At 31.0% G+C, this 144179-nt stretch overlaps 1 protein-coding gene and 1 long non-coding RNA gene across 4 annotated transcripts; one reads left to right on the forward strand and one right to left on the reverse strand.

Moving 5' to 3' along the window:
- Positions 1-3688: 3688 nt before the first annotated feature.
- Positions 3689-66127, reverse strand: LOC132750808 (protein stum homolog). 3 transcript variants are annotated; one of them, XM_060740850.1, is made up of 3 exons: positions 65584-66127; positions 6924-7097; positions 3689-6439 (listed from the first exon to the last, which is right to left on the reverse strand). In XM_060740850.1, the coding sequence occupies exons 1-3, from the start codon at positions 65774-65776 to the stop codon at positions 6372-6374; spliced, it is 435 nt and encodes a 144-aa protein (XP_060596833.1). In that variant the 5' UTR covers positions 65777-66127; the 3' UTR covers positions 3689-6371. The 3 variants fall into 3 exon arrangements, with proteins under 3 accessions (XP_060596833.1, XP_060596835.1, XP_060596834.1); XM_060740852.1 differs by lacking the exon at positions 65584-66127 and adding an exon at positions 58228-58748; XM_060740851.1 differs by lacking the exon at positions 65584-66127 and adding an exon at positions 19387-19709.
- LOC132750810 (uncharacterized) lies at positions 9267-10825 on the forward strand. Its single transcript, XR_009628602.1, has 3 exons — positions 9267-9521; positions 10020-10096; positions 10310-10825. It is a non-coding gene; the product is annotated as an uncharacterized LOC132750810 (long non-coding RNA).
- Positions 66128-144179: the final 78052 nt, after the last annotated feature.

Below are 144179 nucleotides of genomic sequence, written 5' to 3' on the forward strand. Positions count from 1 at the left end.
AACATAACAGCTGATGTGAATAATTACCATAATTTACCATCATATATATCATATTCTTACTTTAATAATTTACAAAGCTGAAAGAGGCAAGTGTATGATCCCTCGGAAGTATTAATCACAATAAAATTACATGAAAATTGCAGAGTCGGTTTGATTGAGTCTGTACATTCGGGAAAATGTAAATGTGCAACATCCCTTACGCCGCCTAGCCCTGGCTTGAGCGGTTCACAATTCTTTACACTTAAAAGTGGTCAGAAGAATCAGAAAAAATATAACAACACTGAAGTGAAGTACCTTTTACAGCTGCTGCACAGCACTTGACAACTGTTGTTGTGAAGTATAAAAAGTGATCTCTCGGAAGCATTGCTATCATAAATAGTTATTAGTATTCTCTTACATGTAGGCATTCCGCAGAAAATAGTAAAAATGAAAAGCTCATTAGCTGCCGTATTTATCAGTTAACATACATGAATATCTCTGAGAAACATGTCATAATAGTTTACCTATCACATAGAAATGCCGAAAAATATTAAGATGAACAAAGTCAATTTCAGCAATGCTTGCGATATTTGATTTACGTTCCTATAAATATGAAAGTGTGTTCATTATTTGGGATAATAGTCATATACTACTATTCTAGAATTAAAACAATGAGATCACTGACGTTTGAACGCCACCTTTCCATGTTGATCTTGTTTATCATATTTTATGTTCCGGAAAATCTCATGAAGTTAACTGAATCTGAATCTGACAGTTTTAATCAGTTTGTTTGTTTGGTGTAGTTTTACGGCGCACTAACACAGTACTGGTAATATACGAGTAGCACCGAAACAGGAACGATGAGTTTGGCTAACCTATGGTATTGTAAACATCAAAGTAACATAAGAGGTCAAAACAGCCTCACCTGCTGGAGCTAAGAGATGTATAGACTCCATTGATCCGAACCCATATAGTCGCCTCTTACGATCACGTAATACTAATGCCTCTACCATCAAAGGCAACCCTTAAGCCACAAGGGCAAATTTTGATAAGAATGTTTTGTAATTAATAATGTGTAGTTGCTATCAACAGTTGAAGACCTAAATTTTAAAATCAATAAGGTCTTTATTTAGATTTAAGGTAACATATATATATTTCGTGCCTAAAACAATGCACGGAGGGGCACTGAGGTCTTCCTCCACCATTAAAGCTGGAACGTCGCAAAATGACCTGTACTGTGTCGGTGCGACGTAAAACCTAAATCAAACAAATAAAATATATATTTCATAAACCTTAAGAGTAAATGATGTATCTAAAGAAATATTTGTTCAGAAAAACACATATAGTGTATATGGTTATATTTGTTATGCGTTCCCTTTAGTAGGTAAACCGATATTTTAACATTAGTCTCTGCATTCGATATGGTTCAATGATAATAGTATAATATAACACAGCCTTCAATTAATTACGACTAATTCGTTTCAGTGTAAATTCCATATTTCAAGCCTACCGATTGACATTTGTTGCCAATATTTGGAATGCTTTACAATATTGTTTATAAAACCGTAGATTAGTTTTCAATGGAAATATAATGTATCTTCTTACTTAAAATGGAAATAAAACGAAAAATAGTGCCAATTAAAAAAAACTGTATTAGTATATCTTTAACATCAAAGGGAATATCATGACAATTCCAGTTTCCATATCATATCATATCAAAATACACATCTTTAACAATTCAAAAGGTAAGGATGATTTTAAAGTTTACACTTTGTCCGACTCGAATATCAGTTTTCAAATTGCCGGCTTATCTACCAAAAGTATCAGACAAAATAACAACCTTGTCTGTGAATAATTTCCAATCTATTTATGTATTCTTATTAGAAAATAATTATGAATTTACTGAATTCTTTCGTTTTTGCTATCCTTACGCAATACGCAGTCACAAACAGTCCGATTTAATTCTTTAAGGATGTACACTAGTGACATATTACCCCCGCTTTTAAAGCAATTTAAATATACTAAAATTACCATCATGCAGCTGCATTGAAACTTAGGGTCGTGGATTAAGAAAGATTTTTTCCAATCGTTCTTTAGTTTTTCATTTTTAAATAAAGATAATTCGTAAATGATACTTCGTTTAGTAACAATTTGTTATGCTAAAAAAAGTTCTAACAGATACATTATTCAACCAAATATTGTGTTCAAACGAAAGGATACGTCTTACAAAGCAACTGACCGAATTCTTAAACTTTTGGCTTACTAAACGACTAGCATTATATTATATTCGTGATAATAGATAAATTCCCGGATTTTACAGACACGGAACCAGATCTGTCTTGCATTTCCTGGTAGATAAGACTGATAGTTTAAACGTGCAAATCGTTACCTTTGGGAACGCCCTAACACATTAAACAAATATTTGTGTATGTTATGATAGAAACTGAAATACAAATATCGGTAAAATTTGTAATGAAATGTTTGAAAGTTTGCTTTGAAGTAAATGGATAGTGTTTAAAGGGTTATCATTTATCGCGATTTTAACATCTTTATGAAGTGTATGATTTGAAAGTTTATTCGAATATAGATAACGGTTAGCATAATCTTGGAAATAGTGATTCTATGCGTTTAAAAAATGAGAAAAACCAAATATCAATGTACAAAATGAAAAATAAATTATTCAAGGCTGTTCTTAAAACTAATAAAATATATAAGGTATATAAGATACTTCGGTACAATAAGGTATCAATTAAGAGCTTTTTAGGTTTGTCAATGTACTAATAAAGTTTCAGAAATATCAATACATGTATTGCTAAAAAATACATGATATAATGCCATTCAAAATGTTTTATTTGACTAATAGGCATTCCTTAGTTTACACCTTAACATAGATAAAAGGTTGTTAATGTAGTTCAAAGTCTTTGAAACTTTCTTTATAATAACTATGTGTCCATTCCTTTTCTATAAAAGCATTATTCTTTTTGGATTTAAATTCTTATATGTCTTTCATATGATACATTCACTGAATGCTCTCCTTCCTTTTAGATCTTTTTCATATTTAATACAAAACAGAACATTGATGTAAAGACAAGAAAATATTTTTTTGTTTTCTCTTGTGTTTTTTACTTTCCTTCTCGATTGCATTTTGAACATTGGACGATATATGTCCTTACAATCTTGATAACATTGTATGTTTTTGTAAGAGCATATATGACTGAGAAAATGAATCTGAATCAATCAAAGATTTAAATCATTTTAATTTTAAAAAATACTAGCTTTGTAGGAGATAGGATTGAGATAATATTTCAATGCAAAACAATGGACTTCAAGCAATTAATTGCTATATTCATATCAGTTTCTGATGTTTAAACTTGAAAATTGATAAATTGAAAAATCAATTTATCCTACTATGATTAATATAGAACTATGTTTTATGGAAAGTGTATGATGCATATTGCTGGTTTCCTGGATAATAAATAGATATGCGGTTTTGTTTTATGATTCATGAAGGGTTAAACCGTATTGAATACTGCAGTTACAACATTCTACAGCCAATCAATGCCATGTTATGTGTCTGTTTGAAGTTACATTTTTGTTTGAAGTTACATTTTTTTACATTTGGCCAATTGTAATTGGATTATCATAGTCAATAACATGTTCATCGTATATTACTCTTTTATAAACAAGATATCTAAAAAATCGAACCAAATTTAACTTTATTTTCGATTTATTTATAATAATATAACTCAACTGGAAAGAAAGAAGTACATACATTGACAAGTACAAAAATGCTTTCAGACAAGCTCAACATTACCATGAAAACATCAAATACAATATTAATACATGAGATCAAAATAAAAAAGAAGAGGCATAGAACTATATGATACAAATGTTTAACACATTAGCACACAATATTCAAGAATATCTAAGATGTTGGCTACATTATTTGTAAAGTCTTTAATAAGATCCATAAACCTTGACATTATTCATGAAGTATTGTATTGTCAATTTTTGTTCCTACTATGTTTTCTCCTCATATTATATTATAATGACAAACATCAACCAATACATGGAGAGTTCATTTTATGTTTTTATAAACATACACCATTCATCTATAAACTAGAATATCAAGCCGATGTGCACATTTAAATTGCTGATAAATTGTTAAAACAATACTGACAGAATAGAAAATACAATGTAGTTGTATACAAAAATGAAACAGTAGCTTTTGTATTTTTGTCTTTGTTTTTAGAAAGAAGGGTGCTACATAGAACAAAACATGGGATTTGAGAGCTTTTAACTGAAAAGGAACGCTAGTTATCTCCTTTATTTTGTCATTTCCTTGTCATGTTAGAAGCGAAATAACATTAATCTGAGCAGTGTTCATCGGTTATTTAACACATATTTGTCATTTTGATGCAAAGACTGTTATCACGAATGCCTACGACCCATGTAACCGATTCCTGCGTATCCAACCTCCAAACCATTGTAAAATAGATCAAAAAACACTGCTTAGACCGATCTTGTTTCTGACAATTCTCAACCGAGCAATATTTCAATTTCTATAACAAGGGACAGGCGTTATTTTAAGACTTTTTCTAGTCCTCCTTATTTTTAGTCCCTTTTCAATCCTCTTAAAATATGACGTTATGTAAAGAACTTTCATCGTATATATCCGAAAAAGATACATTCGAACTATATATGTGTTACTAATAATCAATCTTAAATCAGCTTAACTACTTTAGAAAAATAATCATGACGACGTCGTGATAATCGTATTACAAATATATTTTTTGACATTTACTAGCGACTGTTTACCAATTTTAGGGTCAAAATCCATGCCATTCTTTTGTAATGTGTGCTTCCCAATATCGCAGTTTAATTCAGTGACGCAAAATATAATCATTGTCTAGCAATTATTCATGGCTTCCATTTTAATCACTTTTGGCACAACTAAGCTAAACGCGCTAAAATTATGATAAATTATATTAAAACAAGAGGTACCGTTGAAAACGAATTATGCTATCCTAAGATATTTGTATTAACCAAATGAACCTGACGCCTGGAAAAAGGTACATGTCCATACCAAATACCAATTTACTAAATAGAAAAATATACAGAGAAATAGCAAACAGGAAAAATGTTTATGTCTTAATGGCATTGACCATGGTCAAATTATCGAGTTTGTAAGGGTATATTGATAGTGTTAGATATCAGACAATAAGTTAATATGATTTGAGAAACTATACGTGTGAGGGAAAACAGTAAGAAAGGCGGGGCTTCGTTTGAAAAGATTCTAAATTAAGAAGATGGACACATTGAAACTAAAGGATTTGCTTCAAGTTGCTGCCCGGAAACAAAGTCTAACCATACAGCTAATGCAGGGCATGGTCATTCGTTACATCCGCACCGTCTCTTGATATACATTTTTCACTTTTTAGCAAATACGAACATTGAATTTTTCTCTAACACAATGTCCAAGTTGAAAATTGACAGTTTAAGATATTTAGCGTGGTAAGGGTTAAGTATGTTGTAAATCTTTACAGTATCTGGTGATAATACAGTGTCTTTAACTGCTTACATTCAATCTTTATCGCATTACCAGTGTCATGCAGTCAGACTTATAAATATCTGGCACATTCCTCGTATTGATATCAGTTCATTTTAACTGATTAAACTTTCACATATTCCAATGTAGAGATGTTGTTTTTTCTGATGCCTGCTTCTGTTTTCTTGTTGTATCATTTGTCTGTATTCATGTTTACTACAACACACATACATAAACTGTAATCGGTGTTTCAGGAGTAAATAATGTACGTCCTTAATACGAAGTAGAGCACTGTTATTTTTATTATTATACTTTTAAACTTCCATTTCTGATATTTTTATTCCATTGACCTCAAGTTCTTACACAAATAACTTTTAAAAGCGTTTCAAGAATAAAAGCAACGCATTTTCGCTATAAATTATTACAAAAGGTAGCAGTTATATGACAAACTTTGATTAAAGCCACATTCTACTTTATGCAAGGAGTACATATGTACATATTCAGATATAAAAGCGGAATGAAAAAGTGTGAACTGTCTACATAAATTTTTTCTTGTTTTACACAAAAAGGTCACACACAAATTAATTAAAACAACATAAAACTGGACGTTGCAACCATCTGTTACATCTTTTGATCACATATCAGATCCATAGTGTGCTTGAAACGTTACAAAAACTATTTTAGAAAATAGTTCAACAATACTGACAATCCGAAGCTTTCTATTATTCAAGTTACCCAAAAATACTTATTTAGTATATTTATTTTATTATCACTATTCTCAGTTCTCAAACTGTATGAGCGAGTTTGACTGTTTAACATGTGGACAAAGTTTAAGGCGTTGAAATCAAGGGACGTCGATACTACTCTGTCGGCGACAATAATATGGAGTTCTCTTTTCCTCTCCCCAATTCACTGCAAAGGAATAAATAATTCAATAATTAAATAATTTAATATTTATTTACTTCCTTTCCTTACTAGATCATATAATGATAATCTAAAAGAATTACATGAAAGGAACTGTATTGCATATGAAACCTTCACACAAAGTTTCAGAGTGTTCTTGACGTACCACCATTACTCGTTATAGTTAATACAATTAACCTTAAGGTCGATCACTTCATGGAATATAAGATACATAAGAAGAAGATAGTAAAAATCTAAATAGGGTTTACAAGTTCTTAATACGATTGAACAAGCTTCACATTTTATGTTATATTTAGCATAAACAAGATTGCTTATAACACGTGTACAGTAACTTGTATTGTTGCACATTCGGTGCTTGCTATAAACACTTACAAAATGTGATCATATGCAGAAATTAAAACTAGCCAAAACAAAATAGAAGTAGAAAAATCCATCTCAAATGAATAAATGAATTATGCAAAATAACACTTACTAGCAAGTGTGACCATGTTCATACCCCACAATATACTCCAAACCCAGCCAACGATGATAATGAAGGTGATCATTTGGAGGAATGCTGAAAGAAGGTTGAATAAAAAAGCCGCAGTCCTCTTGTTGAGCGCTGTTGGGGCACCACATAATACTGTAAACGCCGATATAAATGTCCCTAAAAATAGAAAAGTCATATTTTAGAGATACATGCTTTGTTCTTTTGTTCCTGAATAACATCCATTGGTGTTCTCCAGTCAGTATTTTATATATTTCATTAGAGATAATGTTTTGCATGTGAAACCAATGTACAGATAGACCTGTCTATAAATGTGTTACGGAGGACCATCTCATTCCTGTTAAAATGAGTTTTATTTTACACTCAAATCTCTGACAGTCATAAAATAATTTACCACTGTTTAAACTCATATTTTTACTTTTTGTTACTGCTTTTTTTCATGTTGCAGTATGTAATCATATGTACTTTGTTTTATAAAAAAATACATTTTGTTATTATCCTTGCTTTCGTTTATGAATGTCCCTAAAATACAGACATTGCTTCTTTAATCAGCAAGGTTTGTTAATCAATATAATGAAAATACTCATGAGACCAGTAATTAATCAGCATTAAGTCTGCTCAGGGTATAGTAATATGTTTTCCTTTACAACGTAAAAGACTGTCAGACATATCTTTAAAGTCTATTTGATGATGGGACATGTAAACAGTCTAGTATTAATGCATTAAACGCCATGATTTTGTTGGTTTTAGAAAGGATTGTATTGATACTATAGTTTCAATCAATTTTATTGAGCAATTGGTACATCATGTTATGAACTTATCTATATTTATGTAAAAAAATACAACAAGAATGATTTAAACCTCAACAAAGTTTATTTTATATCTTAAATATTTTTCAACCAGTATTGTAAGAGGGATAACATGGCATTTGTTACTAAGAAATATATATATATATATTTCACAATGGGTTTTGTTTGTAAAAATGCCACAATTACTGGCTTTGCATTATAAACATTCAGTCCTGTGAAAGTGTACAATGAATCGTTGACTGACCTATTAACAACAACCACAATTACCCAAAATAAACCATTTCTTTGCACACGATTTCTACCACAGGATTATATATACTTAAGACTAATTACTTATCGAGGAATTTTCTTTGCAATGTGCCCATAGATAGTGTTTTCTCCTAAAACAATATATTTCTTGCGAATGAAAGCAACATTGCGTGTCTTATCGTCCCTGTTATTTACAAAAGAAAAAAATAAGTCTTGTGTCAACAAACAATGCATTACACAATCAGCATTTGTGAAAATCATGATAAAAATGATGTCAGAAGTAACATGACTTCCTTACGATTGTGATGTAGGAAAACTGAGGATCCAGCTTGTAATGCAGTTGTATTAAGTAAATGATAATGATAAACAATTACGGATTGTTTTAATATCCTTTCAAACATGTTTAATCCGTCGAGCAAAATTTTTATTTGAATTAATTTTTTACACTCATATAGAGACAATGCTGCGGTGAATATATCATTTCTAGTGAGCATTTTTAAAGGGAAAAATAAAAGCAGAGAAAGAAACTGAGTTGAAAGATTAAGAACTTCCTTTATTTGTTTATGAAAAGGTTTTAAAGGTTTATAATATCAATAAAAACAAAGCATATTTTATTTTCAAGATTCTTTACATGACTGTGTATTCTATTCTTAGTTGTAATGTATTTACCATTATATGCTTATTTGTTATACGTACTGAGTACGCATAAGCATATTGCCCGGATGAATTTTGAAATAAACTCTTGAAACTCTTGTTTAATACAGGGACACAACGTGTTATATATTTGCTATATCTAGTACATCTTATTGTTTACCAGTTAAGAGAATAAAAAGTACAAACATCGGAAACTATATTGCAAAGAAATCAAGAAACAATTACTATTTTATATCTTCCCAGCAAACACATGACGTTAAAATAACGTCGGATTAATGTTAGATTTTGGTCACGACGTCGGCGACCAAAATACGACGTAAATCTGACGTGAAAATACCGATGTCTAATAGACGTTTCTTTTTGTGGTCGTACTAACGTCTGGTTCTGATCGGTGTCCTGACGGTAGGTAAAAAAAATAACAAAAAATAATCCTTATTCGCTGTTGTAATCATTTAAACTTTTTTTCAAATGTTATTTGGATTACAAATGAAGTGTTCTTATATAAATACAGACCAAGATCGCGGCGCTGCAACATAATAAAACATATAGGTGGCGCTGTATATAGGCAAGTTACATGAGTTATTGTTATGTAATCTATTTATAGCCACAGATCTGTTTACAAGTTCCAATCATTTAACGTTGTAATATTATTATTTTTGGTACATTATATGTATCAAAATTACGAGTTTTTAATAGTGCTTTAACATTTAATCATAGTGACAGAAAAGGGAAAGAAAACATAATTAACCTATAATTCGAATCTAAAGTCACGTGGATGGAAATTCAAATTCGTAGGCGTTACGTTTTGGCTGTCGGTCAGGAATCGGGATGCATTGATAAGTGAATATTATAGATTTTCTTGAACAAAAAGGTCAGTTCAATTTATTTAGATTTATTTCTACTTTGTATTTGATAAATAATTGCATGATTGCAAGCACTCTTAAATTTAATTATCATTATTTGAACAGCTGAAGTAAAATGTCACACAAATTCGCGATAATGTCTAATAATAAATCTTTTTAAAATTGACATGTTTTAACTCTGCTTGTGAAGAGTTTATAATATGTCTTTCAGTACTACCAAAGAGAATGCTTAGTTTTCATATTTTTCTTAAACTGTGATGTTTTTGTCAGTTAAAATCTGAGAATTGAGAATGAATTTGTACGATTTCGAGCATTTCGGACCAAGACGTCTCGGTCCCAAATAACCCAAAACGTTCCGGTCCCAAATAACCAAAGACGTTTTGGTTCCAGACATTTCGGAATTATATCTTTAATTTAAAACTGAAATATTTAAGACTTCCTTAACTGTTCTATTTCAAACGTAGAATATATACAGTACATAAGTTATAATATAATTTTCTTTTCAGGTAGTTAAAGTGTTGGACATGCTCTCAAAGGTCGGAGGGACGGAAACACGTGAATATGTAAAAAGAAACATATGAAAGTAAGATTTTTGTAAATTCTATTACATACTTTAATCCATACTAAACTGGAGTTTAAAAGCGGCTTTTTAAATGTTCAGCACTTATGTTTACTTTTAATTTTTGTTAAAGCTCTCTTATAAAAAGTTGGCAAAATTGTTCTTTAAGTTAAGATAACCATGAAAACATTTTTGCTTGTTATTTTTACATGTTTCATAAATTTCTTTTTTTTTCAGTGAAAATGATGTCACACACGCTATTGGACGCTACAAACGCTACATATCCCCCGGACAGACGAGTGGTGCTGATAGAAGGTCATATCTTAAAGCATCACACCTCAAAATTCGTGCTAATTCTCATGGATATCTAAAAGTATAACTTTGTGAAGTAACTAAAAGGCAGCAATTTATACATTACTGACAATAATCAAAGGAGGTCAAAATATGCAAAATGGCACTAAATGTTTAAGAAATGCTGTAGAAATATAGTTAAAGTACTGAAAATCTGTCATAAATTGCTTGAAACATTATTATCAGAATCTTTTAACTTTTCTTAAAATTATAATATTTTCATTATTTTGTTTGATAAGGCAAACTTTGATAGAAATGTGCATACATTGTTTTGTTCTTTAAATTTGTACATGTTTTCTTAGTTTCATTTATGTCATTGTTTTTGTAATACTTTTTGTTTTGTAATTAACTTATTTTATGTTTTATTTTGTTTAATTTATGAAAATTATTTAACCTTGCAAAATTTACTAAAATTGTATATATCAGCTTAAAATTGCAACTTTTATTTTAAATTAAAAGAGCATGAAACATATTTTTGCTTTTAGTTTTCTGTTATACATTTCAATTGAGGGAAAGTTACTTAATAGAATGAGTTAAATTAAATTCGATCAAATCAGGATTAGCCAGAAAATATTTATGACGTGGTGAAACAAAAAAGATTAGGGGAATGATAAGATGAAGGTCAGATAATAATCAGATTTAGGGCAGAAAAGGGTTAATATTTAGGTCGGAAAATGGTCAGATTGAGGTCGGAAAATGGTTAGAAACTGGTTAGATTTAGGTCGGAAAATGGTCAGATTGAGATCGGAAAATGATCAGATTGAGGTCGGAACATGGTTAGATAATGGTCAGAAAAAGGTTAAATAATGGTTAGATTCTGACGTCTACCTGATGTCAGATTATTACGTCAAAAAAACTTTCAAATCCAACCGTTTTTCCGACCGTCATCCGACGTCAGAACCTGACTTAAATCTGACGTCAGTATGACGTCTTGTGTTTGCTGGGTTACTTCTTTTCAAATTGAATTTAGTTCTGAATCAATACTAGTTCACTAATCCATGCAGTATACACACTCTGTTTCGTTTTTCTTACAGTCATTTAATCTACTTGTGCATTTAATTAAAGCTGAAATCCAACTTGGGAAGTAGTCTGATTTAAGAAACAAAAGAATAAATATTTCTGTGAATCTAATGGGAATTATTTTGCTGACAGTTTAATAAATGTGAGGGATTTCGCGTTGCAGGCAATCAAATGAACTCAAGTGTATAACATAATAAGGTATTATTCTATGAAATATTAGCAACGGTCTACTAACAATGTCTTAACTCCTTGAATACCACCATCTGCTTTATATTTTATATTGGCAGACAGACACATCTGTCTGGAATGCAACAATTTGGCAAATGTATAGTAAAAGAATATGTAATGATTAATCGAGTGCGTTTAAAACAATTGATAACTCATTTGCAAAAGAAGCTCATGGACAGCGATAACAACTTACATCCTGTATGAACAATTGTTTGGTAGGTAAAAGAAAAGGAGAAATCGCACCCTATAGATAATAAGAGGAAGTTTATTAGGTAGAAAAACGCAAAATGCAGACTCAGCAAATGAACATATGGGAGAGATATTCTTTGTCTCATACCAATAAAACCCTAAATTATATTTTTGTTCTCTCTTCTGCATTTAAAGCACAAATTATACGTAGAATATTATAGTAATTGGAATTTATCTGATATTCTAGAAGAAAAACTCCAATGCTGATCATGATTTCGAGTACAATTTGAGTGAACTGCTTTTCTTGCAAAATATGCTTAAAACAGTTTTAATGGTAAGTGACTTGAATATCATTTTTGTGATGCAATATTTTTTGTTAAAAAAGGGATGGATGGCTTGAATGATATTTTAGGGGGAACATCATAATCAATTCAACAATAATCGTTATCATTTATGTTGGCTATAAGATAAACTCGGGACACGTGTTATATCTATACCAATCTGTCCTTGTTGTAATCAACATCTTATCTCATAAGATATCCTATTCTGTATACAATGTAACTGCATTTGGCACTTTACTTGCAAATAAATGAAGTGTTATAAAAATAATCCTTATTCGAACACGTGACATTTTCCGTCCATATCAATTTTAAGAAAAAGAAGAAAAAGCTTCATACATAAGCTGATTACTCCAGAATTGAAGTATTATCCTTGGCTATAAATATTGTCCATTAGGAAATGAAGTGATTTTGGTAAGTGGTCTTAAAGTGGTTAGAAGATTGGAATGGCGCATTACTGTCAGAAAAAATAAACAAACATGAAAACAAAGATTGTGTACTTAACCTATATTTACACAAACATTTGTCATAATAAAACGATTTCAATAGAAATATGCGTGCATGATCATGGAACCATTATTCGAGTTGCGAACTGTTTGTTGTTCAGAAACAATATTGTTGATTATGTCCCAAGTATGATTTCGTTAACTTTCTTTTACACAATATTTTACCGATTCCAAAGAAAACGAAGCTTCATTGTTTATCGTTTTATTAATCAACTTTACCTCACCAACCACTCTCATTTTCTATACAGTAAAATTAGTCTATAACTATTATTAACTTCACCAACCTCTAGTTTTAATTATGCTCCTTTTCCATGATATTTCAGAAGTTTCAAGTAACATAGTAAACACGTACTTGGAAATATATAACATGAGACATTCAAGTATGCAAAAGATACTATTAGACCTGAGAAGCCCATCGCTAGTGAAACGTTAATGACATCACTTCAAAGTTTTCTTAACAATCGATTTAAAGTCATAAAAACAGATAAGGTTTCTGCCTATAAAAATAAGAAGGTTTTAGATGAAATAATGTAAGATGTAAGCTACAACACAACAACGGGGATAATTTATTGCATATAATCAGAGACATAGATAACACAGATAGGCAACTTCCTAGGCAAGTAGCATGCTTACTAAACTTAAAATTTGTAGCTAGTAAAACTTATTAGCCAGATATCAAAATCAGTAAAATAATACATTTTCTGAAAGCTTACGTATTTGGTTATGGCTATAGGTAAATATTTACAGTGCCCATTTAAATAAATGATACATTTTTTAAAAAGAGAACTACTTAATTGGTAATCTACATTTCTGATATAATTATGCACTAATTTTTGTGTTCTCGTTTTGGAACAAATAATGCAAAATAGAATTAAAATAATGCGTTTGGTTTTAACAACAAATTTCCTCTAAGATAAGTTTACATATAAATCCTGATATATCGTGTCTTGAACGAGTAGGGAAAAGTGGTAAAATTGTTAGATCTATAACTAGATTAGAAAAATTTAATCTAATTCAAACATTGGAATAAATAAGTTGTAGTTAATTTTAAGCTTACTAGGGTCAACTGAATCTACCCATACGATCAGTTTAAAATTTAATAATATTTTATTGAATGTATAAATAAGCATCAATTTATTTACATCAAAATAATTACACAATATACAAAAGGGTTAAGCCAAAAGGTTTACAACATTTTTGTGGGTCCTTCCAAGCTCAGCCGCCTTATCATGGTCTGTTTTGTTCGCTTTTCATTAAGTTCATAGCATTATATTTTCCCTAAAAATAATGAATGGCTCAGAGTATTTCAAGCTGGACAAGTGCATTAAAGATAATGAAGGTGATAACAGTTCATTCAAAATTACAAATTTCTGTATTTTCCATATATGTTTTTGTAAATATAGCCAATGGCAATTTGCATGAAGATAGCCAATAAATTTTGAAACCTTGAATTATTGAAGAAGTAGATATGTGAACTGTTCCGTTTTCAATAAGCACCAACATACAGCTTTATTCCCCTCGTCAGCTCTTTAAGGATCTTCTAAAAAATATTATACGATGTTTATACGATCAGTATTATAAATGTTGATTGAATTTTACTCTTATAAATTTTGTTAAAAAGTAAAATATTTTTAAATATTGAGAAAATTAATAGAAATGTATCATTTGGAAAAGAGCTCTTTGTGATTTAGTGTGAAAATATACAAAAATTATGTTGAATAAAAATATTTTGTTCTAGAACACTATCTGTTATATACTTATAAATCATATAGGATCATGTATCTTACACTTCCCAACAACGGCCATTGATACTTAGTTCGTGGTTTTCACATATCCATTAAATACTTTCAAATAATTATTCGGTATAAAAAGACTTCCATTAAATTACCTTTCATTTTCCTTGAATAAAAACAAAAAACGGGATACAAAAATATTCTTAAAATTTTACATTAATGGAAATTATACGAACAATTATGTAATTGTAAATTATTACGAACCCTTTGTGCCTGCAAAAACTGGTATTGTCTCATATATTTCCGTATATTAAAACACACCCTCTTTCGCGACAAAGAAATGGTCTTGGTGAAAGCAAATATTCAACAATAACAACAACATTACTTAGCAATTAAGCATTACAATGCTTTAAGTCATAATATACAATTGACATAAAGTGAAAAATGAAACGAAAACTGTCGAAAGAAAGCCAGAGTTGGTTATAAGACTTAAGTGTATATTTACCTATTTATTGCGGCATATTTTTATCTTATGATGAAATGCTGAGACTGCTCTTTAAATATTTATATTTATATCATTCGTAGATGTACTTGACTGCATCACGATAACAGGGTAAATTTAAAGAAACAAAAAAAAAATCTTACAGTGTATATAATGGAAATTATTTTGCTGACAGTTTAATAAATGTGAGGGATTTCGCGTTGCAGGCAATCAAATGAACTCAAGTGTATAACATAATAAGGTATTATTCTATGTAAATTATAGCAACGGTCTACTAACAATGTCTTAAATCCTCGAATACCACCATCTGCTTTATATTTTATATTGGCAGACAGACATATCTGTCTGGAATGCAACAATTTGGCAAATGTATAGTAAAAGAAGTGACTTGAATATCATTTTTGTGATGCAATATTTTTTGTTAAAAAAGGGATGGATGGCTTGAATGATATTTAAGGGGGAACATCATAATTAATTCACCAATAATCGTTATCAGTTATGTTGAATATAAGATAAACTCGGGACACATGTTATATCTATACCAATCTGTCCTTGTTGTAATCAACAAATTCTGTATACAATGTAACTGCATTTGGCACTATTCTTGCAAATAAATGAAGTGTTGTTGTAAAAATAATCCTTATTCGAACACGTGACATTTTCTGTCCATACCAATTTTAAGAAAAAAAAGAAGAAAAAGCTTCATACATAAGCTGATTACTCCAGAAGTTAAGTATCTTCTTTTGCTATAAATATTGTCCATTAGGAAATGAAGTGATTTTGGTAAGTGGTCTTAAAGTGGTTAGAAGAATGGAATGGCGCATTACTGTCAGAAAAAATAAACAAACATGAAAACAAAGATTGTGTACTTAACCTATATTTACACAAGCATTTGTCATAATAAAACGATTTCAATAGAAATATGCGTGCATGATCATGGAACCATTATTCGAGTTGCGAACTGTTTGTTGTTCAGAAACAATATTGTTGATTATGTCCCAAGTATGATTTCTTTAACTTTCTTTTACACAATATTTTATTGATTCCAAAGAAAACGAAGCTTCATTGTTTATCGTTTTATTAATCAGATTTACCTCACCAACCACTCTCATTTTCTATACAGTAAAATTAGTCTATATAATATTATTTACTTCACCAATCTCTAGTTTTAATAATGCTCTTTTTCCATGATATTTCAGAAGTATCAAGTAACATAGTAAACACGTACTTGGAAACATATAACATGTGAAATTCAAGTATGCAAAAGATACTATTAGACCTGAAAAGCCCTTCGCTAGTGAAACGTTAATGACATCACTTCAAAGTTTTCTCAACAATCGATTTAAAGTCATAAAAACAGATAAGGTTTCTGCCTATAAAAGTAAGAAGGTTTTAGATGAAATAATGTAAGATGTAAGCTACAACATAACAAAGGGGATAATTTCATGCATATAATCCGAGACATAGATAACAGAGATAGGCAACTTCCTAGGCAGTAAGAAATCACGTATGCTTGCTAAACTTAAAATTTGTAGCAAGTAAAACTTATTAACCAGATATCAAAATCAGTAAAATAATACTGAAATAATTTTCTGAAAGCTTACGTATTTGGTTATGACTATAGGTAAATATTTACAGTGCCCATTTTAAAGATGATACATTATTTTTAAAGAGAACTACTTAATTGGTAATCTACATCTCTGATATAATTATGCACTCATTTTTGTGTTCTCTCTTTAGAACAAATAATGCAAAATAGAATTAAAATAATGCGTTTGGCTTTAACAACAAATGTCCTCTATATCGTGTTTTGAACGAGTAGGGAAACGTGGTAAAATTGTTAGATCTATAGCTATATTAGAAAGATTTAATCTTATTCAAACATTGGAATAAATACATAAAGTTCTAGTTAATTTTAAGCTAACTAGGGTCAACTGAATCTACCCATACGATCAGTTTTAAATTTAATCATATTTTATTGAATATATAAATATGCATCAATTCATATACATCAACATAATTACACAATATACAAAAGGGTAGGGCCAAAAGTTTTTACAACATTATCTTGGGCCCTTGCCTACGATCAGTGCAAAGCTCAGCCGACTTATCATGGTCTGTTTTGTTCTCTTTTCGTTAAGTTCACAGTATTATATTTTCCCTAAAAATAATGAATGGTTCAGAATATTTAAAGCTGGACAAGTGTATTCAAGAAAATAGGCGTGATAAGGCTCAGTCAAAATTATTTTACGTTTTATGATGCTTGGATGATTTTGTATTCATCACATTTGTATGAATTTTCCATATATGTTTTTGTAAATAAAGCCAATGGCATTTTGCATGACGATAGCCAATAAATGTTTAAACCTTGAATTATTGAAGAAGTAAATATGTGAACTGTTCCACTTTTTACAAGCACCAACAGACTCGTCAGCTCTTTAAGGGTCTTAGAGTATATTCCATATAATAACAGAAATATTAGGGTGTTTATAGGAACAGAATTGTAAACGTTGATTGCAATTTACTCTTATAAATTTTGTTAAAAAAGTAACATATTTTTAAATATTGAGAAAATAAATAGAAATGTATCATTTGGATAATATAATGAAATATTTATGGAAAAGAGTTCTATGTGATTAAGTATGAACATATATAACAATTATGTTGAATAACGATATTTAGTTCTAGAACACATTATTACCTGCTACATATTTAAATATCATATCGGATCATGTATCTAACACTTCCCAACATTATTCATAAATAATTCTTTCGTGGTTTCACATATGCCATTAAATACTATCAACATAATTATTCATGGTACATGTATTAGAGATCTTCCATTACAGCCCTTTCATTTTCACTTTGAGCTCATTACACAACAAAGTCGGATACAATTAATGATTGCTGAATTGTTAGATTAATGCTACAATTATACGAACAATTATGTAATTGTAAATTATTACGAACACTTTGTGCCTGCAAAAAATGGTATTGTCTCATATTTTTCCATAATTTATTAAAACACACCCTCTTTCGTGACAAAGAAATGGTCTTCATGAAAGCAAATATTCAACAACAACAACATTTATTTAGCAATTACGCATTACAATGCTTTTAGTCATAATATACATTTGACATAAAGTGAAAAATGAAACGAAAATGTCGAAAGAAAGCCAGAGTTGGTTATAAGACATGACATAAGAGTATATTTACCTATTTATTGCGGCATATTAATCGTATTTATTGTAATGCTGAGACTGCTCTTTAAATATTTATATTTGTATCATTCCTAGATGTACTTTATCATTGACTGCATCACGATAACAGGGTAACATATATATGTTTTTAATCTTTATCAGGCATTTATAACAAAACATCAGATAAGATATGGTTTCTAAATATTATGTACCATTAATTTAATATATTGAAGATTTAGCGTTAAATATAAGTTATGTTTTTAACTCTTATTGCATTTACCATGGTAATCTCTCAAATATATATTCTATATAATGTTTTTTATTCAATTACACTAAACTATAACTAAACAATTTAAAATAACTGTGTAAAAGAATGGTTTGAAACGTTTGCATTGTTTGACATGTATTATAAGAAAGTATAAGGTTAGAGAATGAGTTTTTTTTATATTTAATATTTGTTTTTTATTGTTTGTTTTGTTCATCAAATAAAATAAAGCTACTTGCATAAACATGTAAACAAAATTAAAAAAGAAAATAAGAGTTGTGTGTGTGTTTTATTTGTTGTTTTTTTTCAAGGCAATATAATTATGGAGTAAATAATTATTATTATAAAAACAAAACATTATTATAATCTCTTATCTAAAAATACAAATATAAGAAAAAAAGGGGTACAAACCAAACATTTTCAGATAATAACAAATCTGTTCAGAGAATACAAACTACGTTTATATCGAAATAATTGCCTTCAAATCAATACGTATGTACTAAAATCTCTGAGATGCTTTGATCTTGTATTGTCATTTATGTCAAGACTAATAAGTAGATGGAAAATAATATGATTATGTTAGATCAAAGGATTATAAGAATCAAGATAAAATCGTTATCATGATAATTATTCCTCATTAGACGGAAGTATACAAAAATGTTGTATATAATTACAATACAATACAAAATACAATAATTTCTAGAAGTATATTGTTGACATAGACTAAGTAATTATACATGTATGTGATATTATTCTGATAGCGCTGACCTAAATATTTCTTTTTTTTTTAATTGACAATTGTGTTTATTGTCTTTCTTATTTCTCTAAAAACGTTTGATTCATATGCCATTTTTATAGGGGAGATACATCGAAGGCCTATAATACAAAAACATTAAAAATGAAAATTGCAGTCAATGTTTCATTGGAGTCTGTTCACAAAAGATATGAGTTGTGCAAACTAAATTAGTGTTTTAAAACTTACCAACACCCGGTAAAACAATGTTTAAAAGACAAAACGTCACTGCAGCACTAATTGGAAGTTTTGGTATGGACAAGTATAAAGGTCCGTGTTTTTCCCTTATTTCAACTATTTCCGTTTTATCGTCTGCGATCGTTACAGATTTTTGTTTCTTTAATTTTTGGAATATTTGGTCGTTTTCTTCTTCAGATTCCATTGTTTACAAATGATGACAAAAAAACACGATAAAATAGAAAAATAAATTTTAAATTTTCTCTCAATAATTCCAAAAGAACGTGATTCAGTAATTTCTTATTTCACGACATATATTTTTTTTAACAGTTCAGTACAATAAACTAACTTCGTAAGAGGTAAATCCTCTAGCAAATAAAAACAATCACAATAAGTAAAAGAACATTTCCTCTATCCAATATGTCACTATTACTCCGTGAACATATTCTTTATAACAATGACAGAGTAATTCCATTGTATGTAACTATATACAATAACGCAAAGCGATTTGAACAACAGGAAATAGCATTTGTTCTCTTCATTATTCCCCGTGATTTTTTATCGTCTGCCTTTATGAATAGACAGTGCCAATATTCTAACGTTCTCTACAGGTGCTAACACAAAGAATTCCAATGTTTATGTTTTTTGCTATTCTAATTCACTGTTAGTCTAGGGGAGATTCTGCTTTATATACAGGCTTCAAGAAAATATGTTTATTGGAATTTCTGGGTTTTCTAAGTAAGTCATATTGGTAAAAAAATCAAATTGCCAGGTAATAAACCTTCTTAATATGACCGGAATAATTGCTGGCAGTGGTTCATTTTTTTCTAGCTGGGAATATAACGATTTGACATTTACAAAGTTAAGCTTACCTAGGCTCAATATAAATAGATTTAATCTGCGAATGCAATCAATCTTTGAAAAATATAAAAACCATTATGATATTCAGTATCAAGTATATATTATAACTATGACAGTATTCTTGAATTATCGATGTTGTTTGCTACAGAAAAAGTTGACAAAATGCCATATGATGACATTAAGATTAAGATGAATAATGATCTAGATCGTTTTAAAGTTTTCTAGGTGATTTAAATTTCAAATAAACAAACAAGAAAAATAAAACTGTTTTGTCTTTATGACATATCATGCACTTAATTTAGGGAAACATTATATGCTATAATAAGAAGGCATCTGTCTATGACAATTATTGAAGACAACCCACAACGTTCCATCATAATATGAAGCAAACGACGATGCTGATATGAAAATCCTTTCGTAATGATATAGCGAACTATGTTAGAAAACAAAACAAAACTGTTTATGTACTCGTACAATGATAAAGGTTAATTCGCCGGTACAATTGTACAAACTTAAGAATGGTTGAATTCGAAATATGTATATCACAACCTAATCTAAGGAAAGAGAAGGAAATGTCTAAATAAATCCCAAGCTTTGGTCAATAAATATGTTCTAAGAATACGATGTATGACTGTTTTATATCAGCTTACATTCAATCAATTTTCAAACAAAAAAAGAAAGTACAACTTTATACTTCAAAGAAAAAAGCACAGCTATTTGAAAAACCAGAAAATAAACCATGTCCTGGTAATATTATCTGCATTTTAAAACATAAGAGCCGCGTCATGTTAAAAACAACATAGTGTGTTTGCGACCAGCATGGATCCAGACCAGCCTGCGCATCCGCGCAGTCTGAGCAGGATCCATGCTGTTCGCTATCAGTTTCTCTACTTGTAATAGGGTTTGTAAGCGAACAGCATGGATCATGATCAGACTGCGCGGAAGCGCAGGCTGGTCTGGATCCATGCTGGTCGCAAACCCACTTATTTGGTTTTGTCGTGACGCGGCTCATAAGAATATCTCCTTATCTCCTATAAAGATTGTTAGCATCTTAAAGATCAATTAGGCAATTAATTGAATTCATTCAATTTATTCAATTTCAATTACAATTATTGTCATATGGCAACGATTTAACTCTCCTCTATATCTATACGTCTATCTAATGGTCTTCTCAGTAAGAAATGTCTTGAAAATAACTAGAGTATTCAAATAAAACTACAAAACAATAACATGGTTTGGTACAAAACTATAACAAAATGGCGTCCAGAAAATATTATTTATGTAACTTATGTCAGATAGGAAAATGGCATTTACTTTTTCTTCTTTTCTTATAATACTATTACATTGTATTAAATTTTTGTAGTTGCATAACATAAAGCTTTCAAACTTCAAAATAATAGTTACAGGTTACTTGCAATGCCATTCCAGCAAACGTTTTAAATTCAATTAGGTACGGAATAAGATTTGTGTTCAAGTAAACAAACTTCCGTTCTCGGACTTTCGTAATTCTTTCTTCTAACAAGCAATAGTGGATGTGCTATACATATCAAAAAAACTATGTTCAAATGTTTAATGAATAACACCTAATTCAATGTAATTTTAAAGGGGACTACAACACTTTCTACTTTATTATAATGTATCTATTTATAACCCGGCTTCACAACACATGTCTTTTGTTAAGTTTTGTATACATATAAAATGTTTTACCTTCCTTCCTTTAACTCATAAAGCAACAAATTAGATAATTTATTAGCTTTTTTCTTTATTCATAAAGTTATGCATGTAATTGTAAAACCATATGATTTTCAAAGAGACTACCATTTTTTTTCTCTTTACAACATTTGAAAGTCATTTTTGGTATGACAAATAAACATAAATAAAGATTGATTGAAATTATAATTCCTTTTCAAAGACGCTTTTAAAAAGAAGTTGTTTGAGTTTAGATCTAAATGTAAATGAATGTAAATTTTGATACAAGCGAATTCTGTTTTGTATTTGAATTTGATTGAAATTCCTAGAAGTTATGATTTCACAGAAATATTTGAATATTTCAAAGCTTATTTAAGATATTCTTCTTTAAATGAAAAACAAAACAAACAAAAACACTATGTTAATATTTTGATTATCAAGTTGAGTTGACTTGATTATGTACATGCATTGAAACACATTGACTATCTCAATACTTAATGACCAATAATAGATTATGAAAATTGTTTATAATAAAATGTAACCCCTGACTACAATATAAAATAAATTGCCCCACTTTTATCTATTAAACGTCAAGGATACATTCCGAAGGATAGTTATCGATTTTTCAGGTAGAACATGAACTAGACTATAAATTAGATAACTTCAAGTTAAATGTTGATGCTGCACATCAAAGACGCCGCAAAATAATCCACTGGGGTTAAAACAATTACCCAAATTCACCTAGTCTACAGTGTCAAGAAATACTTCCCGACTGGCCGAGGCATGATTAAATGTTTGTACACTAGATTTAAAATTTTCAATTCAACACTTTTTTATTATTTTTAAAATGCAAGTTTACACTTATCCGTGTTTGTTGTAAAACATGTTCTATATAAGCGTCGATACACACAATGACTCCTAAAAAAAGGAGGCATCACTCGATTGAAAATGCATTACGGTAAGTAAACGAATTACGCTAATTAAACCCTAATTTCCTCAACGCAACGATTTGGCCCTTTCTGTTGAAATTGATAATCCACTCGGTAATTTCCTGCTTTAGAATATAGACTGGCTCATTGGCACGTTATTTTATTGGTAAATAATAAAAAAGATAAAAATAAAAAGAATGTTATATCTAAACATGGAAGTATCACTTTTTGTTAAACGTTTATTTAATTTCATGACGCTCGGGGACATGTTAATCATCAGAAAAGCTATTTTTATCCGAAAATCTGAAAACTGTGTAATTTTGTTAGAACAAAAAAAATAAACAAAAACAAGACTAAAATTTTCCCAATTGCTGACTGAACGAATGCATATCTACTAGACGCCGCGTGCACGCGGCGTCAAATTATGGCAAAAAGTTGTTTTGACTTTGACTTGTACACCTACTTTTTACATTTAGATAGGGATAATTCACTTTAAATAATGATAATAATAATAATTATAATAATGATTATAATTATAATAATAAAAACACATTTATTGTGTTATAGAATCCATTACAACCGTGATACTTTTAGCTATCTTAAAGACAGTTAACCTTTGCGGTTCTGACAAACATTTTTGTACGAGATCTATCGTGCTTTAATATTATTTGTAGGAAAAACACATGTCTTCAAAAACACATGAAATAACAACGTATCCCTTCCAGGGATTGCCTAAATATATATAAAACAAATAAGGTGAAAATGTTAATTTTCCGCAATGTGTTAAGTCTCCTGAAATCCTACTGTTCTCGTTGAAGACTACTTAATTGCCCCGACAGAAAAAAATTAAACTTATTCATGAAGGCAACTCGAGCAATTATTTTTCTTCTTTTGCTTACCAAGGTTTCATATTAGAAAGCAAATGGATCGTTGATAAATTTCCTTTTAAATAATTACCCAATGTCATTAATGTTTAACCACATTATCTTGAAATAAGATATTGAAACTAACTTCTAATCAAATACGTAACGTAGTGATGGAAGACGATTTTTGAAAACATGAATACGTTCAATACTTCTAATTCGAATAACTATTTTCTTAAGGTGGGAGATAATTCCATGTGAAGGCCGGCAAAACGTTTCTTGAATACTTATATTCATACGACAGAGATGATGGTTTTTACAAAAGGACAATTTTGCAAATATGATTGAAACTGTTTTTTTCTGATATATTTAAATGACGCTGTTTGTAACTATATTGTAATGCGTATAAATATTTTGATCTACGGCAAATGCACGAAACAATACGACAGCGATTTACCGCCTTTCAAAATTAAAAAAAAATAAACAAACATCTAAAAATTATTGTTTTTACATTACATAAAGAGTCACTAAAAAATTATAGCATCCAACACCACCATCACTAACAACAACAAAACATATGTTTATAAAGTAATTGTATAAAATAAATCATTTTGTGTTCTTTGATTTTACAATCCTTTCCTGACTGACCTGATTTTTTTCTGCAAAAATTGATTAATCGAATTCTCTTCTCTCATTAGATATCCCGGTATATACTTCATACAATTATTCTACTTAACAAATGAATATTATTAGCTGCGAAACAATAAACATAATTTATAATTTATAGCAACCATCTACTAACGTTGTACTAAATCACTGAATGTTACCATCTGTTTAACATTTGAAATTGGCAGATATTGCCAACAAGGGATTCATGAATATTCTTAATACATATGAATGGGATATAATAGTTGTAACGATTTATTAAGTACTTGTACATCAATTGATTACTCATTTACAAAATATGCACGCACTTTGATAATAGCCATCCTGAATGTAAAATTGCATAAGATGTAACACAACAAAATTCATTGCAAATAAAAACATATGTTAATTACATATGGACTTTGATTATATCCATCGTACCGGTAATAGCAAACATCACATTCATTAATATTAGTACAATTATGTGTGTCTTTAAATCATACACATATTCATATCTAATATAAAAATATGTTGTACTTACTGAATACAAAAGTGAACAAATATCTACAAAAAGTATTAAAATATGAATGTAGAAATATGCAGTATCTGGTATTTTCCAGGTGAATGTATTTTTTAGTTTTTAGGAATGACTTTTAATTATATTATATTATTCGTGGAATCTACTGTTCCAACAAATGATGAAAAAAATCTTAGATTTTATATCCTTAAATCAAGATGTTTTTTCTGGATACATATTGTATGGGAAATTCTGTAAATGACAGTTTCATTATTCAGAACAGCAGTCTAATTTTTAAAATAAGTCAGCCAATAGGAGACAATTACATTTATTGTTAAAGAAAAGACAAAGTGTCACATGCATATTTGGAAACTAATAATTGGTAGACAATGTACTCCTAACAAGACGATATCTTTTAAAGAAATATTTTTCTGCCAGTCTCAACTTTCACTTAATTCGGTTTATTCCATTTAAAATATAATTCAATTAACAACTTTGAATTATATATATTCCATGCATTTCATATATTATAACAAACTGTCTTTAGAAAGGTATTTATTTGGAAATATCAAATTTTGTGTCGTAAAGAAGTACAATTTGATAACTAATATGAACTCAAATATATCACAATGAAATAAAAACAAATACTTTGAAGGTTTCACAAAGACAGAGTTAACAAATAAGAGTGGAAAATAATATCATAACAAGAGGAAAAAGGAAAATAATTATAACAACAATGCTCAATGTCACTGTAATTGTCATCAAATTATTTTAAGTACAAAATGCTTTTGAGTTCAATGCAGAAAAATGACTTAACAGTTTCTTGATACATTATATAAAATATATTCTAGATTGATAGATCGTGACCTGTAATTTTCAAACGTCATAAAGTCTTTAAATATACTGCTTGAAAAAGAACATATTCTGCGGTTGACCAACATGTTTTGTGCTATTCTACTGTAGATAAGTTTTTTTCTTATGTTATATTGCCTTTTCTTTTTGAATTTCAGTCGTTGTAATATTTATTGTTTTAATCTAAATTTTATTTGTTATATGAATAACGTACGGCATTTAAATCTTTTTCTAATTTTACAAAGGAAATACACACCGCACAATTCTCCATAAAACAAACCTGAAATAGATCGTCGCTAGACTAAAGTAGTCCAAATTAAAATATCGAAGTTATTACTTTTATCTACTTCAATCAACGATCCCCTAGAGAAATCAATCAGTGTTAATACAGAAATGTTTAACCGAATGCTAAATCGCACATGATCGTTTAAAATTATCTTTACTACAGGAAGGGTAATTATTCTCATCGGCAGTCTGCGTTATATCAATCGTCTGCGTTTTCCGGATGTTAGAGGGCACATCGCGTGCTAACACGAATGATCAAATGCTCGTTGGGGTTTCCTTTAATATCTTTTCCTTTAATACCTAGAGAACATCCTTTCAAAAATTTAGAAATTTTTATTACTTAAATGCAAAATTTCCCTCCGAAACAAATAAATTTGTCCTCTAGTTGAAAACCCAAAGATCCGTTTTATAACGTTAAAGGATGTTTCTAGAGCATGTTAGATGCTTATCACATGAAGAAAGTATCGCTGAATGTAACATTATTTGTCATAAAAGTTGCAAAATGTTAACAAAGTAGTATTTTGAATTCCAAACAAAACAATTTTTCACTATAACTAAACTTAAACTAAAATAAAAAAAAAAAAAAAAAACAGACGCAAAAATGGCTGAAGCAATTGGACAATAAGTAACTTTTTTAAAAACCTATGAAAGGACACAAAAAGAGGATTTGAGAAATAAAACTAAAAGTATTTCATTGGCATAATGGGCCGGTAAAGGTTTATACATGTTGTGACAGAAAGCCTAGTTCATCATTATCATTAGTATTGTACTCTGTGTATATGATAGAAAACCACTTTACAAAAAACCAACGTTTGCTATAATACACATTTACAAATTCGTTCAATATATCTCCTTTCAAAATGTGTTGTGGAATTAAATTTGCTGTGATGAGAAATATCGGAAGCGTCCTGGTGCCAGTTCATAATATTCTATAAAAAAAAATAAACTCCTACGTAGGAGATAAAAAAGCCTAATTACGAGTTTGTAACTCCTACGTAGGACTTTTAAACTCCTACGTAGGACTTTATAACTCCTACGTAGGACTTTATAACTCCTACGTAGGAGATAAAAAAGCCTAATTAGGAGTTTATAACTCCTACGTAGGACTTTTAAACTCCTACGTAGGACTTTATAACTCCTACGTAGGACTTTATAAGTCCTACGTAGGACTTTATAACTCCTACATAGGAGATAAAAAAGCCTAATTAGGAGTTTGTAAGTCCTACGTAGGACTTTATAACTCCTACGTAGGACTTTATAAGTCATACGTAGGACTTTGTAAGTCCTACGTAGGACTTTATAACTCCTACGTAGGACTTTATAAGTCCTACGTAGGACTTTATAACTCCTACGTAGGACTTTATAACTCCTACGTAGGACCTACGTAGGATACATATCAAAGTACTGTTAGCACAGAGTTCGACGGACATGTATGCTAGAGTATAACTTAAGATAGCATATTAAGTAGGAAAATAAACTATATGAGCCGCGCCATGACAAAACTAACAGTCTGATCAGGATCCATGCTGTTCGCTTACAAACCCTATTACAAGTAGAGAACCTTATAGCTAATAGCATGGATCCTGATCAGACTGCGCGGATGCGCAGGCTGGTCTGGATCCATGCTGATCGCAAACCCACTATGTTGGTTTTGTCATGGCGCGGCTCATATGTGTCAAGTTGTAATTGTGGCAAGCAGCTTTAGTAAATACCTTTAGTCTGTAGCCAGAGATGATTTTGTCATTCTCTGCATATATTAAACGATGATTCTGTATTATGTACGTTTAGTTATATTTATTATACACATGTACAAAAAAGGTATGGGTTAAACTTTGTTCAAAGTAGGATATACAATGTAATTCATTATTAAACATATGCATGCATAATGCTCCGCAAACCGTTATCTTCTTAAACTTTACGAAGCAGGAACAAGACACTTCACTAACCCCCCCCCTCCCCCTGTCCCCTATAAGGATTTAATCATTTGAAACGGCCGAAAATGGTAAAATTGCTCGTTTTGTTCAGCTAATTCGTATTGAAATCGTTATCATTTAAGCCTTTTAAAATTTTGATATATGCTTGAAGTCGAGGAAGTTTTTTTCGAATAGCTGTAAAGCAATTTTTCGGGATACATCGCCAATGCTTACAGACACCTCACCCTAAGACACTGTACATCTGAAACCTGAGACACTTTATTAAAAGGTGAAGTGTTGCGGCATGGCCGTGTGACTAGTAGCCTAATGATCGCTAGCCGCATGGGTTCAAACCCCGTTAGGCGCAAGCCGTTGTTTCCTTGAGCAAGAAACTTTACACTCATTGCTAAGTACGTAATGGTTGGTTCCAGGAACGGATTCGAAAGTGTGTCTATAAGCTTATAGCTTCCTACACAACCAAACTTAAATAAATTCTGTATGAACCAAAGGTGAAATGTCCTCTATATTTGAGATTTGAGGGGGTGGGGGGGTAAGTGTCTTGTTCCTTCGCCGATATACCGGTCCGGAATGTTGAGATTTGCAAAGCATTCTGTATGCATTTCTTATAAAGTCATAAAGTCCTACGTAGGAGTTATAAAGTCCTACGTAGGAGTTAAAAAGTCCTACGTAGGAGTTTAAAAGTCCTACGTAGGAGTTATAAACTCCTAATTAGGCCTTTTTATCTCCTACGTAGGAGTTTTAAAGTCCTACGTAGGAGTTATAAAGTCCTACGTAGGAGTTATAAACTCCTAATTAGGCTTTTTTATCTCCTACGTAGGAGTTATAAAGTCCTACGTAGGAGTTAAAAAGTCCTACGTAGGAGTTAAATAGTCCTACGTAGGAGTTTAAAAGTCCTACGTAGGAGTTATAAACTCCTAATTAGGCTTTTTTATCTCCTACGTAGGAGTTAAAAAGTCCTACGTAGGTGTTTAAAATTCCTACGTAGGAGTTATAAACTCCTAATTAGGCTTTGTTTTATCTCCTACATAGGAGTTATAAAGTCCTACGTAGGAGTTATAAAGTCCTACGTAGGACTTTGTATGTCCTACGTAGGAGTTATAAAGTCCTACGTAGGAGTTTAAAAGTCCTACGTAGGAGTTACAAACTCCTAATTAGGCTTTTTTATCTCCTACGTAGGAGTTTATTTTTTTATAGAACATTATGAATTGGCACCAGGACGCTTCCGTAGAAATATCTTTCTATTTTGAGTGAAATTATTTCATGCTTTAATAATAATTTACTAGACTGAGTGACATGTAGGCTGCCTTCAGAGTTTTCAACACTGTGTTTATATGTCATGTTACATTATATACATAAGGTGGTAACGTTTAAACGTTTTCATCGTAGATTAAGTATCTTTAAACAACATCACTACATCATAAGTGTATGTACAAGTAAATGGACAGAATGTAATCACAAGTCAATACATAAAACTAATATACAAGTCAATGTATAAAGTGTACATACAAGTCAACATATAAAAGATATGTACAAGAAAAAGGATTAATTGTATATACAAGTCCATTGATCAGGTAAATGGATAAAGAGAACATGTTAGTCAATAGATAAAATATATGTACAAGTAAATGGATGAAGTGTAAATACAAGTCCACAGATAAAATATAAACGTCCTATCTTTCACTGTAAGTGCAAAGCAACATAGATTAATTTATTGGGTGAATGCTAAGTTAAATCATTGTATGATACGTATTAAGACGACCGTGGGGAGTCTAACCAACTCTTACCCATATAACTGCAAATTGGCTCATACAACTCAATATCAGAAAAATAGAGAAAGTGTCCTCTCTTTTATAAAGTATCACATTGTTTTTTCCACAGCAGTCACGTACAGTACAAACACGTCCCCTTAGGTCAACAGATGGATTGGGTTTAATATCTTAATCTGACATGTTAAACAATGAGTACGCACATCTTCATAATATCCTGGATTGTTAATGCAGTCATTCCTGTCATATGAAACAAAATAATGCCTTGCTTACTTTTTCTTGAAAATATAAACAGTCAGTTATTTATAACAGACATTTGTCTTAAAGCCTCAACAGAGGGTAGGATTTACTTGTACAACACTAATTAGAGATAAGATGTACAATTTTCAAAGCAATACGACACTTGCATTCAGACCGTAATTCTGCAATGTAGGAATCATATGAGGTTTCCCTAAAACAATCCCTCCCAATTGATCCCTTACATACTTTACCCACTAAATTATTTTTATCTCTCCATGAGTAATGATCGAAACATTTTTTAAATTGTTTTTCTTTCAATTTTGATTTTTTTAATGTGCAGCCTGACCGAGACTCAAACTTGGGACCCTCGGAATACCGTACTGCGGCTCTATTGACTGAGCTATCCGGCCACCTACAAACTACCTCCCCTGATTAGAGAACATAATCATTTTTGGAATAATTTGTGATTCGAACAAACCACAACTGTGGGTCTCCTGAAGAGTTTTTCAACATCATTTGACCCCATCTTACTACTATGTTTACCTTTTAGCCCTAATTGTTCTTGAATTTCATTCATTACACCCATTATCAGGAGATAATTTGGCAATCTGTAACTTGTCATTGCGTGAGGTTTGTACGACAAGATTTTCAAAATAAACATGTCCTATCCGTTACATCTAGTATTAAGGTTTACGAATTCAAGAAATAGTAACCTTCACACTTAAAGATTTGCTTGTACATTTTAGTTTTAATAGGTGTTGTGCTTCAAGATCCTACCGTCTGTTTAGACCTTTAGAGTGAACAGGATATCAAAAAGTTACTGTTTGATAATTTGTCCTGTGAGCTCCACGTATATTATCTATGTAATGCATTTGAATGTATCCTCACATTGCCACTGTGTTATCAGCCTCTTTAGAAACACCTGACCTCGTCTAAAGAAAATATGCCAATCACAATTATCACTATCAGCACTGGTCTCTTCGTGAAAAAGCGGCTACATTAATTGCTGCCGAGTAAGAGCCAATTTGCAATCATGAGTGTGTTGAAAATGAAATGCTGTTTTAACCTTATTATAATATGGAATTTTTATTTTATAGACATTAAACATTTGTTGTTTTTTTTTTGCAAATTACGTCTAACAAGTTTATGCTTGTTTTTCAACTGTCGTGTTCCGCCTTTATATAAGGGCCATGTAAACCGTACGACACTTCTGATGCTGATAGTGAAACATATAAAGCTTTTTTATTCACGTGTAGACAATTTGTTCCCACACATAGATATGAAAATAGGGCAAAAGGACAAAAATGATCTTGCAGTAAACAAAGTTTGAAATATAAAGATAAAATCAAAATCAAAGAATGCGAGATTCCAGATAAATGGAAGACGAACTTTAAAAGTAATTAATTACCAAAACTGTTTCCTACAGTACATGAGGAGCGTCGATTTGATTGAGTCATGAACAGTACTAGAACGTGCATGCTTCCATCCACGGCCCCCTCCCCCTAGCACAAGCTTAAGTTGAATTCAACATTTTAATATGAAATGGTAAACTTTTGAATTTAGCATCCGCAGAATGTGCAGTTTTTAAATAACTTGTTAAGATAATGCGCAACAGATATCAAATTTCCATAAGCACCCACTAAACGTTGCTTTTCTAATTTATCAGAACTGGGTGCAATGCTGAACCGGAAGTGACTAGCCATTCCTGTCAGATTAAAGCCAGACCATTGTATGTGGACAATAACACAAAAAACGAAAAGGAGGAAAAGCGGACAATAACATTTATTCTCTTCATCGTTTTGCGTGGTTTAGTCGTCTGCTTTTATATATAAACAGAACAAATATGTTGTGGTTACCGTAGCAGAAGGATTTTCAGTCTTAATTTGTAACTATTCTTGTTTACGATGAAATGGGATAATTATACTATTTCATATGTAAAGATTTTCAGGAAAATATCAAATCTAGATTAAAATAAATAATCAGTTTCAGGAAATTAACTTTCTTGGAAAACTATTATCAATTGCTCGTAGTAGCGTATTTTCCTGGAATCATATATATATCTAAAAAAAAGAGAAGGAAACATCTTTTTAGGCTGGCAATTTAAACAGTTTTATTTTCATATTTGTAAACAATTGCAGCGCCTATCGCATTTAATCAATTTGATGAAACGGGCGAAACAAGATAAAAGTATACGGAACGTGATGTTATTCGAGCAGCTTAATAGTACATGTAGTAATATCTCACACAACACATATACCTTATTTCATAACATATTTTGATGGAATAGATTTTCTACACTATCATTATAGTAGTAATACTTTAACTAATGTGTATTAACTGATAGGCTCGTGATGTCACTTAGCATTTAACGACTTCGGGGAGAATGAAAACGATCAACTATTTAACGATTTAGATTACATTACTTAAAAGTACATCCAGTAAGTTAGAGCAGATCATTATCTTTATAAAGGAAATCGTGACCTGAATCCAAAGTTATTGCTTGACGATGTAAGATTGTAAGTTTGCTTATCAATAATATACGTGGATTACAACTGTTTCGTGTATTCTATAGATCTTTCTTCTTTTATTATGTATTATTTAAAACGATCTGTCACTTAGAAGAAAATGAATTATTAAACCTTTTGGGGACACCAATATAGTTTCTGTTTGAAAAAAAATTAAAATGTGTAAAAGATAAAAACATAAGACCTATTTCATTTATGTTTTATTTATCTTTATTTATTATTGTTTATTTATTTTGGCACCAAGTTAAAAAAAGTAAATGAAATGTTACATATGGGGCTAAAATTGTATGAAAATGTTTAGTTGTTTTTTGTTGTTGTTGTTTTTTTTTACTACAGGCTACCTTTTCATATGCTTGCAAATTTATTCTGTCGAAAATCTTTATAAGTAATAACCTGTACGAATTAATATTGATACGAGAAAATACAATGTAAATTCGAAATGGCTATTATTGTTAAAGAAAACAGAATCCGTGGTAACAACGTGTTGCATATTAATGTATAAGTGGTACGTTTTTCTGGAAGTTTCATTTCTTAAAGTGGATTGGTTTACAATGGACACGTTTTTAAATATTGAAAAGAATGTCGATAGAGTTTAAAGTAGTTTTAGTTTGAAAATTTATACAGTGAAAAATAGCATTGTGTTCTAGAAGAATTTATTATCCGCTATTATATATAAATATGTCATACCGGATCGTGTATTCCACTTACAAACATCATCCATATACATGTATAATAGTTTCGCGGTTTGTTCTCAAGTATGGTTCTAAATGCCAACACCATAATTATTTATGGTGTTGCAGACCTTCATGTACCAATTTACTTCAATAGAATGATATTCCTTTCTTGTTTAATTATATTTCTGACACAACGTTGGATAAAATCGGCTAAACATTAGACAATGATAAGCTAGCTTCAGTACACTAAACAGAGTTAGTAGAAACTATCTAGGAAATTGTCTTAAATTCTTAAATGAAATCATCTGTTTCATATTTGATTTTGGCAGATTGAACCGGATAGAACGCATAAATCTTCAGAGTAGACATGAAAGTATAGATATGAAAGCATGAAAGCAGAGATAAAATAATTAAAGGAGTGTTTAAAAGTAATTGAATACTCATTTGCGAATTAGCTCTGCACTTTAATAGCATAACAAAACTGAATCAAGAAATGTTTTAAATAGTGTACTTTTAAGATCTTCTTAGATGTAAATACATGCATAGAATTAGAAATCATTACAGAGACGTTTTCTTTTAACTTTTTGCTTCTTTGTTCATGTATATGGTCCGTCCCCAATCGTATTATTATAACATATGTTATCGCATGCTTTTGACTTTTTCATTGTTCTTTCAAACCCATTATTTTCAGTCAACTTTTAATGAGAATTCGAAAACTGTATTGATATATTTATCAGTGATGGGTTTATTTCCTTGATTCATATAAGACAAAACTCAACAATTTTTATAACAGTTGAGCTTTTTTTGCACATTTTTCGACATCTTATTCTAGCAGAAACATCCAACGATGTCGCCTTAGCTAGTGCCATCCCCTCGTAACTAACTCGTTTCACATATTATGTTATTTATTGTCACGTACATCATGCATGAAAATATATGTTGTTTATTTAAACTGATATCTTTCCGACCTTTAATAATAATAAATGCTGTAGTGTTTGAGGACGTTTCAAAACTAAATTAAATGTTTTCTGATAACATGAAAAACAATTCTTTAAATTCTTTTTTTTAACTCAACTTTTATATTGTATATAAAATTAAAGTATTTATTGGCGTCCGCGCCGAAGCGCGGCGCCCTTATGGAATGAAATCAGATTTTGTGAAAGGGCGACAGCAACTTCTCGAGCCTTTTAGTCGGTCATAATAAAAGCCGATCTTTCCGATCGGTATGAGGGTGCTTGATTATTAATTAAGAATGAAATGTCGCGATATGTTACAATGAATAGCGAACTGGAGAATTTCGCAATGCAAACATTTTCAAATGAAATAACCTTTTCCGTCAATAAATCGCGCTCTTCGGGTTTTTTTATTTATCATTTTGTAGTACACAGTGGGTTATCATGGTATGTTATTGTTGTACATGTATCCTAGAAAGATCAGTTGATGACCTAAATATTCAAAAATCTATTTATAGATATATCTATTTATCACTCCTATCGGTAATTACCGGTCTCTCCCGGTCTATTTTGACCGGGATTTACTAGTGACCGGCGAAATAGTACCACACGTTTATTGTCCGGTCTCTCCCGGTTTTGGAGTAGATGTTTGATATCGTTACAATTAGAGAAAAAAAAAACAACAATAGCATGTTTCATTTTATCTATATGAGATAAAAACAATAAATATGTACACGGATTTATATTACATATAAATCCGTGATATGTACAATAATTGAGAAAAAGGTACATTTTTATGGTATTAAAATGACATTATCAACTTTGAAACATTTTATTTAATTTGTTATCCGTGTTTAGTAAAGATGCCGAGGAATTATTCAAAGTTACAAATTAGATTTTATGAATTATTCAATTGATTGATAATTTAAAAAATGATAAAGAAAAATACAAATGCACATGGTTTAAAAATAAACAATATTATATATTAAAAGATAAACCATAATTTACTGACTTTTTCCAGTTAAGCTTTGACTTATAATCGTCGGTCAATATGACAATTGAATTCTTAAAATTTATTTTACAATTTTAATAAAAAAAAGAGTAGTAAAAACTCAGTATTAAAATAGCACATAAAACCCAAAAAAAGAAAAGAAAACAATATTCATAAAATTTGTATTTTTTTTATTAAAATTAATAGATATTACAATTATTGTATAATAAACAATTATGCTCAACATGATCAACATGGTAATATATTTACTAACTTAAAGTGTGAACAGATACCTTAAGAGGGGGTCTTCGCTAATAGCGATAACATAATAAGGGACAATTACAAAGGTGTGGTACGTGTTGATCATGCGTTACACATATGGATTATAAATGATTGCATACATGTATATCCGTTGCTATTAATAACCACGATCATAAAGAAATAACAAGTAATGTTCTAACTCTAGCATGCCAATCAAAGTTCATAATGAACAATGTCTTTCGTCCGCTCATTCATAAGTGATATACATTTCTGGTAGTTTATAAGAATATCTTGTCATCATATGTGTACTAGTTCATCTTCACTTGCTGCATTTCTTGCTTGGACGCCCTGTGATGCTTTGCATCAATGCTTTTCTTGTATTTATCTTTATATTCTTTAATTCTGGGTACAACAGATCTTTTAATTTAAACAGTGTTACGAAAAGTAATGTGTTCTGAAAAAATAATATATTACCACATACGAGTATAACCTTGGAAACGAGGTTTTGGGAAATCATCTGTCTTTAACAGAAAACTATTCCCCCCCCCCCAAAAAAAAAAAATCAATAAAATATATAATATAGACTTTTGAATGATACTCACTTATTTAAACTTAAACGTGATAGTCATAAGAAAAGTAACGTTGATATTACGAAAATTTTGTTAGATTGGATATTGAAAAAAAAACAAATATTTGTAAATAGTAGACTCGGTTTTATTGTGTCTGATGAAAACTGCAACATATTTTGAGCAACGGCTTAAGAGGTATCAGACCGAAAACACTATAAGTATTGATATCATTGATTACAAAAGACTAGAATATATGATGTACGGGACGACATTTTATCGCTGTCACATAGCATTTAATATCGGTCTTCTGTTAAGATTGTAAAACTAGGAAAGGTGCGATTCCCCCGGGAGATATAAAAACAATAACAAATAGTTAAAAATCGAATAAAAACCAAAATCTTAATTTCTTATGATATTATGCTCCATGTCATTTTGTTGGCATTTGGTTTATACTTCTTTGAATTTTCTTTCTAGGCATAATATATAATGGGATTTTTGATTCGGTGACTGCAGACAACAGTCAATATATTACATATAATATGATTTCAATACAATAACACTGACCTAATTGTTTCATTGGATAAATAAACATTAAATTTCTTTCAATCAAACAGCTATATTGTTCATAAACAACAAACATCAACTTTGATAAAATCAAAATACTAGTATTAAGCAGACGGACACTTGTAGGAATGAGGCTCTAATGATTATTACAAATTTATCAATCTAATCTACGCCCATCAGCAGTTCCATCAAAGAACGAATCAGTGTTAAAACAGCAGTATTCCTCATGCTGCAGACTGAGCACAAATTATGTTAAAAGCAAGGCGGTATATTTCGTCTGCTCTTTTCGTATCGTATCTGAGAACTAAGAAGCATATTGAAATGTTTAATATCAGTATGTGCACATTTTCAGAAAAGTACAATGTCTTTTGACCGAGAAATGTTTAGAATTACCTATTGACAAGCTATTGTAGTACGAAATTTGCTTTGGTCACAATGTAATTCTAAGTTTTATCTTCCGACTGACCATGGTCTTGCAACTACAGATTTATGTGAAGAAGGCCTGGAACTAGGGATCGACTGAAGCGAAGCAAGTAATTGGATTAAGTCCATTGTTTTCGTAAGGGAATTTGTACAATTTGTAATTTATCAATTAGCAATCGAAAAACAAAACGGTTTTGAAATGCATTTGATTTCCTTAGCTGTATATATTCTTTGTATATAATAGATGTGCATGTTTGTGTAAATTTATGGGTGCTATATTTAGACTGGCCTATTCTGTGAGAATAAAAAATCTTTCAAGAACGTTATGATTTACGATCTAGGTTTTCCGTTAATTCCCGAGGTGCTAATGTTGTTTTTTAAATATCTACTTACGAAACTGAATAAAATCATATCTAAGTAAAAATAGTTTTAAATCAGCATGTAGTTAGTTATTTTTGTGTTTGGGCGTGGCGTGTGAATTATGTTCACAGAGCTAATACTTTTTGATGTAGATTTACTACTATTTTTAGCTTTAAATTACGTTTACAAATGTGCAATTATTATCTCTAGTTAAAGCTTGATTTATTTACAAAACAAATGTAAATAAAAACATATCTATTGCAAATACTTCATAATAATATTTGCGCTTCTGGAAGAAGTTTTGCAGTCATTCAAATATAAGATACACATGTAGGCAATATGTTTCTAATTATTAACTTGTTAAAGGATATTTTGATAAACAATATTAAACAGAATACATTCATAGATTCATTGTTACCTTACGATACTTAACACCATGGAAATCAGTTAAATAAACTGTCTTCTCAATTTTGCTACATACATGATATGTTTTCTAAGATATCCGACAGAATATAAATTTAATGATAACTGCGTAGAATGTGAAATAGATTGTAAAGGTAACAAATTATAAACAGAGTGGTATTTTGACTTCAATAAAATTTATTAAATCACCATAAGAGTACTAATTGCCTATTTTGCACAAGATGGCCCAGGTATACGGTCAACGAGTAACGTTTCTTTAAAACCCGTAACAGGACAAAAACGATTAAAACCTTGTGAAAAAATGATAGCATTTTATACGCTCAATTTGGCCTTTAAAGACTTAATACTATATTATGTTTCTGTCGGTAATCTCAAGTATTATATCGGAAACGACAACGCACAGCGTTAAATCTTTTATACAAAATAATCATAACGTTTTAGAAATATAAAAATGTTTCTCCCAATTCATGGATTAATTCTGTTCTAGTCTTATCATTATTTTTACCCACGTCTAAACCGTGAATGGATTCCAAATAATAATGCATGAACAAGAATTATGCATCCTCCCCATTACCCTGTATGTTCTTATTGCCTGTTCCTATAAATCAAAAGAATGTGAACTGATATGTAACCTTCTCTACAGGTGCTAACAGAAGAAATTCCAGTGTTTGTGTCTGTGTGTTTTTTTTTTCAGTTTCCATTCATAGTTAGATGAGAGAAAACTCTGTTTTATGAAAATGAAGTCAATGGAATATGTATAGTGGCATTTCCGCGTTCTCTGTCGACATCATTGATACAAACCAAATTGCCAACTTTCCACTGCAATCATAATCATTTTAAGAGATTTCGTATATTTCATTTTGAGTGTATTCCAACTTGATGTTCACAAAATTATATAAGTTAAATAGATACAAATATCATTTTTAAAAATCTAAAATGTCAAAGGAATAAAAAGTAGACAAATTTAATATGGCCATGGTTATTTTGCAAGTAATGGACCTATCTTCAAACACAAATAGTAAAGTTAATCCACAAATGAACCTTTTCTCATGTTATATCATCTTGTGTGTGTCAATGTGCAAGTAACATCTTCTTCCATGAAGTGACATTTGGAAAAAAAGTGATACTAAGTACTCTTAAGATTTTTTTTTATTATGTGATGTACAAACATGTGTAAACTTGTTTGATACTAACTAAGCTTTGATGTCTATGAAAGTACAATTTCTTCTTAACATGGTCGCTATATAGTAAAGAAATATCTACGTCATGAGTAAAGCAATTTTTCATTTTAAAAGAATGGAACTATTTACAAGTTTATCCAATAGTTCTTCAGAGCTCTTTTGACTGTAAAGATATCTACTTTACCCATACCCCCCTGCTGGCGACAACTAATTATACCCATACAGCCAGTGTAGACAAATCCGTACCGTCTGATCATGGTCTGCGCCCTTTGTTATTTAGTCAGTGCAAATTATGAAACTCAACTTAGAAATGATGAATATTTCGGTTGAACAATAGAGAGGTGTCAATACTATATAAGTTTGAATTCTTTCGAAAACTTTATTTACAATTGTAGTTTTTTTTATCTTATTACATGTTTTTTTACTATAAGCAATGCATTTCGTTTCGTGCTTAATGAAATTTTCATTCATATTCATATTCTTAATTATATCATAAATATGCCATGAATAATTATATTTGGAACCAATGGGCTTAAAACCTTGAAATCAAATTTCCTATAAGTAAATATAGTCAAATAAAAAGTTCAGAGATCAAACCATTTAGCAAATTAAGATAGAGATAGATTTAGGTTTAAATTTTTGTCTATATTTCCGTGTGATATTTAATTACATTTATTTGGCAGACAACACCAGAAATAAACCATTCTTCTCTGCGAGGAATATTTGCCATTTAGAAATGAGGTATTGTGGTAAAAGAACATTATGACCATAATGTCATGGTGGGATTTTATATTCAACATGAATTGACTTAAATACGTAACAACCTTTCACAATGAAGAGAAAACCGGTTTAAGAACCATTTTAGAAGATGTCTTTTGATTAAGATTTTCAGCATAATTTTGGTCGTTTTATACTAAACTTTTAATTTAAGATACTTTATAATAAAAAGCTATATATAATGTTTGTAACTATATGCAAAATATAATGAATTGCTTATTTTATTGGTTGATGATGTGATCTATTACATGCAAAGTAACGAGTTTTTTCATAACTTCTTTAAACATTGCAGCATATAAACACTGCAGCAAGGATATTAAAAAGGGTAGAAATTTACCTGTTTACCATGCTTAAAAGCAATAAACATGTTATCTAAAAAAACTAACTATAAAACAAGCAATGTCGTTTGTCTTTTGTTTGTGTTTTGTTTTCTTTTTTTCAAACAAAACTGAATTGTATAATTATATTGTAACAAAAATCAAACCAGAGCTTTATTATCATCTAAAATCTAAACAATCTAATATGAGTTTAATTCACCTTATCATCCATCATTTATTATATTTTAAGACGCGTTTATTTCTCTGCTTCAAATAAAATGAGCACATGTGAATTTAATTAGTTTCTGAACAAAAACTATCTTGCTTGAGTTTATACAGCATAAACAAGACACTGCACAGACACTGAAGAAAGACACTGCACAGTTTCTAGTGAATAATAAATATATGATTCGGTGGATTCCAAAACGTGCTTTATCTCTATTGTAAAACCGGCCTCGATTCTTTATTCATTTATTTTGTTTCCTTTATTTTGTAAAATTAGTATATGTAAGACTGTCCTATGTACTTAATAAAAGATGTTAGACTGTCAGAAATGCTCGATGATTTGTGGAGTCAAATTATGTACACGATATACAGAAAGCCGGTACAAGATTTATCGAAATATTATATTCCCACCATAAGCAATGACATAGAAACAATTTTGTAAGTGTGGTGAAACGTCATGGCAGATCTTGATTAATTTTGACCTACCTTATTTCTTGTTAATGATATTAATGAATCTATCAATTCAAAACCTTAAAATCCTATGAAATACAATGTCTGTCAAAGGCAATAAGAGCAAATTAAGTTTGTATAATTTCAATCATTACATTGTAAATTCTGCTTTAATAGTTCTATCAAAATATACCATGGTAAAATTATTGTTTAAAAGACAATCTCCACTGCAGGTACACCGATATTGAAACTTATTCCGTTAGGGCCAGCAAGTTTTCTCTGAGAAAGGAAAGCAAGAAACATGACAGTACGACTGTGACAGTAGGACAGTTCGATAGAGACAGTATGACAATACGATGGTGACAATACGACAGTACGATGGGAAACACGACAGTACGATGGTGACAGTCCATCATGCTGTCATATTGTCACCATCGTACTGTTGGAGAAAACACAATAACACAAAGTGGTGAGCAAAACTACGAAATAGAACAAATCAGCCACTATAGCTAATGGACGTAACGACGGACGTAACTAATGGTAAGGGGACGGTAACGTTAAACATTATCTTTATATATTTCTTGCCATTTACAACAAACGATAAATTAAAGTAACAGAAAATACAAATTAACGACGAGGATGGAATCCTTAATCCATTTACAATATGCTCTACTTAATACTAAATAATATAATATGATATAATGTTTCTTTCGTAAAGACGAAACGCAAAATCTTCAATCAATTTGGTTTTCCCTGGTTCATTATAAATACAGTTCATATAAAATTGGATTACATCGATTTAATTCTCTTCCCAAGATAAAATGCTTAATGTTTCCAGAATATTTCCATCCATCGTAATGTACAATAAATCTTAATGTATAACTTTAGGAAATATAATTCATTATTTTCTATCATCTACCTTTACAATCATACTTTGTAAGAATGCTACATGTGTTTACAGGTTCAAAAAGAAGGAATTTCAAATGTTTATAAGTTATCTTTTCTTATTCATAGTATTACGGGAGGTGTTTATGTTTAATGTACACGCTTTCATAAAAATATGTAGACATTTCCCAGAAGGTTTCCTAAATATCTTTATAATAAAAACACTCGGCAATTGAAAATAATACATTGTCTTAATTAGATCGAAACTCGATTTGGTAATAGTGCAATTGTTCTAGTTAAATTCTCAATGAATAAAAACTGAAAATTGTAGTTTATAATAACTAACTGTTTTGTCTCAAAACAATTGTTTGTGTTTTTTTTTTTGTGTTTTTTTTTTCCATTATCATCCATTTTCAAGATTTAATCGTAAAGTAGTTTCGACGGCACATACTGATGTGCCTTAATTTGCCAATATACAGGCTTTCTTTGATCAGCCGAGGATTGAAATGCCGGTTGTATAATTTAACACGACTGTAGTCTAGACTTTCTTAAATTTTATTATATTATCTTTTACTGTTTTGAAAGTTTTTGATCAAACAGTTTAGGACGTTTGTCATACATTCGTCGTTAAAAGTAGGCGAATATATTATGAAGTCACAAAAAATAATTCAGGTAAACATATATGGTTACATTCAAATGTAATTTTGTCACAAATGAATAAAGAAATTCAAAGCAATCGTGTTAAGTTTTAAAGTGTTACTTTATACATTCTTGCCTCAATATAAGGCTAATGTTTTAAAAGAACATTGTAAACTTAATAAATAAATGTTTAATATATGTATAAAGATAAGAATGTTGTCATCGACATCTCTGTTTTCTATCAATGCATGGCATTTATTGTAATGTTAACATTATAAATAAAGTTTGAAAAATTATATTTTTATTACTGGAAACAAGCAGCAAAACGCTGAAAAACCTGTTTTTTAGGAAAGAATTAATATAGAAAATAAAGTAGACCAACAATGTTGCCAAAATTTCCAGCTCATCAACAATTCCCAGGAAAAATCAATCAGTGATTATACAGAAATATTATGCCTTATGAAGACTCATATATAATCGCTCACAAATTATCTGAACTACAACAAGAGTAATTATTTTCTCAATGATCTGTCTTGGTACCTTCGTCTGCCCTGTTCCGTTTGGAGAGGGAATATCACACACTAACCAGACGATTCAGATACTATCAAAATGTTTGGTCTTGTAAAATAATGTAACGTTATACAACATTTTTTGATATGATTATAAAATATTAACAATTTCCTCATCATTGCTTACCCTTTTAGTATCGATATTGTGAACCCTAACAAATGTTTATACAAATATAGCTACATATAAAAGGCGCTTTACTCATGAAAGCAATCAAGTACAAAATATTGGTTTGAAAAATTATCATGTCATTTAACTTCTCATTTTCTAAAACATTTAAAATCGGATGATAAAAAAGATTAAAACAATATCACATACATATAAACAAATGGCATAGATTATTGACTTCGATTTGTAAGATTGGTCTTTTAAATGATGTGAAAATAGAAAACGATCTTGGTTGAGAAATTAATTTTTTGCTATTTATTTGCTTGTTTGTTTTTCTGGTTATTACGTAGATTTAGCACACATTTAGTTATATCTATGCGGTTGGTCCCCCTACCGGTTTTTCTCGATAACTAGTCAGTTATTACTCCTTAATTTCTCCTCAATTATCTAACTGCAAATCCCACATGACATATAACCACACACTCAACATCAAACAAGTGACTCCTGGATTGCAAACGTTTTGCTTTACCTATTTAGCTAAGCGGGCTATATGTCAATAATTGTTATTGACAAAAAATGATATCTCTTTTGGACTAATATTTTTAATCATAATGTATACTTTGTTTTTGGTCAGACTGTTTCTTTTTCAAGGAATAAAGATGATTATTTTAACATTTAACCTCTCTTTATTATGGTACTTTTCCCCATTTAATAGATTTTATGCCCACATAAAATAATTTATGTCATTGTTCTGTCCCTATACTCATTACTGTACAGAATATTACGGGTCAGGTTTTTAGCCGTTACGGGTCAGGTTTTAGCCAAGTACGTCTTAGCCAATCGATATCAAGACTTAAATCATGTGATGTTAATTAACCAATGATTACATTAGATCTATCACAAAGAAATAATTTTGGCGAGGAATGATTCTCGCCTTTCTGTTTACTAAAATTTATCTATTTTTGAAGTCATAAGCTTTATTTAAAGTGAACTAATTACGTATTACTATGAACAGTTATCTTATTAATCTGCTGGGAGCGAATTTTAGGGACGGTGTCCCCCGTTTCATATTCAATTTCGTGACGAAAATGGCAATTCATTTCACGGCAACACGGGCAGGATATCGTAACAGGAAACAATTTATTATCAAATGAACATTTCTACATTCGTTATTAAATTTCATATCATTTGAGACTCGGGAATTTAGACAGAACGATTGTAATCTACGATATGGATTTAATTTTCACAGACATATTTTTGTAGAAATGCAACTTTTTTGGGAGCTTTGAAAGTTTGAGACATCATCAGTCGGGAAACAGTTGTGCCGGCCTTTGGACACTGTTGGAACTAATGACATTTACAAATCAGAATTTATCCACAAAACGTTGCTAGTCATATATTACAGATTTCGTAGATACCATACTATTTACGAGTCCTGAAAGTTACCATTGTTCAACAGTTCAAGTTTTGTACATATGCCAAAATAAGCATAAACGATCATACTTATGGCGAATAAATGGTTCATGGTTGACATGTCTAAACAACATTTACCTGTTTACACCAGATGGATGCCACATGCTTACTCTGATCAGCTACGTCTCCTCAATGAGATAAGAACAGCAGCTTGGTCGCCGCCCCGAAGCATTTCATTTGTCAGACAATTTCAAAAGATAAGTATTTTGTTTACTATGTCTTTAAGTTATATTGTACTAAAGTCAGTATTTTACTGCATTGTCTGCCTGCCCTGTTATACAAACTATGAACAGATGAAGTCTAGGTTTGTTGCTTTGTCTTAACAAATTAATATAATAAGCTTTGATTATGACTCGAAGTAGATCTACTTAATGAATTTATCAGTGAGTAAATTTCTTTATATTTATAATATATAAGGTTATTCATTGCCGGGTTTGTTGTTGGTCATCAATTATTCTCCTAATGATAATGTACAAGAATGCAGTATTAATCAGACATAATTTTTCCTGGACACATAATTGAAATTCTATATTAGTCATGTTAGCAGGTTAGTTATCACTTATTTCCAATTCATTTACAGTTCACACAAACTTCTAATTACAGTAGATAATAGTACATGTTGATTTTCTGCTAGTCTACTATACATTTGTACACACATCATCATAGCAGTATTATTTAGCAACATGTTAAGTAACAGTCCAGATTGGAGCGATTTAGCCTTATTTCTTTTTAATTTTACATTTTTTTTGTTGACTCCAACTAAATACAGTAAGTGTGATTTAGTTTATAATTTCCATACATTCATGTTTCCCTGTTTTGTTTTTTTGTTTTTTTTTTTTTTTTTTTTTTTTTTTTTTTCAGTTATTGAATTTAAGATTCAAAATTACTGTTCTGAATTCTAATTTTGAATTTATTCTACTATACACTTAATCAAATTTTCTTTAAATTTACACTGACCTGAACTAATTTTCACTGGCCTAGGACCAGTGTTAAATTCTATGACTGGTTTTACAACAGTTTAAACACGATTACAACACAAGGTTAGTTTACAGTCCGTGTTAGTTGCATTTATACATATTCTAGTATACATGGCTTAATATATAGTTTTATGTCTGCGGGACTTAGTTAACATTTAGTACACATTTTCAACACAATATAGTTGACGATCCATGTGAGTGTGATTTTGTTTATAATTATACGCATCGTATGATAAATGACTTGGTTTATAATCCATGTCTGCTTGATAAAGTTTACAGTTCACACATAGTTTTATAATACATGTACATGTATGTAAGTGTGATTTTGTTTACAATTCGCACACATCCCATGATACATGGCTACGGTTATAGACCATGTCTTAGTGATTTAGTTTACCGATGATACACATGGTTTAGTTTACACGCATATTTTCTACACATGGTTTAGTTTACACTCCTGGTGAGTGTGATTGAGTTTAGAGTTCTCGCATATCCAATTATACATTGCTTAAGTTTATAGACAATGTCTGCGTGATTTAGTTTACAGTTCACGCCTATTTTCTACACATGGTTAGTTTACAGTCCATGTGAGTGTGATTTAGTTTACAGTTCACACTTATCATATTATACATGGCTTAGTTTAAAGTCCATGTCTGCGTTATTTAGTTTACAGTTCACGCCTATTTACACATGGTTTAGTTTACAGTCCATGTGAGTGTGCTTTAGTTTACAGTTCACACATATCCTATTGTACATGGTTTAGTTTAAAGCCCATGTCTGCGTGATTTAATTTACAGTTCACACTTATTTATTCACACATGGTTTAGTTTACAGTCAGTGCGAGTGTGATTTAGTTTATAGTTCACTCATAATTATCCTATCAGAATTAATTTAATAATCAATTACATTTCATACATTTAGTCTACCTTAATGACAAAATAATTCATATTTTTCAGATGAAACGGCCACAAATTCTCCTTACACCTGTTATTCAGGTCCACAACAAGGAAAAGCCAAATACCAAGAATGTCCAGTAAATCCTGCAAAAACCAAGACTAGTCGAGGGAGCAATCATTATCGTTGAATTAATAGTGCAAGCGGACCTGGGACCTAAGACAATGCTTTCATCAGTACATTAGCAGCCTTTCATTACATGTTTCATAGTTTTCAAGGTTGAGTCAGATAATGAATAAACTGATGTTGGCATACATGTTTTACACAGCTTCAAGGAAATTCATATTTATTGCCCAAGACAGTTGAAATAACATAAGAAGTAATGGTATTCAGATTGCTGAGCTAATAATTACACCTTTTATAAACCAGAAATAGATTCTGTACTTGTCTTGTCATCTTGGTTTAGTTACACGCCTTGCTATTCTTTCAACATACCATTATTGTACTATGCATTGCTTAGTTTACACGCTTTGCCATTTGTTTGTCTGTACTTGTCAGCTTGGCTTAGTTTACACGCCTTGCTATTATTTCAGCATATCATTGCTGTATTAGGCATTGCTTAGTTGACACGCTTTGCCATTTGTTTGTCTGTACTGGTCAGCTTGGCTTAGTTTACACGCCTTGCTATTATTTCAGCATACCATTGCTGTATTAGGCATTGCTTAGTTTACACGCTTTGCCATTTGTTTGTCTGTACTTGTCAGCTTGGCTTAGTTTACACGCCTTGCTATTATTTCAGCATATCATTGCTGTATTAGGCATTGCTTAGTTGACACGCTTTGCCATTTGTTTGTCTGTACTGGTCAGCTTGGCTTAGTTTACACGCCTTGCTATTATTTCAGCATACCATTGCTGTATTAGGCATTGCTTAGTTGACACGCTTTGCCATTTGTTTGTCTGTACTGGTCGGCTTGGCTTAGTTTACACGCCTTGCTATTATTTCAGCATACCCTTGCTGTATTAGGCATTGCTTAGTTGATACGCTTTGCCATTTGTTTGTCTGTACTGGTCAGCTTGGCTTAGTTTACACGCCTTGATATTATTTCAGCATACCATTGCTGTATTAGGCATTGCTTAGTTGACGCGATTTGCCTTCATTCATAAATTTTAATAGTGTGCATTGCTTAGTTTAAATGCTTTGCAATTTGTTTTCAAGTCACAAATTATGTACTGTCTTGTCAGCTTGGCTTAGTTTATTCTATCCATTCTGCACGGCTGATGCTTTAATTTGATATGAAATTGGATTTTAATTGTACATAGATACATTGTTACATCATGCCAGAAGTTCTTTTTCAAATTAATCATGTATGGGAACCCTACTAGCCCGCGCAAGAAAAATGTCCAATATCTAGTCAGGAAATACAGCCTTTATAAAAGGCCGCGGGAGATTTCCACATCATGTCTTAAATACATAAGTTTTTAATTAATCTAGGTTACAGTTTTACACTTTAATTTTTCGTAATTTAAGATCTGTCGGTATAAGGCAGCAGATCTTTATATATAGAAAAAGCAGTGAATTTCAGCAAACTGAGTGCCATTACAATCTTTTAAATTACTGACAGTTAAAGGCTGCAGTACGTTATACATACTGTATGTATATCTTGTGGCAGATATGCACAATTTGGCTTCATAAAGGTTTTATAAATCTGACAGTACAAGGCTGCAGGTTTCTTAATTAATCATACATATAATTTCAGATTGTGTTCATGCTACTGCATGATATTAATATCACTAGTTGAAGGGATTTATGTAAATGTTATAAGTACATTTGTACTGAAGGTTTTTATGTATTATTGTAGAAATGTTTACATTCACATCTTGTTCAAAGGTCTTGTTACTTTATAATTTTTTGGAAGAGTCTAGTCTTGTATAGAAACTTTTTCTCTTTATCCTTACTTAATACATTAATTTATATTTTTCATGCAACAATCATATAATGAACAAATTAACATTAGACACGTCAGACTCACATGTATTTAGGTCAAATGCATAAATAAGGTTTAATTAGATATTTTACAATTTTGATTTCAATTCTACATTAGGTCTTAACTGATAATTGGAAAACGTATAGCGAACAAATTGACATTTACATCTATTTTGGTTTAATGCATTTTAAAGGTTTAACGAATAAATGATTCGAAAGAATTGGCATATCCGCTAGGACTTACGCAAATTGAAGATACTAACTGAAATTCAATGTCACATACCTTACATAGGAGATGTGTATGTTTTAAATGTCTAAGGTGCCACGCACTGTTGACATACTCCAGTCTATGCATTTAAAATTTTAATTTACAATCTACTAGCCCAAATTCAGTTTTGAATTCATACTACTATATATTTAACTAAATTTTTGTATATTTTTCACTTCATGAACTAGTTTCACAGGCTAGGGGCCTGTGCTAAGTTTGATGACTGCAACTTGGAAGCCATGGCCATGCAATTTTGGCTGTTCACCATTGAAGGATATCTGGTTGCTGATACAATAATAATCCATTCCTAATTTCTAATTTAAAAAAGAATTTTTTCTAGTTTCATTGTCATTGATGACTAGTATATCTTGTAACAATTTTCCATTACACATAGTTTGAAACTATAAATTGATTCATACCTCTATTTGTTACAATCAGTTTAGACGTTGAAACAGTCCGGATAATGCATACTGTCAGATGTCTCAATAATACATATATAATGTAATTGTTATAAGTATTTTCACAGCTAATTATTTGGTCTATTAACTCAGTTGCTGGTTTACAATAGCATATCCTGTAATGTGCCTGACAGTTTAAGGCTGCAGTCCACATATATTTAAAGAACAAGTCAGGATCCATTTAAATGTTAGACATTAATTCTACACATATTATAATATTGTCATTAGATATATGATTTGTCGTAACATTTTTGTCCTAACATGACTTGATTAAATTAATGGTAACTTCGGCAAATTTAGCCCCTCTGTTTCAATCCTTATTACAGGTCAAGCTCATCCCTAGTCAAGTCTCCCTGGGTGGCGGAAGGTTCCCTTTGTGGCGGTTTTTACCTCCCAGTTTGGTTATTTCGATACAAATATGTACATGCCATGTTTGTTATTATGTAACATTTGTCATGTTTGTTATTATGTAACATTTGTCATTTATGGCATTTAATAAATGCCCTATTTCATTCAACCTAAGTGTTGTGTTTTATCTCATACCAAACAAGTTCGTCTTGCCAGTTATATTTGCTTGACCTGGACAATACATAAAATAGATTTTATGCCCACATAAAATAATTTATGTCATTGTTCTGTCCCTATACTCATTACTGTACAGAATATTACGGGTCAGGTTTTTTAGCCGTTACGGGTCAGGTTTTAGCCAAGTACGTCTTAGCCAATCGATATCAAGACTTAAATCATGTGATGTTAATTAACCAATGATTACATTAGATCTATCACAAAGAAATAATTTTGGCGAGGAATGATTCTCGCCTTTCTGTTTACTAAAATCCACCTCCTCCAACTCCATCCTCCTCTTTCAATTTTTGATGTTGATATAAATACCATTTCATTTATTCTTAATGAATCAGTTGTTTCACTTATTGTTTATCTCAATTATTTGTGCAACTATTCATGAGATACACTATATATATATATATATAATAATTATGTATATTGTTCATGCAAAGATTTATAAAACTAGTCGATGTTATATTATCTCTTTCAAATATTTTTCTATTTGTTGTCATAAATACTTACGATCTAGTCATATGTTATACACTTTTTAATGTATAGAATGTTTAACTATTTTCCAAGGATGGAGCCCTACATCAAGTGGTACTAGACACAAGATAAAAGGGCACAGGTTTCCAAACTATGGTTTTTCCTGGGCGAGTCGACCACGATTTGGAAAATATTTATTTTTTCTGGTCAATTGTTTTTGATCAGCAATCCATTTTATTATATTTTATGTAGATGGTTTTTGGTTCAACTTTGTCATCTTACATAACTTTTGTTAAGATTGTAATCTATTTGAATTACATTACAATGTTATCATAATCTGGCGGTTTTTACCTCCCAGTTTGGTTATTTCGATACAAATATGTACATGCCATGTTTGTTATTATGTAACATTTGTCATGTTTGTTATTATGTAACATTTGTCATTTATGGCATTTAATAAATGCCCTATTTCATTCAACCTAAGTGTTGTGTTTTATCTCATACCAAACAAGTTCGTCTTGCCAGTTATATTTGCTTGACCTGGACAATACATAAATATCCTGTAAAAGAAAGTCTTCCAATATTATCTAATCGAAGGTTTTCTTACGTGTCCCGGCATCATGAGTAACTTACATTTTGTACATTGCGTTCTAAAGAATGTTTCGTATTGTTGTTAATGAAAATTGATAATAATTTTGGCATTTGAAAGACATTACATTTTGTTGATATTGTTTGGCATACTGTATTCGACATTTCGTTACTAAAAGCACACGCAGTAACATCTTAACGAGGCTGAATCCTTTGATGCATTAATAATCTTTTTCACTAAATTACAATCGAAATTTGATTACTTTAATCAAAGATAAACAACAAAAAGTTGATTACAATCCAAAAACATGGCAAGATAATGGGATTTTATAATAAAACTAAAGCCAGATTGTTTCATGTGATTACAAGAAAACAAAGACAGATAGTCTGCAAGTTTTGCAAATACAGAAAATGCATGATATCAATTATACGTGATATGCCATTATTGAAAATTGAATAAAAAATGTTGTTGCTATTTTTTTGCACCGAGTTGGATCTGAGACAAGGCTCAATTTAGGTTAAATTTACCTATAGGTATTTTACAGTCATTATTATGCATTGTAAACATTCTGAGTGCATATTAAAACTAAACATAATATTCGCTTCATTTTATTCTAGAAACGTTTGACCAATATTAGATCTATTCTCTCTTGTTTTTTCGTTTCGTGCTTAATGACATTTTCATTCATATTCTTAATTATATCATAAATATGCCATGGATAATTATGTTTGGTCATTTTAAGCGACTTCGTATATTTCGTTTTTGAGTGTATGCCAACGTCATGTTTACAAAATATTATCAGTTAAATTGACATCAAAACTTTCTAAGGAATAATAAATTGAGACAAGTTTAATATGACAACGGTGATTTTGAAGAGCATGCTTAGCAAGTAATGTATTAGCAAATCTTCAAACACAAATAGTTAATGTAATCCACAAATATTCAATTTGAACCTTTGCTCATGTTAAATCATTGTATGTGTCAGATTGTAAGTTACATATTCTTTCATAAGTTGACATTTGGAAAAAGTTAATGCTTCTCAGGATGTAAAAAAATTGTCAACTTGGTTAATACTAAAGAATTTGTCGATATATATGAAAGTGCAATTTTATCTAAACATGGCCGCCATACAGTAAAGAAATATTTACGTCATGAGTAGGGCATTTTTCATTTAAAAAATGGAACTGTCTACAAAATATCCAATAGTTCTTCAGAGCTCTTAAGATCGTAAAGATACTAAAGGTAACTTGCTTTACTCATAGCCTGCTGGCGACAACTTATTATAGACATACAACCATTGTAGACTAGTCCTTGTCGCCCTGTCGTTTTGCCATTCAGTCAGTGCAAATTATGGAACTGACCTTAGAAATGATGAATGTTCCGGTTCCGAATTGACAATAGAGAGGTCCCTTTAACATTGTTATTTAGACTTTAAGTCTTAATACTATATAAGTTTGAATTCTATTGAAAACTTTATTTACAATCGTAGTTTTTAATCTTACATGTATTTTTACTTTAATCAATGTATTTCGTTTCGTGCTTAATGAAATTTTCATTTATATTCTTAAATATATCATAAATATGCCATGGAAAATTGTGTTTGGAACCAATGTGCTAAAAACCTTTAATTGAAATCAAATTTCCTATAAGTAAACATAGTTAAATAAACAGTTCAGTGATCAAACCATTTAGCAAATTAAAATAGAGATAAATCAGCTTCGTTCAATGTTTCCATTTTTATCTATTTCCGTGTTATATTTAATTACATTTATTTGGCAGACAACACACGAAATAAAACATTCTTCTCTGCGAGGATTATATTTGCCATTAAGAAAAAAATAATTGTGGTTAAGTGGTGAAAGAACATTATGACCATATTGTCATGGTGGGATTTTATGTTTAACCTGAATACGTAAAAACCGTTTAAAATGAAGAGAAAAACGGTTTAAGAACCATTTAAAAGATGTATTTTGATTAAGACTTTCAGCATAATTTGGGTCGTTTTATTCTGAACATTAAGTATAAGTTACTTAATATCTAAAAGCTATATATAAAGTTTATAACTATCTGCAAAATATAAAAGCTTATTATATTGGTTGAGGATGTGATCATTTATATGCACAGTTACGTGTATTCCCATAACTAAAACAGACAAACAAGCAATGTCTTTTTTTTTCAAACAAAACTAAATTGTATAAGTTATAACAAAACATCAGAGGTTATTTATCATCTAAATTCTTAAATGAAAGTTTGTTCAATGTTTGTTTGTATTGCGTTTGTGTAATGCATATATCAGAAAACAGTTAATTCAAATTGCAAATGTAATTTATAATTTGAAGAAAAGCATTACCAGTACTGCTGCCAGGAAAAACATGTGTTTAATTCACCTTATCATCCATCATATATAAGATTTTAAGACGTGTTTATTTCTCTGCTTCAAATAAAATGAGCACGTGTTGATTAAATTAGTTTATAAACAGAAAATACCTTGCTTGAGTTAATACAGCAATAACAAGCAAGACACTGCACAGTTTCAAGTGAATAATGTTTATATGATTCGGTGGATTCCAAAACGTGCGTTATCTAGGATACAATACTTCTATAGTAAAACCGGCCTCTATTTTTTATTAATTTATCTTGTGTCTTTTTTTTGTAAAATTAGTATATGTAAGGCTATCCAATGTACTAAATGAACGATGTTAGACTGCTAGAAATGTTCGATGATTTGTTCCGAACAATTTGTGACGATATACAGAAAGCCGGTAAAAGCTTTATCGAAATATTATATACACACCATAAGTAATGACATAGACACAATTTTGTTAGTGTGGCGAAACGTCTTTGCAGTTCTTGATTAATGTTGATCTACCGAATGACTTGTTAATAAATATCTATCAATTTAAAACCTTAAAATGATATGAAATAAAATGTCTGTCAAAGGTAATAAGAGCAAATTCAGTTTGTAAAATTTCAATCATAACATTGTTAACTTAAATCCTGCTTAAATATGTCTATCAAAACATACCATGGTAAATTATTTTTAAAAGACAATCTCCACTGCAGTAACACCGATATTGAAACGTGTGCAATCACTTGTTTACGGTGTTTCGTTAAGGCCAGTAAGTTTCCTCTGAGAACGGAAAGCGAGACACATGACAGTACGACTCTGACAGTACGACAGTACGATGGTGAATGTACGGCAATTATATGGTAACAATACGACAGTACGATGGAGAAACACGACAGATAAATGGTGACCGTCCATCGTTCTGTAGTATTGTCACCATTGTATTGTTGGAGAAAGCACAATAAAGTGTAGAACAAAAGTACAACATAGAACAAATCAGCCACTGTAGCTAATGGACGTAACGACGGACGTTACGAATGATAAGGGGACGTTAACGTTAAACATCATCTTTACATATGTCTTGCCATTTACAACAAACCACAAATTAAAGTAACAGAAAATACAAATTAACGACGAGGAAGGAGTCCTTAATCCATTTACAATATGCTCCACTCAATACTAAATAACATAATATGTTATAATGTCTCTTTCTTAAAGAGGAAACGCAAGATCTTCAAATAATTTGCTTTATCCTTCTCCATTATAAACACAGTTCATTGGATTAGGTCGATTTAATTCTCTTCCCTAGATAAAACGTTTAATGTTTCCATATTATTTCCATTCATCGTAACGTACAATAAAGCTAAAGGTATAACTTCAGGAAATAGAATTCATTATTTTCTATCCTCTAACTTTACAAACAGACTTTGTAAGAATGCTACATCTTTCTACAGGTTAAAAAAGAAGGAATTCCAATGTTTATATGTTATCTTTTCTTATTCATAGTATTACGGGAGGCGTGTCTGTTAAATGTACAATCTTTCACGAAAATATGTAGAAATTTTCCAGAAGGTTTCATAAATATTTTTATAAAAAGCAAATTGGCAATTGAAAATAATCAATACTGTAAATTTGATAGGAAATCGATTTGATAACAGTGCATTTGTTCTGATTAAATTCTCAATGAATGAAAAATGTAAATTGTAATTTATAAAAACCAACTGTTTTGTATCGGAACAATTGTTGTTGTTGTTTTTTAGTTTTTTATGTTTTGTTGTTTCTTTTTTAATTATCATCCATTTTCAAAATTTAATCGTAAAGTAGTTTCGATGGCACATCCTGATGTCGTGTAATATAAAATTAAATAAGTAGGAATATATAAAAACAATCGGCTAAATTACCAATATGCAGGCTTTCTTTGATCAGTTGAGGATTAAAATGCCGGTTGTATAATATAACACGACTGTATTCTAGTCTCTTTCTTTCTGCCATTGCACGACATTTCTTGTAATTTTCAAATTATAAATAAAGTTTGTTGCAGTATTATTTATTTTCCTACTTGGAAACAAGCAGTGAAACGCTTGAGAACCTGTTTTCAAGAAAGAATTGATATAGAAATAAATATATAGTAGACCAACATTGTTGCCAAAATTTCCAGCTCATCAACAATTCCCAGGAAAAATCAATCAGTAATTATACAGAAATATTATGCCTTATGCAGACTCGCATATAATCACTCACAAATTATCTGAACTACAACAAGAGTAATTATTTTGTCAATGATCTGTCTTGGTACCTTCGTCTGCCCTGTTCCGTTTGGAGAGGGAATATCACACACTAACCAGACGATTCAGATACTATCAAAATGTTTGGTCTTGTAAAATAATGTAATGTTATACAACATTTTTAGATATGATTATAAAATATTAACAAATTCCTCAACATTGCTCACCTTTTTAGTATCAATATTGTGAACCCATACAAATAAAGCCACATATAAAAGGCGTTTTACACATGAAAGCAATCAAGTACAAAATAATGGTTTGAAAATTTATCATGTCATTTAAATTCTCATTTTCAAATAATTTAAAATTTGGTTATAAAAAAGATTAAAACAATATCACATAAATATAAACAAATGGCATAAGTTATTGACTTAGATTTGTAAGATTGGTCTTTTAAATGATGTGAAAATAGAAAATGATCTTGGTGATAACTAACCAGTTATTACTCTACAATTGCTCCTCAATTATCTTACTGCAAATTCCACATGACATATTACCATACACTCAACATCAAACAAGCGACTCCTGGATTACAAAAGTTTTGCTTTACCTATTTAGCTAAGCGGGCTATATGTCAATAATTGTTATTGACAAAATATAATATGATCTCTTTTGGACTCATATTTTTAATCATAATGTATACTTTGTTTTTGGTCAGACTGTTTCTTTTTCAAGGAATAAAGACGATTATTTTAACATTTAAACTCTTTTTATTATGGTACTTTTCCCCTTTTATATCCTGTAAAAGGAAGGTCTTCTAATATTATCTAATCGAAGGTTTTCTTACGTGTCCCGGCATCATGAGTACCTTGCATTCTTGAGAATATTTTGTGTTGTTGTTAATGAAAACTGATATTAATTTTGGCATTTGAAAGACATTTGTTGATATTGTTTGGCATACTGTATTCGATATTTCGTTACTAAACTCACACGCAGTAACATCTTTTCTGTTTTGCACAACGAGGATGAATCCTTTGATGCATTACAAATCTCGTTCACTAAATTACAATGAAAATTTAATTACCTTAATCAAAGAAAAACAACAAAACGTTGATTACAATCCAAGAAAAACATGGCAAGATAATGTGATTTTATAACAAAACTAAAACCAGATTGTTTCATGTGATTAAAAGAAAACAAAGACAGATAGTAAATACGGAAAATGCATGATATCAATTATACTTGATATGCCATTACTTTAAATTGAATGAAAAAATTGCAGTTGCCATTTTCTTTGCACCGAGTTCGAGCTGAGAAAAGGTTCAATTTAGGCTAGATTCACTTATAGACATATGCATTTCACGGTCATAATTATGCCTTGTAAAACATTCTGAGTGTATATTAAATCTACACTAAATATTCGCTGTATTCTATTCTGGAAATACTTGACTTATCTTTTTAAACTTAAACAGTGACAGGCAGCACTTGCACAATATTGGTTTGATAAAATACACGTGATATACCTTAACTTAATTAACTAAATATAACATAAACAGTAAAGTTTAGAAGTTTAAAGTTTTTGAAATAGAGATGGAAATCTTATTTGGTTTATATATATTTTTTTTAAAAATTGTTAAAGAAGCATATACAAGTTAAATTACAGAAAAGCGATTTGTAAATAAATGCATTAATTTTACAACAAAGATAAAAATAACCAACTGTACATTATATAAGTAATCAAAGTATGAAGATGTGAAATATATCTGTTACTTTACACACACAAATTACGTTATGATAGTATGTTTTGTTTTTAGCCAATACTAGATTAGTTATACTATAATATTGTAGACAGTTAATACTGTCAGAGTCTGCACTGCTTTCTTTGCAGAAAAGAGACTGTGGGGGAAACTCTAGTTTTACGAGTACGATCATTAAAATAGTCATAAATTTATTGAAATTGTATCAGTTAAGATTAAACATTTTTTAGATCATCTAAAATTTTCCAGAAGTTTTTTGTGTGTGTATTTTACACGTTTCGTAAATTGTTTAATAGGCTCTATGGCATTATTTGATTTGAACTTTATTGCAGTAAAACATGCCCTACAGCCACAAACTCCTGTAAAACATAGAGATCTGCGTACAAGTCTTTAAAATGTGGAGAAGTATACAAACAATAAAAACAAAAAGGGAAATAATGTCACTCGTATACTTGAAAAGATAGTCTACTATATGTCCATCTGCCAGTCTATAAGGTTGTTAATGCAAGCTAGTAAACCATTCTTATACGGTACACAAGGCGTAGTAGTTAATGAAACAGTAGGCGTATTGGATTCATTATGCTGACATGGATGCTCTTAGATTTTCGGCAGTCGCCTTAGTAACGACAAACAGAGTGAATTGCAATTTTTGTTTTTAAAATACTGTTAGTCATAAAGATCTAAAATAGTGGCAGCTTCGGGATACTAAAAAATGCATGGTTTGGTACTGACTTTAACTAGCCTGATTTGCAAATATCTTGTTTATTCCACTATCTAAGACCTATCGAGTTGCCATTTTACCCTTTTCTTACTTCTTTCCAAATGAAAGTATCAATATCATATGATGAACACTGCAGCAGAATTTAAAATGCGAATTTCATTATCGAAAAGGTTGTCTGAGATTTTATATCAGGGATGCAAGACAATTCATATTCTGATTGTTTACTGCTTGCTTTACAAACAATATTTATAGTACATAAAGTTCAAAGATGTCATAAAGCAATAAGTTGTAACCGACAGTCCTGTTCACAGTTATAAATTATATCATTTTTGAAAATAAGGCCACCAGAAAATAAAAGTATTAACTCCTGTTTTTGTGATATACATGAAGCTTACATATTATTCATATTATAGAAACATTAGAAAATATTGGTAACTTTATAAGACATTTAAAACCCATCATTCTTTGGTTTGACGTATGAAACACGTAACTATGATTGAATGCATTTTATAATTAGTATGTACTACTTACGAGGGATATGTTTCAAAATCATCAGTTGATTCCTTTTCCATAACTACTTTTACTACTTAAGACCTTGGTGAAAACAAATTTAGTGTTCATTATACATTGTACTTACCGAAACCAGGCAGAACAATGTTTAAAAGACAACACGTCACTGCAGCACCGAGAGGAAGTTTGGGTATAGACATGTATAAGGGCCCATGCTTTTCTTTTACTTCAACTATGTCCGTTTTGTCGTCTGCTATTTTAACAGATTTTTGCTTTTTAAGTTGGCGGAAAATTTGATCGTTTTCCTCTTCAGATTCCATTTTGTTGTTGTTGTTTAGTATGATACTTCAACAAAAATAAATCCAGGACCGTTAATCCACAAATATGGTGTTAGTTGCTTTTAAAATACATGTAACAATAAGCATGGATAAGCTTGTTTGTGCTTTTTGCTTCTTCCTAATCTTAACTATTTACATAAATAAAAGATGATCATACTTCCAGAATTATTTCAAATTTTTTGCAGCACAAATTAACGCAAAACGATTCGAAACACAGGAAATAGTATTTTCTCTCATCATTACTCCGCGTGATTTTTATCGTCTGCTTTATGAATAGACTGTGCCAATATGATATCTCTCTCTGCAGGTACTTACAGGCGAAATTCCAATGCTGATGTTTTTCACTATTCTCATTCACAGTTAGACGGTAGGGGGTTCTGTTTAATGTTGAAGCTTCCTGGATAATTTGCGTATTGGAATTTTCGAGTTTTCGAAGAAAATTATATTGATAAAAACAAATTGCTAATTTTAAAAAATAAACTTTAGGAAGACAACTTGGCAAATGTGTACTGTTATGTTTTAAAGTGTCTATTAAACAGTAGCTTAGATTAACAGACTGATCTATCGCAAAGTACAGAGTTTTATTAGCAATGTTTATCACTTAAAAATGTTTCCAACGAAAACGATCATGCAATATTTCTTACGACTTTCTTTTCTTTTTTCAATAGTGGAAAACAAGATGATTTAAAATACATAAATAGCTTTTTAAAAATTGAAAAATTGAACAAGCGCTTTCAAATCTTTAAAGACTATGTACAAATTGTGTTTGTATTAGAACATTATAGAAATAAGTGATATTATTTTGAAACAGAAAAGTTTTTAAATATTTACCAATATTTATATTAATTACCTTTATTTCATGATATTTTACAAGTTGAATTGTGTATTACAAGTGTAGATTGTGCAAAATGTACGCCAAGCATTATTATCGGTTCGGCAGAACGGTGTCTTTACGATATCAGCGTTAGGAAATTAAAAACAATATCGCTCATTTCAGAATTGAAATTTTATCATTGAATAATTGACATTTTAATGAAGCTTTGTATATCCAAATGTTTTGTTCAGTCAAAACAGTCTTTCAACTCACACGGAAAAGAACTAATTGAATTTGTATATTTCATCTGTATATTGCTAGCTGTTTATTAGCAGAACAAAAGATAAAATAAAAAACGTAACTATTTGCCAATGGATATCTTTGCACCATATACAAACTTTTCAACGCTATAAAATGTGATTCTTGGGAAGTCATTTTAACCTCAAATTACCAACGCCTTTAAGTTATAAAACAGTTATAACCAATATCCAGGTGAGGCCAACTAAATCGACCTTTGATCACTGTAAACAATATTGTTAATGAAGATGATACCAGTTTTAATCAGGTTCACTTTAGTCTAATGAAAAAAGCACACGCCTACAAAGAAGATAAGATATGAACTAATGCGGAACCATGACCTTATTCACATTTATCACGTTTGTATGTCAGAGAGCACATAAGTTTATCTTCATCAAGATGATAAATCAAGGTAAATAATATTCATCGGAGAATATGGTTCATAATTTCCTGGAACAAGTAAATGTAAGATATTTGAGAAATATTTCATATGGAGTTTACAAATTTACTGCGAATGTTATTTCAATGTTTGGCTACTGAAACTGAATTCAGTAACTTTGAGACCATTCATGGAATTCACGAAAGTGTAATTTTGATGGTCCTGTGCTCAACTTCTTATGGACGCATATGCAAACGATTTTTAGTGTATCAATGTTTTCCTTATTTGAATGTCACCTTCTGTAGAAGCTGGTGCTTTAGGTGAATACAGTAGATTGCGTTCATGAACAAGCACGATCAAACCGAGCCCGCAACATTAACAATTTTGCCTTGGACGCCTTAAAGGGGTCTCAATTATGACTATTTGAAATTTGCAAGGCAACAAATAATGCGGATATACTTCTGGTATATTATAAGGAGAGATAAACTACATATACAATAAGGTTTAAAGTCCAATATATTCAGACATATTTGTTTTGAATTGACTTTTGTTCATAACCATTTAACTATCCATTAGTATGTCTTTATGTAGAACTTAATTTATTTATTAATATCAGCAAAAACTATGCATTTTAACATTGCAACACAATCACATAACGAAACATGCATTTAGCAAAGCATATATCAATACATATCAGTACTGTAATCAATAAAAGGAGTCCTCGGCAAAGAAGTCAAAAAGAGCAGTTTTGTTATTTGGAAAGAAAGATGTATTTTAGATAGATGTTTCTACTTGAACAGATGTTTCTTTTTCGGTTTGTTAATATAATGATGATCAATAATAGTGTATATTTTCTTTTCTTCTTCTACTGTAATATATATGATATTTGAATGCTTGCCTATTTAGTTAAAAGTTCATGGAAACCACATCATGAAGCAAACGAAAAAAAAGAGAAGATAACATAATCAGATAGGTTAGCATTTCCATAATTTGATTTACCTTCATTGCAGTTAATGTATGCAAATGAAGGATTTCTTCATTTGCATATTTTCTTGTCCAATGAATATGTATGAGTTCGTATAATCATGTCTCGTTTACATTTTTTTCCAAGAAAAAAACTGAAATTTTTAGTGTGACTGCGGTTAATCAAAGTTACAATCGTGGTTATTGTGTCGGTAAGTTCACATCGAGATTCCTGATCGATGCATACTGATAACCATATACATATCAGCCCGAAAACAAAAGTTTTTTCTACGTATCAATAAATTAACATAGCTTTATTATTTTAAACAAAAAAAAATAATTGTTAAGAATTATGTACAAAAAATGTAAATAATAAGAAACGACTAATATAATTTTTGTTTACAAGTTGAAATAGGTCGTTCAAAGTAATAATGGTAGAAAAGACGTAGCTTTCATTGTTACTACTGCTTTGATTTTTATCTATAACTCTATTGTTTTTGCTTAATATTTGTGACTGTTGTTAAAAGGGGCCATGCGGCAAATTTTTGTTTGTTATGATCAAATTGATATGAAATTTAGAAGTTGTATAATAAATAATGTACAAAAATGCACAAACCTAACTTAAATTATTTAATTAAACAAATAAGTTTTTTTTAAGTATAAAAATTACGGGTTTTTGTTGAGCTTACGTAAACGTGAAAATAGCTTGGTATTTAAGAATATTTGAAATAAGATTTTTATTGTTTGAGAAAAACGTTGAAATAGAAAATATGCTTTGATATAATAAGATAAAAATAATTTCGTTTGGCAAGTTATTACACCTCTGTTGATGGTTTTCAGTGAATATTTGTCTATAATCATTACTTGTGGACATACACATAACTTTAATTCGATGATTAAAAAATCATCAATAGCGCAGTCTACTTATGACTTACCGTTACTTCGTAATTATTGTAAAAATGTGATCCCTTTTAATAGAAAGTCACTACGAATATAACACTTTCAAAACATACTTAGTATTTTGGTTAAGTCTCATCCATTACATGTACATGTACATATAATACATATTTATGCAGACACGTGACTAATAAATTACCATCTGGATATATTGCGCTATTCTCAAATGAACTGTTGGTTTTCACATTTTATAAATTACTAGAATGATTAACATTCTGGAAATAAGGAAAAACAAATTTCTAGACGGGAGCAATATTTTTATTTCTCTAAATGTTGTATTTATGTTCGATAAACGACGTAGTTTAGACGTTTAAAAATAATAACACGTCCTGCACTTGAAACAAATCTTCCTCTTTGCGTTTTCAAAGAGGATGTAATCCTTTTTTTCCTGGCCTGTTGGAACCAAATTAAGCAGAGACAAATCCAAATTATGCGGACTTTGTGCAAAACTGAATAGTTTAAGCTTAAAATCGCGGTAATTACGTTTATAGTTTTAATGTTTAAATATCACGTCAACGTATTGGAACAGTAATGATAAAAGTAATAAGAATTCGATCAGCCGCCAATGTGTAAACATTGTAACAGGAAGTACTATATTATTACATCATTTCGTCTGATGACATTAATGACAACATATTGTCCGCAGTCAAATTTATTATTTTATGTAAATACAAATATGAATGAAAAATGGTAAAATCCATTAAATTTGTGATAATCTCAACATTTTGTGTACAAAAATCTGTTTATCAATATTTTTCTATTCATTTCACTTTTTCAGAGTCAATTCTTACGTGCAAAATAACTTAAAATTCAAAATAAAACCATTAAGTACAATAAACTAATAGATAAATCACGTTAGTTATTGAATGAATATTAAAACCATATATCAAAGGATTGAAAGTTCAAGTAAGTGAGCATGTAATTACAAAAGTTGTTTTCTGATGGAAAATCTAAGCTAATTCGCCCACGCTTATTGATGCCGTACTGAGACCGTTATTTCAAACAAACGGCAATGCTGATGGCAATTTGATTTTTTATGTCTGTTAGAATAAATACGTTGTTTTAAAAGAGACATTTGTCAAGCTAATTCCATTAAACAAGCGTTCCTTACTTCCTTTTTAAAGCTTACACATACATCAAAGTTAGCATGTTCTAGTTTTATGTGCCTGATGTAATACTGGGGATCAATACTGAAATAAAGACATTAGTTTGTTTGTTTGGTTTGGTTTTACGGCGCACCAGCACTATTTAGGTCATATGGGGCTGAGACACGAACGATTAGTTTGGCTAATCTCTGGTGTTACAAACTTAAAGCAACGCCAGCGATCAAAACCACCTCACCTGCCGGAGCTTAGTTATACATAGACTCCAGTAATTCGCATTCATTTCATTGCCTCTTAGGTTCAGACAGGGATAAAGGGTGGCTGCATTTCTGATGCCTCAACCCTTAAAGGCAACCCCTTTTGCACAAGGGTGAATGACATTAGTAATATCCTTCGCTTTCCTTAACAGAAAGTGATGAATTATCTTTGAATTGACCAAAATCGACTTTTCAATGTTAAAACATGGCCTCACACATAATTTGGAATAAGAAATGTTTTGTTGTATTTTTTTTTTTATATATTTCATTAAAATATTTTTTTTCTGTTATGCAAATGAGTTAACAATTATTCTTAATGATATTAAAAGAATACCTTAGAGACGTAGTAACGTATTTGTTATGTGTCAACTCGTCTCTTCCATGACATTTTGTATGTAAAATAGTTGTATGTTTCTATTATTCATACCATATTGACATGCATATAAAAGGAGATTTATCTAGCGTTATTTTATGTTGTTTGTCCTCTGAAAAAAGTATACTGAATCATAATGGAACAAAAGGAAGTTATAAAAAAACTACAATGTTCATTATGTCACAAAATATAGAACAGCGATATTGTGATAGACAGAAAAAACACCATTCTGATAATTATAACATATCTAATTATAACATATCTTAATTTTACTAAGAAATACAAATTGAACATCGCACGAAGCACATATTCATAAATAAAAATACACATACAAAAGGCACTTACAGTAATGGGGTTAAAAGGGAAAGTAAACATCTAATTTCTGATAAAATGCTAGACAATTTGAAATAGTTTTCTTAGACCCGGTTCATGATATTTAAATCAGAATCTTAAATCCGGGTGATAAGCGTCTCAGGCTGTTATAATTTACTCCCTGATTAAATCAACGTCTTGTATACTGTCTAGATGTTTGTAGATTACAGGCAACAAGATTAAAATCTGTTTTAAGTAAAAAGCTACATGCTGGCAATAGATTCAGACTAACGTAAGTGAATGCTTGTTGGCAATGATATAAAAACAGATGCTAAGTGTCACAGAACATTTTGTTAGACGATTGTTTACTTCACGGAATTGCTTCAACAACGAACTGCTTGTACTTCTATGTGTTTTTGTCTGTTTCCAGCCAGCTAAGTAGAAAATATAAAAACAGTTTTTTGTAGTCTTAATTTATTTTATAAATGATATCAGTAATATTTTGATATGAAGTGTTTCAGTTTTGTTAAGAATGCAAAAACTGTTTAATGTATTATTTTGTGAACCCATTAGAGAAGTGAAACAAATAATAAACTGAATCTTAAAGTACATTCACAACGTGTGTTTGAAGCATTATGTCTGGTAAATATTATCATTTACAAATGTATATGTGTAACACGCTTGGAACAGATTAACTGCTTGTATTTCCCAATAAATTATGAAAAGTACAAAATGACAGAAATCAATCCAAGCATTTAAAATTCGGCACAAAATAACCAACAACTCGAGTTTTTCTGCTTAATATAAACAGTTTTTCAGATGAAGTTTACATCAATATGAAGTTTTGAATCAAGATCACATCAAGCTCATAATACTCATAAAGATATTTGTTTCTATTCTTCCCAATAGATATGGAGTTAAAGTTATAGAAGATGCGGAAACGTGACCTAGTTTTCATTATAATCGCTTCCGTATGTCAGAACAAAATTTATATCTTTTCTCTCCTGCAAAATTATCGAGATCTAAGAGGTGAGGTAACTTTGTTTCAGGTATTTCAGATGATTTGATATCATTTTTCTAGACATTTGCTTGAAATGGTAGAAGATTACAAATTTTAATATTTATTTTTCAAGATAAAACTAGTTTCTCTCGGACATGTAATTATCGAATTTATCTTTTCACGAACAGGAAGTAAAATAGCAAAATATTGTATTCCGGCATAAAATGTATCAATGTACGTCAACAATAATATTAAATATTCTGTATTTGATGAAAGAATGCCATCGCATCATTACCAACATATATCGGAAAAAATATAGTATTATTTTCTATTCTAAATATATCCACAGGAATGTGATCTTTTTAAGCTTTGTTTAGGAATATACAATTTTCAGAATTATTTCGTTTTATTAAAAAGAACTTTCATCGTTTAATCATATAATAACTGTCAATGTACTGGTAACAAAATATGTATGTGTGGTAATGCTGATTGTATTTATTCGATTTTAATATAATACATAATTATAATTAGCAATATCACGTGACATACATATTTAAAAATAATTCATTCTTATGTGTAAAGATATTTGCGTTCTTTTTTTTTCAAATAAAAATATAAAAGTTTACGTTGACGTTTTATTCACTAGTGTATGAGGAATGTGCTTAAGTTTATAATGACAGTAAAACTTACCCAAACCTGGAACAACAATGTTTAAAATGCACAATGTCACAGCGGCACCGATTGGAAGTTTAGGAATAGATTTATATAAAGGTGAATGCTTCTCTTTTATTTCAACTATATCCGGTCTGTCGTCTACGATACGAACTGACTTCTGCTTCTTCGGCTGACGAAATATTTCGTTATTTTCGTCCTCGGATTCCATTCTGAATTGTTTTCAACAGATATAAATATATCCAAATAATAAATCACAGATAGTATATCCGTCTTAATGTTAGAACAATATTTCCAGAAAAACAAAAATAAATCAGCTTTTTGTTTCTTTGATATTCATAAGCATTTTCATTATTCCTTCTTTTTACTCGTTTACAGTATATTATTCGAATCTTATGTGATACACACAACCAAATAAATCAATTGAAAAACAATCATTTATTATTGCAGACGGCAAATGTATTCCTTAAACGCAAAACCACTAACGAACGCAAGAGGAAATTGAAGTTATTTCACTAACATTCCGCGTTATTTTTGATCACCTGTGTGGAGGCAAATACTCGAGCCATCACGTGAGAGAACGTGATTACAGGTGATTCTAGAAATGTATTAAATTCTCTTATTTTCTTTATTTCTTGGTAGAAATATAAAATAGGACATTACTAACAGAAATGTACAATATTACAAGATGTACAAGAAGTGTTTAGACAGAATGTTTGTACGTAGCGTATTTAAATTATATAAAAACAAATTATTTCAATTGACACGGATTGTTATGCCGATCGATGTGGAATATTGTGTTTGGTCTGTCTGTCTGTCTGTTTGGCAGTCCGTTTGTCTCAAAACTTTAACCTTGATCATAGCACAGAAGTTATCCTAACTATAGCCCAAAAACATCACATGTGCATAGACCTTGATGAGATCTACCCGCTATACCTATTTAGAGTTGACCGGGTCTTAACTCAAGGTCCGACCCGGAGCATCGCGTTCATCCGAACGTAGGGTTTATGGTTTTTATTTTTTTTTACCTATATTGATACAATGTTGTCAATCAATGTATTTTCCTTACCAATTTTCATATCAATTAAAACTTCTTTTGGGAATTTATATTTAACAACAATTTTTTGAGCATTTTTAGCAATGCCGAAATTAATTCGCTATTTGCTATTAAGTGCATTTTCTATATTAGCATTTAGAAAGATGATTAAACATTTCATACTGAGTTGAAAAAATAATTGTTAGAGACGCCTGTACAGTTATCATTTACTATGTCAGCTCGGCGTTTAAACTAAATAAATATCATAAAATGTTCAATTTAAATCTATGTAATGCATTGTGATACTAACGTGATAAAGCATGTAATTACAGCAACCATATATCATAACGTAAACGATGATGTCGATGATGTGAAAGTAATAATCTGAAAGTATTCTATTACGATCAAAAATCAATTCAAGTATTTCTTTGGGTTAAAGATCCTGTTTGTTGTAATTAAGGTTGTTACCACACTTAAGTGAAATTTTATATATGTATATAACTATGTTTCTAAAACAATTTCCAAACATCGAAGAATATGTAAAATAATTATGTACTGCAAATATTTTTCCACATTATAATTATGTAATCATTAAAATATATGCATTCATTTCTTATTGAAAAATTTGACTCAGACTTTATGGAAAATAAATTTCTAATTAACTCCCTTTATTAACATAAAATGTAAATTCGGTAATATCTTTATAAATAATGCTTCTTTGGAACTTACAATATTGATAAATCTTCATGTGAGCATACTATATATGATATAAAACCATAATAAATTGAGTTACACGATCTTTAAATCATCGAATGTAAGACTTGTATGCTAACACCCCCATATTTGTTTTGTTGCTTTATATCTCCTTTTAAGGTGAGCGGTGGCCTAGTGGTTAAGGTTTCTGCCTCTCAACCCAGGTGTGTTGGATTCGAGTCATATTCGGGTCACGATCCTGTTTCCTCTGGTTACTTCCAGGAAGCGGACTCGAAAGTAATAAATATAAGTTGCAAGAACTATTCGCAGTTAAGCTAAAATAAATATGTTTAAACTACAATGTAAATATCTCCTTTTCACTTTGTTTCCACATAACAGATTATAATATTTGCATATCATATTATGTTTCACCATTCCTATTGGATTTGATTAATGTCTTATGTTTGAACAGCCAAAAAGTGTACAAAAATAGTAATGAAATAATTGAATATAGGACTCTCTTAAAATAATGTTCCTTTGTTGTAATTTTAAGGAAACATCATTTCCTTTTAACCATTCGAGTGTGCTATGTTAATTCAAAATACATTGTAAATGTTTTTATTTTGTTCTACCCAAAAATCATTGATATTTAAATTCTTGAACAGTTTTAGACATAATTTATCATTACATGGTAAGAACTTATTTTAAAGTTTTGTTTATGAACACTTAATATTATAAAAAACTACATATATTTTTATGTTACATTGATGGAAACACACCATAGAATGCTATTTTTACACTTTATATGATGAAGTTTTATGTTTTATATGTATTTATTAACTCTACAAATGATCTGAAAACTATTTGGTTTATACTGAATTTATTTTAGTTCGATGGTGTACGAAGCTATAAGCTTATAGACACACTTTCGAATCCGTTCCTGGAACCAACCAGTACTGAGCAATGAGTGTAAAGTTTCTTGCGCAAGGAAACAAAGACTTGTCCCTGAAAACTATTTGGCACTAAATATTTAAACGAAATCTCATTTTTCTTAAAATGATATAAGAAACAATACCCCGCACTTTCATATTTTAGTAAGATAATGTATGGAAATATATATGTTTGCTTTATCTGCTGAAATTAAGTTATGTGCTATACCACAATAAGTCAAAAGTTATACGTGTGGATAACTACAAAATTAAAATTAAATATACTCATATTTTTTCTCGACTAACACTATTTTATCATATATTCGAAAAGATTTTACCACAAATACTTAACCATTTCAGCCCTTTTTATAAATAAGAGATTGTTTCTTGAATAATTGAATACATGCCAGATGATATTCCTATAGATCATTCCGTCACAATTATTAAAATTGATCATGTTGAATATCTCTGTACAGTGCTAAAACGGTCAGCTTTTACTTTGAAACGAGTATTAAATTATACATGGCAAACCATACATTGGACCAAATTAGTTTTTTTTATATTTTTGAGTTTTTCGGATACGGAGACCAGACATGTTGTCATTCAACGACAGATTGAACGGAGCGTGAACAAATTGAACGGGGCGTGAACAGATGTTTGAATAGAGCGTGAACAGATGTTTGAATAGAGCGTGAACAGATGTTTGAACGGAGCGTGTTAACAAATGTTTTACATGAGCGTGAACAGATGTTTCAACGGGGCGTAAACAGATGTTTAAAAGGAGTGTGAACAGATGATTAAAAGGCGCGTGAACAGATGTTGGAACGGAGCGTAAACAGATATTTGAACGGACCGTTAACAGATGTTTCAAATGAGCGTGAACATATGTTTCAACGTAGCGTGAGAACAGATGTTTGAACGAAGCGTGATAACAGATGTTTGAAAGGAGCGGCGTGAACAGATATCTGAACGGAGCTTGATCAGACGTTCAGAAAAGAGCACGAACAGATGTTTGAACGGAGATTGTACAAATGTTTGAAAGGAGCTTGAACAGATGTTTGAACGGAGTGTTAACAGATGTTTGTATTGAGCGTGAACAGATATTGTCACGGAGCGTGAGAACAGATGTTTTAACGGAGCGTAAATATATGTTTAAAAGGAGCGTGAACATATGTTTTAAACGAGCGTAAACAGATGTTTGAATGGAACTTGAACATATATTTGAACTCAACGTGAACAGATGTTTGTATGAGCGTGAACAGATATTTTAACGGAGCGTGAGAACAGATGTTTGAACAAAGGTTGAACATAATTTTCAACGGAGCGCGAGAACAGATGTTTGAGCGGAGTGTAAACAGATGTTTTAACTGATTGTTAACAGATGTTTGAACAGAGCGTGAACATATATTTGAACGGAGTGTGAACTGAGCGAGCGTGAACAAATGTTTGAAAGGAGCGTGAACATATGTTTGAAAGGAGAGTGAACAGATGTTTGAAAGGAGCGGTAACATATGTTTGAAAGGAGCTTGAACATATATTTGAACGGAGTGTGAACTGAGCGTGAACAGATGTTTGAAAGGAGAGTGAACAGATGTTTGAAAGGAGCCTGAACATATATTTGAACGGAGTGTGAACATTTGTTTGAAAGGGGCCTGCACACATATTTGAACGGCGTGTGAGCTGAGCGTGAACAGGTGTTTGAAAGGAGAGTGAACAGATGTTTGAAAGGAGCCTGAACATATATTTGAACGGAGTGTGAACATATGTTTGAAAGGGGCCTGAACATATATTTGAACGGCGTGTGAGCTGAGCGTGAACAGATGTTTGAAAGGAGAGTAAACATATGTTTGAAAGGAGCCTGAACATATATTTGAACGGAGTGTGAACTGAGCGTAAACAGATGTTTGAAAGGAGAGTGAACAGATGTTTGAAAGGAGCCTGAACATATATTTGAACGGAGTGTGAACTGAGCGTGAACAGATGTTTGAAAGGAGAGTGAACAGATGTTTGAAAGGAGCCTGAACATATATTTGAACGGAGTGTGAACATATGTTTGAAAGGGGCCTGAACATATATTTGAACGGCGTGTGAGCTGAGCGTGAACAGATGTTTGAAAGGAGAGTGAACAGATGTTTGAAAGGAGCCTGAACATATATTTAAACGGAGTGTGAACTGAGCGTAAACAGATGTTTGAAAGGAGAGTGAACATATGTTTGAAAGGAGCCTTTACATATATTTGAACGGAGTGTGAACTGAGCGTGAACAGATGTATGAAAGGAGAGTGAACAGATGTTTGAAAGGAGCCTGAACATATATTTGAACGGAGTGTGAACTGAGCGTGAACAGATGTTTGAAAGGAGAGTGAACAGATGTTTGAAAGGAGTCTGAACATATATTTGAACGGAGTGTGATTAGATGTTTGAAAGGAGAATGAACAGATGTTTGAAAGGAGCCTGAACAGATGTTTGAACGGAGCGTGACCAGATGTTTGAAAGAAGTGCGAACATATATTTGAACGGAGTGTGAACTGAGCGTGAACAGATGTTTGATGTTTGTAAGGAGAGTGAACAGATGATGTTTGAAATGGGCCTGAACATATATTTGAACGGAGTGTGAACTGAGCGTGAACAGATGTTTGAAAGAAGTGCGAACATATCTATGATCGGAGCGTGAACAGACGTTGCTTTAATAGATGTCTTATCCTGTACAATACATTATCGATATTAAGAATAAAATGACAATAGTAACTGAATTTAAAACTTTGATTCAAAATATTTCAAAGATACCCATAGGTACAAGGTCTGGATACTGTTCATCCATTAATAGACGATGGACAAAAACTAATATCCGTATAATAAAAGAGATGCATTGAGACGGATGGTAACAAACGTACAATTAATTGGATACTTTAAACTACATTAAGCAATGATTTGGTTTTTTTCCTTCCTGAAAGGATCAATAAACAACGTTACTTAGACTCATGCTTTGACTGATAAAAATAAAGCTTGAGTATCTAGATGCAACTTCAAACCGAGCCTGCAACATTTTACAAATTTGCCGTATAGGGCTTTCTTTAGGGATTCTGTTCTTCACTATTTCATGTTTATAATGTATATAAAGGTATATGAATGTCAGTTACCAGACTGTGAAACATCATAAAATGTTTGTAACATCTTTATTCATTAACGTTAAGATGAATGATGAAATATCAAACATCACTTACATGAAAATGCAGCCAATTCTAAACACATGTCGAGTATCCTTTTGTCCTAATTTAAGCATTTTTCTGTGATTCTAATGTAATGCAAGACTAGTTTATGTAAAGTCGGCATTTAGGAAAAACATAACTATTTTGTTGCTGATGTTAATTCCATCTGTATTTGATTTAAAAACAAAAGATATTATATCATGCTTATATAATGAATTCCATCTTTATTCTTAAAAGTAAAAGTGTATTAACCATGCTTCTCTAGTAAAATAGACTAATAAGCAAAAGTATTTGATATTGTTTTCGAATTAGAACGCCTACGTTTAAAATTTATTACAGTTGAGTGTTTTGTCGTGGCTTCTTTTAGCAAGTGATCAATAAGCAAGCAAGAAAGATTTACCTTACTTTCGTTAATAGTTCATCTTGAAAACTGTAAATCTGACTGGAGGATGATCGTCTTTGAACTTGCATAAAATACATTTTTAAAACGAATTGAACAGAATGTATTTCGTTAAAACATAAAAAATATAAAATAACATAATTATAATAACAATATAAAATGATATTATTATACTAACAATGTTCAGGTTTAAAGACCAAAGAGTAACCGAGATAGTGTGTTTGAACTGACTATCAAAATAATAGCACTTTATAAAATTGTAATTTTGCCGTTGTTTACTGTTACAGTTCAAGGATAAATTGTGATTCTCTCTGTTTGTATCGGATCACTCTGGTTCTAAAGCAATTAAGTCTGGAAATGTATGTCAATAAAAAGATTGAATTCTACTGTAAATCAAAATGTCAGATTCTGTATTTGAGATATTGAACAGAATGTTTTTCGTTAAAACATAAAAAATATAAAATAACATAATTATAATAACAATATAAAATGATATTATTATACTAACAATGTTCAGGTTTAAAGACCAAAGAGTAACCGAGATAGTGTGTTTGAACTGACTATCAAAATAATAGCACTTTATAAAATTGTAATTTTGCCGTTGTTTACTGTTACAGTTCAAGGATAAATTGTGATTCTCTCTGTTTGTATCGGATCACTCTGGTTCTAAAGCAATTAAGTCTGGTAATGTATGTCAATAAAAAGATTGAATTCTACTGTAAATCAAAATGTCAGATTCTGTATTTGAGATATTGAACAGAATGTTTTTCGTTAAAACATAAAAAATATAAAATAACATAATTATAATAACAATATAAAATGATATTATTATACTAACAATGTTCAGGTTTAAAAGACCAAAAGTAACCGAGATAATGTTTTGAACTGACTATCAAAATAATAGCACTTTATAAAATTGTAATTTTGCCGTTGTTTACTGTTACAGTTCAAGGATAAATTGTGATTCTCTCTGTTCGTATCGAATCACTCTGGTTCTAAAGCAATTAAGTCGGAAATGTATGTCAATAAAAAGATTGAATTCTACTGTAAATCAAAATGTCAGATTCTGTATTTTGAATATTTTAACAAGAATGTTTTTCGTTAAAACATAAAAAATATAAATAAACATAATTATAATAACCAATATAAAATGAATTATTATATAACAAGTTCATGTTTAAAGACCAAAGAGTAACCGAGATAGTGTGTTTTGAACTGACTATCAAATAATAGCACTTTATAAAATTGTAATTTTGCGTTGTACTGTTTACAGTTCAATGCATTTAAATTTGTGATTCTCTCTGTTTGTATTCGGATCACTCTGGTTCTAAAGGCAATTTAAGTCTGGTATGTATGTCAATAAAAAGGATGAATTCTATGCTAAATCCAAAATGGTCAGATTCTGCATTGAGATTATCATGAATTATTAATGACAAGATTACATGATAAATAATTTCTGTAAACACGCCGGAAAGTGTTTAATCGTTCTCCTTGATTATAGGAATGATACAATATGTATATGTTTATATGACTTTTGATAATGCACAAAAAAGACTAAAATGTTGGGTTTGCTACCTTTCCTGATACATGTAAATAAAACAAGTGCTTATCCACAACGTTCGTTTCTCAATCTTACAATCATAACTAAAGCTAAAGAGAGTATACCATTGTAATACAAGCCTTCAATTGCTTTACGTTTTCAAAATCTTGACAAAGTGCATGTTAAAAGACAAAAACAATGTATGGGACATAATGACACACACGATCCCCTATCACATTTATAATGTTGTTTCAATTTACAGATTGCCGGAGTGTGAAATGAAAGGTTCCCTTGGTACAAACATCAAAACAAATTTACGAAAGATAAATATATCCTTAGTTTACCATGAAATTCAATATATTTTTTAACTTCCTGGTTGAAAAAAGCTTACGGCAACGCTCCATATATATTTTCGATTTTTTATGGTTTCTTTCTTCAGTAAATCAATACAGTCTATCTTGGAAAAGTATTTTATTTAAATAACATTGTCACTCAAGAAATTCTATAAATCGTAAAAATGGCTTTTTAACCTCAGAACTAATAATAATAAATCAGACAGATTGCTAGTGCATATGAAACGTTTAATATATAGTTTTAAAGCAAATAAAAACATAAACATGTTCATTTCAATACACGAAATACAACAATAATTTATAATAATTACTATAAATACATTTAATTGTAAAGGATTTCAACAAAAAGAACTTCTACTGAGTAATTTTCCTTTCCATACAGTCAAGCTGTGCAGTCAATTAAGAATTAGAGATAATAAAATTGATATTCCATGAACGCAATATCGCCAATTATTTATTTAATATATGTGCTTCTGCCCTGCTTGTTATAGCATTTTAACATAAATGTTTATTTAAAAAAGCTTATATGAGGACAAATTATGTTGTATTTAGCGGTTGGTTTACTTGATCTTGCAACACTTTGTTTCATAATAGGGTAATACCATATAACGCACCATCCCTTAAGTATGGTGGCTGATTGGTGCCATTCGTATTTTCGCCCCGCGACCCCGCCAAGCGAAAAGTGGAGAATTAAAAAGTTAAAACGGCGGTGTCGCGGGACGAAAACACGCTAATAAGCGAGGGCGCGGGCGAAGTTTAATAATGAATAAAAGAAATAAAACGTCGGGGGCGCGGAGCGAAAACACGCTAATTAGCGCCCCCGCTAATTAGTGTGTTTTCGCTCCGCGCCCCCGCCATTTTTACTTGTTAATTCTCCACTTTTCTTTTTTTATTAAACTTCGCCCCGCGACCCCGCTAATAAGCGTGTTTTCGTCCCGCGACCCCGCCGTTTTATTTCTTAAATCTCGCTCCGCGCCCGCGCGGGACGAAGTTTTATTTATTTTAACTTGTTAATTTTCGACTTTTCGCTTGGTGGAGTCGCGGGGCGAAAACACGAATGGCACAAATCAGCCACCATACTTAAGCGACCTACGTGACATCATGGACATCTAAATTAAGAACAATTACTCGTATTAAACAACAAATGAACAATCTACTTCAAATAGATGATAACCAGCCAAAAATAGACTGGGGTTAGAATGTGTGTTCGTCAAACTCAAATATGATTTGTATTTACTTTTTTATAGTTCAACTTAACATGTCAAATCAAATTTCACAAATGTTTCATGAAACTGCTACCAGTAATTGTATGATTTATTTGGAACGTTGTTTAACATGACAAAGCTTAAAATGCATTGTTTGCTTTTATTCGACAATTTGCACATGCAGCCAATATCAACAGTAAATAGCCGATGCACACCTAACATAATTTCTACCCTCAAAGCGGAAATTGTTTCATTTCAATTAATCTAAATTGTAGATGTAAACCACGAACGAAATTTTGTAATTAGTTTTTTCTAGGAATATTTAGACGCCCACGATATTAAATAGACATTTAAAACTGCACGATGGCTTGTTTACTGATTGTGTTTCTAGGAAAAATCAATGCTTAGAAAAAGAAAGCCATACCATACAATAAACAACTCTAGTTAGAATCAGAACAGCATTTATATTCATGGTATTGCTTATTTTAGCTCCTGTAAGTCTGTCTGATTGCAAAAGCATAACTGGTAAATATATACTTTTGCATTTATCTATGAATGGTAAATAGGTTTATGTTTAAAGCAGCACGACTCCAGATTCATGTTAATTTTCATGAAGTTTTGGAATTGTATTTAAAAGTAAAATATTGTGAGGTCAACAAATAGAATAATTTAGATATTGCAATCGGCATTTACAATCCACGAAAATCATCAAATATGATAAACAAAATCAACAAGGAAAGGCGGCGTTCAATGAACGCAACCCCCATATGACCCAGCAACAAGAACCAGTGGCACGGAGCCCAGGCGGACCCCAAACAAAAACAGGACAGGGCAAAGACAGAGCACGGACAGGTTAATCACTAAATGATAAATAATTTGTAACTGATTAGGAATTCAAAGAAAACAAATAAATGATTGAATAATAGGCCCACAAAGGGGAAGGGGACAGGAGAACGGGGGAAGGGGGGGGGCGGTTAATCAAAGAAATAAAACCTAGAGGTAATGTGGAAGATACTTACCGTAGACGAGAAAACAACAAGGAACACAAGCAAAAGTGTCACCAAAACAGTATGAAACAACATAGACATACATCTGAGGAACACAGAGGGGCGCCGCCTTGGAACGGTCAGCAGCATAATAATGACTGCTGGGGAGTTTAAACCGGTTAATGGTGCACAAAACCTCGCTCTTAGTCCCACCATGTTCCTATAAACGAGACAGTGTAAATAAAATGAATCCCCGCCAAGTGAAATTCTAACAGTTGTCATGGTTACAAAAGGTTAAATAAGTAAAACACTAAAATGATCATGTAGAAACATATAAAAGTAAACCCAATGACCATAACAAAAGTACTCAATGTCCTAAAGGAAGACAGAGCAACAAGAAAATCACCTACAAGGGCCCGACGAAGCAAGGCAGAAGACGAACATTAAGACAATTCAGTCCCAAAGGGCTTTACGAACTATCCATCATAGAGTCTCCCATTTGGTCCGTCAGATGTAATCAAAAGAGGAAAGCGTAGTGTCCAACTGTAAAAGCGTTGAACACTAAACATGCAGTATGTCTTAAAATAGTAGGGTCATAACCTCTTTTAATAAAATGTTTAACGATTTTAGTAAAAAACAGCCGAAAAATTACCATGACCCAAAATCTTACGAAATTTGTAAATCACATCGCCATAAAACCAGGCTGGCTAATCCCTTGTCGCAGAAGAGATTTTAAATCACTATTGAATTTAGAAATTAAATCAAAGTTACGATTGTAAAATTAAGTAAAATATTTCCGTAATTGATGATAGCGGTAGCCCTGTTTTAGAAGCTTGCTGGTAATAAAAATATTCCGCTCGTTGAAATCCTTGGTTAAGATATGCAAAAACAGCCCTTGCTGCGTTAGTAAGGCAGTTAAGATATTATTATAAAATACTGCAAAGTCAGTCTGAAACCGCACATAACATGCAAAATTAAACTTGGATCTTGAATGCTTTTATCTTTCTTAAAAATTAAGTGTATTTTTCTCAATACGTGATTTTCTTCGAATACTTTGGCTCATCTGGAGGCGTGCAGCTTTAAAAGCAATATAATTTTGCCATAGCGTCTCTTAGCTGTAGCAAGTGTTTGACCTAGATTTTTATCAATTCTAATTTTTGTTTAATTTCAAATTATACAATTTTCATTAACTGTTAACAGGAAATTTTGTTTTAAACAGATTTCAAACCGAGTCTGAAATTTTCATAAATTCCAAGGGATCTCCTCTTACTAAGAGTTTCTTAACTAAATAAAACAGAGTTTGATTATCGGGGACAGGTTTCAAGGTTTGCCTTGAAGGTCTGCCGGTGTTTCTTAATTCAAAATTTCACCACTATCGTGTAAAATGTTGAATACTGCTTAAGTCGGTGGTAGGGGGCAAGGACAATAACTTCCACTGTCCATTACTGTTCATGAACAGGCTCAATCAAACCGAACCTGCAACATTTTCAATTTTATCGTTTTGGGCGTTCTTTAGGTATTCCGTTTTTCTCTATATTATTTTTTTTACATTTTAAACTTTCTTATGCATTTTAGAAAATAATGACTAGCTAAATAAGGATAACTGATCATTACTGATATATGGTGGACGTTTGTTTCTTCGCAAGAGAGCATGGGCTTACCATAGTTAACAAACTATATTTTAAGCGATGAATATCGCAAGCGTCAGCACTTGTTTTACTTCATTGACATTCAGATGAAACATTTCAAAGGCATAATTAATTATAGTTTTTTTTTTAAAAATATTTACTGGGCGATACGTAGAATGAATTTTTAAGATTTTTATTTGTTTACTGCTGTTCCTTGTGTGCAAAACTTTAATTCTTTTACCAACATTTCTTGAATTATGCGATGCATTTTGCAGTTTGAAATGCCAATACTTCGCAAAATACTATTAAACTACGAATTCTTTTGTTATTTGTTTCTTTTTCTTAGGACACATATTGCATTATCAGGATTAATATAAAATAAATATATCTAAGTAATATGTACCAGGAAACGTATCGCATACGTTGTATGAAAAATCCTGCTCAAATACAAAAGGAAAATGAAAAGAGCAATGCAATTGTGCATTAAAATCCCTTATGATAAATATATTGCATTGTTTCCAAGTCAACGTATGTACGGGGTGCGCGAACGATGTGCATTGTTACTACTCTTATGATAGATATCCAATGTTATGTCAAACATGAATATTTTCCAAATCATTTTATGCCCTGTGCTAGAAAAAAAAGCAAATGCAGACATTTCAATAAATAATGATAGTAAGGCAATAAATCCATTCTCCTTATTAGAGATGCTTTCTACTCCTCAATTAAGACACGAAACAAAGTTATCATAATTAAGGCACACTATTCCTCAGACACGAATAAACTATACTTCTTTAGAAAAGGCAAATATGAGTTTAAAAAACAAATTATGTTTAATTTCAGAACATGTTAGATGCTTGTTACCTGAAGACAGGAGTTGTGATTGTGAAAATATTTTTTTTAGAGAATGGTTTAGGTAATTGGCCAATGCATAACGTTTTGGCAACTAAATAAGTTTGAGCTTTTGGGAAATTGAATTAAAAGATTCTATTGGGCATACTTAGACTTTTATCGCATAATTATGTTTATCCATAAACTATGCGTATAATATATCGTATGTATTTCCCGTTTTCATAAAGAAATTTATAATTATGTTTTGTTTGAAACCTGGTTGCGACATTTGTCATGATATTACAGTCTACTATTTTCTGATTAAATGTCAAAAGCTTAGAAAAACTTTGTTTTTCATTGAACAGAATGTTTTAGTTAAAACATAAAATACATTAAAATGATATCATGATATATTTACAAAGGTAGCTTGCTGAAATTATTTATTTTGTTTCGAATATTAATAACACATTTACAAAAATAAAAAGACCTTGAAAAGTAATAATTTTGAAGTTGTTTCTTGTAACAATAAACGTTCAAAGATAAATCACGAAGCACCCTGTCAGTATTGGTTATTTTACTCGTATAAAACAATTAATTTTAGCAATGAATTTCCTTAAAAGCTTGATACTTAGAGTGAATTTTACTGTCAATCAAAATTTCGGATTCTGCATATCAGGAACTTTCTGGACTGGACACATTTTGAGTTATAAAGTTATTATTTATGACAATGTATAGATGTCAGCACGTCACTAAGTTACCATAATGAGCATGATATGTGTTTAAAAGAATTCTGATGCATGGATGTGTTCTAGAAAACTGCACAAGGACAAGAAAAAAATGTTGTTTCTCTGTTTTTCCTGATAATTATGAACCGTGCTTATTCGATACGTTTGCTTTTTAATTTTTACATCTTAACTACAACAAAAGAAAGTGTTCCATTGTTACTCAATCCGGCACCTACTTTACCTACAGAGTCGATGTTTAAACGACCACAATGGTATTTTATATAACGATAGTGCAGACTTTAAATGTAGCATTTTCCTTTATTGTGCTCATTAAAAACACCAATTAAATATTATATAGAGTTAAGATTTTTAGGCAAAAGGAGAATTGTTAAGAGCAATAAACACAAACGTAATTAGTTAATAATAATATCTCCTCCTTTCTTAAATATATTTATGACACATAAGCAACGATGGAGAGACATCCTGATGATTCAAACGCCTACGATATTAAGTCTACATTAAACAATTATATACTGCTATTTATTTGCATTTTTCCCTCTTACATTTCGTAGGCAGCAATGTTATGTCTCCTCAGACTTCATAACAAATCTACGGAAGAGAAATATATTTGAAGTATGATAGTCATTTAACTTCCTGGTTAAAATTAAAACGCTCACGGCATCATTCCATACATATATTACCGATATTTTACGGGTTCTTACGTTAGGAAATCAATACAATCTTTCTTGAAAAAATATTCCAATTCCAGTAACAGCGGTCGTCATGAAAGTTTGTAAAATTGTAGAATAAAGACATAAAAGAAACTTAAAAACTGTAACAGATTTATATAAAAAGCTAGTGAATGGGACACTTTGTCATTAAGTTTTAAAGCTGATAGGAAAATATAATTGTTTATTTTCAGAAACGTTAAACCACGTTTTATCATAATAATTACTTTAAAACACATTATATTGGAAAGGATTCAAGTAGAAAACAAGTCTTACAAAGAAATGATCCATAAAGTAAACATTTTTTTTCGATTAAACACTTCGCATATAAATTGAAAAGTAGATAGAAAGTTAGAAACAATACGTTTAGTATTCTATGGATGTGATGTCATAAATTAATTGATTACGTAATATTAGTTTTTGTCCTGTCAGTTATAGAGATATATGTTTAAAACATATATACTTATAAAACTTACATGAGATTATAAAAATATTTGTCAATGGGGTAATATCACAAGAAAATGGCTAATAAGAAAACACATGCATATATGTTTGGTTAAGAAGCAGAACCAAAACAATATGAATTAAACTAGTAAGGAGCAAATTATAGGGCTTTGTATGGGTGAATATATGATACTATATGAGTATATAAATTTTTCTAGAGAAAAAAACAACAAACAAATTGCATGTCTAAAATGCATATGCCTAATAATGTAATAATGCAATTATAGAGTTATAAAACTTCTTTGATAAATCAATGCTTCGGATTAGAATACCATATCTTCCAATAAACAACTCCAGTTAGAAGCACAGGAACATTTATATTCATAGTTTTGCTTATTTTAGCTCCTGTAAGTCTGTTTGATTGCAAAAGGATAACTGGTAAATATATAAATATGCATTTGTCTATGAATGGTACAGACGTTTATGTTAAAATGAAATGGAATTGTGTCAAAAGTGGCGTCTCAAAGGGTTGACTAGTGTTTGCGAAAGATTTTAATCAATTTGAGTCTTGTTGAATTTCGAATTATACAAGTTTTATGAAATGATTAAATGTAAACACTAAATTGTATTATCAACTGAGTAATATCAAATGAGAAAAGTGAAATCATTCAAGATTCAATAATAATCTGCATGTTATTTGTGGTTTTGCAGTATTGATCACAATATTTCTACTGCCTTTCTAACGCAGTAAGGGCTAATTTGGCATATTTTGACCTCTGTTTTGACAATTAATACTTGGAGTTTAAGTACAATTTGCTTTCTGTAAATTGCTTACAATGTTCACTTCACAATATTGTACTTTTAAATATACTCTTCAAATTTTCTAGAGGCAGAGAACGCGTGACTTACCGTAGTTGGCAAGCTATATCCGACACAGTTACGTATACCTTGGGTGTAGTTTCCCTGTATTAATATTCATTTAAACGAGACAAATTTTAGGCATTAATAGCCAAAAAACCATGTTTATGTTAAGATGCTGAGTCGAAGAGGTTGTTAATTTTGACCGTCCTTGTTTATACACACCAAATGCTTAAAACGCTTTCAGACTTTCAGAATTACAGCCGGAATTGAATAAGCATATTTTTAAAAAAAATTGAAAAGAAAATATACCTGATCAGTAACGAAGCATAAAATATATAAGTTAAAACTGAAGACTAAATTATTTTCACTGTGTTCATTAGAAATAAAAGTGATTGCAGTATTTGTAATGCCTTTAACACCAGAAAACAGTAACTGACAATTGTATTGCTTATGCAGAACATTTTAATAAAAACCTTTATGCCAAGACATTTCTAAGTTTATTTATTATCTAAATTTACAAACAGCTAGATGCGTTGTTTTATTTAACTAAAATGCGCAAAATCTTTTACATAAACTAAGACTTACGAATGTTGAATATCACAGTTCAATATAGTTTGTATCGGCAATTGCTGCAAATAACAAGTATGCTAATTAATCAAAAGTATGTTTTCATAGCTTTCTATGTGAGGACAGTATATTAACAAGGACAGTATAAGAAACATAAGATGTTTCGCATATGTAATTTGCACATATGCAGGACAATTATATAACACTAGGAGACTGTGATTTTAGATAAACATTTAAGAATTCAATCAATCCTCTTGAACCTCCGATATGATGGCAAGATAATTATAAGACTTTTAGTACAGAGCGTCAAACCTAATGTATGTCTACATTTCAATAGGATTGGGTAAACTGATCAAACGGCTGTTGTTGTTTTTTTTTTTCGTTTTTTTTCCGTTTTTTTGTTTGTTTTTTTTTTTTTTTGGCTTTTATTGAATTTGTCATTTATTTAGTTTTTTAGAACAACAAAAAAACATTCAAAAATATATATAGACAATCGTTAAGTATGAAAATAGATGCGGTCAAGATACTTGCAATATATATTGCATACCTTTAAATAAAATTCATGCAACCAATATTCCAATGCTCGTCAAGTACTTATATAAATAAATAACAACTGAACTTACAATTCGTGCAAATGTTTTACGTTGTTTACGTTAGTGGAAAATGTATGGTATTAATGTTTCTCGCGACTAGTTCGAAATATACCGCTTTAGTGTTCCCTCCTCATAGTATGTTTAGAAGCCCGAATATTAAAAGACATGCTGATTAGTAACAAACATAAAAATTCTCCACACCTTTGTCCAAATGTGTTTATATCCAGGTCACATGTTATCTTTATTTAATATATAGATTGTTTATAAATAACATCACGCAGGCAAACAGTCTTTAATTCGTATTCTAGTTTTGCGCGCTACATTAAATCGAGTATTGGACAATATCATTATCATGATTATAATTGAGTGTTGCTGTTTTTCTTCTTGGCTTGACTCTTAACATAAGAGAAACTTGTTTTTATTTGTTCAAGCAGGCATTTTACGTGGACTTGCACGTTAATATTATCGTGCAATCATTTTGGCAATGAAGACGAATCTTTGTTTTCCGAACATGATAAAAGTAACATGATAACATAATAAGTGTTTTCAGATCAGACAGATAAATTATTCGTTAACATAATATATTGGCTAAAAGACCATGATGTATATCGCAATGCTTAACAAGCGTCATAAAAATAATTAAACATGTACATCGGAGCTATGACAAAATTTTAACTATATTCCGATCTGTATCATTTAAACGAAAAATGGGAATTATATTTTCAAACACTCAAAGCAAAACTAAAACGGATTATATCCTTCATTTGCTTAATTTTACAACTGCTATTGAAAGCTATTTACAACTTGCTCATCGTAAAAATAATAATCTTAATCTTTATTCACCTGAAGTGATAACATATAGTAAATATTTGCAAAGATGACAAGTGTACAACAATAGTAATGATTATTAAATACAAGTAGCTGAAACTTTTAAAAACAATTTGACAAATCAATTCACACTGTTATCCTCCAACACCATTGTGTTATTTTTATCATTTAGATGCGAAATGAAAAACGGTATAAAAAGGAATATAAAAAGAAATTTCAGGAAAATGAGACGCCCACGATAATAAATGCTTCTTTAAAACTTCATTTAGACATGTTTTACACAAGCTTGTGTTAGACGATGTAATGCAATGTATGGAAAATGAAACAAAAACAGTTATTTCCAATAAATACCTCGGTTGTGCAATGCATGTACGTTATTTACATGGCTTTACTTCTTTTGCCAAAACATTAAAATCCTTATGATATATACGCCGGTTATTAAAAGGAGTAGTATTAGACTGAGAACATATTGTTCTATCTGAAACTTAAATTTACTGAAGCTTTGTCCGATTAACTATACTCTATATATTTTCAAAACATTTATTCTCAATTGTATGTTAAAACAATTTGTACCCAAGGTTATTATGCTACTTAAGGAGATGACATTTTTTAAACATATACATAAAATGTATATGTATATAAATAGTTTCCATGTTGATTATTCTTTTATAAATGTTCAGGAAATGACCAGATTTTTTGTCTTATTGACCTTGACTTGCTTAGCAAGTTTAACTTAACTTCCTAATTAAAATATCTAAATCTCAAAAAATGAAATTTTTCTAGAAAAGAGGTTTTCATGAGAAAATATTATAAGACGTTGTGTAAATAATTTTTAACTGTGTCGAAGGTTTTGTGTTTTTTTAATTGACAGTAACAGTAAGTTGAAAGCCTCTGGCGATTTTTAAAATAGCACGCCTCAATATCAATTCTAATTTTCATTAAAATTTTGAAATTGTTTTCTAAAGTAACAAATTGTGAAATGAAAAAAGGAAGTAATTTACACATTGCAAACAACATTTATAATACACGTAAATTACCAAAAAGAGTTAAACATATGCAAAAAAACTCTCTGCGTTAGTTACGCGGTAAATATATGCAAAATCAGTCATTCACAGCACATAGTTTTGAATCTTTTTACTTTGTTAAAGTCTTTCTAAAAGAAATGACTCATCTGGAAGCATGCATTTTTACTCATTGATGTCAAAACAAACTTTTTATAATTTTTGTTTTATTCTCGTTATTCATTTTGCATGCTGTGTGTTTGTCAGTCATCATGTTGTTTAGTTTGTAAAATTCAAAAATAAGATAAGTATCAGTTTCAATTAAAGGGATGCTGCAAATATTGACAATATAATTTTTGCAGTAAATCGCTTGTAACTTCCCACAAACTGTTGTTGTTTTTTTTAATTCATCATCTTACAGAATTGAAATAAATTCTACTTAAAACATTGTTAAAAGTGTTTGCTTGCTTGTGCATTTCAAGTATGGAAATGAGATGAATTCCTACTTAAAATGAATGTTTTCATGTCTTTTATGAAATTTTATATGTCTGTTATGTTTCAACTATCAATTATACATAAATGAGTCGTTTCAAAGTTTGTTTAAATGATCTTGAATATCAATTCATTCTGACATTGACATTGAACACATCTTAAATTAAAATCAATCCTGTTTTTATAAGAACTTACGCTCAGTTATTATGATAAGCTATATTTTTTTCAAATATAATGATAATGTAAAATGTTAAAATTTTCATTTTTTCATTTCCTAGTATTCCTAGGGATCGGGATCTACATTTAAATTCTTTTCATTGACTTAGTTTTTGAATGCAATCGCAACACCAGTTCCTTAATAATGTTAGCATCGTTTTTATCCGGTTTGTAATGGATCATTCAACGGAAAGTGAACACCTGACAAAAACTTAAATAAAAAAAATAAAAAAACAAAACATATTACAATTATGCTGTGTAATACATGATCAATGACTTCAGTAGTATATATTTTGATTATTGATTGATTATTTATGATGTTAAATGATTTTCAAAGACGACTGCACCTTCTCATGCAAGCAGCCTTTGACCCATTTTTATGTTTCTTTTTGACTTTTAAAAACTTTTCAATAAAATTTTTTGGATAATTCGATTACGTTTTAAGTTGAAAGACTAGCATTAACTCTCTGACATTTGTAAGTCCATGGAGGAACAGCTTCTTGGACATTTTGAATAATTTATGTTTTGGTTAATTGTATGTGTTTATATAGTTTCACTATCGTTTACACGAATGCTAAATGATATACATGTGTAATTTCATATCTGATACTATAATATGTTTTAAACTTACTTTTCTAGCAGGATTTTAACTATATGAGGATACTCGATGACAAATGTTTTTTTTATGTGAATGGAGGGTTTCTCCTGCTTTGGCATAGAAACTTACTATTGGCGATATTCAAAATGCACCTTAGACCAATCGTAGACCTTGGTGATGTTAATTGAGCATTTGTAAGTACGATCCTCTAGCTGAACATAAATTGATAGGATATGACTTCTTTTATATTTTATTATATAAATTATAGAACTTTTGATCCCCAACAAGAACTTATCTTTATCGACAACAGGACTTCGGAAACCGACTATGAACAGTTCGGGGTCATTATGTTGTTTCTGTAATGGGCAGAAATGACCACATTGAGTTTATAAGAATTATTATGATAAAAGTGTTTCATGTTACATTTTTATACTTTTAAGGCATAGTGAAATTATTCATTAGGCATATTATAATTATACATTTGATTTTTATTATTACTATAAATACGATTAAGACGTTTCAGCTATTATGAATTAATGATATTTTTGTCATGTAGAAATTAAGTGAAATTATGTTTATGACAAAGAAGAAGCTGAAGCGTAATTGGATTATAACATTCTGAGTCAGATGTGAGGTTTATTATGTTCTCATAATTATCATACAACCAAACAATAAACCAGTTTATGACGATCATTAACAATCTTTATTAGAAATAATAACTGCAATTACTGATGTTATAAAAGTCATTACTAACTTCAAAGGAAGCGAAGATGAACAGTTAACGTTCAAAACATTAAATTTTGTGATTTTTATAGGATTTAAAGCTTTATCTCATGAAATATTATTTTTATATTTTCTTAAAAATGTACAATTATGTTATTTCCTTTATCATATTGACGATTAAAAATGACTTTCTTATTAAGCACATATGGATATTGTACATAAACAGAATAAATTGTTCCGTAACAAGATATTATGCTGCTAATTTAAATAAGATATTAACAGGTAAGCAATAGTTTCGTACATTCGCCAATCGCTCTTAGGTACAAACACATTTCCTTCATAGAGGTATATTTAAGTGTTCTTTTTTCAAAGTCAAACAATAGTATTGAATTGTATATTAAAGATATACTATGCTCAAATTTTATAGAAAATATTGATAATTGTTACACAAACTCTTTGTAAATAAAAACAAATTATGTTTTGACTTACCACTACGTGGATATGTTACATTTAAAATTCTACACACAATAGGTGGTCACAATATAATTATATACATGTATAGTGTCATTATTAAAACTGGCAGTTCTTTTAAGGAAAGTCCAACTTTACTTGACGTATAACCCATACATAGTTTATTCTTCTTTTATTCGAATTAGAAATATGCAGTTACAATTTACTATCAATAAATATTCATGATAAAAATATTTTACTCAAGGAGGATGAGCATAGTATATCTTTAGTGTAAATTGGTCTATCATTTTAAGTCTGTAATACCATGAATATTAAAATATTATGTTGACAATATTAAGTAGCATATTTTAAAACAAACCACGGTCGTATTATTTATGAGCCGCGTCACGACAAAATCAACATAACGGGTTTGCGACCAGCATGGATCCAGACCAGCCTGCGCATCCGCGCAGTCTGATCAGGATCCATGTTGTTCGCTATCAGTTTCTCTACATGTAATAGGGTTTGTAAGTGGACAGCATGGATCCTGATCAGACTGCGCGGACGCACAGGCTGGTCTGGAGCCATGCTGGTCGCAAACTAATTGTGTTGGTTTTTTACATGACGCGGCTTATATTATATGGTTTGTAAGTATGAGATAGAGGACCCGATATGGGATATCTAAATAAAGCAGACAAAACATTGCTCTAGAATATGTTCTTTCTAATTAACTTATAACACTATAAACATTATTTTATTAGAAAATACAAGTGACTTTATCAGTACTTAAAAATCTTATGCACATGTGCCCATTGTAAATCAGTCCTATTTAAGCAGAACCTATAAATGTGTTAAGCTGTGGTTGGATTCTGCGTCCATTTGAATTTGATATGAATCTTTGTCACATGACGTTCCTTGCTTGACAAATTATATAATTATAACAGTTTTCCACTTTTTCAGCAAAAACATCAGCCCATTGTTTTGATGTCATTTAATCCTATATAATAACAACGTCGTACAAAACCGCATGTAATGCAATAGTGAAATATAAAGCATGTTTTAATGTATATAAAGTGAATCTCAAAGTCGTCGTATAAAATGTAATAATCAAATGAATGCATTTGAAAAATTACATGACGTACGGAAATACAACTTCGCATGTTATTAGGAAAATAGCATTGCAATAACAACATCATAAAAGAAATTAAAAGCATTATTATAACAATTCGTGCTATCATTTTGTTTGTCATTATTCATCATTTTATATGCCATGCAATTCATTGAAAATGTCATGGCCAATACTGAATGACAAACGACTACATCGAATAGTACAAAACATGTTATCAATAGTGGTTGATTTGTTGCACAGATACTTGTATTCCTACTCGTTTGGTGTTTTGACAGTTTTACCATATTTTTTTTAACAGAAAAATGGATGATCGACATTTAGAGTTTTTTGTATACATATAAAACATGAGAGCTGGTTATAACAGAAATGACGAGAATCATATTTAAAATTAACTTCACAAAAGTATTGACTTTCGAAAAGAAAAAAAAACATGTGTCAACTATGATATAGTCACTGTTAAAGATATTACTATATATCTGGGAAAGGTGAAATTTAAGTACAATTATATATAATATAAAATGACGTTGCTGTTCATCGTGTGATCTTATCAAAGGTTATTTGTATGCATTCAAACGAAAATTAGAACATTATTGCAATGTCATGAATTGCTTTATATTCGTAGTAATGACAACATACAATTATTATTTTAATTTTTATTTATTAATTGATAAAACAATCAAATAGTCATATAATATGTAATAATTATGTGAAAATATATGATTTATATGAATAAATTAAAATGTTTCAGTGAATTTTTTCATATGAATACAACTTTGAGTTATTTATAACATTATAAAATAATTATTATAACTATCCGTTCCCTTATTACATTTGTCACTATTTATGTATCCATCAAACAATTCAAAGGAAAGGTAATGGTCCACGTACTAGCGCAAAAAGTTATAATATTTTCAGTAACAGCAGATTGAAGAACCTTATAACATGATGTGGCTAATTTAAGACAGATTTCCAGTGACTACAATAATGTTGGTAGATTTGGCTTGTTGTTTATTGCACATTTTTATCAGAAGCTTTGTAAGTATTCTTTTTCTTAGTAATTAATCGACAAATCCCATTTTACGTACAAACTACAAGAAGAATATATTGATATGTATGTTGTGATTATAATTGATACAATTATCTTTACAAAAACTCTTTTTATTCCACTGCAAACTGTTTTGTTTGCTTTTACTGTGCACCAATACAGTTTAGGTCATATGGCACCGAAACAAGAAAGATGGCTAACCTCTGGTCACACCAGGTGTCAAAACAACCTCACCTGCTGGAGGTAAGAAATACACAGACTCCAGTAATTCGAACCCATTTAGTCGCCTCTTAAGATAACACAGGGTTAAAAGGTGGCTGCAGTGCTGATGCTTCGACCCGTACAGGCAAGCCCTCAACCAAAAGGAACCTATTGCAAATGCATTGTCATTTGTAATATTTTAGAACGGTTTTCATGTTGTGACCTACAGTTCAGGTTATTTACAATGTTGTATCTATTCTTTAAGCATATCCCTACTCTTCACATTTATTACATGCGGGTGATAGTGGCTCTGATTATTTGAAGAATTATTAGAATATCCACTTAAATAGCAGAGCTTCATAAATAGATAAGTATATTACATATATGCAAGTTTTTTAATCATCCTTTATCTTTTACAATGTACACTGATATCAAGATATACGAATATAGCGCGTCAACATTTTTACAGCCAAAATACTACTGAGGAAATAAAAGTTAAATCAACAACTGGACGCTTCGTTTTGCCAAAATCATGACAAAGCATAGAAAGCATTTTGTTAGAGAAAACAAACTCAAGCAGCAGATTGCTACACGGGGTGGTGGGTTCAACGTTTTTCTCTTTTCCTTTCAATTTATTTACCCTTTTGTAATGAAAAGTGTTTAATTTTAATGATTGTTTATTAAATGTATTGTATTCATTGGCTTAATAAAGCTTAACTGAATAACAAATATGGTACTTGAATAAAGTCAATAGTACACGATAGCCTAAATTATATATTTAACATGGTCAACCAAATTAATATACTTCCGAAACACTTCAGACAGACTCAAGAAACAGTCATTGAATTTAATAGATTAAAGAGATATTTTAAATTAGAGTTTCTAACCAGATAAATTTTCAAACAAGTATTAACAATGCGTGGGGTAAGGTATCATTTACATAAATATATTTCAAACAGTTTGAGTAGAAACAATCATTTAAGATCCTATAACTCATTTTTTATGGTTTTATATCATAATAATGATGCTCAAATGATGTTTAAAAATATTGTAAGTTCTAGAAAACATAATTTGTAAAGATATAACCAAATTTGAATTTCAAGTAAAAAAGCGGGGGGTAATTTGAAATTTATTTTCGATAAAGTCTAAGCCAAATTTTCCAATAAGAAATGAATGCATATATTTTAATGATTACACATAATGCGCATAAACAATTGCAGTACATGTATATATTTAAAGTATTCTTGGATGTTTGTAATTTCTAGAATTTTAGTTTTAACTTCAATTCCCTGTTTAATTTTGCAAACAGATGTTGTTTTTTTAAGAAATGAAAATTAATGTGTTGTTAGTTTCTTACACTTCAAAATTTAATTTTATTCTATAATAAACAGATTATTTTTCCCCCCAAATGTACGATATTTTAGACATGTTTATGACGTATAAAATTTGCAGATTATGTTTCTTTCTAACTCAGAGGGCATCTAGGTCACCTAAACAGGGTTTGTCATTCAAAGAAAAGTAGGAAACAACAACAACAACAAAACCACAACAAACAATAAATAAAAACGTAAACAAGAGGGCCATGATGGCCCTGAGTCGCTCACCAGAAACAACTGCATTTCAGTGTTGGAATGTCAATATATTTGAGCATAGAATATGTTTGAAAAATAATTTGAAGAAATGCCATGACCTGGGGTATTTAAGCTTTAGCTTAAACAGGGCTAATCAAAATAATATGAGCAAACTTGATAAAAGACTACCTAAGAATACTACAGACAAATATTTCAATTAATTCAGCAGGAAATGATGTTCGAAGGTTTTTTCTATTTTTAGCTTTAGTGGCCCCTAAAAGGGGCTAATCAAATAAATATGAGCAAACTTGATAAAAGACTACCCAACAATGCTTCAGACAAACTTTGGTGATCATCCATCCATTAGTTCTGTAGAAAAAGACATTCAAAGGTATTTCTATTTTTAGCTTAAGCGGCCCCTAAAAGGGGCAAATCAAAATAATATGAGCAAACTTGATAAAAGACTACCCAACAATGCTTCAGACAAAGTTTGGTGATCATCCATCCATTAGTTCTGAAGAAATAGACATTTAATGGTATTTCTTTTTTTAGCTTTTGCGGCCCCTAAGAGGGGCCAATCAAATTAATATCAGCAAACTTGATAACACACTACCAGAGCATGCTACTGACTAAGTTTGGTAATCATCCATCAATTTAAGTTCTGTAGAAATAGACATTTAAAGGTATTTCTATTTTTAGCTTAAGCGGCCCCTTAAAGGGGCCAATCAAAATAATATTAGCAAACTTGATAAAAGACTACCTAAGAATGCTACACAAAGTTTGGTGATCATCCATCAATTAGTTCTCTAGAAATACACATTTAAAGGTATTTCTATTTTTAGCTTTTGCGGCCCCTAAAAGGAGCCAATCAAATTAATATGAGCAAACTTTATAAAACACTACCCAAGAATATTAGAGACAAAGTTTGGTGATCATCCATCCATTAGTTCTGTAGAAGATGTTTAAAGGTTTTTCTATTTTTAGCCCTAGAGACGCCTAAAAGGGGCCAATCAAATTAATATGAGCAAACTTGATAAAAGTCTACCCAAGAATGCTACAGACAAAGTTTGGTAATCATCCATCCATTAGTTCTCTAGAAATAGACATTTAACGGTATTTCTATTTTTAGCCCTAGAGACCCCTAAAAGGGGCCAATCAAATGAATATGAGCCAACTTGAGTTGAGCCATAGAAACAAGGGGGTAATGTAGTGATCTGAAATTTTCAACTATAACTGTAACATAACTGAACTACATGAACTCAACTCCTTACCTTAATTGACTTGAACTTGAGAAATTACTTTTCTTCTAATCTTTAAAAGAGAGGATATGTTGACATTTTCTAGCCATAAAACTTATAATGAGCTGTGTTTTACTAGAAATCAAAACACCAACCCATGTATACGGGTTATGAGCCAGATTTAATCTATCCTATTTTATCCAACATGTTTTCCTTGTTTATCCTCCATTTTCACGATGTGCAGCTCAATCTAACTTCTGAGGGAAATTGTCACTTTCACTTGTTACCTGTGATTTTAAATCATATTGTTATTGTTTAATAATTAAATAAGTCACTGTTTTGCCAAGTAACAATGTTTAATTCCATGTATTTTTGTAGTTATGATCCGTTTTCTTAGAAAAACGTGCTTCCACTTTCACTTGAAGATGCCATTTTGAGCTGTTTCCGGTACGTTACTAGGGACGACCGGCTAAAGCTAATTTATTGACGAAATTCTGCGATCGGATTTTTGTGTATTTTCTTCATTGAAAAGGTATAACTTGTTTAAGAAAATGCCATAATATTTGTAACAAAATGTTCTGTGTCCATTTTTATTATTTCATAGGTCTAAGAGTCTATGTTTAAATTTCTAACCGTTTTGGTAAATCAACCAATATTTCTTGGTCGGACCAACCACTTTTTGGCTCCAACCACAACCACTTTAGTAAACCAACCACTTCAACCACTTTATTTTGGTTGGGATTTGTCTGGGTATAAAAGGGCCCGGATTTTTGGTTGAACAGCTCAGTCTTGACCAGAACTTCAGAGGCAAAACCCCGTTTTGTTGAGATACAAATTTGAGCGGAAAAATTTATAAGTGCCGTCTGCAATTTTACGTACTAAAGTAATTAAACTATTCTTGATAAATAACGATTTATTTATTCAGATTAAACAGTTCTGAGCTATTTTCTAGATATTTAATCTTTATTACACGTTTTTTATTAACACTTTACTGTTTGAAATAGATTATTTAACTGCTTGTTAAATTTGGTCACGGTTCACTGGTACGCTATTTTTCCGTGTTGACTATTAAAGAAGGTACACGCGTTAGACATTAAGATACATTAAATTAAAGGAGATAATTATAATTAAGAAAAACGGTTTTAACATAAATAGAACTTGAAAACTCTGATGATTTCTACTACAAACTTTTACTTATTAATACATTATCGTATAGAATCTGTTGCTGAATGATAAAAATACAATTGTGCTCATTTGTTGACAATTTATTATTATGTTATTGTAACTTTGTTTTATAAACAAAATAAACTTGCAATATACTACTGGAATAAACAGTGTTTAAATGGTTATAGAGAATTCTTTTATCTATGTAGAGCTAGGTTTCCGTTAAAATTATAGGTGAGCAAAGTAGATATAAAATAGTAATTACTATAGAAGTAAACTGTGTGGAACCAATCAATTCCCTTTACAGACTACGCAAATAAACCTCAACTGAGAGACCACACTACCAAAGGTTTTACCTCACGGTCTAGACCGTGACAATATGAGCCAACTTGATAAAAGACTACCCAAGAATGCTACAGACAAAGTTTGGTGATCATCCATCCATTAGTTCTGTAGAAGATGATGTTTAAAGGTTTTCCTATTTTTAGCCCTAGAGACTCCTAAAAGGCGCCAATCAAATTAATATGAGCCAACTTGATAAAAGACTACCCAAGAATGTTACAGACAAAGTTTGGTGATCATCCATCCATAGTTCTGTAGAAGAAGATGTTTAAAGGTTTTTCTATTTTTAGCTCTGCTGACCCCTAAAAGGGGCCAATCGGAATGACATGAGCACATTCAAGTGTGACTGTCACAAGGATGCTACAGACCAAATTTGAAGTAAATCTGCCCGGTAGTTTCAGAGAAGAAGACGATTGTTGACGCATGACGACGGACGACGGACGCCGGAGCATCCCCCTTTGATACTAATAGCTCTCCCTGAGCCTTCGGCTCTGGTGAGGTAAAAAAAAGTGTTTTATTCTGATTTTTTTATTCAACTGGTTGCATAAAATCTATGTGCTGAGCATGCATACATTACATATAAAAAGCGAAAAACGTCGTACGACAGCCCTAACCCTGAGCTGCGACATTTTCTGCGACGTCGTAGGCTACTACAAACTTTCATTAAACGGTTTACATGTTCTGCGACAAAAACTAGCCTACGGCATGCCGTACTGCGTTCCGGGATTTTTTATTCAAAATATAAAATGGTTATACCTCTGGCGTTGTGAAGAAATAGGTGCGTGTCTTGTACATTGTCACTGAATGGTACTCATACTACTTGTGTATAATGGTTACTGTTCTTTAAAACCCAATTGCAACCAATTTTAATTTAATTTCTATCATTTTCGCTCTGAAAATGATAACTACATTGTTTGCATTACATCTTATTAATTGTGGTAGTACTCAGCATCTACACTGTGTGGTGTCAGAACTTTCCGGTGTCTATAGATAATAGCTTTGTAGGATAATATTTGCAAGTAGTGTACTTACATTTCTTATTGGCTAATTAAAGCCGCACAGAAATGTTGATGCTCAGGATAATTTAACAAGGAATGTCATGTGATGAAACTTTATAATACTTATAATATTTGCTTTACAATATCTAATGCATATTATTTGAAAAACAGTTGCTGAACCATTGTCGAAACAGGAACAAATAAAATAGAAAAATAACTGAATCACTAGAGAACGTCAAAAACTGCAAACTTGATTTTTTTTCTCGCTATAAATGAACCAGTCCCTAAACGTAAGTGGCACATTACTATTTTGTTTCCCTATGCTAAAGACATTTGTAACATACCCTTTGTTGGCATTACCAACATAGCTATATATTGCTCATAATGTAATTTTAAGTATACACATATTTTGATCAAAGATTTTTCAATGATCTCATAATGATGTTTACAAACTTATAAAATCCCATTGGATATTCTGATAACTTTACAGGCTGGTGCAATTTCCTAAAATACGATTGTTGTAATCAATCAAAAATGTTGAAACTTAATTTCTGTCAGCTAGTCTTAGACACTGTTCAAATGCCTTAGTGTTTGAAACATTGTTGGCAAATGTCTTGTATGCGTAAACTCACTTACTTGTAAGAAGATCAAGGAACTGTTTGTTACTTAGGTAGTCAAAACACGCAACGATTGCAAATGAGATACAGCAAACACATGGAATACATGTGTCTATTGAATAAAAGATCTGGAAAAGAGTTGATCCCCCGGAAGCAATGAAATCAAACGACAATTATATCATTACTTATTTAATTGTCAATTCTTTAATACTGATAGAAAAAAAATATAACTAGAGAGTATAGTACTAATGTAAATTCAATCAAGTTTTCTATGTTAATGAATAGCACAGATAGGAGTATATTGTTAAAACTTGCAGTATTCTGTAAAAAAAATATTTTAGCATTTAAGTAACTGATAACTAAGCTTATTTTCATAATGTAACACTTTCATTTTTGATTTATATTTGTCATGTTGTACATCAGTATATTTCGCGGATATCTCTTTATGATATGTCATATTATATGTATATATTATTGTATATGTGACTGATGCCTCTAAGAGACCCAGCATTTTCAATAAACTGTTCAAACTGTTAAGATACAGTAGAAGGCTATATTTTTTAATCAAATTATTTCGTTATAAAAGATATTAAGGGTTACTCGCAAAGTCCACTTTATATCATGATCAAATTAAGTTAACTAAATTATCATTGCTTATGATGTTATATATTTCTGGTCACCGGGATTATTGATTCCAGCACATTAAGTGTTGAAGATTGAAAACCTATGTCTCAATGGTGTTCTTTTATAGTATCCAAAACTTTACTTTTGATTAGCTAACTGAACGATTGCTTTTTGTCAATAAAAAAAGTTGTAATGATTTATTATGCAAGTCAGAATACGACTTTGATGCCAAATTATTTCACATTAATCGCTACTTTGTTTAGGTTACACGCATCTAACATTCTTCACAACCATTATTTTCCCATTTCTTAAGAAGTTAACATTTATTTGTTTCTTAGGCACGATGTCCTTTTAACAATGCGTAATCGTTTGTGGCAACTACATAGATCCGAAATATTGGAGTTTACGCATCTTTTAGCTCCAGCAGGCTTTTGTTTGGTTTTATTAACCTGTCAATTACATACTGATTACACGGTCGATGCACACAGTATATTAATCTTCGGTAGATTTTCGGTAAAGTCCGTGAGATGTACGCTGTACGACGGAATCTAATTTAATTTGTATCTCTAAACTAAGTGTACTCAGCGTTATAGCGCAATAGGGTAAAGCACGAGTTTATAATCTAAGTGTCACACGCGTTTAAAGTTCGAGACCGCGTTGGTCCATGTTTTTTTCTTATTAATACTTTGAACATTATTGACGCTATATATGATTATTTTATGTTATCATGTTTTACTTAATTTTGTTATGTCTATATTCTTTTTAAATAACATGTTTTAAGAAATCATGTTTAAAATTAAAACGGATTAAAATCAATAAATGTCTTTTCAACGCCGTAAAACAAACTACAAATATGTTCCATTAAAATATACTGCAAAAATAAAGAAAGAGTACTAAAACAATGGCAACAGTAAGGATCGAACCACAGACCTCTCAATTATCAGGCATTCTCTTACCGACTGTACTATTGTGAATTAACGAAAACCTTCACATTAAGCTGGCGTGACTTTCAATCCATTACTAATATACTTCACATTAATTCTCAAACCGAAGTGGGATCGAATATTTAAATGAGTCCTATAATGTATTCATAATTGACAGGTCAATAAAATCAGACTATACAACCTCTTGTGTTGCTTAAAGTTTGTAACATCCGAGGTTAGCCAAACTCACCTTTCCTGTGCCGGCGCCATATGACCTAAACTGTGTTGGTACGCCGTTAGACCAAACAAAACAAAACTTGAAACGTAATACAGTTTCTTTTAATAAGCTAATTTGGGATAAAGAATATCAGTCTTCATAAAAAGTCCAATCCTGTTGATCCTAAAATTGCGTCAATCAAATAATTTACAGTAAAACTTAATAGTGTCAATTTCAAGTGTTTTTTATGCAGATAAATTCCTTGGATGGATTTTCTTCTTAGATACTGTTTTTTGCAATAACATAAACGTCGCTGTCAAATTTAATGACAAGTGTGTCTAAACTTTTGATGGATTAGCATTTGCAATAACTCAAATGTCTGTATTTGCATTTGAGTGAATTTGTTAATCAATATTTAACAGACTTTTTAAGAAAACAACTAGTTACGACAATACAGTTCTTTGAATAATTACTTGAATCATGAAATAAATGGTTTGTGTTTGAACTTTTCATACATAAATGATAACAACATCGACTATGAAGGGAACACTTCCATCAATGTAATTGCTCGAATTGTATTTATACAACAGCTAGTTTGCGTAGCTTGTCAAAAGACATACAAACAAAACAAAAACATTTGATTTGTTTTTTTGAAAATGGATCGTAATAACCGAATAGCACCCTTACGTAGGTAAAATAAATTTTAATTTACATAATTTCTGCGTGTTTTTTAATTACTATCAGAGTCTTTATTACAAGATTAAAGTTCTACTTCCATTCTTATCAATCCAACTAGACACGAATTAAAGAAAAAAATGAAGATCAAACTATGGAGACGAAGTAAATAGATATTACCTTGTTTACTTACATACAATGAATAGAAGATATGAGGGGCGTTGGTGTTCTGTATATAACAGCGCTGTTCTAAATAATACAATCAATTAATTCGATTCTATTACATGTTACATGGTTTTCGATGTTCACCAATTTACTACCATTTATATATCAATAGGATAAGTGCTAGGAGATAATGTGGCTTTCCACAAGTCTATGCATTAATCAATGGAAACAACTATGTTGTAAATCTGAGGTTCACTGGCCTAATGTTGTTGATGTTTCTACTAACGCTTAGCTTTCCGGGCGAAAGATGTTAAATGACTTTAATTCAAGACAAAATAGTCAATAACTCAAGATGAGAAATATGCAGGTAATTGACACGTGTTCCTTATTGATGTAAATGCTAGTAATAAAACAGTTTACATTGCTCATTAGCAAACTATATATCCAGTAATTACAACAGTTTACTGAAAGAAATATTGATCGAATAGTAACACTGCTTAGAATAGCGTCTACATACCATACTTTCCTATAATGGTGAAATTTTACTTTATGGTGAAGCTTTACTATTTCCATATACAATGTTGCTAAAAAGACATTATTTCAAAGTCTAAACTTACTTTATTAAATGTCCGCATATATGTAGTTCAATGCCATTCCGATACTTATGAAATCAGTACTTTTAAGTGGACTCAACTATTATTTTATGAAAACATGTTATTGGTACAATGTATACAGTAACACATACCAGGGATGATCAATTATCCGGACTTTGTTTATAATTCTGATAAAATTCATGTTGTTTTGATGAAATTCATACCTGCGTAATTTTTATGTTTTTATTCTATCATGTTTTAAAAGTTTAATTTTAAGAAAGAAAAAACCTATTGTGTACATACAGAGATGGCACTTCCTGTGTCTGAGAAATGCATGGCTTACAGGGTAACAATGCATATCAATATATTAGCATTGGCAAAAGATGCATGAAATACCTCCCACTTTAATATCCGGTATAACTGGAAAACATGCCAAAACGTGCGCTTGTTTTAGAAATCGATTAGGTTCATCTTTCATCTCTGATGGGTAAATCTGATATTTTATTGGATTTGGTTACATCAATTAAAAAAAATACCTTTTTGCATTAAGGAGTTTGATTACGAGTATCTATAGTAACTGTTTCTCCTAAATAAAATAGCAAGTGAAATGTAAGCACCTAAATAGTGACGCATGCTCTGTCATTTTATTGAAACAAAAATAATGTATGCAACACATATTAGAAACAAAGATGTTTCGAAACATTTAAACCGAAAAGCATTTACATGCTGGATATTGTTATGAATTCAGTACCGCAATATAATGAGCCATTACTTGTATTATAATATTAATGAGTGTCTCCGTGCTAAATTGGTTCAAAGCAATAACTTCAAATCGTTCATTTGGGATTCTGATTTATTCGATTTCAATATACAGTACAAAATAAAAGGAATATTGGAAGCAACCAATTAGAAAAATTCAAATAAAAGAACTAAGACTACCAAAAACACAATAATGTCGTGTAAAACGATCTTTAAGGATCGGAAATATAACATATCTGATTGTATGTACGGGTCGGCCAATATTTTATAAGTGATAAGGGACAGCTTTGACAAATTGTTCTATACTGCAGTGTTGTAACATTTGTCTGGTCCTTCGGGATCTATGATTCCAGCACGTTAGTGTTGAAGATCTGCTTTTGAAAATAAAAATACCGCTCCAAAAAAAGAGTCCCTTAAAATGCCCAAATCGACAGACGACGATGAAGTGATTTTTTAAGATGTGGCTACTTTTTTAGAATGTACTCTGTGTTGCAGGCGACACAAAAATCATTGGTGGGTCAAAATGCCTTTTTTATCAACAAAGCCATAATCATTCAACCGGAAAACGCGTGAAATATACGGGGCGTGGACAGTAGCTTGCACGGACTATTTAAGAGAAGTAGGGGGCCATCTAACTGTAAACAGAACAAAAGAGAACAATAGAGTTCATTCCGTAACAATAGAATAAGGGGCCATGGCCCTCTATTAAACAAAAGAAAATAACAAAAGAAATGGTCCCTTAGTCCATTTAAGTGGCACTTCCGTTCAAGTACTGTCCATGAATAGGCTCAACCAAACCGAGGATGCAACATTTTCAGTTTTGCCGTTTCGGACTTTCTTTAAAAACAAATCATTTCCCTATATTTTATCGCCACAGCAGCGTTGTTTGTGCCTTGTGATGGTCGAAAAAGAATGATCTTCCGGAAGCGATGAAAACAACAAATGAAATGTAAAAATTACAGACTCAGTTTGATTGAGTCTGTTCATAAAAGATAATGTAAATAAGCAACATCTCTCAAGTCCTAAAGTGGGCTATAACTGGCACGTTCCAGTACCGTCCATAAACAGGCCCAATCAAACCAAGCCTTCAAGACTTTAAATCTTGTCTTTCTGTGCGTTATTTAGGGATTCCATTTTTCAGTATTTTCGTTCATATCATTGCCGGTTTCTGTGATTTCGTATTTTGAAATCGTCCTTGTGCCTTCTTCTTTGTTTAGTTTCTGCTGAGCTCAGTGTCGATAGTGCTGTTTTGTGTTCGTTAGTGCTGTTTTGTGTTGGGGTGCGTTCATGGAATAATATCCTAATAATTCCTTGTTGATCAATAAAGAGACATGGCGATAACTACATTTGCATTCTCCCAAGTAATATGACACAACATTTGTCATTTGTTCGAAAGTTATTAATATAAGTTGCAAGAACTATTCGCAATTGAGCTAGAATAAATACGTTTAAACTAAATACCTTCTTTTCACTTTGGTTCCATATAACAGATTATAATATTTGCATATCGCATCTTGTTTCATCATTACTATTGAATTTGATGAATGTCTAAAGTTTGGACAGCCAAAAATTATACAAAAAATAATAACGAAATAACTGGATATAGGACTCTCTTCAAATAATGTTCCTTTTTATATGCCCGAAAGAATTTCGGACATATTATGTTATACCCCCTGGCGTCCGTCCGTCCGTCTGTTAGCAATTTGGTTTCCGGAGCATAACTTAAGTTCCATTTGGCCCACAGTATTCAAACTTCATAGGATGATTGCCTATATTGGGTAGAAGACCCCTATTGATTTTGGGTAGCTTAAAATAGATAAATACAGACAACCGGCTGAAAATGTTGAGGGCTCGGTTTGATTGAGCCTGTAAGTTTCTATTTGAGCCCACAGAATTCAAGACTTCACAGGTGAAACGTTTCCGACCATAACTTAACAAATATAGGGATTGCCCATATTGTGTAGAAGACCCCTTATTTGATGTCACAAGCGTGAAAGGTAAATGTCGACTTTTAGCTAAATACTGAAAATGGTTTCCGGAGACATAAATTTTGGTCCACGTATTCAAACACTTCATTGTCCATTAATTGCGGTAGGGTCACATTTGTAGGGGGTCCGGGGAAAATAAGGAAATTGCTTTTTAAAAAGGTTTTAATACAAATTTTTTTCCCAAGTTTCAAACTTCATTTTTTTAAGGGAAAAAGCCCCTTTTTGTTTTGGGTCCTGGCTTTCTTTTTTTTAAAATTCTAAAATGGTTTGGGAAAATTTTTTTTATTTTTAAAAATGGACATTTGGGGTAAAAACCCTTTTTGAGGGGAAAAAAAAACAATTTTATTTTAAACCTTTTTCCTTTGAATGGTGGTGCGATAATTGAAAACAGCAACTGTATATATACATGAAAATGTTCTTCAGCTATAAAGGAGGATTGCTTTTTGAAGGAGGTAATACTGTATTTAATTCCCATGTCTTACAAATGCTTCATCCTTACTAAAAGAAAAAGTACTTTCGGGCATATAATGCTCCGCCTAGCGGTGCTCTTGTTTGTAATTAAAAAGAAAAATCATTTACTTTTAACCATTCGAGTGTGCTATGTTAATTCAAAATTAATGTTTATATTTTGTCCTACCCAAGAATCATTGATATGAAAATTCTTGAACATTTTTAGACACAACTTATCATTACGTGGAAAGTAATTATTTTAAAAGCATTTCAAATTGTTTTGTTTATGAGCACTTATTTATATTTATCACACACCCGTGCCGATTTTGCGACTCCGTAAAAATGGTACGGCACGGCCGTGCATATATTTTGACGTGACGTCATTAGCGTTATACAAACATAGTGTAAAGACGCGCTAAATTTAGCGTTAATACTATAGGCGCGTCAATGTGCTCTTATTTCACTTTAACGATGCTTTATTTTGGGTATGTGTAAATAGAATATTAAATTCATGTAAGTTCATTACTGAATTTATTGCACTCGTTGAATAAAATAATATTATGCTCGCCATAGGCTCGCATAATAAAATTTTATTCAACTCGTGCAATAAATTCAGTATTGAACTTACACTCATTCAATATCCTCTATATATTGGATTTTTATTAAAATTAATTATATTTGTTTTGTTTATGACCACTTGTTATATAAAGTACATATATATTTATGTTAAATTGATAGAAACACACCACAGAATGCAATTTTAACATTTTAAATGATGAAGTATTAAATTTGACATTTAAACATTTGCTGCATTAAATAAAACCGAAATCTCAACTATCTTAGCATGATCCTAGAAACAATACCCTGCACTTTCATATTTAAGTTAGATAATGTATCGAACTAATGTTCGCTTTGTCTCCTGAAATTGTCTCCTGAAATAAATATGTCAATAGTTATACGTGTAGATAACTACAAAATTGAAATAAAAAATATCTTTCCTCGACTAACACCATTTTATCATATATTCGAAAAGATTTTACCACAAATACTTAACCAATTCAGTCCATTTTTATAAATAAGAGATTGTTTCTTAAATAAATGATATTCTTACAGATCATCCCTTTAACAATTATTAGAATTGATCATGTTGAATATCTCTGTATCGTGCTAAAACAGTCCGCTTTTACTTTTAAACAGAGTATTATATTATACATGGCAAACCATAAATCGCATAATTTGGACCAAATTAGTTTTTTTTAATATTTTTGAAATCCGGATACAGAGACCAGACATACTGTCATTCAACGACAGATTCAACGAAGCATGAACAGATTGAACGGAACGTGGATAGATGTTTAAAAAGAGCGTGAACAGATGTTTGAAATGGGATGAACAGTGAACAGATGTTTGAACGGAGCGTGAACAGATATTTGAACGGAGCGTGAACAGATGTTTAAAAGGAGCGTGATCAGAAGTTTAAAAGGAGCGTGATCAGAAGTTTAAAAGGAGCGAGAACAGATGTTTGAACAGAGCGTGAACAGATGTTTGAAACAAGCGTGAACATATGTTTGAAACAAGCGTGAACAAATGTTTCAACGGAGCGTGAGAACAGATGTTTGAACGGAGCGTAGACAGATGTATGAACGAATTGTGAACCTGTGTTTTAACGGAGCGCGAGAACAAATGTTTGAATGGAGCGTAAACAGATGTTTTAACTGAGCGTGAACAGATGTTTAAAAGGAGCGTGATCAAAAGTTTAAAAGGAGCGTGAACAGTTATTTGAACTGAGCGTGAACATATGTTTCAACGGAGCGTGAGAACAGATGTTTGAACGGAGCGTAGACAGATGTTTGACCTGTGTTTTAACGGAGCGCGAGAACAAATGTTTGAACGGAGCGTAAACAGATGTTTTAACTGAATGTCAACATATGTTTGAACGGAGCGTGTACAGATGTTTGAAAGGAGCTTGAACAGATGTTTGAACGGAGCGTGAACAGATGTTGCTTTTATTTTTTACCTTATATTATATCATATCGATATTATGAAAACAATGGCAATAGTAAATGAAATTTAGGCCCTGATTCAAAATATTTCAAAGATACCCATAGCTACTAGGTCTGGATACTGCTCATCCATTAAGTGAGAATGGACAAAAACTAATGTGTACAGTTAAAGAGATGCATTGAGACGGATGGTTACATTCGCACAATTAATTGGATACTTTAAACTACATTAAGCAATGATTTGGGGTTTTTTTCTTCCTGAAAGGATCAATAAACAACATTACTTAGACTTATGCTTTGACTGATTAAAATAAAGCATCAGTATCTAGATGCAACTTCATGTTTATAATGTTCATATCAAAGGTATATAAATGTCAGTTACAAGAATGTCAGTTACCAGATTGTCAAATAGCAGAATGTTTGGAACATCTTTATTCATTAACGTTAAGATGAATGATGAAAATCAAACATCACTTACATGAAAATGCAGACAATTCTGAACACATGTCGAGTATCCTTTTGTCCTCATTTAAGCATTCTTCTGTGTTTCTAATGTAATGCAACGCTAGTTTATGTTAAGACGGTATTTAGGGAAAAATATTTTATTGCTAATGTTAATTCTATCTGTATTTGATTTAAAAACAAAAGATATTATATCATGCTTATATAATGAATTCCATCTTTATTCTTAAAATTAAAAGTGTATAAATCATGCTTCTCCATTAAAATAGACTAATAAGCAAAAGTATTTGATATTGTTTTCGTTTAAACCAAACACACAGAAATAATTAGAACGCCTACGTTTATAATTTATTACAGTTGAGTGTTTTGTCGTGGCTTCTGTTCGCATTTGATCAATAAGCAAGAAAGGTATACCTTACTTTCGTAGATAGTTCATCTTGAAGACTGTAAATCTTATTGGAAGATGATCGTATTTGAACTTGCATAAGATACATTTTTACATAAAAAAATATAAAATGATATATTATAATAACAATGTCTTTGTTATAAGATAAAAAATAACAGGGGTAGTTTGTTTGAACTGCCTATCAAAATAAAAGCACTTTAAAAAATTGTAATTTTGCCGTTGTTTTCTGTTACAGTTCAAGGATAAATTACGAATCTCTCTGTTCGTATCGGATCACACTGGTTCTAAAGCAATTAAGTCTAGAAATGTATGTCAATAAAATAGATTGATTTTACTGTAAATTAAATGTCAAAATGCCTCTTTTTTAGTTAATCATTATTATTTTGACAAGTTTAGAGGTTAATATTCTGTCAAACGACAGAAAGTTTTTAATCTTTTCTTTTTTATAGGAATGTTATGTTTCATGACTTTTGTTTAAGCAAAAAAAAGACAAAAATGTTCGTTTCCTTTTGATATTTAAAGAAAAGTGCTTATCCAACGTTCGTTTACTATAACAAAAGAGAGTAAAACATTTTAACAATCTTCAATTGTTTACGTTTTAAATCTTGATTTGTTAAAAAAAAATTTATGGGACAAAATTACACGATCCGCTTTTTCAATTTATTATTTTTTTTAATTTGCTGTTAAAATAAGGGTTTGTGGTTAACAATAAAAAACAAATTTTACGAAAGATAAGTTTATCCTTAGGTTTTTAGTAGTTTAGCCACGAAATTCAATATATTTGTATTTCTTAACTTCCTGGTTACTAAAAAGCTAAAGGCAACACTCCATATATGTTTTCGACTTTTATGGTTTCTTACTTCGAAAATAAATACGTTTTTTTTGGGAAATATTTATATAAAAAATTGTATCAAGAATTTGTAAATCGTAAAAATTTGGGGTTTTTTTATTAGGAACTGATAAAAAATTAAAAATATTATATTAAAATTGGATAATAAATAAACAATAAAAGGGGTTGGAAAAGTAATTTTTTTAAAACAAAAAAAAACATAAATTTTTTTCAACATAAGATAAAATATTTATATTTTTGCTATAAATCATTTTATTGGAAAAGGGTTTCAAAAAAAGAACTCTTTTGAGGAATGTCCTATCATACAGTTACAATTCTAACAAACATACAACACTGTGAAATCAATTAAAAAAAAGAATAATAAATTTGTTTAATTTTTCAAACAAATACAAATACGTCCATTTAAAGACTTAAAAATTAGGTTAAGAAATTAAAAGTTATATTAAATTCAAAAAGGGTGTTTTTTTTTTAAAAGTTTATGACATCTAAATTAAAAACAATTATAAAAACAATATGTGAACAATCTAATTCTAATGCCAACAGCGATTGGGGTCAGAATGTGTGTTCGTGAAACTTAAATATGATTCGTACATGTTAACGATATTGACACCACTCACTTTATAGAAAAAGAAAAACTAAAAAAACACTATCAAAATGAGGAATGAAGCAGTTTCTAAGAGACCAAAAATCCAAGTCTGAACTATTATTAAATGAGAAAGTTTTAAAAGAGGGCCTCCGACCTCATGAAAGTTGTTACAGTGTATCATAAACGTGTGCGTTCAACGATGTTACGTCATGGGAAAGGATCCTTGGTAATGAAGTAAAGTAGTAACCCATTATAGGTTTCTCGTGCATGCATAATTTTGTCCTTCTCCCTTACCTTGAGTATTTAATGTTTTGAAAAAAAATGTAATATATTTTAAGGAATTTTTACGTGACACTCACTTGCTCAGAAACTTATGTTCGCTGGTAAATGGTTTAATTTTGTTGACTTAGTTATCTCGTTTCCACGACTAAGTAACTCGTGGCCACGAACTAGTAACTTGTGGCCACGACATAGTATCTCGTGCGCACTAGATAAATGAAAAAAAATACACATATGTCACCTTGTGCGACCGAAGAATTTTTACCTGTAATTGTATGATTTATTTGGGACGTTGTTTGACATGAGAAAGCTTAAAAAACATTGTTTGCTTTCATTCAACAATTTGAACATGCAGCCAATATCAATAGTAAATAGCCGATGCACACCAAACATAATTGCTACCCTCCAAGCGGAAATTGTTTTATTTCAATTAATCTAAATTGTAGATGTAAACCACGAACGCAATTTTGTAATTAGTTTTTTCTTGGAATATTTAGACGCCCACGATATTAAACAGACATTTAAAACTGCACGATGGCTTGTTTACCGATTGTGTTTCTAGGAAAAATCAATGCTTAGAATAAAAAAACCATACCATCCAATAAACAACTCCTATTGGAAACAAAACAGCATTTATATTCATGGTATTGCTTATTTTAGCTCCTGTAAGTCTGTCTGATTGCAAAAGCATAACTGGTAAATATATGATTTTGCATTTATCTATGAATGGTTAAGAGGGTTATGTTTAAAGCAGCACGCCTCCAGATTCATGTTAGTTTTCCTGAAAATGTTGTAAATGTATTTAAAAGTAAAATATTGTGAGGACAACAAATAGAATAATTTACATTTTGCCATCGGCATTCACAATCCACGAAAATTAACAAGAATTGGTCAAGATATGCAAAAAAAGCCCTTACTGCGTTAGTAAGGGAGTAACGATATGGTTATAAAATACTTCAAAGTCAGCCTTTAACGCCACTTAACATATAAAATAAAACTTGGAACTTGTTTTTATCTTTCTTAAAAGTTTAGTGCATTTTTCACAATATTGATTTTCTTGAAATAGTTTGGCTCATCTAGAGGTGTGCATCTTTAAAAGCAATAGCATAGATCTCCTCTTATTAAGAGTTTCGTTACTAAACAAAACAGAGTTTGATCATCGGGGACAGGTTTCAAGGTTTGGGCACATCTGCCGGTGTTTCTAAATTCAAAACTTCACCACTATCGTGTAAAATGATGAATACTGCTCAAGTCGGTGGTAGGGGGCAAGGACAATACCTTGCACTGTCCATTACAGTCCATGAACTGGCTCAATCAAACCGAACCTGCAACATTTTCAAATTTTATCGTTTTGGGCGTTCTTTAGGGATTCCGTTTTTCTCTATATTATATTTTTACATTTTAAACATTCTTATGCATGTTAGAAAATAATGACTACCTAAATAAGGATTACTGATCATTACTGATGTATGGTGGACGTTTGTTTCTTCGCAAGAGAGCATGGGCTTACCATAGTTGTAAGTGATGCATATCGCACGCTTCGGCACGGGTTTTACTTCATTGATATTCAGATGAAACATATCAAAGGCATAATTAATTATAGTTTTTTAAATATTTACTGGGCGACACGTAGAATGAATTTTTACGATTTTTATTTATTTCTGTACTACACTAAGACATTACTGCTGTTCCTTGTGTGCAAAACTTTAATTCTTTTACCAAATTTCTTGAATAATGCGATGCTTTTTGTAGTTTGAAATGCCAATACTTGCAAAATACTATTAAACTACGAATTCAGTTGTTATTTGTTTCTTTTGCTTAGGACACATATTGCATTATCAGGATTAATATAAAATAAGTATATCTAAGTAATATGTACAAGGAAATGTATACGTTGACAAGCACGTTGTATGAAACATCCTGCTCAAATACAAAAGGAAAATGAAAAGGGCAATGCAATTGTACATTTAAATTCCTTATAATAATTATATATTGCATTATTTCCAAGGGTGCGCAAAAGATGTGCATTTTTACTACTCTTATGATAGACATCCAATGTTATGTTAAACATGAATATTTTCCAAATCATTTTTTTGCTCTGTGCTAGAAATAAAAGCAAATGCAGACATTTCAATAAATAATGATAATAAGGCAATAAATCCCATTCTCCTTATTAGAGATGCTTTCTACTCATCAATTAAGACACGAAACAAAGTTATTATAATTAAGTCACACTATTCCTCAGACACGAATAAAACTATGCTTCTTTAGAAAAGGCAAACATGAGTTTAAAAACGTTTATAAATGGTTTTAGAACATGTTAGATGCTTGTTACCTGAAGGCAGGAGTTGTAATTGTGAAAATAATTTTTCAGAGAATGGTTCAGGTAATTGGCCAATGCATAACGTTTTGGAAACTAAATAAGTTTGAGCTTTTGATAAATAAGAATAAAAGATTCTATTGGACATACTTGGACTTTTATCGCATAATTCCATATACTATGCATGTAATATATCGTATGTAGTTCCTGTTATCATAAAGAAATTTATAATTATGTTTTGTTTGAAACATGGTTGCGACATTTGTCATGACATTACCGTCTATTATTTTCTGATTAAATGTCAAAAGCTTAGAATTATTTTTTTTGTCATTGAACAGAGAAAGTATTGATTTAAAACATAAAATACACTCAAATGATACCATGATAAATTTACAAAGAAAGTTTGTTGAACTAGTTTATTAAGTTGCAAAGACCTTTTGTAGAAATAATTTTGCAGTTGTTTCTTGTAACAATAAACGTTCAAGGATAAATCACGCAGCTCTCTGTCAGTATCGGTTATTTTACTCGTATAAAACAATTAATTTTAGTAAAAGCTTGATAGAATGAATTTTACTGTCAATCAAAATGTCAATTTTGCATATCAGGATCTGTCTGGATTGGATACAATTTGAGTATCAAAAATAATTATTTTTGACAATGCATAGATGCATAATAGTTTTTGTCAGCACGTCACAAAGCTACCAAAAGGATCATTGTTTAAAGGATCTTAAGACACATAACAGTAAAGGACAAGAATAATAATATAAACTTTATTTTCTCTGTTTTTCCTGATAGTTATGAGACGTGCTTATTTGAAACGTTCGCTTTTTAATCTTTACATGTAACTGCTCCATTGTTACTAAATCCTGCACCTACTTTACCTTCGAAATCTCTTGACAGAGTCGCTGTTAAAACGGCCACAATAGTATCGAACATTAAACAACGATTCGTTATCACTAGTGCAGGCTTTAAATGTAGTATTTCCTTTATTGTGCTCATTAAAAGCACCAATTCAATATTATATAGAGTTAAGATTTTTAGGCAAAAGGAGAACTGTTGAGAGCAATAAACAAAAAGTTTAAATAATATTAGTGAATAATAATATCTCCTTTCTTAAATATATTTATGACAGTTAAGTAATTATGGAAAGACATCCTGAAGATTCAAACGCCTACGATATTAAGTCTACATTAAATTCTATACTGGTATTTATTTGAGATTTTTTTCCTCTTACATTTCGCAATGGTAAATATATCTAACACATTTACCGAAGAGAAATATATTTGAAGTATAATAGTCATTTAACTTCCTTGTTAAAATCAAAACGCTAAGGGCATCATTCCAGACATATATTACCGACATTTTACGGATTCTTACGTGAGGAAATCTTTACAAATTTTTTTGAAAAAAAATATTCCTATTCCAGTTACAGCGGTCCTCATGAAAGTTTGTAAAATTGTAGACACAAAGAGAATATTAAAGAATGTTACAGATTTATATAAAAAGCTAGTGAATGGGACACTTTTTTTATTAAGTTTAAAAGCTGATAGGAATATTTAATTGTTTATTTTCAGAAACGTTAAACCACGTTTTATCATAATAATTACTTTAAAACACATTATATTGGAAAGGATTCAAATAGAACACAAGTCTTACAACGTAATGTTTCTTATTTTTTTTCGATTAAACACTTTGCACATAAATTGAAAAGTAGATAGAAAGTTAGACGGATGTCATGTCATTATTTAATTACGTAATATTAGATTTTGTCCTGTCAGTTATAGAGATTAAAAAACATATATCTTTATAAACAAAACTTACATGAGATAATATAATATTTGTCAAGGGGTAATATCACAAGAAAATGGCTAATAAAAACATGCATATATATTTGGTTAAGAAGCAGAACCACAAAATATGAATTAAACTAGTAAGGAGCAAATTATAGTTTGATGTACCAATAAATAAATAATATATGGATAAATATATGATTGAATAAATAATATTTTCTAGAGAAAACAAACAATTCGCATGTCTAAAATACACATGCCTAAAATGTAATAATTAACAGAGTTATAAAGACTTCTTGGATAAATCAATGCTTCGAATTAGAATACCATATCTGCCAATAAACAACTCCAGTTAGAAGAGCGCAGGAACATTTATATTCATGGTTTTGCTTATTTTAGCTCCTGTAAGTCTGTTTGATTGCAAAAGGATAACTGATAAATATATAAATATGCATTTATCTATGAATGGTACAGACGTTTATGTTAAAAGAAAATGGAATTGTGTCAAGAGTGGCGTCTCAAAGCGATGACTAGTGTTTGCCAAAGATCTTAATTTGAGTCTTGTTAAATTTCAAATTATACAACTTTTATTAAATGTAAATTAACAAGTCTCTAAATAAGACATAGCCTTATTATCGGGAAGCGAAAAAATTTACGCAACTACAACTGTGTATATACACTGATGCATGCCAGCTATGAACATGCTGGCATTCATTTCCTTAACCTACATACCTCCAGATAAGTCAAAATATTGCAAGAGAATCTAACTTGAGAAAAAAGTACAAAGATTTAAGAAAAGTAAAATGATTCAAGATTTAAGTGATAATTTAAATGTTATTTGTGATTAATGACTGATTTGATTTTCAGAATTTATCACAATATTTTCACCGATTTACTAACGCAGTCAGGGGTAATTTTGCATATTTTGACCTCTTTTTGATAATTAACGTAGATTTTAAGCACCATTTGCTATGTCTAAATTGCTTTCTGTGTTCACAATATATCACTTTAGTATACACTCTCAATATTTTTATGAAAATTAACATGAATCTAGATGCGTGCTGTTTAATGACGTACCGTAGTGGGCAAGTTATACCCGACGCAAAAGCGAATACGTTTGTATTGATATTCATTCTAAAGAGACAAATCTACGGCATAACTAGCCAAAAACAAGGACAATTAAATAACACTAGGAGATTGTGTATTTAATAACTATTTAAGAATTCAATCAATCATCTTTAACATCTTATATGATTTCAAGGCAATTATAGGACTTTTAGTACAAAGCGTCTGACATAATGTGTGTCCATATGTCAATAGTACATTGTATTTGGAAACTGATCTAACGACTGTTTATTTAGCCTTAACTGAATTTGACATTGATTTGTTTTTTAGAACAACAACAAAAACAAACAAAATGCATATAGACAATTGTTTAGTATGTACAAAGATGATGTCAAGATACTTGCAATATGTCTTGCATACCCTTAAAACAATATTCCAGTTCTCGCCAAATACTAATATAGATAAATGACACCCGAACTTACAATTTGTACAACATGTTACGTTGTTTACGTTAGTGGAAAATGTATTGTATTAATGTTTCTAGCGCCTAGTTCGAAATATACCGATTTAGTGTCCCCTTCTCATAGTATGTTTAGAAGCCCGAATATTAAAAGACATGCTGATTAGTAATAAACATCAAAATTCGTCCACACCTTTGTCCAAATGTGTATATATCCAGGTCACATTTTATCTTTATTTATATAGCTTGTTTATAAATAACATCACGCAGACAAGCAGTCTTTAATTCGTATTCTAGTTTTGCGCGCTACATTAAATCGAGTATTTGACAATATCATAATCAAGATTATAATGGAGTGTTGCTGTTTTTCTTCTTGGCTTGACTCTCAACATAAGAGAAAGTTGTTTTTATTTGTTCAACCAGGCATTTTACGTGGACTTGCACGTTAATATTATCGTGCAATCATTTTGGCAATGAAGACAAATCTTTGTTTTCCGAACATGATAAAAGCAACATGATAACATAATTAGTGTTTTCAGATCAGAAAGATAAATTAATCGTTAACATAATATATATTGGCTAAAAGACCATGATGTATACCGCAATGCTTTACAAGCGTCATAAAAAATTAAATATGTACATTGGGGCTTTGACAAAATTTTGTAATATACTCCGATCTCTATCATTTAAAAGAAAAATGGGAATTATATTTCAAACACTCAAATTAAAATTTAAACGGATTAACTCCTTCATTAGCTTGATTTTAACAACTGCTGTTGAAAGGTATTGACTTGCTCATCGTACTCGTGTTTTTTTTTTTTTGAGAAAAAAAAATCTTAATCTTTATTTTACCTGAAGTGATAACATATAGTAAATATTTGCAAAGATGACAAGTGTTCAAAAATAGTAATGATAATTAAATACAAGTAGCTGAAACTTTTACAAACAATTTGACAAATCAATTCACACTGTTATCCTCCAACACCATTGTGTTATTTTTATCATTTAGATGTGAAATGAAATACGGTATAAAAAGGAATATAAAAAGAAATTTCAGGAAAATAATAAATGCTTCTTTAAAAACTTCATTTAGACATGTTTCACACAAGCTTGTGTTAGACGATGTAATGCAATGTATTAAAAATGAAACAATTTCCAATAAATACCTCGGTTTTGCAATGCATGTACGTTATTTACATGGCTTTACCTCTTTTGCCAAAACATTAAAATCCTTATGATCTATACGCCGGTTTATTAAAAGGAGTAGTATTAGACTGAGAACATATTGTTCTATCTGAAACTTAAATTTAGTGCAGCTTTGTCCGATTAACTATACTCTATATATTTTCAAATTATTTATTCTGAATTGTATGTTAAAACAATTTGTACCCAAGGTTATAAAGTTTAAAAAGCATGCTACTTAAGGAGGTGACATTTTTTAAACATATACATGAAATGTATATGTATAAAGAGTTTCCACGTTGATTAATCTTTTATAAATGTTGAGGAAATGGCCAGATTTTTTGCCTGATTCACCTTGACTTGCTTAGCAAGTTTAACCTTACTTCCTAATTAAAATATCGAAATCTCAAAAAATGGAATTTTTCTAGAAAAGAGGTTTTCATGAGGAAATAATTTAAGACGTTGTGTAAATAATTTTTAACTGTGTCGAAGGTTTTTTTTTTAATTGACAGTAACAGTAAGTTGAAAGCCTCTGGCGATTTTTAAAATAGCACGCCTCAATATCAATTCTAATTTTCATTAAAATTTTGAAATTGTTTTCTAAAGTAACATATTGTGAAATGAAAAAAGGAAGTAATTTACACATTGCAAACAAAATTTATAATACACGTAAATTACCAAAAAGAGTTAAACATATGCAAAAAAACCTCTCTGCGTTAGTCACGCAGAAAATATATGCAAAAGCAGTCATTCACAGCACATAGTTTTGAATCTTTTTACTTTTCTTAAAGTCTTTCTTAAAAAAATGACTCATCTGGAAGCATGCATTTTTACTCATTGTAGTCAAAACACACTTTTTATATTTTTTGTTTTATTCTCGTTATTCATTTTGCATGCTGTGTGTTTGTCAGTCATCATGTTGTCTAGTTTGTAAAATTCAAAAATAAGATAAGTATCAGTCAAAGGGGTGCGTCAAATATTGACAATATATTTTTTGCAGTAAATCGCTTGTACTTAAAATGAATGTTTTCATGTCTTTTATGACATTTTATATGTCTGTTATGTTTCAACTATCAATTGTACATAAATGAGTCGTTTCAAAGTTTGTTTAAATGATCTTGAATATCAATTCATTCTGACATTGACATTGAACACATCTTACCTGTTTTTATAAGAACTTACGCTCAGTTATTATGATAAGCTATATTTTTTATCAAATATAATGATAATGTAAAATGTTAAAATTTCCATTTTGTCATTTCCTAGTATTCTTAGGGATCGGGATCTACATTTAAATTATTAAATTCATTTCATTGACTTAGTTTTTGAATGCAATCGCAACACCAGTTCCTTAATAATATTAGCATCGTTTTTTCCGGTTTTTAATGGATCATTCAACGGAAACTGAACACCTGACAAAAAAATTAAATAAAACAAACCAAAAAAACATATTAAAATTATGCTGTGTAATACATGATCAATGACTTCAGTAGTATATATTTTGATTATTGATTGATTATTTATGATGTTAAATGGTTTTCAAAGACGACTGCACCTGCTCATGCAAGCAGCCTTTGACCCATTTTTATGTTTCTTTTTTACTTTTAAAAACTTTTCTATGAAATTTTCGGGATAATTCGATTACGTTTTAAGTTGAAAGACTAGCATTAACTCTCTGAGATTTGTAAGTCCATGGAGGAACAGCTTCTTGGACATTTTGAATAATTTATGTTTTGGTTAATTGTATGTGTTTCACTCTTGTTTAAACGAATGCTAAATGATATAATTTCATATCTGATACTATAATATGTTTTAAACTTACTTTTCTAGCAGGATTTTAACTATTTGAGGATACTCGAGGACAATTGGTTTTTTTATGTGAGTGGAGGGTTTCTCCTGCTTTGGCATAGAAACTCACTACTGGCAATATTCAAAATGCGCCTTAGACCAATCGTAGGCCTTGGTGATGTTAATTGAGCATTTGTAAGTACGATCCTCTAGCTGAACATAAATGTATAGGATATGACTTCGTTTATATTTTATTATATAAATTATAGAACTTTTGATCCCCAACAAGAACTTATCTTTATCAACAACAGGACTTCTGAAACAGACTATGAACAGTTCGGGGTCATTATGTTGTTTCTGTAATGGGCAGAAATGAACACATTGAGTTTATATAAATTATTATGATAAAAGTGTTTTATGTTATATTTTTATACTTTTAAGGCATAGTGAAATTATTCATTAGGCATATAATAATTATACATTTGATTTTTATTATTACTATAAATACGATTAAGACGTTTCAGCTATTCTGAATTGATGATATTTTGTCATGTAGAAATTAAGTGAAATTATGTTAATGACAAAGAAGTAGCTGAAGCGTAATTGGATTATAACATTCTGAGTCAGATGTGAGGTTTATTATGTTCTCATAATTATCATACAACCAAACAATAAACAAGTTTATGACGATCATTAACAATCTTTATTAGAAATAATAACTGCAATTACTGATGTTATAAAAGTCATAACTAACTTCAAAGGAAGCGACGATGAACAGTTAACGTTCAAAACATTAAATTTTGTGATTTTTATAGGATTTAAAGCTTTATCTCATGAAATTTTTTTTTTAATTTTCTTAAAAATGTACAATTATATCATATTGACGATTTAAAAATGACTCTCTTATTAAGCACATATGGATATTGTACATAAACAGAATAAATTGTTCCGTAACAAAATATTATTCTGCTTATTTCAATAAGATATTAACAGGTAAGCAATAGTTTCGTACAAATACAAACATATTTCCTTCATAGAGTAGAGGTATATTTAAGTTTTCTTTTTTCAAAAACAAACAAACGTATTGAATTGTATTTTAAAGATATACTATGCTCAAATTTGATAGAAAATATTGATAATTGCTCCACAGACTTTGTAAATTTAAAAAAATAATGTCTTGACTTAACATCACGTGGATATGTTACATTTAAAATTCTACACACAATAGCTAGGTGGTCACAATATAAATATATATAGTGTCATTAATAAAACTGGCAGTTCTTTTAAGGAAAGTCCAACTTTACTTGACGTATAATCCATACAAAGTTTATTTCACGGCGTCTCAACGCCGTGATATTGTGATGGGTAGTTTTCGGTAGCATGGGCAAAAGTCACGTGACAAAATTCCTTTCGATTTCTACAGCCGACATTTTATTGGCTTTTTACGCAATCATTGTACAGCCCATTTCCGTGAAAAGTTACATAGAAACATTCCCTTTCAAATCATATACATTACAGTATTTTTATCAACACGCGAAATATAAGCGTGATATATTTACACAATTTCGCAAATCCTTTCGACACACTTGAGAAGTTTGAATACTAAAACCCGGATTTCGAATATCCTTGTGGTCTACATTGATGCCATATCCATTCGTTCATTCATTTATATATTTTCAAATTTTTCCTACAAGAAGAAAGTTCACCTGCCAATTAGTATAAGGATAGGTAATGGACTGTTATAAACGATTATCCTATTAATTTTAGATATTACGTTTATCTGTTGCACAGAATGGTTGTTTTTACAAGGTGTACCAGTATCCGGATGTTGAAAGCTATCCGATTTTCTGCAAAAACTGCTGTAACATGGCCATCTATTTTTTTTTATGAATACTTTACCATGAATTTGCATGGCTTAATAAAACTGAGCCTGCAACATTTCTTAATTTTGATGTTTGGGGTGTTCTTTTGGGTTTCAGGTTTTCTCTATTTTAAGGGGAAGTAACTCATGTTTACTAAATTATCTGTTCTTTTCTGTCTATCTTAGGTTGAAGTTAGGTATTACTTACTATTTTTGTTTAATAAAATTTACCAGTTGTAAGGTATTAATCAAAAGCATAGAGGCCATGATGAGTGAATATTGATATATATTTTTTTACTGGCTTTATATACCTTAGACCAGATTTTTCTAGTTTGTTCAGTTAGCACATATACTATAGGTATTCTGCTAGAGGAATATTCTAATCAATATGTGAAATTATTATTTTCTATGTGTTTGTATTTAAATTGCTCATAAAATAACCTTTGGTAAAAATGAAAAGGTAGAATATTTAAGCTATACATATGGGTGCTCATTTTAAACACTTGATGCCGGCTCGCCACGGCGAGCCGGTATTACGTTAGGATTTTACTGAGAAACAACCTAAAACTCCGAATCCATCCGAAAATTTAATCGAAGCTTGGCTTCCAGCTTTCTATAAAAAATTATCTATCAGGGCTAGGATCCAAAATTATTTAGCCAATCAAATTTAATCTTACATAGCGTCAAAAAACCTTCAATTTTCACGCCATATTTAAAAAGCAGCAAGTATTGTTTTGAGCGCAAAGATATTATGATGATTAAAAATGTTTGTTTTCATGAATTCTTTTCAATAAATCATATCAACACTGACTTTTGATTTAGCGATTTCACCTGTTCCTCTGTAGTAAGTTTTCGTTTGGTTAATTAACATAAGTGTACACCTGGTTCTGTGCATTTTTTTCTTTTTCCTTTTTTCCGGTCATTTTATCCTTTCTGGTATTTAGTGTATATATTTACTGGCCGGGATCCGGGATCGTATAAGATATAGAGGAAAAACTTATAAACTATATTGTGTTGATTATTGTCGTAATGAAAGGCCATTAAACGTTAAGTTTTTTATTGTATGTAATGAACGTTAAATTAATTAAACTTTGGATATAAATATATTTAGAGCTATTTATCAACAAACTTAAAAATCACAATACTTATAATTATATGCCTAATTAATTGGAAAAATCAAAGACTACATTCTTGAATTGGTCAAATCCCGGGATCCCTTTATGTTTTAATGCGATCCCAGCTTTTCTGAAAACTATTCTTGAACTGGCAAATTCCTTGGATCTCTTTAGACTTTAATATTATCCCGGCTTTTCTGAAATCTATATTCTTGAACTGGTCAATTCCCGGGATCCCTATATGTTTTAATAGGATCCCGGCTTCTCTGAAAAGCATCTAAGACTGGTTAGTTCCCGGGATCCCTATATTTTTAATAGGATCCCGGCTTTTCTGGATGAATTAATTGACAACTTGTGTTTACTTTAGGACTTGTGTCTGTCACTCATTCCAATACTAAATATCATATTACAACTTAACTTCGTATAAAGAGACATCTTTATGAATTCTACCTATCTAACATTTATTTGGTCAAGGTCAAAAGGCCATAGACATAGGGACTTCATTCTATCTGTTTACATGCATCTTCATATATACTCATATTCCTCTTTGTTAAACTGAGTGAAGCTGGCTTCCATAACTTTATGTCACTTTTATTTTGATGTCCGCTGAAGTCTCTTCAGCTAACAGAACTGTCATTTTTACATTTAAACGCACCCCTGGAAAAAAATTACGAAGCGAGTCGCTACTAGCTTTTTTAAAAGCTAACCTTGTATATATATACAGTTAGTTTTATAGTAAAGTCTAATGAGGGACAGTATTTGTTACTGTAAGAGATATGCATTTAATGTTTAGAAACTCACACAACTTAATCTTTATTATATAATTTTTATTGAGATTTTTTTTTACTTTTATACTATACAATATCATGTACATTATAGTTTTCTTTCTACAAGATTATGAATTCCACCCAAACACCAATGTTAATAGGATGTTTTATTTATTTTTAATGGAACCTGAGAATTATTTATGTAATGTTCATACAAGTGTATCATAGTATATGGATATAATGTGTATTTCTGTTTTTAAAGACTTACAGTTATGATGGATGAGACTTGCATTTAAATTTATAAATGATAATACATGATCAGTCTACAGGTTAAAGATGTTTATACCCAGTGTTAGCTGGCTAATAATAGTATCTATAACAGAGTTTATATATTATAGTTTTCTTTCTACTAGATTTTGAGTTCCATCCATTAGTACCAATGTTAATGTTAGGATTTCATATTTATTTAATAGAAACTGGGAATTATTAATGTTAGGTGCATACATGTATATCTTAGTATATTGATATGATGAGATTTATAATATTTCTAAATTTTAAGAGTTAATACAGTTATGTCATTATTATTAAAGGGATGAGACTTTCATTTAAAGTTATAAATGATAGTACATGTATTGATTGAAAGTGTCCTGAATCTTGGATCCAGCAATATAATTGATAAAGTCTCCAAACAAATCATATTCTGAATAGTTACATTCTATTTTTTTCTAACATGTGCATAGTTTGAAATGAACAGCTTCTGCCTTATCTATTTGTAATGGAGGGACACCGGTCTCAATCTCCAGGTCTCCTGAGTCAACCCGACAACATACTTTTCATAGAGTAGATTGTTACTTGCCCTTGAATAAATTTGTACACTAAATTTTATAGTGGGTGATTTAATGTGCCACATGAAAACCAACAAAGTACAAAAAGTAACCAGGCGCCAGATGAAAACATGAAAATACAATCTACCACGAAGTGGTTTGTTGGTTGCATAGTTTTCATGTTTTCGCCCGGTGCCCTTGATGCAAAATACAAATCAGTCTTCATAAAATTTCTTATCATAGAAAAAAGGTTAGTTTTTTATCTGTACAAAAAATAGATACTGTACATGAATTAGCACAGTTATGTTCACTTTCAAATTGACCTGTTACAAATAATGGCACAACCAATAACTGTATAAGCCCTTTTTAGTAAAAATAATTATACAATGGTATATAAATTGTTATCAAGACTATATGAGTATGTAAGGTTTTTTTTTTCTTATTTATTAATTAAGAATCATTTATCTGTTAATTTAAAAATCTAAATATCTGTCATGCCGATGGTTTAGAACTGTTCACTATTTAGGGGAGAAAATGTGTAAGTGGCCAGATAGCTCAATCGCTACAGCCGCGGTACATTATTCTGTGGGTCACAGGTTTGAGTTATGGTGAAGCTGAAAGTTTTTCTCCTCCTGTGACTGCATATAACCATGAGTTTAATTCACTATGCTCTGTAAACATCAGAAATTCAAGGACATTAATCAATATAGTGGAGAAATATGTTGTGGTTTAGAACTGTTTCATTATTAAAGAGAAAATGTGTAGCCGGCCGGATAGCTCAGTTGGTCTTCTGAATGTCATGTGTTCGAGTCATGGTCAGGCAGTTTTGAGTCAGGGTTTAGAAGTGGTTTTGCGACTGGCACATGTTTTATTCATTTAATAAAGTGCATTTAATTTGAAATGGACAAAGGCAGTATTGCATGATACTGTTAGATCTACAAAAGCATTTGATACAGTTGATCACACTATACTGCACATGAAGAAGTTCTTTTTCTTCTTCTTAATGGAACTTCAAGCATCTGCAATATGTAATGACATTCTTACATGGTTCAAGTTTTATCTCTGATAGCAGCTGGTTGATGTGGCTGGTACTCCTTCTACTTCTGCTCTGAGTACCTATGGTGTCCCCCTGATGTTCATTTTAGGTCCTCTTTTATGTGTAATATATGTCAATGACATGTCTGCAACCCTAAGCAATAAGCTTTATTATATGCACAGGTACAAGTATCAGACCTGGGAAGAAAAAATATGATTAGATTTTCTTCCCAGGTTCGATACTCGTGCATGTGATTATATGATGATGACTCAGGTATCCTTGTATCTGGTAAAATAAATCTTAAGATTGGTTAATTGACTATAAATTGTCTTTGCATCTTGGCAAGACAGTGTCTATTCTTTTTGGTTTAAGTTTCAACTTAAACTGGGCCTAGCCTCCAGGTCACATGAAATGGTACAGCTATAAAGTACACATCTTTTGTTAAGTATTTAGGTCAAATTCTTTTGGCGTCGCCCTTTGATGCTTTGCATCAATGCTTTTCTTGTTGTCTTTTTTGAATAATTTCATTTTCTTGCGCAATAAAACATTTTTTCCCTAAAATGAGACTTGGTTTTCCATATGCGTTTCACAGTAAGCATTTACCATACCAGGTTGTACAATAACTTAATTTGGTCCGTAAATCAGTCTTTCATATACAATACACAAAGTCTTCTGAACTTCATTCAGAATTGACATGTCTCATTATTGTGAGCAAAATTCTGAGTTTCCTTTAGCTATAAGCAGGAAAATGTTTAATTATCCCCCGCCGAAAAGGCGGTTGGGGATATAAAATTAGTCTCCGTCCGTCCGCCTGTACTTCCTTCAGTCTGTCCTTCCGTCCTCATTTTAGTCCGGACCATATCTTAAAAAGTATTTGAGGTATCAACTTGAAACTTCATAGGTGGATAAATCATATTTAGGAGAAGTGCAGTGCACAGCATTAATGATGATTCTACCCTACATAATTTTTCAGTTATTGCCCTTTGTTATTTTTCAAACTCAATTTTTGTCCAGAGCATAACTCAAAAAGCCTTTAAGATGGATATATCTCACTCAGGAGGTGTGCAGTGCAAAAAAGTAATAACTCTACCCCTTCATAGTTTTTGAGTAATTGCCCTTTGTAATTTTGCATACTTTATTTTCCACCTGAGTGGAGCATAACTAAAAAAAATCTTTGAGATGTCAACATGAACTTCATCGGTGGATTGATCTTATTGAGGAGGAATGTTATGCGAAAGAATGATAACTGTACTGATTATAATTTTTTAGTTATTGACATTTGTTATTTTTCATACTTTTTGTCCGGAGCATATCTCAAAAAGTGTTAGAGGTAGATCTTACTCAGGAGGTGATAACTCTACCCTTCATACATGTATTTTTTGAGTTATTGCCCTTTGTTATTTTTCATACTAAATTTTTCACCTGAGTTGAGCATATCTCAAAAAGTGTTAGAGGTAACACCTTGAAACTTCATAGGTGGATAGACCTCATTGAGGAGGAGTGCTGCACACAAGAGTGACAACCGAGCGTGCATTATTTTTCAGTTATTGTCCTTTGTTATTTTTCATACTAAATTTTTATCCAGAGTATAACTACAAAAGCCTTTGAGATATCAACATGAAACTTCATATATAGATAGATCTCACTCAGGAAGTGTTCAGTGCATAAGGGTGATAACTCTACCCTTCATAATTTTTGAGTTATTGCCCTTCTTTATTTTTCATACTAAATTTTTCACCTGAGTGGAGCATATCTCTAAAAAAGCTTTTGAAATGTCAATATGAAACTTCATAGGTGGATATATCTTATTAAGGAGGAATGTTGTGCACAAGAATGTTAACTCTGCCCTTTATAATTTTTGAGTTATTGACATTTGTTATTTTTCATACTTTTTGTCCGGAGCTTATCTCAAAGTGTAAGAGGGAATAACTTGAAACTTCATAGGTGGATAGATCTCACTGAGGAGGATTGCAGCACGCAAGAATGATAACCTACCGTGCATTGTTTTTCAGTTATTGCCCTTTGTTACTTTTCATACTTAATTTTTGTCCCAGAGTATAACTACAAAGGCCTTTGAGATATAACATGAACCATCATAGGTGGATAGATCTTACTCAGGAGGTGATAACTCTACCCTTCATATTTTTTCAGTTATTGCCCTTTGTTATTTTTCATACTAAATTTTTCACCTGAGTGGAGCATATTTCTAAAAAAGCTTGTGAAATGTCAACATGAAACTTCATAGGTGGATAGATCTTATTAAGGAGGAATGTTGTGCACAAAAATGATAGCATTACCCATTATAATTTTTGAGTTATAGCCCTCTGTTATTTTTCATACTTTTTGTCCGGAGCTTATTTTAAAAATTGTTAGAGGTTACAACTTCATAACTACAAAAGCCATTGAAATATCAACATGAAACTTCATAGGTAGATAGATCTCACTCAGGAGGTGTGCAGTGCAAAAGAGTGATGACTCTATCCTTCATAGTTTTTGAGTAATTGCACTTTGTACTTTTTCATACTTAAATTTTTCACCTGAGTGGAGCATAACTCAAAAGGTCTTTGAGATGTCAACATGAAACTTCATTGATGGATTGATCTTATTGATGAGGAATGTTGTGCGTTTATAATTTTTGAGTTATTGCCCTTTGTTATTTTTCAAATTTTTTGTCCGGAGCTTATTTCAACCAGTGTTAGAGGTATTAACGTGAAACTTCATAGGTGGATAAATCTCATTGAGGAGGAGTGCGGCACACACCTACCCTGCATTATTTTTCAGGTATTGCCCTTTGTTACTTTTCATACTTAATTTCGTCCAGAGAATAACTACAAAAGCCTTTGAGATATCAACATGAAACTTCATATGTGGATAGATCTCACTCAAGAGGTATGCAGTACACAAGAATGATAAATTATTCTGCTTTACTACATATGCATGGCTCTTGTAACAAGTTACATTACAATACTTAAAAACCTTCTTAACAAGTTAACCTGTCAATTAAACTCAATGCTATTTGGAGATACCTTAACAGTATACTTAACTGTTTTTTTTTGTATTTTTTCTTTTTTTCGCCGTGACAATCACATTGCTGCATTTCCCAGCAATTTTTTACTTGTTCTTCTTTTATTCGAATAAAAAATATGCAGAAACAATTTCATACATATTAATAAATGTTCTCGATCAAAATATTTTACTCAAAGAGGATGAGCATAGTATATGTTTATTGTAAATTGGTCAATCATTGTCAGTCTGCAATACCAGGAATATTAGAATATTATGTTGACAATATTAAGTAGCATATGTAAAGCAAACCACGAACGGATTATATATGAGCCGCGTCACGACAAAACCAACATAACGGGTTTGCGACCAGCATGGATCCAGACCAGCCTGCGCATCCGCGCAGTCTGATCAGGATCCATGTTGTTCGCTATCAGTTTCTCTACTTGTAATAGGGTTTGTACGCGAACAGCATGGATCCTGATCAGACTGCGCGGATGCTGGTCGCAAACCCATTATGTTGGTTTTGTCGTGACACGGCTCATATCATATTGTTTGTAGGTATGAGATACAGGACCCGATATGGGATACCTTAATAAAGCAGCCAAAACATTGCTCTAGAATACAATATCATTATTCATCATATACCAGTAAATGTTCATACTAATTAAGTTATAACACTTGAAACATTATTTTATTAGAAAATACAAATGACTTTATCAGTACTTAAAAATTTTATGCACATGTGCCCATTGTTAATCAGTCCTAAGCAGAACCTATAAATGTGTTAGCTATGATTGGATTCTGCGTCCATTTGAATTTTATATGAATCTTTGTCACATGACGTTCCTTGCTTGACGTATTATATAATTATAACAGTTTTCCACTTTTTCAGCAAAAACATCAGCCCATTGTTTTGATGTCATTTAATTCTATACGATAACAACGACGTACAAAACCGCAGGTAATGCAATAGTTAAATATAAAGCATGTATTAATGTATATAAAGTGAATCTCAAAGTAGTCATATAAAATGTAATAATCAAATGGATTCATTTGGAAAATTACATGACGTACGGAAATACAACTTCGCATGTTATTAGGAAAATAGCATTGCAATAACAACATCATAAAAGAAATTAAAAGCATTATTATAACCATTCGTGCTATTGTTTTGTTTGTCATTATTCATCATTTTATATGCCATGCAATTCATTGAAAATGTCATGGCCAATACTGAATGACAAACGACTACATCGAATAGTACAAAACATGTTATCAATATTGGTTGATTTGTTGCACAGATACTTGTATTCCTACTCGTTTGGTGTTTTGAAAGTTTTACCATATTTTATTTTAACTAAGCAATTTTTTTAACAGAAAACTGGATGATCGACATTTAGAGTTTTTTGTATACATATAAAACATGAGAGCTGGTTATAACAGAAATGACGAGAATCATATTTAAAATTAACTTCACAAAAGTATTGATTTTCGAAAAGAAAAAAAAAACATGTGTCAACTATGATATAGTCACTGTTAAAGATATTACTAAATATCTGGGAAAGGTGAAATTTAAGTACAATATATAATATAAAATGACGTTGCTGTTCATCGTGTGATCTTATCAAAGGTTATTTGTATGCATTCAAACGAAAATTAGAACATTATTGCAATGCCAATTATTGCTTTATACTTGTAGTAATGACAACATACAATTATTATTTTCATTTTTATTTATTAATTGAAAAAATAATCAAATAGTCATATAATATGTAATAATTATGTAAAAATATATGATTTATATGAATAAATTTAAATTTTTCAGTGAAATTTTTCATATGAATACAACTTTGAGTTATTTATTACATTATAAAATAATTATTATAACTATCCGTTCCCTTATTACATTTGTCACTTTTTATTTATCTATCAGGCAATTCAAAGGAAAGGTAAAGGTCCACGTACTAGCGCAAAAAGTTATAATATTTTCAGTAACAGCAGATTGAAGAACCTTATAACATGATGTGGCTAATTAAAGACAGATTTCCAGTGACTACAATAATGCTGGTATATTTGGCTTGTTGTTTATTGCACATTTTTATCAGAAGCTGTGTAAGTATTTTTTTCTTAGTAATTAATCGACAAATCCCATTTTACGTACAAACTACAAGAAGAATATATTGATATGTATGTTGTGATTATAATTGATACAATTATCTTTACAAAAACTCATTTTATTCCATTGCAAACTGTTTTGTTTGCTTTTACTGTGCACCAATAAAGTTTAGGTCATATGGCACCGAAACAAGAAAGATGATATTGGCTAACCTCTGGTGTTACACACTTAAAGCAACACCAGGGGTCAAAACAACCTCACCTGCTGGTGGTAAGAAATACATAGACTCCAGTAATTCGAACCCATTTAGTAGTCTCTGAAGATAGCGCAGGGTTAAAAGGTGGCTGCAATGCTGATGCCTCGACCCGTACAGGCAAGCCCTCAACCAAAAGGAACCTATTGCAAACGCATTGTCATTTGTAATATTTTAGAACGGTTTTCATGTTGTGACCTACAGTTAAGGTTATTTACAATGTTGTATCTATTCTTTTAGCAAATCCCTACTCTTCACATTTATAACATGCGGGTGATAGTGGCTCTGATTATTTGAAGAATTATTAGAATATCCACTTAAATAGCAGAGCTACATAAATAGATAAGTATATTACATATATGCAAGACTTTTAATCATCCTTTATCTTTTACAATGTACACTGATATCAAGATATGTCAACATTTTTACAGCCAAAATACTACTGAGGAAATAAAAGTTAAATCAACAACTGGACGCTTTATTTTGCCAAAATCATGACATGGCATAGAGAGCATTTTGTAAGAGAAAACAAACTCAAGCAACAGATTGCTACACGGGGTGGTGGGTTCAACGTTTTTCTCTTTTCCTTTCAATTTATTTACCCTTTTGTAATGAAAAGTGTTTAATTTTAATGATTGTTTATTAAATGTATTGTATTCATTGGCTTAATAAACCTTAACTGAATAACAAATATGGTACTTGAATAAAGTCAATAGTACACGATAGCCTAAACTATATATTTAACATGGTCAACCAAATTAATATACTTCCGAAACACTTCAGACAGACTCAAGAAACAGTCATTGAATTTAATAGATTAAAGAGATATTTTAAATTAGAGTTTCTAACCAGATAAATTTTCAAACAAGTATTAACAATGCGTGGGGTAAGGTATCATTTACATAAATATATTTCAAACAGTTTGAGTAGAAACAATCATTAAAGATCCTGTAACTCATTTTTTATGGTTTTATATCATAATAATGATGCTCAAATGATGTTTATATAACCAAATTTGCATTTCATGTAAAAAAGTATTATTCCCTCAAATGAACGATATTTTAGACATGTTTATGACGTATGAAATTTGCAGATTTTGTTTCTTTCTACCTCAGAGGGCATCTAGGTCGCCTAAACAGGGTTTGTCATTCAAAGAAAAGTAGGAAACAACAACAACAACAAAACCACAACAAACAATAAATAAAAACGTACAAAATGAGTTTTATTCTGATTTATTTTTATTCAACTTGTTTCATAAAATTTATGTGCTGAGCATGCAAAAACTACATAAAAAAAAGCAAAACACGGGTCAAACGAAACGCCCACAAAAAACTTTCCAAAACCAGCCCTAACCCTTTTCGAAAAGGGCTGGGGACATTTTCTGCGACGCCCGAAAGGCTACGACAAACTTTCATAAAACGGTCGTAATGTTCTGTGACATGTCTGCGACAAAAACTAGCCTACGACATGTCGTAGAGCGTTCTCAAAATGGTTATGCCTCTGGCGTTTTGAAGAAATAGGTGCGTGTCTTGTGCATTGTCATCGAATGGTACCCATACTACTTGTGTATTATGGTTCTTGTTCTTTATAAACCAATTGCAACAAATTTTAATTTAATTTCTATCATTATCTCTCTGAAAATGATAACTACATTGTTGGCAATACATTTTATTAATTTTGGTAGTACTTGGCATCTACACATTTTGGTGTCAGAAATTACCGGTGACTATAGATAGTTTTGTAGTATGATATTTGCAAGTAGTGTACTTAAATTTCGTATTGGCTAATTACAGCAGCACATAAATGTTAATACTCAGGATGATTTAACAAGAAATGTCATGTGATGAAACTTTATAATACTTATCATATTTGCTTTACAATATCTAATGCATATTATTTGAAAACAGTTGCTGAACCTTTATCGAAACAGGAACAAATAAAATAGAAAAATAACTGAATCAATAGAGAACGTCAAAACTTGCAAACTTGATTTTTTTTTTCTCGCTTTAAATGAACCAGTCCCTAAACGAAAGTGGCACATTACTATTTTGCTTCCCTATGCTAAAAACATTTGTAACATACCCTTTGTTGGCATTACCATCATAGCTATATATTGCTCATAATGTAATTTTAAGTATACACATAATAATATTTTGATCAAATATTTTTCAATGATCTCATAATGATGTTTACAAACTTATTAAATCCCATTGGATATTCTGATTACTTTTCAGGCTGGTGCAATTTCCTAAAATACGATTGTTGTAATCAATCAAAGTTCTTGAAACTTAATTTCCATCAGCTAGTTTTAGACGCTGTTCAAATGCCTTAGTGTTTGAAGCATTGTTGGCAAATGTCTTGTATGCGTAAACTCACTTACTTGTAAGATGATCAAGGAAATGTGTGTTACTAAGGTAGTCAAAAGACGCAACGATTGCAAATGAGATACAGCCAACACATGGAATACATGTGTCTATTGAATAAAAGATCTGGAAAAGAGTTGATCCCCCGGAAGCAATGAAATCAAACGACAATTATATCATTACTTATTTAATTGTCAATTCTTTAATACTGATAGAAAAAAAATATAACTAGAGAGTATAGTACTAATGTAAATTCAATCAAGTTTTCTATGTTAATGAATAGCACAGATAGGAGTATATTGTTAAAACTTGCAGTATTCTGTAAAATAATTATTTTAGCATTTAAGTAACTGATAACTAAGCTTATTTTCATAATGTAACACTTTCATTTTTGATTTATATTTGTCATGTAGTACATCAGTATATTTCGTGGATATCTCTTTATGATATTTCATATTATATGTATATATTATTGTATATGTGACTGATGCCTCTAAGAGGCCCAGCATTTTCAATAAACTGTTCAAACTGTTAAGATACAGTAGAAGGCTATATTTTTTAATCAAATTATTTCGTCATAAAAGATATTAAGGTTTACTCGCAAAGTCCACTTTATATCATGATCAAATTAAGTTAACTAAATTATCATTGCTTATGATGATATATATCTGGTCATCGGGATTATTGATTCCAGCACATTAAGTGTTGAAGATTGAAAACCTATGTCTCAATGGTGTTCTTTTATAGTATCCAAAACTTTACTTTTGATTAGCTAACTGAACGATCTTTTTCATCTATTGCCTTTTATCAATAAAAACAGTTATAATGATTTATTATGGGAGTCAGAATACGAATTTAATGCCAAATTATTTCACATTAATCGCTACTTTGTTTAGGTTACACGCATCTAACATTCTCCACAACCATTATTTTCCCTTTTCTTAAGAAGTAAACATTTATTTGTTTCTTAGGCACGATGTCCTTTTAACAATGCGTAATCGTTTGTGGCAACTACATAGATCCGAAATATTGGAGTTCACGCATCTTTGAGCTCCAGCAGGCTTTTGTTTGGTTTTATTAACCTGTCAATTACATACTGATTACACGGTCGATGAACACAGTATATTACTCTTCGGTAGATTTTCGGTAAAGTCCGTGAGATGTACGCTGTACGACGGAATCTAATTTAATTTGTATCTCTAAACTAAGTGTACTCAGCGTTATAGCGCGATAGGGTAAAGCACGAGTTTATAATCTAAGTGTCACACGTGTTTTAAGTTCGAGACCGCGTTGGTCCATGTTTTTTTCTTATTAATACTTTGAACATTATTGACGCTATATATGATTATTTTATGTTTTTCTTTTTATTTTATCATTTTTTACTTAATTTTGTTATGTCTATATTCTTTTTAAATAACATGACTGTTTTAAGAAATCATGTTTAAAATTAAAACGGATTAAAATCAATAAATGTCTTTTCAATGCCGTAAAACAAACTACAAAATTAATATGTTCCATTAAAATATACTGCAAAAATAAAGAAAGAGTACTAAAACAATGGCAACAGTAAGGATCGAACCACAGACCTCTCAATTATCAGGCATTCTCTTACCGACTGTACTATTGTGAATTAACGAAAACCTTCACATTAAGCTGGCGTGACTTTCAATCCATTACTAATATACTTCACATTAATTCTCAAACCGAAGTGGGATCGAATATTTAAATGAGTCCTATAATGTATTCATAATTGACAGGTCAATAAAATCAGACTATACAACCCCTTGTGTTGCTTAAAGTTTGTAACATCCAAGGTTAGCCAAACTCACCTTTCCTGTGCCGGCGCCATATGACCTAAACTGTGTTTGTACGCCGTTAAACCAAACAAAACAAAACTTGAAACGTAATACTGTTTCTTTTAATAAGCTAATTTGGGATAAAGAATATCAGTCTTCATAAAAAGTCCAATCCTGTTGATCCTAAAATTGCGTCAATCAAATAATTTACAGTAAAACTTTACAGTGTCAATTTCAAGTATTTTTTATGCAGATTAATACCTTGGATGGATTTTCTTCTTAGATTTACATAAACGTTGCTGTCAAATTTAATGACAAGTGTGTCTAAACTTTTGATGGATTAGCATTTGCAATAACTCAAATGTCTGTATTTGCATTTGAGTGAATTTGTTAATCAATATTTAACAGACTTTTTAAGAAAACAACTAGTTACAATACAGTTAATCAATATTTAACAGACTTTTTAAGAAAACAACTAGTTACAATACAGTTCCTTGAATAATTACTTGAATCATGAAATAAATGGTTTGTGTTTGAACTTTCCTTATGCACCTATCAATATTTTGCCCGCCCGGGGGAGGGGCGGCGGGCTGACCCAGGGGAATTTGACATCTAAAAATGTTTGAAGTCTAAATCCCCACCCTAGAGACAACCAATTTTGTCTAAATCCCCACCCTTGAGCCTGCTTGGTGCATCAAATGCCCCGGGGGTAGGGGAGAGGGTAAATATCTAAGAGATCAATCAATAAATAAAACTGTTATCAGAAAAACAATGAAAAATATAAGTACAAAGGCTTATGATTAGGAAAATAATGAGTCCAGATTAATGGGCCTCTGAAGTAAGGTAGGGAAGCACTCCCAAGGAAATAATGTACAAATTTTATTTTAAAAACTTTATAGTATTTAAAAATTTGACTTTAAAACTTATTTAAAAAAGGGATTTTCAAGAATAAAGGGGATAATTCTGGGAAAAAAGCAAACCGGGGATAAAGGTTCTTATTGTATGGGATCCAACTAAATACCTACCATTTAAGAAATCTTTTATTTGAAAAAGTATACTTAAAAACCCTTGCGACACGGGCACACAATCTCGTATAACTCTTTTAAATTTTTACATTTTTTAGTTTTGCTACCCAAAAAAAACCTACTAACAAGTTTCACTCCACATGACCCCGTTTTTTAGGGTGAAGGGATGCTGACCAAGTAAATTTTAATGAACCCTACTTTCCTTTTTAGATGTAAAACACTAAAAGTTGAGACACCCGATTTTGGGCCCAAAAACATTTTCCCAATACAAAACTTCGTCACAACCAATGAGCTTTAAAAATTACAACACTTTTAAATTCTTATTTTTTTTAACATTTTTAAAAACAAAAAAATCCCTTAAAAAAGGAATTCTTCCCCCCCTTTCCCACCCCAAACCCGACACTTTCCAAAAATTGGTTTTTAAAAAAGGGGATTTTTTTAAACTTTTAAATTTTAAATTTTTTTAATTTTATTTAAATTTGGGCCACAAAGTTTTTTAAATTTTACCTATATAAAATTTTTTTGAAAACCCTTCAAACCAAAATTTTGAACATTTTTAAAATTTAAGGAAAAATTTAACATTACACTAAGTTTTAATTTAAAATGGCCCAAAAAATTTGGGCCCCTAAAATTTATTTTTTTTCTAAATTTACCTATACATAGTTTTTGACCCCACCATGACCCAACCTAAACTTGCGAATTTCAGCCAAACATTTTGACCAAGTTTCAGGAAAACAGACAAATTATACTCACAATGAACCAAAAGCTACAAAAAAAAAATACATAATTTAAAGCAAGGCAAGCGTTACTCACAATCTTTCACTTTTCCCAAAGCCTGCGATAGGACGCAGACCGGATGTGGAGCTTGAGCGGATATATAGGAGCTAACCTAGAAGGACTTCGGCCTGAAAAGCTTAACCTGGATTTTAAAAATAAAAATTTAGTAGCACAACTTTAACAAAATTCCAACCATAAATTTTATAAAAAAATAGTTTTAATTCTTTTGAAAAAAATGGTACTGAATTTTTTTTCGTTTTTAAAACACATTATTTTTTATAACAATTCCTGCTGTATAAGTCTACAAAAATCTTCAATTATGGAATCACTTATATGGAACTACATGACATGGTATTGCAGCAATTGATAATCTTTCAGATTCTGGTGTCCATGTGAGAATTTTTGTCAATATCTTTGTTTAACAGAAAATATTTTGGAGTATGCTTACTGACAGGACTTGCAGTAGCCCCCAGTGACATTATAAACAATATTGTGCTTTTTTCAGGAGAATCACCAATTTTTAAGTTTAAAGGAACATAATGCTTTTTGAGTAAAATTTCAATTACTGAATAAACATATACTTATCCTCTTATTGAAGAAAATGGCTCATTTCTGCATTACTATTCTTCAGAAATTATTTTTTCATCCAAACATACCTCCAATTATTACATTTGCCCTACATGAGCGCAATATATTTATAGCGTATTTCGAAGATTTTCTTTCATGTCTTTTAACTTATAAGAAATCAAATGCAAATTTTTACATCAGAATTCTACTTCATGTCATTGGTGTGAAAACTGAATACTCTTTATTTCAAATAAAGTTTACAAATGCATAATGGGACTTTAAGATACCATGTTACTTCACAGGTCACCATATCAATGATTCCCCACCATGCCAATGATAAAATACACATATTTAGACCACAGAAGTGCAATACCCTTTATGTTTTGTACGGCTTTCAGAAAAAAGAGTTTTTTTGGCCTCAGACTCATTTAATGTTGAGGCAATCATTTATGAAATTCAACTCATAATGTCATTGTGCTGAATACCTTTTTCAAAGACCGTGTCTAGGACGCCTTTGCCTTGCCCCTTTTTCTGTTGGCAGAAACACTCGTCAAATGGTCCAACCAAATGTTCACCTGTTTAAATATAAATCAACATTTTAATACATTCACATTTATCAGATTAGAACAAAGCCTTAAAATAGTTTCTGCAGATTAAATTTACTTTTTATTAGAGCAAGTCACGACCGTAAAGCAATACAAGGCCAATGAAGATGAAACCGATAGCCAAGATTCAAAGCCTCGTTATGACAAGCAGTTGAAACAGTAAATGATAAAAAACAATGATGGTAATACATCTGAAAAAAGGATATTATTTTATCTGGATCTGTTTTGACTTACATTGTATTTAAATGCATTTTCTTACTTTATTAAAAATCATATTCTAACAGAGACATAAATAACAGAGATAGGCTTCTTCCTAGCCAGTTAAAATTTCACGCGTGCCTGCTAAACTTAAAACTTGTAGCAAGTAAAACTTATTAACCAGATATCAAAATCAGTAAAATAATACATTTTCTGAAAACTTATGCATTTGTCTATGGCTGCAGGTAAAAAATTTACAGTTCCCATTTAAATAAATGTTACATCATTTTTTAAAGAGATATTTTTTGTTACAAAACTATTCATATGACAAAAAAAAACTGGCTCAGTAGGTATGTTTTGCCATGTTTTCTAAGGGAAAGGCATGGAAAGTTACCAATATTTTAACATGCAGCCATAGATGAAAGATTTACCTTTCAAAGAAAGGCTATATAATATTTAAGGATCAAATGTACATCCATTAACTTACTAAAGTTTTATTTGCTACAAAATGCCTATTTTTTCACTTTTTGATAGGCATGAGTGATATTTCAATGGAGTATATAAGAGCTGCTTATCTCTATGTCTCTGATTCTAATAAGGCTCAAGGGAACTACTGACTAAGTCAGTACACTTGGAGTCCCGTGACTTCAGCCTTTGGATTTGGACTCCCTTGCACGGATGTGCAGGCTGATCTGGATCTACACTGGTCGCATAGGTGTTAAAATAATTAAAAAATGAATAATTAATAACATAATTCTGTGTGTATGTATTCAACATCCGTTTTGTGTCACTTGATCAGTTCATTCATACTGCAGTTAAAGGGATTATCTCAATAGATACGATATTTTCTGCTGTAATCGTTTATATTCTACAGGCAAAGTGAACGTTCTTTTGTGGATTTAGTATTATTAATACGAGATATGTGTCAGTTTCATGTGATTTCCAATGCCTTTCAGACTCGCAAAATAAATGGGTCGCGAAAACAGATGACAAACATGAATACCGCTAGGCTCCACATAGTGTCTGGGTATAGGTGAAAACAAATGAAGAATACAATCCCTGTATACCTTTGCAAATAAATCCCAATTCTGGGACAACCTTCTCGCCTTATCCCACAATTTTCTCTACCGTAGAAAAATTCGAAAAGTTTCATGTCTGCAACTTTAAAAACACGAATAAAAATATCGCCGTCGTCTTTAGACCTTTTCCCTTATTATTTTGTGGCGTCGAAATTCCCGAGTCCCGGGATTTAAAAACCGGCCAAAGTCTATTACCCGGGACCCGGATTCCATAAGTTTGTCAAATTCCCGCCTGTCAGGAATGGTCTTCTGTCTAAAGCCCCGTGTATGCCCGCCGCCCCCCCCCCGGTAGGGCAAAATATTGACAGGTGCATTACATAAATGATAACAACATCGACTATGAAGGGAACACTTCCATCAATGTATTTGCTCGAATTGTATTTATACAACAGCTAGTTTGCGTAGCTTATCAAAAGACATACAAACAAAACAAAAACATTTGATTTGTTTTCTTGAAAACGGATCGTAATTATAACCGAATAGCACCCTTACGTAGGTAAAATAAATTTTAATTTACATAATTTCTGCGTGTTTTTTAATTACTATCAGAGTCTTTATTACATGATTAAAGTTCTACTTCCATTCTTATCAATCCAACTAGACACGAATTAAAGAAAAAAAGATCAAAGTATAGAGACGAAGTAAATAGATATTACCTTGTTTATTTACATACAATGAATAGAAGATATGAGGGGCGTTGGTGTTCTGTATATAACAGCGCTGCTCTAAATAATACAATCAATTAATTCGATTCTATTACATGTTGCATGGTTTTCGATGGTCACCAATTTACTACCATTTATATATCAATAGGATTAGTGCTAGGAGACAATGTCGCTTTCCACAAGTCTATGCATTAATCAATGGAAACAATTATGTTGTAAATCTGAGGTTCACTGGCCTAATGTTGTTGATGTTTCTACTAACGCTAAGCTTTCCGGGCGAAAGATGTTAAATGACTATAATTCAAGACAAAATAATCAATAACTCAAGATGAGAAATATGCGTTAATTGACGTGTTCCTTTTTGATGTAAATGCTAATAATAAAACAGTTTATATTGCTCATTAGCAAACTATATATCCAGTAATTACAACAATTTACTGAAAGAAATATTGGATCGAATAGTAACGCTGCTTAGAATAGCGGTCTTACATACCATACTTTCCTATAATGGTGAAAATTTTACTTTATGGTGAAGCTTTACTATTTTTCCATAAAAAGACATTATTTCAAGTTTAAACTAACCTTTATTAAATGTCCGCATATATTAGTTCAATGCATTCCGATACTTATGAAATTCAAAGTACTTTTAAAAAGACTCAACTATTATTTTATGAAAACATGTTATTTGTACAATGTATACAGTAACACATACCGGGGATGATCAATTATCCGGGCTTTTGTTTATAATTCTGATAAAATCATGTTTGTTTTTGATGACATTCGTACCTACGTAATGTCTATGTTTTTATTCTATCAAGTTTTTAAAAAGTTTAATTTAAAGAACAAACCTCATTGTGTACATACAGAGATGGCACCTCCTGTGTCTGAGCAATGCATGGCTTTAGGGATAACAATGCATATCAATATATTAGCATTGGCAAAAGATGCATGAAATACCTCCCACTTTAATATCCGGTATAACTGGAAAACATGCCAAATCGTGCGCTTGTTTTAGAAATCGATTAGGTTCATCTTTCATCTCTGATTGGTAAATCTGATATTTTATTGGATTTGGTTACATCAATTAAAGTAAATAATACCTTTTTGCATTAAGGAGTTTGATTACGAGTATCTATAGTAACTGTTTCTCCTAAATAAAGTAGCAAGTGAAATGTAAGCACCTAAATAGTGACGCATGCTCTGTCATTTTATGGAAACATAAATAATGTATGCAACACATATTAGAAACAAAGATGTTTCGAAACATTTAAACCGCAAGCATTTACATGCTGGATATTGTTATGAATTCAGTACCGCAATATAATGAGCCATTACTTGTATTATAATATTAATGAGTGTCTCCGTGCTAAATTGGTTCAAAGCAATAACTTCAAATCGTTCATTTGGGATTCTGATTTATTCGATTTCAATATACAGTACAAAATAAAAGGAATATTGGAAGCAACCAATTAGAAAAATTCAAATAGAAAGAACTAAGACTACCAAAAACACAATAATGACGTGTAAAACGATCTTTAAGGATCGGAAATATAACATATGTGATGGTATGGACGGGTCGGCAAATATTTTAAAAGTGAAAAGGGACAGCTTTGACAAATTGTTCTATTCTGCAGTGTTGTAACATTTGTCTTGACCTTCAGGGTCTATGATTACAGCACGTTAGTGTTGAAGATCTGCTTTTGAAAATAAAAATACCGCTCCAAAAAAAAAGAGTCCCTTAAAATGCCCAAATCGACAGACGACGATGAAGTGATTTTTTAAGATGTGGCTACTTTTTTAAAATGTACTCTGTGTTGCAGGCGACACAAAAATCATTGGTGGTTTTATCAACAAAGCCATAATCATTCAACCGGAAAACGCGTGAAATATACGGGGCGTGGACAGTAGCTTGCACGGACTATTTAAGAGAAGTAAGGGGCCATCTAACTGAAAACAGAACAAAAGAGAACAATAGAGTTCATTCCGTTACAATAGAATAAGGGGCCATGGCCCTCTATTAAACAAAAGAAAATAACAAAAGAAATGGTCCCTTAGTCCATTTAAGTGGCACTTCCGTTCAAGTACTGTCCATGAATAGGCTCGACCAAACCGAGGATGCAACATTTTCAGTTTTGCCGTTTCGGAATTTCTTTTATAAAAATCATTTCCCTATATTTTATCGCCACAGCAGCGTTGTTTGTGCCTTGTGGTGGTCGAAAAAGAGTGATCTCCCGGAAGCGATGAAAACAACAAACAAGAGCCACCGCCGGGCGGGGGCAACGCTCGACTTTTTACTTTTTCTAAACGCAAACATAGAAAGGTTTGAACATATATTAACGTTTCCTTTTTATAAATTTAGTTGGTCTGTCTTGTCACATTAGTTTTGTTTATATATTTTGTATATATATATATATATGAATAGAAACATTAAGCATATTTCTAAAAATAGCAACAGTACGCAATTTCTTAAAATAGCAACATGACGCAATTTCTAAAAATAGAAAAAATGACGCGATTTCCAAAACTAGAAAAAAAATGACGCAATTTCAAAAAATAGAAAAAATGACGCAATTCCTAAAAATAGCAACAATGACGCAATTTCTCAAAACAGAAAAAATGACGCAATTTCTCAAAATAGAAAAAAATGACGCAATTTCTAAAAATAGAAAAAAAAATGACAAAATTTCTAAAAAAATAGACGCCATTTCTAAAAATAGAAAAAATGACGCAATTTCTAAAAATAGGGAAAAAATGACGCAATTTCTAAAAATAGAAAAAAATGACGCAATTTCAAAAAAAAATAGCAAAAATTTCTAAAAATAGCAACAATGACGTAATTTCTAAAAATAGAAAAAAATGACGCAATTTCTAAAAATAGGGAAAAAAATGACGCAATTTCTAAAAATAGCAACAATGACGCAATTTCTAAAAATAGAAAAAATGACGCACTTTCTTGCAGTAGAAAAAAATGACGCAATTTCTAAAAAAAGAAACAATGACGCAATTTCTAAAAATAGAAAAAAAATGATGCAATTTCTAAAAATAGAACAAATGACGCAATTTATATATATATATATATATATATAAATTGCGTCATTTTTTCTATTTTTAGATACGTGTTTGTATATATATATACATGCATATATATATAATACATATACTATACATGATATATATATATATTATATATACACACACACCAATAAATGCACAAATCTGAGAAAAATCAGTAATATAACCTTCAAGGTCAAGGTCATTAAAGAGCCCAACCAAATTTGGGGTTGATAAACAACAAGGTCTGGTCTTTAAGAATGTTCTGTTATAATATGAAGTTTATCCCTTCAATAATAGCAAAGTTACAGTTAGTTACCGCCAAAACAATGAAAATTTCAATAATTTGACCTTCAAAGACAATGTCATTAATGAGTGAAGGTCAAGGTCTTTCGGTATATTTGTAACAGTTATCTTTGAAGATTATTATGTTCAAGTTTCAAGACAATCCATTCAAAAATAACAAAGTTACAGCCAATAATAGCCAAAAAGATGAAAATTTCAATCATTTGACCTTCAAAGTCAAGGTCATTTATGAGTGAAGGTCAAGCTCTGACTGGTTATTTTTAAGGGATATCCTTGAAGATTATTATGTTCAAGTTTGAAGACAATCCATTCAAAAATAACAAAGTTACAGCCAATAACAGCATGAACAAGCAAAAATTGGACTTTTAACCTTGAAGGTCAAGGTCATTTATGGATGAAGGTCAAGGTTAGTGTGGTCTACTGAAAGGTCTTGTCCCAAGGGTTGTTGTGGCCAAGTATGAAGACATTACACCAAGAAATAAAAAAGTTATGATCCAGGTACAAGTTTTCGGACGGCAACGGCAACGCCGACCTGACTATAACAATACCTCTACTTTTTAAAAAGAAAAAAAAGTCGAGCTAATAAAATGTAAAAATTACAGACTCAGTTTGATCGAGTCTGTTCATAAAAGATAATGTAAATAAGCAACATCTCTCAAGTCTTAAAGTGGGCTATAACTAGCACTTTCCACTACCGTCCATTAACAGGAGCAATCAAACCGAGCCTGCAACATTTTCAATTTTGCCGTGTTGGGCTTTCTTTAGGGATTCTTATTTCTCTCTTTTTTATCGCCACATCATCGTTGTTTGTGCCGTAAAAAGTCGCCCCGTACATTCAATCAGGGATGTTATATTTTCGATCCTTGGAGATCGTTCAGCACGACATTATTGTTGTGCTTGTGTTACTTTCGTTCTTTCTATTCGGCATCTTTTTTGTTGGGTTGTTCCAGTATTCCTAAATTGAATACTGTTTAATTACCGTTAGGATTTGTCCTTTGACGTCATATCTGTGATAAGCAGGCTTCATAACCTCAGATCCCCTTTGAAAATTCCATTTTATTTAGTTCCGCCCATTGTTTTCTCGTTTAGGGCACATGCATTTTTTACTTGGGGGACCATATGCCGCTTTTCATGGAATGGCACTAACGTGTCACATTGAAGGTTCCATGATAACCGCCATATGAACAAATCTGAGGATGTTTCAAATTCTAAATTTTACCAGTTTATGTTATGTTTACAATTTTGCCGTGTTGGGCTTTCTTAAGGGATTCTTATTTCTCTCTATTTTAAATCTTGTCTTTCCGGGCGATCTTTATGCGTCTTTCCGGGCGATCTTTAGGCGATCTTTCATGCTAGGGGGCGTGTACGGTAACTTGCACTTTCCAGTACCGTCCATGAACAGGCTCAATCAAACCGAGCCTGCAACATTTTCAATTTTGTCTTGTTGGGCGTTCTTCAGTGATTCTGTATTTATCTATTTTAGGGATTCCATTGTTCTTTCTTTTCTTTCATATCATTTTCGGTTTCTGTGATTTCGTATTTTGAAATCGTTTTTGTGCCTTCTTCTTTGTTTAGTTTCTGCTCAGCTCATTGTCGGTAGTGCTGTTTTGTGTTTGGGTGCGTTCAAGGAATAATATCCTTATAATTCCTTGTTGATCTTTGTTTTCATTTTTTAAAAATCTTGCAAATATAGACACGATTTGTTGTGCAGATAAATATTTCTCATCAATAAAGATACATGCAGATAACTGCATTTGAATTCTGTCAAGTAATCTATCAACATTGTCTGGAATTTATATGCAATTTGATCAATGCTTTGATATCTGTATCAAATTGAACAAGAACCAAGCATATTGGCTTCTGTTTCATTTATTTTATTCGGTTAATAAAACAAAAATCAGCTAGACCTATTTGGAGTTATTTAGTGCCTGTATATCTAAAAATTCAAAATCAATTGAAAATGTTGCAGGTTCGGTTTGATTGAGCCTGTTCATGGACGGTACTGTCACGTGCAAACTACCGTCCACGCCCCCTAGCACCGGCTTAAGCAGAATTCAAAATTTAAGAAGCCAATAAAACATCGATTGCAAAGAATTCCAAGTGTGTTGCCAAGAATGTTTAAAGCTGCATCTCAGCATATAAGTAAACATAGTATCAAAATGTAATAAAAATAAATACATAAATTATATAGCTTGGGATATAGGTTTTTCTATTATGAAATATCACCTAAATAGCTCTTGAAATTATGTTACCTTGAAATTATGTTACCCAACCCCCCCCCCACGTTTTCACCCGTACAGCCCTTTTTCCCTCTAATTCCTTCTGGGTGTCCTGCTTGGGTGTGTCCGGGGGCGGCGTCCCGTGAACGTTGCCTTTGCCTTGTTGATCTTTATTCCTGTTATTTTCCAAATAGAGAATAACGAATCGATTAAGAGTCCCAAAACGGCAACATTGAAAACTAATATTGTCGCAGTGCATGTTCATGTACGACAGTGGAAGCTACCATCCGCAACCTGCACCGGATAAAGCAAAATTCAACATTGACACATAAAGTGGTGTAAACTGCTGTCTCTACGAAGATTTTTCCGCCTAAAATTGACATTTATAGACTACCAAGTGCTTCTCATTCTTCTTCTAGATAATGTCAAAACCATGATGCCGTTTTATTAACGGTCGTAAAATAAATAACAGATTTCCTTAAAAGTATCGAACACGTAAAAATGACATTGTTGCAGGCCCGGTTTGGTAAAGCATTTTTATTGACGGTAGTGGTAATTGCAAGCTAACGTCCACGCCTCGTAGCACCGGCCTAAGCAGAATTCAACATTTAACATGAACTGGTAAAATTTTGAATTGTAATCAAATGTGAATCACGAGATGTTGTATGACAATTTAATACATACATATAAAATGATGTCGAAAGAAATAATTAACCACATTAATATTTTTTTCTCGTTTTAACATGCAAAGACTTTTACACTGCTTTCATTAAAATGTCATATACACTGTGAAAAGCCAAAACGGACAATGCCGGACAAACACACATTGCTGAGACATTGTTCATTGCAACTGAATAATAATTATGACCGGATTCTCAAAGTAAGTACATTTTGCGTATGAATAAAATACAAGGAACCGGCAACGCTACATACCATCTTAAATAATAAGCATTCAGTATTTTTAAGATTAAAAAACATTCAATACGATTGTTATTCCTTTTTAATTAGTTTTCAAAGTTTTCATTTAAACAATTAAGTATTTTCATTCTTGGAATACTAAATATGTAAAAATGGATATAAAATATACTTTCGAAGAACATTTCATCAGAAGGACAATAATAGCTCAATAAATGTTGAAATTTTACCTTTTTGACCGATATAAGTATATATATAAATCAATCAATAAATCAATCAATAAATAAATCAATCGGTCGATCAATGAAAAAAACATAACAAAATTTTATATAAATAGTTCAGCCGCTAAACATTAACACACAGGTGGCCGGGGAGACTGACAAGACAAAGGTTTCCTTTTAATTCTAAATAATTATTTTATGAACCACTCTCTCCTGGTTAAAGCACAAACGTTGTCCAGTTCCAAAATTTAAACGATATTTACGAGGTAAAAGATTGTCCGTTTCTCATAATAAAATTTATCTATACAACCGAGCGACCAATTAAATGTTGTAAATACGTACTTACAAATTTTAACCAGCTTAGTGTTTTAATTTATAAACAGTTGATTCACTAGACTGATTAACATAACAGTTTGCCGATTTACCAAAGTAGATGTGTTGGGATTCATTTGAAATACTGAAATAAAAAATGCGTGTGCCTAAACAATGGCCGGAAATAAATAAAATGGAATTTTGAAAGAGGATCTGCGGTTATGATTAGTAATTAATAATTATCTTGATAATTATTCACATTTTTTCTTGAAAAATTAAAGTTAAGGACAAATCAAATGACAAAAATATATCCAGATAAAAATGAAAATAAAACTGGGGCATGAATGACCAGAGACAGATTGAATTCTAGCCCGGTACAGTGTTACAAATGATCGAATAAAATAACAATACTTACAACAGTGGCAAAGTGAAATTAACTAAAGTATTAACCTAAATTAAAAACATATTGTATATTAAAAAAATGAACATGCGGAAAAATATTTGTTCTGTGTCAGTTATTTGAATTATCGTACTACTGTATGTCAATTTAGTTGATTTGCTGATAAATTACGGATAGAGGAAGGTAGACACAGGAACGAACTTTTTAACGTTGTCACATGAATGTAGTTGAAAATGTCCTTTTTATAGAGAAATAAGATATTATTGCCTTCCTAATCATTACTGTTCTTTGCCTTGTAACTATCTTATTATGACACCTAGCAACAAAGTATTATAAATGAACCGGCAAAGTATTTATACCTAGCTACATGTAAAATCAATAAATCTGACTGTTTAAATAGATATTACTATTTTTTTACATTTTTCTCAATAATAATATTCTTGTTTTGTGTTTGTTTTAGGTTATTCTCATTGTTCCCAAATGTATTTCTTATTGTTGTTTGTTTGTTTGTTTGTTTTCTTGTCATATTACATGCACATTATATCATATGTATAGCAATGAACATATTGTATGTTTATGCTGAACAAACTCTTGAATCATCTTGGTAAAAATATATAAAGATTTGTCATGCTAAAGGATAATTAATACAAAAGCTGCATATTGTTAAAATATAAATAACGTAAGTGTAGTCTTAAGAAAGAGAAAAAGGAATCCCCAAAGAACGCCCAAAACGGCGAAATTGAACATGTTACAAGCTCGGTTTGATTGAGCTTGTTCATGGTCGGTAGTGGTATTTATACAAGCTGATGTCCATGTAAATCAGCTTTAAGAATTTTTGATATGATGTGTTAACAATTAATACAGATGCGTTTTTGACATAGTTCATCTTTGTTAAAACAATATTCTGTTTGTATGAAAGCATTTCTAATGTTGAATGCAAGTTACTTGCTTTGAGACTAAATTTGCAAAGAAGGTGTTGTTAAAAAATCGCATTCGTAGGGACAACAAAGTCCTACAGCCAATAGTTTACTTCTTTGAGTTCATTTAATAACAAAGCATTTGCAATGAACATAATATTACCACATGACAAGTGCTAACATACGGGTGTATTATGTCATTTCTATAAGCATATTAAATTGTACAAACAGTTACATATTACACATAACGTCTGACCGTTAGCTGACACTCAAAATATGAGTAAATTGTAATTCATCTACTCTAGTGACTTGCGCTTGGCAGCTTTTAATTGATTGTTGATAATAGGAAATTGTTTCATTCAGTATGTCGCTATGACAGGTTGAACAGCGAAATATTTGCAAAAAGAATGTGAGAAAAGAAAGAGTATAGCTCTACATGACACAAGCGAATAACAAATTAATTTACCATTTGGATGTTATTTTGAGTATGAAAATCATGTTCTCTTGTTTCACATAACAAAGCACTTTAAATGAAATAGGTCATAAAACCTGAGCTTGCACTTTTGAAAAGGAATTGAACATGAAATTGAGTTTAAATCATCATTTGTGCAGATATTTCCTGGAAGTCTTGTGTTACAAATGTAGGCGCTCACATAATAAATTCTTCCTTTCGCACAATTCACAAAAAAAAACGCTAACATCAGATTTTCACTGGAATTTTAATGATTGATTTAACAACCCACCATTCGATACCAGGGGGGTATTATTAAAGTTTCTCATTGTCTTTTATTCGATGAATGTAAAATATTCATTCTTTATCTCCTTGTCTTTTAATTTCTGAAGGGAAATAAACCTGTTATGTAAATCATGACCCTGAAGAGCAGAACGATCAGGTTTTATAGGAAAGGAAACGAATTCGAAGATACAGAATAACAGGAACCCTAAATTGAGATCCTCTGCCAATTTCATTCTGAAAAGTTTATGTTTTAATGTTGTTGTGGCTGAGGGAGGGTTGCCTTTAATGGTTGAGGCATCAGAATTGCAGCCATCGTTTGAGGTATCAGAATTGCAGCCATCGTTTGAGACATCAGTATTGCAGCCATCGTTTATCCCTGCATGATCGTTAGAGAAGACTAAATGGGATAGAATTACTTGAGTCTGTGCATCTCTTCGTTCCAGCAGGTGAGATGGGTTTTTTTTAATTATGTTCCTTACAGTTTGTAACAACAAAGGTTAGTCAATATCGTCTTTCTTGTTTCTGGACCTATATGACCTAAAATTGTGTTAGTACGCGG

The sequence above is a fragment of the Ruditapes philippinarum genome, unplaced genomic scaffold, assembly GCF_026571515.1.
Source record: "Ruditapes philippinarum isolate M1 unplaced genomic scaffold, ASM2657151v2 ctg1588_1_1_1_1, whole genome shotgun sequence".
Classification (NCBI taxonomy): Eukaryota; Metazoa; Mollusca; class Bivalvia; order Venerida; family Veneridae; genus Ruditapes; species Ruditapes philippinarum.

What these genes read in the sequence shown, in the direction of transcription:
- LOC132750808 (XM_060740850.1), bottom strand. Translation starts at nt 65,776, where the DNA reads ATGGAATCCGAGGACGAAAATAACGAAATATTTCGTCAGCCGAAGAAG. An exon ending in CATTGTTGTTCCAGGTTTGG is followed by an intron (nt 7,098 to 65,583) that starts GTAAGTTTTACT and finishes TTCTATTTTTAG; the next exon opens with GGACATTTATATCGGCGTTT. An exon ending in GAACATGGTCACACTTGCTA is followed by an intron (nt 6,440 to 6,923) that starts GTAAGTGTTATT and finishes ATTCCTTTGCAG; the next exon opens with TGAATTGGGGAGAGGAAAAG.